Source organism: Mercenaria mercenaria, chromosome 1, assembly GCF_021730395.1.
Source record: "Mercenaria mercenaria strain notata chromosome 1, MADL_Memer_1, whole genome shotgun sequence".
Taxonomy (NCBI): Eukaryota; Metazoa; Mollusca; class Bivalvia; order Venerida; family Veneridae; genus Mercenaria; species Mercenaria mercenaria.
Window position 1 is genome coordinate 30,179,974 of NC_069361.1, and position 134,768 is coordinate 30,314,741.

At 35.8% G+C, this 134,768-nt stretch overlaps 4 protein-coding genes and 3 long non-coding RNA genes across 9 annotated transcripts; 3 read left to right on the forward strand and 4 right to left on the reverse strand.

Annotated features, from left to right (window-relative positions):
- Positions 1 to 3,474: 3,474 nt before the first annotated feature.
- On the reverse strand, positions 3,475 to 4,452 carry LOC123523835 (tyramine receptor 1-like). Its single transcript, XM_045301547.2, has one exon. The coding sequence runs from the start codon at positions 4,450 to 4,452 to the stop codon at positions 3,475 to 3,477; it is 978 nt and encodes a 325-aa protein (XP_045157482.2).
- Positions 4,453 to 9,895: 5,443 nt separating this feature from the next.
- LOC123523825 (leucine-rich repeat-containing protein 74A-like) lies at positions 9,896 to 33,716 on the reverse strand. The gene is made up of 12 exons (XM_053543194.1): positions 33,366 to 33,716; positions 30,271 to 30,482; positions 29,248 to 29,355; positions 28,691 to 28,784; positions 27,991 to 28,122; positions 27,349 to 27,434; positions 16,660 to 16,854; positions 16,116 to 16,208; positions 14,173 to 14,290; positions 13,529 to 13,665; positions 11,675 to 11,760; positions 9,896 to 10,577 (listed from the first exon to the last, which is right to left on the reverse strand). Exons 1-12 carry the CDS (start codon positions 33,496 to 33,498, stop codon positions 10,061 to 10,063), a joined length of 1,911 nt encoding a protein of 636 aa, XP_053399169.1. The 5' UTR covers positions 33,499 to 33,716; the 3' UTR covers positions 9,896 to 10,060.
- Positions 33,717 to 36,579: 2,863 nt separating this feature from the next.
- LOC123542549 (probable ribonuclease ZC3H12C) lies at positions 36,580 to 74,827 on the reverse strand. Its single transcript, XM_045328454.2, has 8 exons — positions 74,733 to 74,827; positions 72,693 to 72,776; positions 67,575 to 67,751; positions 41,654 to 42,999; positions 39,934 to 40,170; positions 38,989 to 39,096; positions 38,372 to 38,527; positions 36,580 to 37,030 (listed from the first exon to the last, which is right to left on the reverse strand). The coding sequence occupies exons 2-8, from the start codon at positions 72,705 to 72,707 to the stop codon at positions 36,949 to 36,951; spliced, it is 2,121 nt and encodes a 706-aa protein (XP_045184389.2). The 5' UTR covers positions 72,708 to 72,776; positions 74,733 to 74,827; the 3' UTR covers positions 36,580 to 36,948.
- LOC123542557 (uncharacterized) lies at positions 65,093 to 67,093 on the forward strand. Its single transcript, XR_006684774.2, has 3 exons — positions 65,093 to 65,239; positions 66,554 to 66,759; positions 66,980 to 67,093. It is a non-coding gene; the product is annotated as an uncharacterized LOC123542557 (long non-coding RNA).
- A 6,546-nt stretch (positions 74,828 to 81,373) lies between the features above and the next one.
- Positions 81,374 to 83,422, forward strand: LOC123542543 (uncharacterized). The gene is made up of 3 exons (XR_006684768.2): positions 81,374 to 81,446; positions 82,901 to 83,106; positions 83,319 to 83,422. It is a non-coding gene; the product is annotated as an uncharacterized LOC123542543 (long non-coding RNA).
- A 9,187-nt stretch (positions 83,423 to 92,609) lies between these two features.
- On the forward strand, positions 92,610 to 95,400 carry LOC123542537 (uncharacterized). The gene is made up of 3 exons (XR_006684767.2): positions 92,610 to 92,747; positions 94,780 to 94,985; positions 95,212 to 95,400. It is a non-coding gene; the product is annotated as an uncharacterized LOC123542537 (long non-coding RNA).
- Positions 95,401 to 99,881: 4,481 nt separating this feature from the next.
- LOC123542516 (ornithine decarboxylase-like) lies at positions 99,882 to 128,853 on the reverse strand. Of its 3 annotated transcripts, none has more exons than XM_045328418.2 (11): positions 128,758 to 128,853; positions 127,161 to 127,289; positions 111,899 to 111,995; positions 111,124 to 111,200; positions 108,596 to 108,768; positions 105,822 to 105,959; positions 105,370 to 105,535; positions 104,744 to 104,909; positions 104,098 to 104,243; positions 102,920 to 103,131; positions 99,882 to 101,578 (listed from the first exon to the last, which is right to left on the reverse strand). In XM_045328418.2, the coding sequence occupies exons 2-11, from the start codon at positions 127,260 to 127,262 to the stop codon at positions 101,524 to 101,526; spliced, it is 1,332 nt and encodes a 443-aa protein (XP_045184353.2). In that variant the 5' UTR covers positions 127,263 to 127,289; positions 128,758 to 128,853; the 3' UTR covers positions 99,882 to 101,523. The 3 variants fall into 3 exon arrangements, with proteins under 3 accessions (XP_045184353.2, XP_045184367.2, XP_053399198.1); XM_045328432.2 differs by lacking the exon at positions 128,758 to 128,853 and adding an exon at positions 128,350 to 128,591; XM_053543223.1 differs by lacking the exons at positions 105,822 to 105,959; positions 128,758 to 128,853 and adding an exon at positions 128,350 to 128,595.
- Between the last annotated feature and the right edge of the window lie 5,915 nt (positions 128,854 to 134,768).

Here is a 134,768-nt window from a genome sequence, read left to right on the forward strand (position 1 = left end):
TCCCTAGATGCTCAACAGCAATCCTATATTATAGGATTGCTGTAAAAATTTGCTTAAAGGGCCTAAAAGTTTGTGTGGCACGTATCTCAACAAGAGCTGTCGGATGACAGCGCGCTCGACTATTCGAAGAATTGATTGAAGAATGGGGTCAAAATATTTCCATAGATTTTCAGACAAAAGAAAGAAATGGATTAAACAAAAAATGTTCCTGTATTTGTGGATTTCGAATAGTCTTGCACTAAATGGCAATGTGTGACCATGATGGCAAATATATTAGGCCAAATATGGATTTGTATGAAAAATTTAACTAATTTCCAAGTCCAAAAAGGGTCATAATTCAGTCAAAATAGCTGACAGAGTTATGTACACTTGCCTACAGATGGAAATCATGTTGATATACTAGTGTTAAAATTTTCAAAGCCACATTTCAAATAATTTTGACAAAAATTTCAAAGTCCAAAAAGGGCCATAATTCAGCCAAAATAGTTGTCAGAGTTATGTACTCTTGCCTACAGATGGAAATCATAATGATAAACAAGTGTTTAAAGTTTAAAAGCCATATGCCAAATAGTCTTGACAAAACATGGACATATACGGAAACAGAACCAATTTCCAAGTTCAAAAAGGGCCATAATTCAGCCAAAAAAGATGACAGAGTTATGTACTCTTGCCTATTGATAGAGACTATAATACTGAACAAGATATAAAAGTTTCAAAGCCACACTTTACACAAAATATAAACTGGTACGAAAAACTTAACCAAGATTTCTAAGTCAGAAGGGGCCATAATTCAGCCAAAATGCTTGATGGAGTTATGTACTCTTGCCTACAATTGGACATGGTCATTGTTAACAAGTGTTGAAAGTTTCAAAGCTTTATCTCAAAAGCCTTTGTCAAAATATAGACTGGTACGAAAAACTTAACAAAGATTTCTAAGTCAAAAAGGGGCAATAATTCAACCAAAATGCTTGATAGAGTTATGTACTCTTGCCTACAACTGGACATGGTGATGGTTAATAAGTGTTGAAAGTTTCAAAGCTTTATCTCGAAAGACTTTGTCAAAATATGAACTGGCACGAAAAACTTAACCAAGATTTCTAAGTCAAAAGGGGCCATAATTCAGCAAAAATGCTTGACAGAGTTATGTACTCTTGCCTACAACTGGACATGGTGATGGTAAACAAGTGTTGAAAGTTTCAAAGCTTTATCTCAAAAGACTTTGTCAAAATGTGGACTGGTACGAAAAACTTAACCAGGGTGTGACGCCGACGCCGACGCCGACGCCGTGGTGAGTAGGATAGCTCTACTTATTCTTCGAATAGTCGAGCTAAAAACTTTAGACCTATGGTCATGAATCAGTATAGGAATGTCTTATCTTACTAGTGCTTACAGTGGCCTATATTCATTGTTTTCATCCGGGAAAACCGATGAAAATACTATATTTTCATGTTCACGTTTTAAAAACAGGTTCCGGTACTCCGGAAAAAATCAGTGATATGTAAATTAAATATTTCAGCCGCTATTCGCGTAGTCTGAAATTGTGAATAAAATGTAAAGATGCTTGCTTATCCATGGAAGGTAACTTCAATTACATATACTCAGTTCCAAAAGAAAGTGTGCACTTTTTTAAGTTTAAATATTTCGAAAAATTCCCCGACGTTTTTGTTTCATTTTTTTCATACACTAACTCTCAGGTATAACTCAAAATCTAAAATGCACACCAATTTGTTTACGAACTGTTTTAAATTTTGGTACCAAACATTATAAGTTTTCATGAAAATAACCGAGAAAAATAACAGAAAACTAAGTGCACTTTCTTTTGGAACTGAGTGTATATCGGATGCATAACACTATGAACCAAACGACTTCATGTAGCTGTTGGCCGAAGGGAGATAACAATAACTTACAAACCTGATTTTCTCATGATTGTGCGTGTCAATGCTTATAGTTCTTAATTTCATGTAATCCCTTTAGCAAGGTAAGTTTATCAAATTTATATGTATGCTTAATGCTGTTGTATTTGTCTACAGTAGTTTGTGAAACCAGAATAGAGTAATCAAATGACTTCGCGACCAGCATGGATCCACACCAGTCTGCGCATCCGCATCCGCGCAGTCTGGTCAGGATCCATGTTGTTCGCTAAAACGCACTATGTTGGTTTTCTCATGGCGCGTCTCAAATAAAAAAAAGTCTAGCTGTAATGAAAATCTATAAGATATTAAGCGCCAAGTGTAAGCAATCAGATGATTAAGTTTCGAATAAATTCATTACCTGATTAAAATCTAATTAACTAAATTAACTACCATAAAAGCATACTGCTCAGCTGTGATGTAAAGTAAGTGATGTTTAAAGCAGCATGCCTCCAGATTTGGCTAAAAAATAATCTTTCTTTCAAATTGAAGTTTTGGTCATATTATGAACATTAGAATATGAATTTTTGTTTATAAAATATTGTAAAAATTCCAAATAAAATAAAAAAAAGGATGACCGCGTCGGGAATCGAATCCCGGACCGCCGCGGCAATAAAGACACTTTCCCGTCGTCGTAACCAATAGCGCTATAGTGAATAATGACTTCAAAATATAGATATTTATAATCCAGACAGTTTACCTGTAAAAGCGTGACACATGCTTTCTATTTTCATCGTAAAAAGTAGTAAAAACAGCAAATTCTCGTGTTTCCGTTACATAAAGTTGTCAGTAATTAAGTTTTAAAGTCTTCTTCAGAAGTATAGCATTTATTTCAAGATATTCAAAAAAAAAATATTATTTTTTTTTTTTTTTTTTTTTTTTTTTTTTTTTTTTTTTTTTTAGCTGACGAACGATCCGGAGGCATGCCGCTTTAAATAACTGAAAATATTAGCTCTCTAGCTTTACAAAATATGTAATTTGTAAAAAAAGACTTTATTTTCGTATAAACAATATTGATGCAATAATATCAAAAGCAGTCATTTCCACAACACTGAACATGTCGCTGTTCACAAAAAAAGAAAAAGATAAAAATCACAAAATAACCCCGTAAAAAACTCTAAAGATAGGCAATAAAAAAATCAAAAAGATTATTCATAGATAGTATATAAGATTTAGTAATTTAAGACAAGGGACCTCATAATTTTGTAGTAAACTCTTTTTACACCTAGATATAAGACGGCGCGATTCATGAATTTCACAGACTTCCAACTGAAGTTTATACCTTTTAAACATGCAAGAAATGCTATTCAGTCATTTAGTTGTTTTTTAGAGTTTCGATATTCATATATAGAAGTTGCTGTTTAAGATGTCCTGAATTTTTTATATATATGGTGAGATATGATAATTTCAAACCAACTAGCATCAAAATCATGGCACAAAAAAACACAACAAAAAGCAACAACAACAAAAAAAAAAAAAAACAACAACTTGTGAAATGTCATTTGGTATGTCTTTTAAAGAAAACACGTGTTGTACAAATCCATGATTTGAAAAGCCATTTATTTTATGCAATAGTTTCTATTGAATCCACTTCATTCCTGCTAACTTTCAATCCAAGGAGCTTTTGGAAAGCTCTTCTGTACTGCTTATTTTTCCAAGCGTATACAATCGGATTCACAATTGAGTTCATTACGCCGAGAAACACAAGAAAGTTGGCCACCAGCACCTTTGTCTGGGTCACATGTTCGATTTCAAACATTGTGAGTTCAATGATAAAAAATGGCAGCCATGATATGTGGAAAAACAAAACAACAATGGCAACAACGGTGTTCATCTGTTTTGTTCCTCGAATGTTTTGATCACCAGTGTGAAACACAGCCTCGTTTCGAATCTGCCGCAAATGTTTCTTTACAATGAAGTATATACGTATATAAATTAAAAACATCAGCAACGCGAACATAAGTCCACCAAAATGGTTCCAAAATCTAAAATACTTATTCAAAACTAACTCATACAGACAAAACGGGGATGTGTCCCAGTTGTTTTCGGTAAAGGGTATGACGGCACAGCAAATGTCAAGAACCCAAATTCCTAAAACTAATCCAAAGGCAACTTTCGTAGTCATAATACTGGGATATCTAAGCGGATATGCTATCGCCACATACCTGTCCACTACCGTGCACACCAAGGAATAAATTGATGCATTGCAAGCAAACAGGATAATTTGAAATCTAAGAAGGCACGCGATTTTGTTCTTTTCCAGTTCCGGAAAGAAGAAGAATGCCACCTGGAAGGGTTGCGTAAGCCCAATGATAAGATCAGCCAGTGCTAGGTTCGCTACAAATATTCCAGTTATATCCTGTAATGTCCGAAACCTTACAATTGCCACCAAAACTAAGGTGTTTCCACTTACAATAGCTACCATTGTTGTTAACTGTAGTAAGATGGTAACAACTGCAAACGTCGATAGCTTCTGACCAGAGTCCGCAGCCGAATCACTGACATTCGAAATAGGAGCAAAATTTGTTACAATACCAGACATCTTGAATTTAAAGGAAATCTTCACAATATGTGCTTAATGCCCACTGACGAATCACTCACATTAGAAAGTCTCATGCAAATTAGAATTTACATTTGCAAAGAAATTTACATTGAACAGTATATTTGAAATACTAATAGCCAATGTTGTTTTTCTTCACTTTTGGCCAATCGGTAATATTCAGATTAATTCCATATTGAAATCAGTAATAAAATACTCAGTATTTTACTAAAACATATTAAAACACCGTGAATGGTTTGTAATCATTCGTCTGTAGATTCTGTTACAAGCAGTTGTTTCAGCAGCTGAGGTTATTTTACGGAAAATTGTCATTTATCTGGGTTTTATATTCAACTTCACTGTAGTGAATATGCGCTGAGACTTTTGGAGAGAATAGCGTCTATATAAACGACAATGCATACTTGCAGCAGTGTTTTTTTCTTTTTGTTTTTGTTGGGTTTAATGTCGTATCGACGCAGTCATAGGTCATATGGCGACTTTCCAACCTGAGCGCAATGTCCATCTGCTGCCTAGGCTATCGGGACGGTGAAATGGAAAAGCAATATCTATTTCATAAATTCATGTATATTAATTACAACAAAAATCTACGTTTATTTTAACTACACCGCACTTACAATCATATCAAAAACCTTTTATCAAAAACATTGTCTTTTTTTTTCATTTTAATAATAATAAATTCATAATACTTACATTACATTTATACATGTAGATACGTATGTAATAAAAATGTTATTATCTTTGCATCGGGAAATGTGCAGTCATTCTTAAGCGGACGATTAATGCGCTCCTTAATGTGCGCAAAGAACTCGTGCATATTTCCCGATACAAAGCTATAACCTACAATTATTGGACGGCACTATTCTTCACGTTGCATTTTTCTGTAGCAGTTCACAGACTAACAGTGCTTATATCCAGGTGTGGACTGATTGAGTGTCAGTTTAGGTGTATCCGCAGTGCTAATTTCCTACAATAATGAACGATTATTTCAATTACCTGATTGCCCACAATTTTAGTTAAATAAATTGTCAGTGGCGGCTTTCTATGTTAGTTTGTATACAGCGTTATTGTCATTCAGCTGATACACGCAACAGTTTCAACTATATGATACAGTTCAAGAAGTCATTAAACCTTTAGCATCAAACTGGAGACAGGTAAATGTTATTATAAAGAATACTGAATATACAAACACTCTCAGTTTCGAAAAAGAAACTCTAGAAAAAAAATCCGAACCGGAATTGTTGCTGGACTAACTTGTTCTATGCCAATTCAAAATTAACAGGCTCTCATGTAGACGAATATATCAAAAACTTTAGAATCCGTAACGGTGATGTGCCCGAGTATTTGAATAATATCTTTTCAACCCTTGTCAACAATGCTACACATTACAAATTAAGAAACGCTGAAAATCATACAATGCTCAGTCAAAGAACACATTTTCTTCTTCATTTGTGCCTTCTACTATGATGTATGAAACAATTTGAGTCCTGAAATAAGAGCTGCAAGGACACTGTCAAGTTTTACAAGATTGTTGAAAACAGCGGGTTTTCCAACTCTAGAAACCCCAAAATGGTATCTTGTAGGAGAGAGAAAAAATTCTAAAATTCATGCAAACCTTAGAAACTCGTGCAGTAATGTGGCTTTTCATTTATTTTGGAACCATCTGTCTCAGGACGCAATCTGTCCATGTAGAGGAGATATTGAAGACGTCAAACATTTTCTGTTTTTAGTACGAAATACATACATTAAAGGATTAAAGACCTGCTCCAGTCCTACCTTTTAACCTTAAATTGTCACTGAAAAAAGCATGATAATCCTGACTATGAACTATGAAATAAAGTGTGGCGTCTGGCCGTTAACTGTTACCTATTGTAACCATGGGTAGCATACACGCAATAGAATTTGAATAGCCATGGAGCAGGGCTTTAAACTCTTCCACGATTTAATAGGAAATTTCATTCTTTAAATTTCCAGCTTCTTTTAGTCAGTTATTCCGAATATTGTCATATGAAGACAATTGCAAAATATTCTGTTCAGTCCAGCATTGCATAAAATCAACCAAACGCCTTTGAGCTGCCCGTAACAAACTAACTACGTCAACTACATGTACTTTATACCGTTTATATTTATTTTACCGTTGTTTATTGTAGCTGAAATATTGTAAACTGATTATTTACCACATTAGTTCTCACTGTTGTAAATTAAATACGTAAATAATTGCATTAGTAATTGCATTAGGGAAGACCCGTCATTTAAGTTGTGAGAACTTGTGGGTCAACCCTTTGCCTAATATTCAAAGCTTCCGGTTGGACATGCGCACATTCAAAGGTTATGGTATACTTACTTAAGAACTGTTACAGTATTAAATTTTTCATTGATTTGTTTACAGCATATTTATATTGATGAAATTTTGAAGAGGTGTTTCAGGTATCTACAGGTTGCGTATTGTTGCTATGTTGCATTACCATATGTTTACAAATATAACAAAGTCAATAGAAAAATAGGCTGTTTGAACTCTAAAATGAGTACGGGTCCAGTATTCTGTGAAAATGATAAACGTATCTATTTATTACATGTTTTTCAGTGAGTTATTGAAATCCTCTGGTATTTTCACAATGAGGAATAATGAATATATCGTTCACTATTAAGAAACTGTAAAATGGGTAAAATTCAGTTAAACATGATATAAAAAGATTTCTTTTCTAAAATAGTATATATTTTGAAGGAATATACCGACCAAACTATAGCAAACCTTTTTTTTTCTCTTACCAAGTAATTATATACACTTTAATAGGTCATTTAGATGAAGTATATGATATTATATATTTAAATGCATGCCTTTTACATATATGACATGGATACAGGAAGATATAACTTTTAACATGTGTCCATGAATGAGGTACATCATTATTACATCAGACGCTACGTGCCATTTTCACTCCATAGCTTTTTTTTTTATATCATTAAAGAAGTCATCTCGCCTTATCTTTGTTTATAACGTACGAAGTGGCATAAAACAAGGTATTGAACACAGGTATTGTATCTCTTTAGCTTTATTTCTTAATATACTGTATTTGTAGTTCTTTTAAAGTAAAAGCAATCTTTTTTAATATTCATTTTAAAGGTAATACAATTTTATTCTCACAAATTACACATATTATTTATTTTGTTTGTATTTTATTCATTATTTTTAGAAATTCGACCCCGATTAGAGTACGACAAAATGTCCCTTGTAACTTGAATATTATGCAATTAATACGTTATTATACTTAATTAAGGACGTTCTGCACATTCGGACATCTTTCTGCAAATGAATTTGATTAAACTGATTTTTGAGAGCATACATAGAGAATTCGGCAAATAAAACAGGTATGATCTTGTCCTTGATGTTTTACTAAACTGATCTGAAAAATGTTTGACCTCACCCAAATTTTCATTATGGGTATCTATGGGAAAATCAAAATTTTGGTAACATTACCGCGAATAGCAAATTTTCTGCAAAGCTTATTTTAAAGACACTTCTAGCTGTTGTAAAAAAATATGGTCTAGACAAAGACCCATGATTTTCACTTACATTGTGTCTGGATTATGGCCATTTTTATTCCCTAAAAATTGGAATTACTACTTTTTTGTTTGGATCAAACTGTTCCAGTGTACACCAAGAGATACATCTTTGAAACCCTGGAAACATGTTTATTATAATAACGATCAATTATTGATCCATAACCATGACTGTCATTAATTTTGTATTTTGTCAGGTTAATGAGAAAATTTGGAACTTTTCCGAGTTTTGTTTAAGTCCGCTTTTCCTGAAAACTTAACATTTTTAGCTATAACTTTTGAATTTGGTATCCTTATTTATCAGCAAAAGATAAGTAAATAGGCCAAGAAACATAACACAAAGTTGCCTAATGTCAAGCACTTATTCATCTGAAATTAAATTTCTCATTATGGAAAAAACAACGTATTTATTTTCAGACTTTAAACTATATATCAAACACTTCTACCTTAAAACTATAATTAATGGCAAAGTACACAGAGTGGATACAATAAAACATCGCTAAAAGGATCATTAAAGAGGATTTATACCCAGGTTCTTATTTCAAAACGCTGTTTGTAATTATAAAACATGAAACAGCCTCTAATGAAATTGTGAAACCTCCAATTATATGTTTTGTTTCAAACTGAATACAAAAGAGTTGAACATGTTACAAAACAAATATAAAGCGTCTATGGTGGTATGGTTATGAAAACCATTTGTAAAGAAAAAATAAAAAACAATTGCTGAAAAGTACGTTTACAAGGACATTATTGCAAATGCTACGTAACAGTTATTTGAAAATGGCAAGTTTTTAAAGACGTTGTACTCTCAAGCATATGCTATTTATTGACTGTGACTAACATATCTGGTGCGCCTGTGATATATTACGGACTCCGGTATATACCGGATTCAAGCGATTTGAATGACTAGTATCTTTAATGTATATATTTTGTTACCATGGTGATACCAATCCTAACCTTTAGTCAATATATTATACATATTATACACTGAATGCGTGCGGACATGCAGAAATTTGCCGTATTTTTGTCGTGCACTCCGATAATCACTTCCGGGCATGCGCAGAATGACTGAAACAAACATGCTGCTACATAAAAGCAATTTTAGCAATATTTTAATTTCTAAGCATTTTATATGTCATTTAGTTTCTGGAATGATTCCTACAAATCAATATTAGAAACAGATCCTGTTATAATGTGACCTCAAAATGTGGTATTGGCCTTTGAGATAACGCGGCGTATCAACCTGATGTGTTCAACATTTGTATCAAGTATTTTGAAAATCAGTCCTTGCTTTAGTAAGCGACAGAATGATTGATTAATTGCAGACGTACGCAATATAGATTCCGAATGGACAAATTAAGTTTCCTGTATTCTCAACCCAGTCTCACGTTTATTTACATATTGATTAACGAATTCGTATGTATTCTCACTGAATTCACAAAAAACAACATAACATAAGTATGGAGGCATATTTCTGCCACGAGATAGCTAGGTAGCTATCGCGATACTTCAAAAAACTTTCTTGATAAGGCGAAGTTTTCTGAAAAGAATATCTCAATAGTGGAAGGTTTCCTGGATATATTATTGCGATAATCAACATTATTTTCTCGATACCTTTAATGTAAGTACCCACAACTGCCATTTATTAGCTGGATAAGCTTTCTCGCTACTTTCAGAAATTATCTTGATATTTTAGACTTTTCTGAAAAGTTTATCGCAATAGCCTAAAGTTTCCTGAAAATAAAAACGTATCGAGAAAAAAATGATTTATTGCGATAATGTTTTCAGAAAAATGCACAACTTTACTGGGAAGTTGAAATATTATCGTGATTTTGCGATAAAAAAAATATCAGGAAATAAATAGAAATGTCTTGAAAATATTATTTATTTCTGAAATGTTTTCAGAAAAAGTGCACACATTTCCTGGAAAGTTTGCAAGTTATCGTGATAGCTACCTAGCTATCTCGTGGCAGAAATATGCCATCATACATAAGTGTTACTTATGTGTTCACAATTTAACAGAATTAATTTGCTAAACGTTTACATTTGAAGCTATGGACGTGTCAATATTTGCTTGAGTCTTTTTTCGTTCAAGATATGAATGAATATAGCGTAAAAAGTCATTTGATTTTATGTTCGCAGGCAAGGAGTTTCTTTTAGACCTCAAAGACCGCGGTGCTACAATATTGCTTTCTGATTCCGTAGGCTGATTGCTGTCAGCGTATGACGTCTGTGGTGAGTCGTTAAAACCATTGTTTGATACATGCGAAGAACTTCCAGACTCTATGGCAGGTAGACTGACGACTTGCCCACCGTTCAGGCTATGCATACTGTTTGTAGAGCTTCGGAGTGTTGACCCTAGATTTGCCGAAGATTGCGAAGCATAGAACATAAATAAATCATCTTCATAAGTTCTTTTGTAAATTTCCGGAAGTTCCGTTTGAAGTATGCGCCTGCGCTCTTCTAATCTGTTCCGTTTTTTGACCTCCTGTCGTTTGTCTTCCTTACGTTCTTCACGTATATGATTCCTGACTCCATTTGACAGAAGACTGAAAACAAGAAACATATAAAATTGATAAAAATTAAAAATCTTTTGATTAATATGTTAAAACAGACAAAGAAGCTGTCAAAATAGAGATCATGCATACAGAAATGCATTATGGTTAAAAAAGCACTACTTTCAATAGTGCATAGTTTTATCATTTATTATAGTCTTATCAAGAGGTTAAAAAGTCATGGAACGAAAATAAAGTATTACCTTACGGCCTTTGATCTCACAGTATGACCATCGTGTTAAACCAATATGGCTTAAAGTTGAATTCTACACATTGCCTTATTATAAGATTTATTTGTGCCGAATACAAACTATGTTTAAAAGGAAGAATGTAATAGGGTTATTACAGCCTGGGTTCCAGTCTGTCGATTTTTCATGTGTATTTGTTCTGCAAATTGACATAGTTATAGTTGATACTATCAGAAACTAAACGAACCAGTAACAGCAACTTGCTCATGTATATGAAATAGTGCGTATGTTATGACAAAGCAGAAAATATCAACGCCTGAATCCCAGGCTAGGGTTATTATAACAGAAGCTTGATCTGGGATACTGTTTTTAGCTTGTGTGAATTTTTTTTTCCAGATCAAATCACACGAGGCGCGCAACCGCCGAGTTTAATCCAACCTGGCAAAAATACAGCATCCCGGATCTAGCTACTGTTATAATGATCCTTCTTTATACACCTCCATCTTTTTGTTTGTTGTTTTGTTATCGAACGAAATCTTCAATGTTCATTATTGATTTTAAGTAGTTTTTGTGTCCGCTATTCATAGCACGGGGTCATGTCATGTACATATTAAATGAAAGCAGTTCGGCAACATACAATACAAAAGGTACAATACGGATTTTTTTCTGCTTGCTCGTATTTACTTGTTAAGTACAAGCCGTATTGTTGACAGAATTTAAATGGGTATATAATATATTCAGAGACATGACGCACTGCATGTATGACCTTTTATATGGCCCCGCTCATGAAAGTTGCGATCGCACGTCAGTTCGCGGGCATGATACATAGTTCTCTCCAGAATTTGGTATATATATGTTAGGGGTGGGGACGGTAGGAGAGTGGATTGGAGACCCAACACTTACCCATAACTAATATAGCCTTTCTTGCTTTTATCAAGCCTTGTTGCCACGTTTACAAGATCGCGGTCCGGCAGAGGCACCCCAACTCTCTGTAAATGTTAAAAGGACATGTTCATAAAGAAAACCATATCGGAATAAAAGGTACCTTACAGCATTTGCCAAGATTCATCAGAATATTTCCTCAACAGAAATCTCATTCAGATTATGTTTAATCTCATCTTTCACAAAATAAATGCTAAGGATGATGTTAAAAAAATATTATTGAAACAAGAGGGCCAAGATGGCCCTAGGTCGCTCACCTGAGAAACACACCATAACACACCATAACAGTATTGTAAACATGTTTGACCTAGTGATTTCATGGAAATAAATATTCTGACCAATTATCATTAAAATTGGAGCAAAAATCTTGAGTATAAATAAGTATTTTCTTTGATTCGACCTGTGACCTAATTTTTGACCCCAGAGCACGAGACCCATGTTCGAACTTGACCTAGATTTCATCAAGACTATCATTCTGACAATATTTCATGAAGATCAATTGAAAAATACAGCCTCTATCGCATACACAAGGTTTTTCTTTGATTTGACCTAGTGACCTACTTTTTGACCCAGGATGATCCATTTTCAAACTCGGCCTAGATTTCATTAAGGTTATCATTTTGGACTTAATTTCAGGAAGATCAATTGAAAAATACAGCTTCTATCGCATATACAAGCTTTTCCTTTGATTTGACCTAGTGACCTACTTTTTGACCCCAGAGAACCCATATTCGAACTTGACCTAGATTTCATCAAGGCAATCATTCTGACCAAAATTCATCAAGATTAATTGAATAATACAGCCTCTATCGCATACTTATTTGACCTAGTGACCTAGTTTTTGACCCCAGATGACCCGTTTTCATATTCGGCCTAGATGTCATCAAGGTTATCATTCTGACCAAAATTCATGAAGATTAATGGAAAAATACAGCCTCTATCGCATACACAAGGTTTTTATTTGATTTGACCTAGTGTCCTAGTTTTTGACCCCAGATGACCCATTTTTGAACTTGACCTAGATTTCATCAAGGTAATCATTCTAACTAAAATGCATGAAGATTAATTGAAAAATACAGCCTCTATCGCATACACAAGGTTTTTCTTTGATTTGACCTAGTGACCTAGTTTTTGACCCCAGATAACCCACTTTCAAACATAGACCTAGATTTCATCAAGGTAATCATTCTGACCAATTTTCATGAAGATCAGTTGAAAAATACAGCCTCTATCGCATACACAAGCTAAATGTTGACAGACAGAGGACAGACGACAGACAGACGACAGACGACGGACGCCGAACATTGAGCGATCAGAAAAACTCACCTGAGCATGCTCAGGTGAGCTAATGAAACATCACAATAAGATGAATCTGTTAAATGCACCTTTTATTTAACAAAAACAAGAAACAGATGTAAAGGGAAGCATCTATGGTATGACTTGGAATGTTTTTTTTAAATTGAAATAAAATGTCTTTATCTATGGGCCCTATCAACAAGTTCCGGCGCTCAGGATATTAACAATGTCATAACGAGTTCATTCTACTCCAAAGAGAGCCGCCTGTCTGCAATACAATTCGAAAAATAGAAGAGAAGAGTAAAACTGGACAGTCTAATTATCTTATTTATATAATTTTAGGCTTTCTAAATTAATAGGCATTAATTTTCCCAAGGAAAAACATTTCATTTGAAAGATAACTACACTCCATAAAAATACTTGCCCATTAATTCAATTATTCAACCATTGGACAGAAATGGAATAAAATGTTTATGGACTACATAATTCTATAATTAAAGAGTAACTGGAAACAATTACCTTCAGTCCGCGGATGAATTCTCTCTTTGAAACCTGTCCGTCGTTATCAGAGTCAAACATCCGGAATAAATCGATAATACGGATACCAACTGATGCTAGGTAACGCACAACAAGCGTTATAGGGTCTTCTGGTTTCTCTGAAATACATTGGTAATAACCGATATTTATATTAACCTGCTGAATTTCTAAAATGTACTGGTCCATCATTCAATTTGGGAAGTACCACGTATCATTCAAAGGAGTGTTCACTGAAAATGTACTGACTGAATAGCGAACTGTGCAGACGACCATGATCTTGACCTGCATTGATCGCAAATGCAAACTCACTTGCCGCCAGCAGGCTAAAGGTTAAGATATACTAGTAACCAAATACATTTTGGATTTTTAACCTAATTGGTTGACGCTGGCAAGTAGCTTCCAAATTTGTATCCTATCATATTCCTTGAGTTGCTCCCTTGGCGTATTCAGACACCGGGTAGATATCTTAATGTCGGATTTAGAGGCTGACCTAGCTTCCGTTATTTTAATTGCTATATTGAAAAGATCCCTTAAGTGAGATATGACATAAAACTTCAGACCTTTGTGCGGTCAGAATAACAATACTAAAACTATCTATATGGTAAGCTTTTAACATAAACATATACCTTTCCTTATACCAACAACGTCCCTTGTATCGAGCACTCCCCCGTGTGTGATAGTGAATTGTCGCATCTTCATTATCTCATTTGCTACTGTAAGTACAGCACCATTCACTGGAACGTTCTAGAAAACAAACATCAATATGAGTACAGCATCATTCACTGGAATGTTTTAGAAAACAAACATTAAAATGAGTACAGCTTCATTCACTGGAATGTTCTAGAAAACAGACATCAATATGAATACAGCATCATTCACTGGAATGTTCTAGAAAACAAACTTCAAAATTAGTACAGCACCATTCACTTGAATGTCCTAGAATACAAACATCAACATGAGTACAGGATCATTCTTTGGAATGTTCTAGAAAACAAACATCAAAATGAATACAGCATCATTCATTTAAATGTTCTAGAAAACAAACATCAACATGAGTACAGCATCATTCACTGGAATGTCCTAAAAACAAACACCAACTTGTGTACAGCATCATTCACTTGAATGTTCTAGCAAACAAACATCAATATGAGTACAGTGTCATTCACTAATGTTCTAGAAAACAAACATCAACATGATTACAGCATCATTCACTGGAATGTTCTAGAAAACAAACATCAATATGAGTACAGCATCATTCACTTGAATGTCCTAGAAAACAAACATCAACATGAGTACAGCATCATTCACTGGAATGTTCTAGCAAACAAACATCAATATGAGTACAGTGTCATTCACTAATGTTCTAGAAAACAAACATCAACATGATTACAGCATCATTCACTGGAATGTTCTAGAAAACAAACATCAATATGAGTACAGCATCATTCACTAATGTTCTAGAAAACAAACATCAACATGAGTACAGCATCATTCACTGGAATGTTCTAGAAACCAAACATCAACATGAGTACAGCATTATTCACTTAAATGTTCTAGAAAACAAAATTCAATATGAATACAGCATCATTCACTTGAATGTTCTAGAAAACAAACATCAACTTGAGTACAGCATCATTCACTGGAATGTTCTAGAAGAAAAACATCAATATGAATGTTCTAGGAAACAAACATCAACATTAGGACACCATCATCCACTGGAATGTTCTAGAAAACAAACATCAACATCAGTACAGCATCATTCACTGGAATGTTTTAGAAGAAAAACATCAATATGAATGTTCTAGAAAACAAACATCAAGATGAGTACACCATCATCCACTGGAATGTTCTAGAAAACAAACATCAACATCAGTACAGCATCATTCGGTGGAATGTTCTAGAAAACAAACATCAATATGGTTACGGCATCAACATTTGAATGTTCTAGAAAAAAAACATCAACTTGAGTTCAGCTTCATTCACTTGAATGTTCTAGAAAATAAACATCAATACGAGTACAGCATCATTCACTTGAATGCTCTAGAAAACAAACATCAACTTGAGTACAGCATCATTCAGTTGAATGTTCTAGAAAACAAACATCCATATTCAACTTTACAGTCAGGTCTTTGGGCTAATTATAACGAGATTTTGTTATAGGATTATAACTTGTGAAGCAACCTCCGAATTTAATCAGTAATAGCTTTTGAGAGAGGTGACCTACAGAAAAGTCACGATATCCAAAAAAGTCAAAATAATATTAAAATGGAGTATTAATAAGTTCATGAAGTATTTGTAGCATAAATCAAAATAAAGCTGATTTAGAGGGAATCTGATAATAGTACAGCTAAATCTCTCCGGCTTTTTTTTTTTTTTTTTGAGAGCGTTTCGACATATTTATTAGTTACCATGCAGTGTGCCTTTTTAATAAATACTACACACATCAGTTTTTTTTTAATTTCATTCTTTTACATTTACAGTGACTAACAAATGACAAATGACTTTCTAAACAGATTTGGACGTTTGTCCATTCAAGTCCTCGAGGAAATCTCTATATTACTTCACTCACATCAAGCGCTATATGCATGACTTTGCTCCTTCTATGTGCAGCCGCTTTTAACAGTTCATAACATCCTTCCATGTTAATAGGATTACTTCCAATCTGAAATATGTTTAAGATATAAATTCTTAACTGTTACAGTGATATGTCGTTGAATAAAATTCTGATTTGGAGTTCCGAAACGAAGGAATTAATCCATAAGGGTGCATCCTTGACAGAATTCCACCAAATATTTGCCTGTTTTGGTTGAGTTTTTGCATAAAAACACACAATTTTCAGTCCTCTTTGTTTCATAGGAAAACAAATAGAGTCGAGTTAGAACACACATTATCTTAATCCAATGTTACTGCGTTAAAAGGAATGATTAAGCACTTTTGGCTGACAAGTATCACCACCGTTCAAACGTCGTGTTTTAAACGTACTTACGTCTAAATCATCCACTAATAAATAATAAACTTGCTTTTTAATATCGTAACATGAGGAATTGAAAAAAATAGTGAAAAAGAAATTCATTTGTACTGAATATCATTAATTTGAATATACTAGCAATCACCTTGAGCATCTGGAGTGTTCCATTCTTTCTTAGTCCCTTTGCTACGTATGATACCCCCTCCCAGTTAATTCTATTGTTGCTGACATCAAAAAACTTCAGGCACCTGTTTTCTCGCAAAGTCTCCTCCAGTGCGAGACTTCCTTCAAATCCAAGTCCATTCATACTAAGATCCAAGTTGATTAAAGAACTATTTTTCTGCAAAAGAGTAACATTTAATAAATATTTAAGCGATATGATTATATGTTATTCATTTTGATGAAGAAATTGAACTGCATTGTAGTGTATAACGGGCGACAAGATACTGGTAAGCGGTAAACGGGCGACACGATACTGTGTTAGTGGTGAACGAGCAATTGGATACTGTCAGTGGTAAACAGGCGACACGATACTGTGACAGTAGTTAACGGGCGACGAGAAACTGTGTCATTGGTTAATGGCGACACGATATTTTGTCAGTGGTAAACGGGCGACACGATACCGTGACAGAAGTTAACGGGCGACACGATACTGTGACAGTAGTTAACGGGCGACACGATACTCACTGTATGCTGTCACGTGACATGGCGTACGGCAAGAAAAAGTAAAGATGGAGGATGAGAATGTTGATGAAAGGTAGGCTCCTTATTTGTTCACTGATTTCTCTGTGAATATATCCTTTATGGGAATACTTATTGTCGTATAACACGGCATTGACATTTGTCTCTCATCGGCTGTATACCATAACCTCAGACGACGGCTTTATTTTCTAGACTTTGCCCTTGAATGCAACAAAAACAACGGAAAATAATTTTAAGCGAGGAGAGACTCAGTTTTTAAATTTTTTCATTCCTTCTTTGTGCGATTTGTGTCAGTTTATGAAGTACAGATAAACTTTGTACATAGATAAAATGTGTGTATCAGCCAGTTCCTGAAAACCGCATATTTCTTCAAAAAATACTTGTTTAAAAATTTGCCCAGTATACGTTCAGAAGACCGGCGGTTTGCTGTTGGTGTACGATAAGACGTCGGTCAAAAGGTGTACGGTGAGAAGTTAGAAATTCTAAGATTTTCTTCCGAAAAAGTGTACGGAAAGAAGACAAAATCGTTGCATATTCGACAATTGCCTCAGAACTTAAAATCACTTATCTGGTCTATATTTCGACATTAGTTCTGCCATTTTCACGAAAAGTGATGCCTTGTAAATGTTTTGCTGTTGTCGAACTTGTCTTTCTGCTTTAACACCTTTAAAGATGTGTAGAAAATAAGGACGCTATAACTGAGACACCTGTAATGCAGATATATTATTTATCAAAATATTAGTAGTTTTTTTTTCACAGAGCATAAGCGGTTATATTTGTTCGTCCGTATATCTGGACAATACTTTGAATCAGAAACCCAAACAATCCGATTTATTTGATTAAAGTTTACTGTGTTAAAGAGCTGTGTCGAATTCTGTTAGGATAACACTTACCAACTCTACACATTTCACAGAAAAAAATTGTTCTTTTTACTAAAGACCGCTACAGAATTTGTTTGTTGTTTGTAAAAGTTAATGCCATTTTGATTTATCCTTTGACCCTCTTTAAAAATTGTGAAATTTATAACCGTTTGTTGAAAAACATGGCCACCAGGGGCGGGTCTTTTTTCCCTTATTTGTCTATAAGGACAATTTGAACATAGCTTGGCACAAATTTGCCTCTGGTGAGCCTGTATATGAATTTTGAGATAAATGGCCTTACATGAAAAAAAGAAAAACATGGTTATATGGCATTAGGCTCATTTTCATTATTTATCTGTAAAAATACTTAAAAATCTCCTGAAACTGCATGCAGACCAATGTAAATATACCTTGGCACAAAATATGCCTTGGATGAAATCGTGATCGCTATGTTTTGGTAACGTTTGATATTGTATATTTCCAGAAATACCTACAGATGTTACTACTGTCAGTGTGAAGGGGATGAATGTGACACATTTTGGCACACATTAGACCTTCATCCGGATCAAGTTCTTAAGTTGAGAAAACTCGAATTAAACAGTGTTAGTGGGAAAATGGGGTACAGAACGTTGAACTTTGCTGTAATCCCCGAGATTTTGACAAAAACGAGTAAAATCCTTATACCAGACTTTGGCAACGGTGAGATGACTGTTAAAATTGAAGATGCTACTGAAAACAGTGATTTCGGGCTGGCTAATCTTTCTCTGGATACATCAGCTAATAGTCCATGTTCTAAAGGTAGGAGAACTTCAACACCACATAAATTTGCGGCAGATCCGTTTTCACCGACGCAAATTCTTGAGGATATGGTTATAAATGACAGCGACATTGAAATAGACTACTAATCTGAAATTCAAGAATGTCTGCCTGAAGTGATAAAGGTCCTGTATGAATGTGGACAACTAGAGAACTGGGTAGAATTTCATCACTTGATTAAAAATAAGAAGTTTCCATTAAACAATATCGCTTTCCATCTTTTTATGGACGTGTGTAGGTTCTACAGCTTAAAGTCTGTTTCAGCTATGCGATATAGTCCAGTTGTAAAACGGTTTTGGAGAATAGGTTATTGCCTTTTTCATGGAAAATTTTTGAATTTCATGAGTGGCCCAAAGAATGCTGGAGATACAATTTTGAACACACACGAACCAATGAATCCTGAAAATGCCAGAATTAACTTTGCAGTTCCTTTCCTATCGATTAGAAAAGCAGCTAATAATGAGTGTAAACCCGAAATTTTATCTCCAGCATTCTTTGGGCCTCTCATGAAATTCAAAAATTTTCCATGAAAAAGGCAATAACCTATTCTCCAAAACCGTTTTACAACTGGACTATATCGCATAGCTGAAACAGACTTTAAGCTGTAGAACCTACACACGTCCATAAAAAGATGGAAAGCGATATTGTTTAATGGAAACTTCTTGTTTTTAATCAAGTGATGAAATTCTACCCAGTTCTCTAGTTGTCCACATTCATACAGGACCTTTATCACTTCAGGCAGACATTCTTGAATTTTAGATTAGTAGTCTATTTCAATGTCGCTGTCATTTATAACCATATCCTCAAGAATTTGCGTCGGTGAAAACGGATCTGCCGCAAATTTATGTGGTGTTGAAGTTCTCCTACTCTTAGAACATGGACTATTAGCTGATGTATCCAGAGAAAGATTAGCCAGCCCGAAATCACTGTTTTCAGTAGCATCTTCAATTTTAACAGTCATCTCACCGTTGCCAAAGTCCGGTATAAGGATTTTACTCGTTTTTTTTCAAAATCTCGGGGATTACAGCAAAGTTCAACGTTCTGTACCCCATTTTCCCGCTAACACTGTTTTAATTCGAGTTTTCTCAAATTAAGAACTTGATCCGGATGAAGGTCTAATGTGTGCCAAAATGTGTCACATTCATCCCCTTCATACTGACAGTAGTAACATCTGTAGGTATTTCTGGAAATATACAATATCAAACGTTACCAAAACATAGCGATCACGATTTCATCCAAGGCATATTTTGTGCCAAGGTAATATTACATTGGTCTGCATGCAGTTTCAGGAGATTTTTAAGTATTTTTACAGATAAATAATGAAAATGAGCCTAATGCCATATAACCATGTTTTTCTTTTTTTTCATGTAAGGCCATTTATCTCAAAATTCATATACAGGCTCACCAGAGGCAAATTTGTGCCAAGCTATGTTCAAATTGTCCTTATAGACAAATAAGGGAAAAAAGACCCGCCCCTGGTGGCCATGTTTTTCAACAAACGGTTATAAATTTCACAATTTTTAAAGAGGGTCAAAGGATAAATCAAAATGGCATTAACTTTTACAAACAACAAACAAATTCTGTAGCGGTCTTTAGTAAAAAGAACAATTTTTTTCTGTGAAATGTGTAGAGTTGGTAAGTGTTATCCTAACAGAATTCGACACAGCTCTTTAACACAGTAAACTTAAATCAAATAAATCGGATTGTTTGGGTTTCTGATTTAAAGTATTGTCCAGATATACGGACGAACAAATATAACCGCTTATGCTCTGTGAAAAAAAAACTACTAATATTTTGATAAATAATATATCTGCATTACAGGTGTCTCAGTTATAGCATCCTTATTTTCTACACATCTTTAAAAGTGTTAAAGCAGAAAGACAAGTTCGACAACAGCAAGACATTTACAAGGCATCACTTTTCGTGAAAATGGCAGAACTAATGTCGAAATATAGACCAGATAAGTGATTTTAAGTTCTGAGGCAATTGTCGAATATGCAACGATTTTGTCTTCTTTCCGTACACTTTTTCGGAAGAAAATCTTAGAATTTCTAACTTCTCACCGTACACCTTTTGACCGACGTCTTATCGTACACCAACAGCAAACCGCCGGTCTTCTGAACGTATACTGGGCAAATTTTTAAACGAGTATTTTTTGAAGAAATATGCGGTTTTCAGGGAACTGGCTGATACACACATTTTATCTATGTACAAAGTTTATCTGTACTTCATAAACTGACACAAATCGCACAAAGAAGGAATGAAAAAATTGAAAAACTGAGTCTCTCCTCGCTTAAAATTGTTTTCCGTTGTTTTTGTTGCATTCAAGGGCAAAGTCTAGAAAATAAAGCCGTCGTCTGAGGTTATGGTATACAGCCGATGAGAGACAAATGTCAATGCCGTGTTATACGACAATAAGTATTCCCATAAAGGATATATTCACAGAGAAATCAGTGAACAAATAAGGAGCCTACCTTTCATCAACATCCTCATCCTCCATCTTTACTTTTTCTTGCCGTACGCCATGTCACGTGACAGCATACAGTGTATTTCTTTGGTCCTCATTGCTTCTGAGGGATCTATTTTTCAGATTTTGTTAGGGCCTAATATATTATGTTGTTATTAAGTGATTAAGTATATATCAATATCTATTTCAAGAAAAACAAAACAAAATAAAAACAAAAAAAAAAACATTAGATAATTTTAGGATTTTATTTAAGAAATAATAAGTTCTCAAACGTGGTTTATCGTAGAATAACCCGAGTTTTGAGTTTTTATGCGTAAGAATATATCACGAAGGCCGTAGGCCTGAGTGATATATTGTTTCTCATCTATATTAAGAACGAAACCCTCGGATTATTCTACGATAAATCACACTTGGGAACTTATTATTTCGATTCTAACACGACATACTAGTATCAAAAATGTTAGAAAAAAGTGGTAACTACTTTTTACGACCGCACTACGCACCTGGATCCGATGACGTCATTGCACGCGAGTGGTATATTGCAGAATAACCCGAGATGGATTTTGCTCTACATGTACATGTACATAGGTTATTCGCTGGTCGTGTTAGAATTAATGATAACATCCTTACATCATTTAAAGATGTTTCAGCAAATAACCTTTTTATTTACACTACAGTATGTTCTTTGATTTTAATGCCGACCGTAACTTTGTAAATTATTGTCCGGGCTGTAATTCTGTCATCCATGAAGGAATTTTGAAATAGTTTGGCATAAATATATTAACCTTAATCACTGTATGCTGTCACGTGACATGGCGTACGGCAAGAAAAAGTAAAGATGGAGGATGAAGATGTTGATGAAAGGTAGGCTCCTTATTTGTTCACTGATTTCTCTGTGAATATATCCTTTATGGGAATACTTATTGTCGTATAACACGGCATTGACATTTGTCTCTCATCGGCTGTATACCATAACCTCAGACGACGGCTTTATTTTCTAGACTTTGCCCTTGAATGCAACAAAAACAACGGAAAATAATTTTAAGCGAGGAGAGACTCAGTTTTTAAATTTTTTCATTCCTTCTTTGTGCGATTTGTGTCAGTTTATGAAGTACAGATAAACTTTGTACATAGATAAAATGTGCGTATCAGCCAGTTCCCTGAAAACCGCATATTTCTTCAAAAAATACTCGTTAAAAAATTTGCCCAGTATACGTTCAGAAGACCGGCGGTTTGCTGTTGGTGTACGATAAGACGTCGGTCAAAAAGTGTACGGTTAGAAATTCTAAGATTTTCTTCCGAAAAAGTGTACGGAAAGAAGACAAAATCGTTGCATATTCGACAATTGCCTCAGAACTTAAAATCACTTATCTGGTCTATATTTCGACATTAGTTCTGCCATTTTCACGAAAAGTGATGCCTTGTAAATGTCTTGCTGTTGTCGAACTTGTCTTTCTGCTTTAACACTTTTAAAGATGTGTAGAAAATAAGGATGCTATAACTGAGACACCTGTAATGCAGATATATTATTTATCAAAATATTAGTAGTTTTTTTTTCACAGAGCATAAGCGGTTATATTTGTTCGTCCGTATATCTGGACAATACTTTGAATCAGAAACCCAAACAATCCGATTTATTTGATTTAAGTTTACTGTGTTAAAGAGCTGTGTCGAATTCTGTTAGGATAACACTTACCAACTCTACACATTTCACAGAAAAAAATTGTTCTTTTTACTAAAGACCGCTACAGAATTTGTTTGTTGTTTGTAAAAGTTAATGCCATTTTGATTTATCCTTTGACCCTCTTTAAAAATTGTGAAATTTATAACCGTTTGTTGAAAAACATGGCCACCAGGGGCGGGTCTTTTTTCCCTCATTTGTCTATAAGGACAATTTGAACATAGCTTGGCACAAATTTGCCTCTGGTGAGCCTGTATATGAATTTTGAGATAAATGGCCTTACATGAAAAAAAGAAAAACATGGTTATATGGCATTAGGCTCATTTTCATTATTTATCTGTAAAAATACTTAAAAATCTCCTGAAACTGCATGCAGACCAATGTAAATATACCTTGGCACAAAATATGCCTTGGATGAAATCGTGATCGCTATGTTTTGGTAACGTTTGATATTGTATATTTCCAGAAATACCTACAGATGTTACTACTGTCAGTATGAAGGGGATGAATGTGACACATTTTGGCACACATTAGACCTTCATCCGGATCAAGTTCTAAGTTGAGAAAACTCGAATTAAACAGTGTTAGTGGGAAAATGGGGTACAGAACGTTGAACTTTGCTGTAATCCCCGAGATTTTGACAAAAACGAGTAAAATCCTTATACCGGACTTTGGCAACGGTGAGATGACTGTTAAAATTGAAGATGCTACTGAAAACAGTGATTTCGGGCTGGCTAATCTTTCTCTGGATACATCAGCTAATAGTCCATGTTCTAAGAGTAGGAGAACTTCAACACCACATAAATTTGCGGCAGATCCGTTTTCACCGACGCAAATTCTTGAGGATATGGTTATAAATGACAGCGACATTGAAATAGACTACTAATCTGAAATTCAAGAATGTTTGCCTGAAGTGATAAAGGTCCTGTATGAATGTGGACAACTAGAGAACTGGGTAGAATTTCATCACTTGATTAAAAACAAGAAGTTTCCATTAAACAATATCGCTTTCCATCTTTTTATGGACGTGTGTAGGTTCTACAGCTTAAAGTCTGTTTCAGCTATGCGATATAGTCCAGTTGTAAAACGGTTTTGGAGAATAGGTTATTGCCTTTTTCATGGAAAATTTTTGAATTTCATGAGAGGCCCAAAGAATGCTGGAGATAAAATTCCGGGTTTACACTCATTATTAGCTGCTTTTCTAATCGATAGGAAAGGAACTGCAAAGTTAATTCTGGCATTTTCAGGATTCATTGGTTCGTGTGTGTTCAAAATTGTATCTCCAGCATTCTTTGGGCCACTCATGAAATTCAAAAATTTTCCATGAAAAAGGCAATAACCTATTCTCCAAAACCGTTTTACAACTGGACTATATCGCATAGCTGAAACAGACTTTAAGCTGTAGAACCTACACACGTCCATAAAAAGATGGAAAGCGATATTGTTTAATGGAAACTTCTTATTTTTAATCAAGTGATGAAATTCTACCCAGTTCTCTAGTTGTCCACATTCATACAGGACCTTTATCACTTCAGGCAGACATTCTTGAATTTCAGATTCGTAGTCTATTTCAATGTCTCTGTCATTTATAACCATATCCTCAAGAATTTGCGTCGGTGAAAACGGATCTGCCGCAAATTTATGTGGTGTTGAAGTTCTCCTACTCTTAGAACATGGACTATTAGCTGATGTATCCAGAGAAAGATTAGCCAGCCCGAAAGCACTGTTTTCAGTAGCATCTTCAATTTTAACAGTCATCTCACCGTTGCCAAAGTCCGGTATAAGGATTTTACTCGTTTTTGTCAAAATCTCGGGGATTACAGCAAAGTTCAACGTTCTGTACCCCATTTTCCCACTAACACTGTTTAATTCGAGTTTTCTCAACTTAAGAACTTGATCCGGATGAAGGTCTAATGTGTGCCAAAATGTGTCACATTCATCCCCTTCACACTGACAGTAGTAACATCTGTAGGTATTTCTGGAAATATACAATATCAAACGTTACCAAAACATAGCGATCACGATTTCATCCAAGGCATATTTTGTGCCAAGGTATATTTACATTGGTCTGCATGCAGTTTCAGGAGATTTTTAAGTATTTTTACAGATAAATAATGAAAATGAGCCTAATGCCATATAACCATGTTTTTCTTTTTTTCATGTAAGGCCATTTATCTCAAAATTCATATACAGGCTCACCAGAGGCAAATTTGTGCCAAGCTATGTTCAAATTGTCCTTATAGACAAATGAGGGAAAAAAGACCCGCACCTGGTGGCCATGTTTTTCAACAAACGGTTATAAATTTCACAATTTTTAAAGAGGGTCAAAGGATAAATCAAAATGGCATTAACTTTTACAAACAACAAACAAATTCTGTAGCGGTCTTTAGTAAAAAGAACAATTTTTTTCTGTGAAATGTGTAGAGTTGGTAAGTGTTATCCTAACAGAATTCGACACAGCTCTTTAACACAGTAAACTTAAATCAAATAAATCGGATTGTTTGGGTTTCTGATTCAAAGTATTGTCCAGATATACGGACGAACAAATATAACCGCTTATGCTCTGTGAAAAAAAAACTACTAATATTTTGATAAATAATATATCTGCATTACAGGTGTCTCAGTTATAGCATCCTTATTTTCTACACATCTTTAAAGGTGTTAAAGCAGAAAGACAAGTTCGACAACAGCAAAACATTTACAAGGCATCACTTTCCGTGAAAATGGCAGAACTAATGTCGAAATATAGACCAGATAAGTGATTTTAAGTTCTGAGGCAATTGTCGAATATGCAACGATTTTGTCTTCTTTCCGTACACTTTTTCGGAAGAAAATCTTAGAATTTCTAACTTCTCACCGTACACTTTTTGACCGACGTCTTATCGTACACCAACAGCAAACCGCCGGTCTTCTGAACGTATACTGGGCAAATTTTTAAACAAGTATTTTTTGAAGAAATATGCGGTTTTCAGGGAACTGGCTGATACACACATTTTATCTATGTACAAAGTTTATCTGTACTTCATAAACTGACACAAATCGCACAAAGAAGGAATGAAAAAATTTAAAAACTGAGTCTCTCCTCGCTTAAAATTATTTTCCGTTGTTTTTGTTGCATTCAAGGGCAAAGTCTAGAAAATAAAGCCGTCGTCTGAGGTTATGGTATACAGCCGATGAGAGACAAATGTCAATGCCGTGTTATACGACAATAAGTATTCCCATAAAGGATATATTCACAGAGAAATCAGTGAACAAATAAGGAGCCTACCTTTCATCAACATTCTCATCCTCCATCTTTACTTTTTCTTGCCGTACGCCATGTCACGTGACAGCATACAGTGATACTGTGTCAGCGGTAAACGGACGGCACGATACTGTGTCAATGGTAAACGGACGGCACGAAACTATGAAGTAGATAACGGGCGACACGATACTGTGTCAGTGATAAACAGGCGACACGATACTGTGTCAGTGGTAAACGGGCGGCACGATAATGTGTCAGTGGTAATCGGGCGACACGACCGTGTGATACAATACTGTGTCACTGGTAAACAGGCGTCACAGTAAAGTGTATTTACAAAGAAGATGGGATCACCGAATTCTCATCTAAGGTATATTCAAGGAAAGTCTTATTTTAGTTTCATAAACATCTCAAGATATTCTTTCGAGCCAGTACCCTCCGTCTAAAGTCCTGTGCGCTAACAGAGAGGGGTCCGTTTTCTCATTTTCCACAGATAGGGATCCGATATGCATATTCACCGACATTCAACTGATGGCATGATACCATATTAGAGATTAAAAGGTGACATACTATCGTGTTATTAATAATGAGACAGGATAGCATGCCAGTGACTTACATGTAACTATACACCTGTATGGTGGTAAATGGACTGCATGATTCTAAGTTGTACTGTCTGTTAGCAGAAACATATAGTAGTTTAGAAAACGACGCGCATCAACAAGCATGTTACTTTTAACTTATATGGACTAACCTACACATTTAAGGTGAAAATAATTTCTCTCGAAAATATATTAAAAGTTAGTAGCTTAAGTGACTAGTGGTACAAACTTATAGACATAAGATTTTTGCAAGATATTCTTATAAACAACCAAAAACATTGTACAGAAAGTCGTAAAGTATTGCAACGCTTTTGAATAAGTTACATTCTCCTTGCATTTTTACTAATATCTAACTTTTATTTTCTCCCACTTTATCATTTTTCAGTGTCATAGATGCGTTTCATGCAAAACAAGGTGAAAATGAACATGCTTCAAACTATTTCACCCAAATTCCGAGAGAGTATGTACCTGCAGTCCCTTTAATATACCAACGGCACCTTCCATTCTTATATGGTTCCAGCTAAGATTCAAAGACTGTAAGGATTCTGTGTCACCTATATGCACCGGAATGAAAATATACATAATATAATATCATACAGAAAATGTTTCACTCTTTTGTCAATTATCATGTCAAATAAAGATGTAATACTAAATATAATAAATGTTAACAATGTTGAAAACTGAAAACAAAGTACCGTATGTTAGTAATTCATCGAAATATCTAATTAATCCAATGACTTTGTAGAAATTCAAGAAGAACCTGTACCACCCCGATAGTCATCATATCAATAATCAATTATATAAAAAGATCAAGAGTAGAGAACGCATCCAACCAGAATATAAGCAGTCTCAATTTCACTGATTCTGTTAATGAAATGTAAATCGTTCCTCAGTTCATTCACTTCGGTAAGCCTGCACCGGCTGAAGCAGAAATCTGTTCATATTGAAAGATTTCTATGCGCCCCATGCCCTCACTCCCCCACCCCGCCGCTTAAAGAAGAAAGAAAGAAAAAAATAATTGGCAGAGATAACACACTTCTAGAGCTACTCTGAAGATAATTCGTATGAAATCACGTCGACATCAAAAGAACCGCAAAAAAATGTACATACCGATTGCTCTTCCTAATTTCTTACTACCGTTTGTACCTATGTTGTTATGACTAAGATCTAACCATCTAATGCTGTTGTTATTCTGTAACCCGGCTGCTATGAATTCTGTCTCCTTATTCCCTAACTTTGTACCTATGATTTACAAGTATAAAGCAACAGTTGCAGGATAACATTGCTTTTAGTACAATACTTCCAGTGATTGTAAATGTTCCATAAAATTATGACATAAAATATGAACGAACTAAGAATAAACTTTTCTATGAATAGTTGCCATGTAAATGGTGTCTTTTGAATTATGTGGGGGAAAAATGTAAGTTACGTAATGCTAGAAAACCAAACAAAAACAACAGTAGAGGGAGACAATACTTGATATTTCGCTTCGAAAATTAAAGTTCAACATCGAGATCTTGCTGGCGGAAACGCGGCTGGCGCTTCAAATGATGTACCTTTAATACAAAATTGTGTACAGCTGACTAGGTCTGTGTTAGAGATGTGAGGCCTTTTTGCAGTTTGATAAGTCACGATTTACGATTTCATTGGTTTTATATCACTCTTTATATAAAACATATTGCAAAATATAAACTGTGTTGGCCAATATAAAGTCAGTGTCTAATTAATGTACAAACACTGTACATGCAATGTAGATGTATATTTTGCAGTCATTGTTCAAGATTTGTATATAAAATAAATTTAAGTTTACCAGAGAGATTAAGATGCGTAAGCCACGTGGTTTCTCGTAGAACCTCGTCAAGAGCCATTGCACCGACCACTTGTACTTCATTTTCTGATAAACTCTGAAAAGGCAATGCTTATATTTGTTTCAGAATGTCAGCAAATTTCTAGCAATCTACACTGATGATAGTATATGGAATTCTAGTGACAGAGGAAACTCCATGTTAGAGTCAATAATGCCTCATAACGGTGAGTTTGAGCCCCGACTGAGATCAAATTATTTTGTATAGGAGCCATGCGGCCGCTTGTGAAAGGTTGACACTTTCATCGGGACGCTTACTTGACAAAACATCTGGATGCAGATCTTGGGTGTTTAAGTTATGCTTTGAATTCTGTGGACAAAATGACTTAAAACCCAACTGACTGACAGATCCATTGATAAAACATTTTGCCTTTGAAAGGTTCTGAATCATCCCACAGACTTACTTCGAGAGAAATGTATATGCACAGCTCGAAGCAGAGAAACATATGTCGCTCCATTAAACATTTAATAATACTGGCAAAGAAAATTCCAGATATACCAACCAGACTGGAGATATGTATGTTGCTCCTTAACCCGTTTATGATTGGTACCAAGTCTTCGCCAGTCAGACCATTGTCCTCTAAATCTAAACTCTCCAAACATGTATTGTGCTGTAAATGACAAAGTAATTATCAAGTACATAGCTGTGCCTTTCATATATGAAATGAAGGGCAATCAAAACATCTTGACATATGCGTAAGCGTCGGGATACGGTATGTAAGCACATTCTTGCTTGACGTAAAAAAGCAGTTTGTTTCTTACCAACCGAGTAAGTGTATATAGGTAGAAAATTGTTAACTGGCATTTTTTGTTTGTTTTGGTCGTAATAAATGGGAAGATTATTTTAAAAAATGTATAGATTTCTAATAAAAATCAAAGGAAAATTTTACATTTTCATATTAAGAAACAAGCGCTACCTATATTACGCGACGCTAAAAGAAAAATTATTCTACCGAAAATTAATAAGTTGCGTCATGAAATGGGTGTCTGGGTCCCTGTTGCAAAAAAAAAAAAAAAAAAAGAACTACATAAATACCAAAATGGTGTCTGTGCCGCTTAAATTTGTATTTTCACCATCGAACCGGAAGTGACTTACTGCGTTAGAATTTGTGGAATATCTTAACAAACCGTGATTGGTAGCAGGAAACCGAAATTTCTGTTTATGACTTCAGAACGACATAAAACTGGTATTTGACATATATACATCTAACTGTTATCCCGGGCAAATATTACACTACATTCGCAAACTGACATCAGACCGACCAAGAAAACTTTTTTGGTCCGATATTGGCCTGATATACCGTGCTTGTTGGGATCAGTGCTCAAGATCGTACAATGTCTTTGATTAACACATAACACATTACCAGTAGGCGAAGTAAATCGTTCCGACACGGCCATGGCGAAAAGTTATGTTTCTTTTTTTTTCTTTTCTTTTTCTTTTTTTTTAATGCATAGCCAGGCAACTAATTTCTAAGAACTTCATAATTGTACGATTCAAGCATTTCCATGTACACAAAATTACTAACCCAAAATGCACAGGCCAGAGCTTTGCATTGTCCACTATTCATCCCAACGTGCTGCAGACGCATACCGTTAAGCGGAAGTTGTTCCGAGATCCTTCGAATTGGAACTATATTTAGACTCTTGCATGCTTCCTCATATGACACGTGACCAATCCCAAAATTTTCTTCATATTGGTTTTTCTGTTTCTGTACATCTCTTTGTGAAAGAATTTCCTCTGTAAGCAAAGTAAAAATGTTCGAAACCATTCATTCGATTATTCTAGTATGACGAATAATTACAGCACTGGTCTGGAAGTCTCTTCGCTATCTTGAAGACTTTAATCGATCGGCTAATCTCATATATTCATACAATATGCAGACTGTATTCAGCTCTTTCTGTAAACTGATATATGTTGGTATTTGAACATGTTTTTATTACAATGTAACTTCCGATAATCGCACACCCTCGGAACCAGAAATACGGTTTTAGGAAGTTTCCGGGGAGTACAAAGTGTTTTGGACATACACAACTGCATACTATAAGTCGTTCTCTGTTATTTAGAGCAAGTTTATAGATTCTCAGGTAATTTTAATTTTGTCTTATAGGGAGATTTCAATTTTACGATGTTTCTATGTTGTCTTAGTCATTTTATTTTTAGAAATGATGAAGATCTCGTAAATGCCTTGATTTCAAAAATGTTTATATGTATTCGTTTCTTTACATACCCACCAACACTCGCTGGACATTTTGAGAAACCGTGAAACGAAACCATTGCCGAAGTTAAATATTCACGCTGGCTGATTAATGTGTTAAATAAAGGCTCGCTTTTAGTAAACCCGATGTTTCATATAAACATCGAATTTTAAACCGCTTATCATTTTTTCAATGAAAGATCAATATCAAGACCTTTGGCGGTGTTTGATCCTTTATTTGATTCAGATTGTGTTTCTAATGCGTGTCAATTTGTGAACAATGGAACCACAGGAGGCACGGATTTGAAATCGAACAAATATGTACTTGTTTGTGTCGTGCGGTTTTCTGAAGTAAAAATTGTATTATTGAAATAAGTCAACTGTTTTCGAAAGTATCGTCCAGTGTTCAGAATTTCGATATTTAGAAGTACTGTCTTTACAGAAAAAAAGAAGGGAAAAATTAAGAACCGAGAAAGTCGTCCTGGTCTGATTTTCAGAAATTTCCGGGTTTTTAGAAGGTCCGGTATTTAGAAGTTCAACTGTATATTTATTAAACTTGCTAATCTTTTCTTTATCAATATTCTTGCTAAATATACTGAGCGAAACGTAGCTTTAACACTGTAAACATCGTCATTAAGGATTAACGCTTTGTTTAGCATTTCACTTAGCAGTGTGGGAAAAAAATATGCACCCACTTCCAACCAGGCAGAGTGCTGCACAAATCTTTCATTTTGATAAATTATTTTTAATGCGTTATCAAGTAGTCTGATTTGTGGCATGGGCTGGTCCAGGTCACGAACTCGTTCTTGGTACGGCACTCGCCGAAAAAAGGAAGAAAAATATCTTACGACTACTTATTCACTATGACATTTCATGACATGCCGGAAACGCAAGAGCTGTTAATGTAAAGTTGGCTTTAAGATTCTTTTACTGGCTGTAGGTGCAGATGGGAATTTCCGGCCTCTAGGGTAAATGTTTAGGCGGTAACGAGGCTCGCCGAGTTAACGCGTTAACAGTTACCCGAGAGCCGGATATTCCCATCTGCACCTAATACCAGTGAGAGAATCTTTTCTTGAATAACACATTCAAAAAAAAAAAAAAAGATATATGCGATTGAGCTCCGGTTTTACTTTGTCGCCATATTATTAGTGCTTTTGACTATTATGTCCGAAACATGGCCCCTGACGTCACTTTTTGTGCAACGCCCAGTTCAGGGTGTTTTCGGCATTTTTCCTCTCCTGCGCTCTGAATGTCATATGAATGAAAAATACAAAATGATTATCACTTTGCATTCAGATTCAGAAAATGCTACTCAATGGTACAAAATTCAGCGAAATAAGATTAAAGCTTAGGACGTCAGAGACGATATTGTGACGTCAGAACGGAAAAACTCACATCAAATTTTACTATAAATTTTGCTTTAAAATCCAGTTTATAAAAATCTGCTTGATAAAAAACGTACAATTTTGGTATGTCTTTTCGCACTGTGTGTACGTCTAGTAGACACATAAATACTTAGGGGTTACCGACTTATTCTTATTCCTACAGCTAGACGAAAGATTCAAAACATGTAACCTGACTTTTATTGACACTTTTTTACAATCTTTTAAGTAAATATAAATATTTCATGGAACTTATCTGACTGAAATATTAGAGTATCATTGTATAGACTTAATCAATTTTTCCAGATAATTAAAAGTAACAGAAAATTTATTTTGAATCAATCAGAAAGCTTGTAAAAGCTTTGATACGATTTAGGTGTAATAGATACATTATGGTAAAAGTTTAGGCAGAGCAGAAAGTAAAAAAAACTATTTTATCATAATACCAGTTCACTTCTGATAAACTTTTATGGATTAATAGGAAGCATAACTTCAAGATACAGTCAAACCTGTCTATAAAGACCACTCTCGGAAGAGCCAAAATGTGGTATTTATTGGGAGGTGGTCATTATTCACAGGTTAAAATACACTGTAAATGTTAAAATGGGAAACAAATCATGCGGTCTTTAGAGCCAGACGGTCTTCGTTCAGAGGTGGTCTTTAACACAGGTTTGATTGTAATACACTTATGATACAAAATCTTTCCAGTTTTTTTCCACATTTTCAAGCAAACATTTACATTGTAATAAGACTTTGGTATAATTTTGTCGACTTCGTATCTTTTACCAGACTATGAACTGACAGGAAAATATTAATATTAGAACTACAGTACATTAAGATGGACAGTACCATGTTTTTACTTTCAAGAGAGAAACAGATTTTTCTTTTCAAATTAAGGAAATATCTTACTTCTAACAAACGCTTACTAAAGAAAAAAAACCTAGATTATTTTAGACGAAGATCCTACTCGGGTGTGCCAATAGGTACCTTCACTGTCTCTGTGCGTGTAACAAAAAGCAAATTATGTTTGGAGCTTTTACTTACCATTTTCTTCAAGCTCTGTATCATACTCCAAACTGCTGTCACTGTCAACGTTAATTTGTTCAACTTTGTCCTCAGTTGAACTTTTATCAACTGTCCCTGCCTCCGTTTTCTTCAGTCTTTTCACTTTTTTCATGTTACCGTAAATTGTCTTTGTTCAAATTATTTAAGATACATCTACTGTAAGCACTTTTTTCTGTTGTTTAGATAATTTTCACATATTTCTTTTTTTTTTTTTTCAGTTGTAAGAAATCCTAATTTCGTCGTCAAGATGGTAAAACTATTCCTTTTCTTTTATTTTGGACTTATGTACATGACTTGCCTGCAGGCATGTTACATAAATCGTGTTTTATTTTTCTTACATTATATTCCCTTGTTATTGCTTTAGTTACTTATCGCCTTTTTGAAACAGGTGCGTACCCGCTCGTAATATAAAATACATTTGCGACAATAAAATCTGATTCGCGTATTATTTAAATGTTAAACAGTTTAGTAAGGTGACCATATGTTTATCTACAGATATACAATTCATGTGGACATTATAGTCTCTCAAATTATTTGTCATTTTTTATTATCAATGCCGGTAGATGTAATTTTGTCTGGTGTTTTGTTTTCTACACGCCAGCACTGCTATTGGAAACGTCCTTTGGGAATTTTCGTGCTTCATGAATGTTTCATAATTATCGGGATAGATGAATTACCTGGCAAAGATTTACGCCGTTTCTTTATTAATTATTTACGAAGGTACTGACTTACATATTAATTAAGGAATGCCATGCGGAAATCCCATTGTCCAATAGCATGTCAAACTGTAGGATGAAATCATTAATCAAGCAATATGTGTACATGCAAAAGATTGTAAAGAAAGTCAACAAAGCCCACACATATCGATAAAATGTTGGCCCGGTCAATTTTCCAAATATATTAATTGGGATATTATTAGTCTGGCTACCTAGATAATATTTTTTTTTTTTAAATAATTCTGTTATATATTCTGACTTCTTTCATCAGTCTTGGCTCTGATTACCCGGTGTTTTGAGAAGAAAAGGGACATAATTATACAAAATTTGAATAGTCTCAGGAGTTATCTCCTGTGACCAAAACACAGGTAGGATATTATGTACTGGTGAAAACGGGACGGCCACTCATCAACTTAATTTTGTCATGAGAAATTTCTCTCACTACCATTGTTTTTGTCTAGCCTCGTGCTATTGAAATGTACCTTGTTTCAAAGTCAATCATTTGCAATTAATTCGGAGCACATTTCAGTGCAAAGGCATCTTTATCCGCTAAAAATAATTTTACTCCAATTAACAGACAGGAAATAAAATGCGACGAATTTCACTATAAATACATAAGAAAATCGTTATACTCTTTCATAAATATTTATGACTTTCTTGTCATGTTTTGCGATATTTTCAGTTTTGGATTTCCTATCTCAATAAAAATGTTCCAGGATTATACATGTGGAAATTTCTCATGCTTTACATATATCAACCAATTGAAAGCTTTTCTTTCAGTCACGTGACAATAAATAGATGCCAATATATAGTGTACTTTTGAAGTAAATAAAACAATGTCCGATATCAATTTTCAAATTGGAATAGAGTCCAAAATTATAGCAATATTTTTTTTCGTATTGGACGGGATAACTTTTCCGATTCTTGTTCGCAATTACTTCCCTTGTATAATGTATTCCGTCTGTAAACAACAGCGGGTACAATTCAAATAAAACTGCGCTTGGAGTAAAAGCTTGAAAACGCATACATCTCAAGACATTAATAGAAGACTATCATTTTCTAATTTTTGCTGTAAAGTATTTGGAAATTTTGTCAATCGTCATTAAAAAAATGTGTGAATATTTGTTTCTCGGTCTTATTTTTAGCTCACCTGTCAAGGTGAGCTTTCGTGATCGCCCTTCCGAACGGTCCGTCCATAATTTCTTGTGAACAGGACAGAGACCACAAGTTCAAATCAAAGGAAAAACTTGTTTATATCATATAGGCCACGCTTATGACCCTATCTTCATGACATGAAACTTGGTCAGAATGTTTGTCTAACAGGTGAGCGATACAGGGTCACCGTGACCCTCTTGTTTAATGATGGTATGAACTGAATTCATTTAGACTCGTACACAGCAGTGTACATATCGGATTATCTGTACTAAACGCGACTGCTGATAAGCCTTATTTGAAAATTCCGTTCAGTAATAACAAAGGTAAAGTGAAAATTAATCAAACTTTTAAGCTGAAATTTACTCAAAAAGGTGTATAACTCATACAGCATTTCTGCCGGAGTAACATACCTTGAGTCACTTGATGTTGGTAAAAAATTCTGATGAACCTTTTTAAGTTGGTATCAATTTCATTTAGTTATAACAGCGTTGGAGAGAAAGTGCATCAAAACTTTAACCTTTAATTGAAGCAAAAGGGGACATAATTCATGAAATATTATGTTAGAGTTATGGACCACGCGTTATATAATGTGGCTGAAAATGATGGAGACCGTTGAATCAAATTAAATAACAATAGAGATTGAAACTGCATTAAATTTTAACCTGAAATTCTTAGTAAAAGGGAGGAATAATTCTTGAAATATTGGTGCTAGAGTCGCGCTTCTTGTGTCATATGATGTGGGTAATGACGATGAACAACCAGTTTAAGGTTGAAGTAAATCTATCAAGTAATAACAGAGATGAAATGTAAATACATCGCCATGGACTCAAACGCCGACGCAAAAGCCGTGTTGAGTAGGGATATTCTCCACATACTTTGTATAAACGATTTAAAACGAGTATTCGATGTATGTCAAACAATCAGCTAGCTTGATAAAATGAGCCGCGCCATGAGAAAACCAACATAATGCGTTTGCGACCAGCATGGATCAAGACCAGCCTGCGCATCCGCGCAGTCTGGTCAGGATCCATGCTGTTCGCTTTCAAAGCCTATATCATGTATATCGCAATTAGAGAAACCGTTAGCGAAAAGCATGGATCCTGACCAGACTGCGCGGATGCGCAGGCTGGTCTGGATCCATGCTGGTCGCAAAGCCAACGTGTTGGTTTCTCATGGCGCGGCTCATATATCTGCTTGTTAAGGTATTACTTAATAAAATAAAGTTTTAGATTCTATCATTAAATGTGTTTACATTGATCTGGTTATACAGCTGGCAGGTTATCCTGCATGATTTGTGTGCTATTCATAACAAGGGAAAGACAAACAATTTGCATCATTTTATTTTTGATGTATATAAACGTATAATAAAATGGAATGAAATACATTTAAATACTAAATATCTTAAGTAACAAATAGTTCTATACTGTCAGTCAATTTCAGATTAATAATATACAGGCAGGCAGATGATATACAAAGTCATATAATAAATTGATTATTACTCTCTGCACAATGTATGATAATAGATCGGTCATATTTTCTTAGCGAATAAATTATTAGTGTTCAACCACTATCTCACTATACTCGAGTAAAACACTTTGACAACGTCTAGCAGCCATTTTGCTCAACAATGAAAAGCAGTTTGTGCAAATAAAGTGTATATATCAACACTATTTAATCAAATAGGGTATATTTTAATATCTAGCAGTCCTGTTACTGTAGAAATCTTGTTCCGCCTCTCTCTTGTCTGATCTAGGATTGCCTGCCTCCAAGCACCTGTTCACATGAAAGAAGAAAAATTAATTTAAATAAAAATATACATTATAGTTCAATGTATATGCGTCACACAATTTTCACTTCAATACTGCCAGCACACAAGTTATTGAAATTCAAATATAATCTCTAAGGAGATTGTAAATTATGTTTAAAAATACATAATGAAATCCAATCTAATTTAGATTACAAAGGCAATAGGATAAAATCTAATGAGCTGGAAAAAGCCACCGAAACCTTGCGGCGACAAGTGGACATACTTTAGTCGTAAGAACAAATCTATTCACTTGGGTCCACCACACATTTGATTGATAATAGCTTTCAAGAGACCATTTAAACAAATAAAAATATTCAAAACAATACATTTTCAGAATAATACCATAAGTTATTATCTCGTTGGCACACTTAGAAAACGAGGCCCGCAAAGCGGCGGAATATACTATTTATTTATTTGGGTTTTACGGCGCACCAACACAGTATAGGTTATATGGCGCCAAACGCCCGAAATTTTAAGTCAGAGGAGGAAAAAGCAATTGGAGGGCTGCAATGTGTCGGTTGGATGGAGATGTGTTGTGCAGCGACGGTGACGGAATACTAAGGTCAAAGAAAGTGATTATTTTAGGGGAGGGGGTTTATAGTGTGTGTATGGGAAGTTAGGTGGACTGCTCTGCTATACTGCTCAAATCGCCTTATCACCACGCACCTATAATCCAAGATTGAACAGTTTTAAAGTAATACGGACACAACATAAAAAGGACAGAGTCTTTTGTGTGTATGTGTGTATGTGTGTGTGTATCGGAGGGAGCTGGAGTGTAATGTGGCGGTGGATGGGGGAGGGGTAGGGGTGTCTTGTGCGGTGGCGGTGCTGAATACTTGATTACTAAGGCACAAGAAACCAAGTGATTTTTTTTGAAGTGGGAGTGGGGGTGGGGGATAAGGGGTTAATGTGTGTGTGGGGGGGGGGGGGGGGGGGGGGGGGGGAGCGTAATGTCAACAACTTGAATACTTTTGAAGTTGTGCTCTGGACACAGAATACAAAGGACAGATTTGACTTTTGAAATCCATTTGTGACCTTGACCCTAGCTCAACCAACCAAGTTCATGCGCTCTGCACTTTCAACTACACCTATCTATATGCAAAGTTTTAAGTCAATACCTTGAATGATTATTAAGCTATGCCCTGGATAGATGGTCTGACGGACGGACAGACAGACAGATAGACGAACACGTTCATTTTTCTATAACGCGAGTATAAAGAGTTTCACATGTCTTCTTCGGACTTTCGCATGTATCGTGTATAATCTGCCAGCAAGTCTTCATACTAGGTGGATGAGTAAATACTTACTTGAGTCTGGTGTACATATCTTGCCCCAATGAAACAGTCGACACTGCAGGTCTGGCTCTAGGGTGTCTCAGTAGTTCAGATAGGGAGGGGCCATTTCTACCATAGGGGTCTTCTGGTGGCATAAAATGATCGCGTACAAATGTATACATTAGCAATCTAGAAAAAACAAAAATATACTATTAACGTATTATACCAGACGAGAAAGGCACCAAGCCATTTCTATGTGACCAATTTTGGCTATGGTTATGACGCAATATCCCCACATCAGATATAATAGAATAATGAGTTACAGAAGATATTTAGTCCAAAGCTTTCTAGAGAACAATAAAACTTTTTGATACAAGAAAATAATTCAAACCATATTATTAAAAAAAATAACGTTTACAATAATCTTCACTACTAGTATATTAAATCGTGTTCTTCAAAACTTTAAGTTGAAAAAGGGACAACTGTTGCCACTGACTTAACAGGAGTAATGTTTGACAAATCGCGAAGTGACTAGAACATTCACTACACACACGTGCCATTCGGGTTCGATTCTTGGACATACCTGGACCAGGGTTTACTGAGTACCATAATTTCTTTATTAAATAGTTCCATTAGAAACAGTAACATACCTTGTTTCAATAACTCGCCTCCAGCTATATTTCTCGTGCAGTAGGTCCCTATACTGGTCATTGGACACAACGACACCGTCCTCCCTCTCTGCTAGCTCTATAACATACCTGTAAAAATAAGTCACGAATACCTTAGCTAAGTTGTTACAGCCAGATTCGCAAAATGGCACAGTCGTTTATCATTAAACTTCAAAGCTTAGCTCGCAATAAATGCACTTCCTAATGCGATTGGGGTGGGGGATTGATGTTATATCGTAATTTTTTCCAGCTATTGATGGTGGAGCAAGACCCCAGGTGTCCCTCCCCGGGCATTGTTGAGGTATGTACGGGCACCTGGGTAGAAACACCGACCTTCCATAAGCCAGCCAGTTGAACGGCTTTTCCACCTGAACAATTCTACACCATAATTTGGGCTTCGAACCCACACTGGTGATGGCATCTAACCTTTATACGTCAAAAATAAAGTAATCGATGAACAGGTGGGTCACTTGCCTAAGACATTAATTTCAAATGAAGGGTTAGCGTACAAATCATATCCCTTTGGATACTGACAAGACCAACATAATTATATAGAAACTGGCAATATCAATTGGTTATTAGAGAAGTTTGCAAGTCAATTACAAAGAACAGATAATGTGACAGTGGAATTTCCGACTATAGATGCGGACAATACCATAAACTTTCTCAGCCGATACTTTAACGATATAAATTGTACATGTACGAATATAAGAAAGCGTACATATATTTTGGTTATAACCGAATTATCTAAAGACGCAAGTTTATTTGCACAAAAAAACATAATTAGATGATGCTGCGTTGACATAATGATATGACTGCCCGCACAGACAGATTTAGTAAACTCGTCCAGTTTACGGGATATATAAACAACTTTAGATTTATGTCAGTTTTGCTGAAAATCAAAAATATTTTCATAAACGCACTAACCGATCGTCGTAGGAAGCGACAAGTTTGTTACCAATCCGTCTTGAAGGTGTGTATACAAGATAACCTTCTTTCTCAAGGTCATCAAGGACATATCTATAGGTAACAGAAGACGGGTTGCTAGGACGGCACTTCCGCCAGTGAGGTAGGAATATCGTAATCATTTGGTGACCCCTGCTCCGGAAGTAGTCCACGCATATCCTGAGTCCCTTGCATGAGAATACACCATCTTGACCGTGTCTGCAAATTCAATAAATAGATCATAGAATTACTGCTGTGATAAATAAACTGGCTTGCAAAACAGCAAACGAACGAACTGATAAGATCAGGGAAACCCCTCCTTTAACTTGTATGATTTTATCTCGTTTAGTAAACGTCTTCAAGAGCGGAGTTTAAATCTGAAAGGATTTTTGGCATTATATATCCCGGACGTTGCTACAGATTTTCCATGACAATTTACCACGGACATAAACGATCAAAATCACTTTTGACATAAGATTCTCTTTCGAATTAGAAGTTGTCAGTACCTAGCGGGGAAAAAGTCATATTTGTAAGAAAGCAAAATTGGTTGCCAAGTTAGTAGATTGTAGCGTTTATAACTTAGGTCTCTAAAAAGAGCTGTCCGTTAGACAGTCAATGCTCCACTACTCGATTGTTGCCCCAGAAGCAGGAATATTATCCTATATTAAAATATCTATAGAATTTCAACCCAATATCTGCATAAGATTTGGAAACAATAAGTTGCATGTAAAACTTTAACAGGATTGACTAAGTAAAATACAGGTCATAGTTTTGCCAAAATGCATGTCAGAGTTATGGGACTTTTTAACCCCGAAGACACATGTAAAGTTTCAATTCAATATCTACATTAGTTTTGGAGACAATAATTTGCAGGCAAAACTTTAACCAGGACTTTCTAAGTGTCCTAAAGTGGGAAAAAATTGCCAAAAATACTAGTCAGAGTTACTGGACTTGACCTAGTGAAGTTGGTAATTGACCTGGAAAAAAGTAAGTGCGGGCGGGGAGGGGGGGGGGGGACGCCGAGTTCTAAAAGGGGAGTAAACAAGGGAAGAAACGAGTATGAACAATGTTAGGGGCAGCGCATTTGACGTTAGTTACTGATACAGTAAAACATTCTATGGTTTAAATTGCATTTTTCATGCTTCAAGAAGAGGTTTTTATGAAAGAAACAAGACGCAGATACCAGATGTCAATCTGTGCAGAATTACATATACGGCCCTGGGAAAGCATTTCAAAAATAAAAATCGGGTATTAACAGCACGTGAATTGCCTTGTTTGCACACGATTTTTCTCCCGTTAATACATGGGCGGATCCAGTGAAAAAAGTAGTTTTTATGCAAGAATACTAAAACGTGCATGGAATGTTCTGTTTAACAGGTTTATATAACTGATTATTTAATGAAATCATTGTCTTAAGTGTCACAACATTGACCTAATGTACTTTGTTAGACTTGTTTTAGATAAGAGTTTGTCATACTTGTGAATGAACTGGCCGCTTCTAAAAACTAATATAGACTAACTGAACTTGTATAATTTATGTACGACAGGCATTTTTAGTTCGACTATTCAAAGCATAGTCCAGCTATTCTACTCGCCCTGAAGTCGGCGTCGGCGTCGGCGTCACGCCATAGTTTGCGTTTTGTGTGCACGTACATTTGACTACCATTTAGATTTTTAACATAATAATGTTAAAAAAACTTACGCCATTGCGACATTGCTACCATCAATGATAATATATCTTAGATGATCGCTGGACCTGGAAGTTTGTGAGCGTGCCACAGCCGTATTCTCTTCTAGCTCCCTGTCCCCACCATAAACCGAGACTTTCTTTTTAAATGAAAATTTATTCATGTCATTATCTAAAATTTTCTTTTCTGACGAAACTTTAGCTTTTACAGTATCTTTAGTTATTTCTTTTAAGTAGTTCTCAACTGTATCACTGTAAATGTCTTGGCGTTTTAGAGAACCGCCTTCCTTTTCTCCTTTCTTAGACTGATTATGTGTTTGAACAGTGTCGGTACCGTTTTTAGTTTGTTTTTCAGATATCTTATTTGGTTGTGTTATTGCACTTTTCAATTTACGTCTTTTTGAATCATTTTCATTGTCTTTATTGTCTTCTATGAACATTTGCCCCTTTCTAAGAAGCGCGGGAGGGTCATCGTGGATGATGATAACCTCAGTATTGATGTCATCGATTAGTTTAGACGCTGTTCGTTTCTTCTTTCTCTTCGTTTTCTTTTTGCCAAGGGTTTCTGTCGTAACAACATTTTCTATTTGGCTGGCACTTTCCTCTGTTTGAAACATTGGCTCATTAGAAGCAATGGTAGTTTTATCCTTATTCACTTTGTTAAAGTTCAGTGGTTTGACTACAGCTTTAGTTACATTCTTTTGAACTTTAGGTTTGCTGCTAGATTTTGAGGGTGTTTTCATGTCACTAAATGCTTTGGTCAATTGTTCAACGGCCTGACTGTTTTTCGAATTTCTATCTTCAGCAATGAATAAATTACCGTTTTCTTCCGTAGAGGCATTAGTCTTCCTTGGAGTTTCTATAATCATCACATCATCATCACTGCTATCATCTTCAATCAGAATGGGCTCAACAGTATCATCATGATCATCTTCAATAAGAATAACATCATCGTCAGTTGTTTCATCATCTTCGGTCTTCTCCATAAGAAAACTAGCAATAGCACGTTTGACTGCATCCGGGGCATTTGCGTAGTTTCCTCTAAGGTTTGTCTTATTCAGTGTTTCTTGTAGTGCGCACGAAAGTCTTCTTGAAGCGTGATTAGGTCTAGCGGGCGTTGAGTGAATAATGTCTGGTTCTAAAGCTTTATCAACGATTTCTTCAAGTTCTGTCATTGCGGCATTTACACTTAAAGTGCTTCCACGGACATGAAAGATATCATCTTTAAATGGAATAATGGCTGCAGTTATACGGCGTTCAACTGTCTCTATGACGTCATCACTTACTTCCGGTGGCAAGTAAATCGTCTTCTCAATTGTATAAATCGAATCTGGAGCTTTGACCAGAGACAGAATGTAGGACTGAAAACAAACAAGTGAATGAAGTATTTCCATGCAATACAAAGTCCCCAACTGAAGGCATCTAACTTTTTCTACTTCTGTATAACATAATGAACTGATATCTGTCAATGATGTATAACGATATTGTACTATATTATACAATATGTTATAACAAAGCTTGGATTAAAATTTGCATATTTAACAAGAGTAGCAGACTGTCAGAAAAAACACCCGTCACCGAACTTAGTCTAGTTCAAGGGCCATAATTCAGAGTGCCCGGTGTGAGTTAGCTGGTTATCGATCTTGGCCGAAATATTATGCCCACAAACATTGTCACCAAGTTTGGTGAAGATCGGATGAAAACTGTTCGACTTAGAGAGCGGACAAGGCTAAATTCGCTTATTTGGAGTAATTCAGGAGCCATAATCAAAGCGTGCCGGGTTCGTTTTGGCTGGTTATCGAACTTGGCCGAAATATTATTCCCACAAACATTGTCACCAAGTTTGGTGAAGATCGGATAAAAAACTGTTCGACTTAGAGAGCGGACAAGGCTAAATTCGCATATTTAGAGTAATTCAAGAGCCATAATCCAAGCGTGCCCGGGGCGTTTTGGCTGGTAATCGAACTTGGCTGAGATATTATGCCAACAATCATTATCTGCAAGTTTATGAAAGATCATTTGAAAACTGTTTTTTTTTTTTTTTATAATTCAAGGGTCAAAATCCAAGCGTGTCTGGGCGATTTTGCTGGTTATCGAACTTTGCCGAGATATTATGTCCACAAACATTGTCACAACGTTAAGTGAAGACTGGATGAAAACTGTTTGACTTAAGAGGGTGGACAAGGCTAAATATGCAGATTTCGAGTAAATCAAGGGCCATAACTCAAAGGTACCGGGTGCGAAGTTTGGTGAAGATCGGATAAAAAACTGTTCGACTTAGAGAGCGGACAAGGCTAAATTCGCATATTTAGAGTAATTCAAGAGCCATAATCCAAGCGTGCCCGGGGCGTTTTGGCTGGTTATCGAACTTGGCTGAGATATTATGCCAAATGTAATTATTCGCGTTTCGATATTAACCAGTTTTGCAAGTTTTGGTCAAGTTAGCGGTACATTTTGGCGGGTATTCACCAGTGTTTTCCATGCGTTATAGCTTTATCGGGATATAAAAGCAGTGTTTGCGCGGTTTATCGCCACTCGAGGCTAAGTTTTTGGCAGCAAAACTATACAATTGGATATGTCGGATACTGAGCTCGATACAAGGGAACGTGGGCGAATTTCACAAAATATAGCTTCGGAAGCACCTCCTGGGTTTAGGAAGGAAATCGTGGAAGAACTCAAAGGATATTTTAACTCCAAGTTCACAGAATTGAAGCGAGACTTCAAAGAAGATTCCGAATGGGCAGCAGAAAACGTACGAAAAAAGGTACGAACTGATAATTCATTATCTTTCAAAAACGTTTCAAATAGAAAGCAGTATCTTTTTAATGCTGATATAGCAGATTTATTAGACTCGGCTCAGAAAGCTATTAATCTTAGAAACGCCAGTAAGGCCACTGATTTCTTGGAGGAAGCCAAAAGTAAGATAAAGCATAGGAATAAACTTATCCGTATAGCAGATTCTTCATCGGCAGGCTGGTTAACTATACAGGAATATGAGCAGAACGAAGTCGCTAGCGACTCTGATGACGATAAAAAGATTCGTAGAGCCGAGGAGAGGGCCAAGGCAAAGTTGGAAAAGTCTAAAAAGTTTGAGTCTGATAATAGCTCAGCTGGTAATAGTAACCAGTCTTTTCGTAGTTATCGGAGAGAACTACAAAGAAATACAGTGGCGGGACAACAGAAAACCGTTGGCAGTCGAGACATCGTTTGTTACGCATGCGGAGGAGTGGGTCACTTCGCAACCGGCTGCGCCGCCCATCTCAGGATGTCCAGTGTCGAGCGACCTTTGGAGTCTGGAACCTCAAGAAGGTCGGCAGTCCCCATCCTGGACAATACCAGTGCCAAGCCAGAGACAAAAGAAAAATGAAGTTTCAGATTGTCAATGTAAGGACGATAAGTATTGGCTTTTTGATGAATCGTCAGAATTTCTTCCTGATTTAGATTTCACTGAAATATTTTGTGAGACAATTGAAAGCTCATTTTCTGTTTCGGATCGTTCTGTTAAAAAGAGACTTCAAGCTGCACTTCCGTTTTGGAAAGATACTATTCAAGCAAACACTGACATCTTATCTGTTATTGAGCATGGTTATACAATACCTTTCATTGTTAAGCCACCTACTTTTGTTTTGAAGAACAATCGCTCTGCTTTAGAAAATTATGATTTGTGAAGTCTGAAATTTTAAAACTGTTAGATAAAAACTGCGTCTATCAGGTGCCCTTTTTACCTCATAATGTTAACCCTTTATCAGTTGCTATTAATAGCGTCGGCAAAAAACGTTTGATTTTAGATTTGAGCGTTTTGAACACATATGTCAAAAAACAGAAAGTGAAATTCGAAGATTTCAAAGTAGCCAAGGAATTTCTGGTTCCTAATGGTTTCATGTTCAAATTCGACCTCAGTTCAGGTTACCATCATTTTTCCATAAAACCAATACATCATACATATCTTGGTTTTTCATGGCAAATGGAAGGCAAAATTAAGTATTTTCTTTTCTCTGTGCTACCATTCGGATTATCATCTGCCCCTTTCATTTTCACAAAAGGGTTACGTCCCCTTGTACTGGCGTTCACTCGGTATTAGGATAGTCTTGTTTCTGGACGATGGTTGGGGTATAAATGCCACCTACGAACTGGCTAAGTCAGATGCCGACTTTGTTTTCGACACTCTCAAAAAGGCGGGTTTTTTGGTAAATTTAGAAAAGTCTATTTTTCTGCCAGTACAGTGTTTAGAATGGTTAGGCTATGTTTGGGATCTTAAGAATGGATGTCTGCGTATCCCTATTAGGAGAATAGTAAGCACAAGAGAATGCCTACAGAAAGTATTAGATTACTTCCCCTTTTCGTCTGCCAGGAAACTTGCTCAGCTATCTGGTAAAATCATACCCATGACACCCGTCCTAGGTAATGTTTGTTTGTTGCAAACAAAACCGTTTTATGGTTTCATAGAGACAAGAGTTAGTTGGGACAAAAATATAGATATTACACGTCTGTGGAATTGCTTAAAATTTTGGAAAACTGTATTCGATTCCTCTTTTCACAAAGTGCTTTTTCAGGATTATCTTCCTGCAGAGATAGTTTACTCAGATGCTTCGGCAGTGGCAGGTGCTGGGTATATCGAGTGTTGTGGTGATATTGCACACAAGGTTTGGTCAGATTTCGAGAAAAATCAAAGTTCTACTTTCAGAGAACTTTTAGCAATAAAGTTTTCGCTATGTTCATTTAAAAATCAGTTACGAGGAAAAAGAGTCGTTTGGAACACTGATAACAAAAATTGTGTTCATATTATTAATAAAGGTAGCATGAATGTCAATCTGCAGAATATGGCTTTAGAAGTTTTTAACGTATGTGCCAGCAATGGTATTTCATTGGAACCAACCTGGATTAGTAGAGATAAGAATATTACAGCTGATTAGCTCAGCAGATTATTAGATTACGATGATTACGGTGTAACACCAGATTTTTTCCATTTCATAGACAATATGTTCGGGCCGCATGAAGTTGATCGCTTTGCCAATGAATACAATACTAAGTTGCCTCGTTATAATTCATTATTCTGGACCCCTGATTCCGAGGCTGTAGATGCTTTCTCGGTCAGCTGGTCCAAGGTTAACAAATGGTTAGTACCGCCGGTGTATCTAATGCCCAAAGCGCTCAATTTTTTGTTATTTTGTAAAGCGAAAGGTACTCTAGTAGCACCTTATTGGCCATCTAGTCCCTTTTTTCCTTTGATAGTTAGTGAGCATTCGGTCTTTAAGCCATATATTTCCGACATGCTATTGTTTAATGACCCAAGTAATATTTATATGCAAGGTCGTAACAAAGACACTATTTTCGGTTCAGAAAAATTCACCAGCAAAGTTTTGGTAGTGAGGCTAGACTGCTCTGATGTATCATAAAATCTTAGTTTCGTTACATAATATAATACATGTATATTATATTTTTTCTCATGGTTTTACAGATTTGTTTGAAACAAACAGATGGAACGATGTCAAAATTCAAGCCAGTCATTTCAATACAGATCTGTTCTCAGCAGTGCAACAAGTGTGCATGAGGGGAAAAGAACCATCTACCACACGTAGCTATTTTCAAGCTTTCAAGAAGTTTAGAGAATGGTGTACCATTGTCCAGTTAACCGCTCTACCCGCTACGCCAGTTACGGTAGCACTTTATTTAGTTTCCGTTTTACAGGACGATAACTGTCATTCGTGTAGCAAGTCTAAATTAAATATGATTTTTTATGCCATTAACTGGGCACACAATGTTTCTTTTTCACCAAATCCGTGTTCAGATGAATGGTTAAAATTATGTCTCAATGGTTGTATTAGAATGATAGCTAAACCCGTTAACAAGAAGGAACCGGTTACTTCAGATATACTTATAAAATTAGTGCAACACTATGCTGCTGAGGACAGTTCTTTGGGAAATTTAAGACTTATTTGTTTATTTGTTTTATCATTTGCTGGTTTCTTTCGTATAAATGAATCGTTACACATAAAAAGATCAGACATAAAAATTTTCAATACTCATTGTGAAATACATGTTGAACATTCAAAGACTGATGTGTTAAGAGAAGGAAACACTGTCATTATTTCTAGGACTGGAAACTTCTCTTGCCCTGTCGCTCTTCTCGAGAGGTATTTGTTACAAGCTGGCATTAATCCAACTTCTGATGAATTTATATTTAGACCGTTACAGTTTTCTAAGGTTAAAAACACTTACGTTCTAAGACCAAATTGCGACAAACCTTTATCCTATTCCAGTGTTCGTGATAGTTTCAAAAATATGATGAGTTCGTTGGGTTTAGATGCTTCTCGTTACAGCCTTCATAGTTTCCGTTCTGGAGGTGCCAGTACTTCAGCTAATAACAATACCTCTGAGCGGTTATGGCAGAGACATGGCAGGTGGAAATCTTCCGCGGCAAGGGATGGGTATGTAAAGGACAGTTTAAAAGACCGTTTGTCAGTGTCTTTAAATCTCGGTATTTGATTGAATATATATAGACTAATACAAACATTATAAGATTTATGTAAATGAACGTGTGAATAGTAATACATGTAATACATTATTGTTTCATGTTTGTTTCACATAGGTGTTCGTATAGAGACATTATGAAAATAAATCACAGTTGAGCATTACAATTCGTGTATTATGCATCAAATTTGAAGTTGAAACGAAATATCTATTTGTGTAATTTTAGTAGGTTAATTGTTAGGTGTTGACGGAATGTCAGTGCATGAATTCTGCTTGAGGTGACGGAATGTCACTGTGAGTAATCTCCGTAAAGTGACAGAATGTCACTGTGAGTAATCCGCAAGAAGTGGTCAGTAATCTGCAAGAAGTGATGGAATGTCACTTTGAGTAATCTGCAAGAAGTGACGGAATGTCACTGAGTAATCTGCATAAGTGACGGAATGTCACTGTGAGTAATCTGCATAAAGTGACGGAATGTCACTATGAGTAATCTGCATGAAGTGATTGAATGTCACTGTGAGTAATCTGCAAGAAGTGACGGAATGTCACTGTGTGTAGTCTGCAAGAAACGACGTAATGTCAATGTGAGGAGGCCAAATGTCAGAGTACACGAGTGGGACGGAAAGTCAGTATATGTGATTCCTATGAGCTATATGACAACCGGCAGCAGGGGCCGACCACTAGTGAATGTTGTGGATGTTTTAAGCATAGGATCGTTTTATTTATAAGTATATTTATATTTTGATTTTCTTATTAGTCTGCCATTTTGTTAGTGATTTGAATTTTATTTTGTATAAAATTGTCGATAGTAAAAGATACTAGCTAAAAGTTCATACATTCAGATTCTTCCTGCCGTTGAGCACTTAGAGTCCATGACTTTTAATTGCTTTAACGTCTTACGTATCGAGGATAACGGGTTCGAACCAGATCATGCCAATTTACAAATTAATTACGGACGATACGGTCCTAATTTTAGTTGTACGTTAGATAAGCTATCTGCCTGATATGTTATTTGTCAAAACAGGCTCGATACAAACAATCTTTACATTTGACAGTTAAAATCGTTGGTTTTTCTTAGAATATAGCTATTCAGACTCTTTTTGTTTTACCTTTTTAAGAAAAATTAAAGTATATATGCATTTAACTGAATTTTAGTTTGCGACCATACTAGTAGTGGAATTGTCACATCAAGACACAATGGTTTGGTATGGGCGATGAAGACGACGGTCACTTCATAAAATCTGTAGATGATTATACCAACATTATGAGTATCATTTTCAATATTTTTTCTGTTATTAAAGGTTTTCATTCCGTTACGTTTAAATGAATGGATTCTTTTATGATAGAACAAATTTCTTCAGGAGTATCTATATTCGAACTTTCTTATTTAACTCTCTTTGTTAGCTCGATATTTGCTGCCAAATACAAGCCTTATTCCTAAATTCTGTCTTTGTATTCTGTAGTACTAGTAGTTGATTCAGTTTTATTGGTTCAGTTCAGTGTTAATAGAGATTAAAGAATAATTAATTTACTCACAGCTTCTGCGTGAGTAAATGTAATTATTCGCGTTTCGATATTAACCAGTTTTGCAAGTTTTGGTCAAGTTAGCGGTACATTTTCGCGGGTATTCACCAGTGTTTTTCATGCGTTATAGCTTTATCGGGATATAAAAGCAGTGTTTGCGCGGTTTATCGCCACTCGAGGCTAAGTTTTTGGCAGCAAAACTATACACCCTCCCCACCCGCCCAGCGGTGGCATAATGGCTAACTTAATAACTTATTTTCAGGTTTACTTGACATGAGTAGCAGTTCAGAGAAGTCAATAATTTATTTTTCTTCCTGCACAGGTTATCAAGATGGCAAGAAAATCGAAATTTCTAGTGAACTGTAAACGCGATTTATACTTTGTCTCAATTCTTTTTAGTTTCGTTTCAGTTTTCCGAAGACGCACAAGTGAGGTCGTTATCCCAAACCACTTCTGAAGGACTACAAAATATGAAATGCTGTATTTACTCCGCGAAAAATTATAAATATTTGCTGCCAAATACAAGCCTTATTCCTAAATTCTGTCTTTGTATTCTGTAGTACTAGTAGTTGATTCAGTTTTATTGGTTCAGTTCAGTGTTAATAGAGATTAGAGAATAATTAATTTACTCACAGCTTCAGCGTGAGTAACAATCATTATCTGCAAGTTTATGAAAGATCATTTGAAAACTGTTTTTTTTTTTTTTTTATATAATTCAAGGGTCAAAATCCAAGCGTGCCTGGGCGATTTTGCTGGTTATCGGACTTTGCCGAGATAATATGTCCACAAACATTGTCACAACGTTAAGTGAAGACTGGATGAAAACTGTTTGACTTAAGAGGGTGGACAAGGCTAAATATGCAGATTTCGAGTAAATCAAGGGCCATAACTCAAAGGTACCGGGTTCGATTTTGCTGATTTTCGAACTTGGCCGAGATATTACGCTCACAAATATTGTCACAACGTTTGGTGAAAACTGTTTGATTTAGAGGGTGGACAAGGCTAAATTTGCTGATTTCGCGTAATTCAAGAGCCATTACTCAGGAGTGCTTTGTGCAATTTTGCTGGTTATCAAACTTAGCCGAGATATTATGCCCGCAAATATTGTCAGCAAGTTTGGTGAAGATCAGAGGAAAACTTTTTGACTTAGAGAACGGACAAGTCTAAATTCGCATATTTGGAGTAATTCAAGAGCCATAATCCAAGCGTTCCGGGGGCGTTTTGTCTGGTTATCGAACTTGGCCGAGATATTATGCCCATAGACATTGCCACCAAGTTTGGTGAAGATCGGATGATAACTGTTCGACTTAGAGAGCGGACAAGGCTAAATTCGCATATTTGGAGTAATTCAAGAGCCATAATTCAAGCGTGCCCGGGACGTTTTGGCTGGTTATCGAATTTGGCCGAAATATTATGCCCTCAAACATTGTTACCAAGTTTGGTGAAGATCGGATGAAAACTGTTCGACTTAGAGAGCGGACAAGGCTAAATTCGCATATTTGGAGTAATTCAAGAGCCATAATCCAAGCATGCCCGGGGCGTTTTGGCTGGCTATCGAACTTGGCTGAAATATTATGCCTACAAACATTATCTGCAAGTTTATGAAGATTGGATAAAAACTGTTTGACTTAAGAGTGTGGACAATGCTAAATATGCAGTTTTCGAGTAATTCAAGGGCCATAACTCAAGCGTACCTGGTGCGATTTTGCTGGTTTTTGAACTTGGCCGAGATATTATGCCCACAAATATTGTCACAACGTTTGGTGAAGATCGGATGAAAAATGTATGACTTAGAGGGTGGACAAAGCTAAATTTGCAGATTTCTCGTAATTCAAGGGCCATAACTCAGGAGTGCTTTGTGCAATTTTGCTGGTTATCAAACTTGGCCGAGATATTATGCCCACAAACATTGTCAGCACTTTGGTGAAGATCGAAGGAAAACTATTTCACTTAGAGAGTGGGCATGCTTTTTGACGCCGACCGCCCGCCGCCCGTGAAAGGGATGTCACATAATACGTTCCGCTTTTTCAGAGAACCTACAGTTGTTTTCATACTTTTTTTTGGCCAAATATAAAAAGGTTATAATATAATTTATTTTTAGTAAGAACAAAGGGAAATTAATCCTAGAAAAATCTTTTATGAGTCGACACAAAACACTTTACATGGTAGAAATAGGTCAAAATTCACTTAATACACCGATGTAACATGCATGTTGTGCCAAGTTACCTCAAAATCCCTCTATGCACGAAAAAGAAATGCTCCGGACAAAGTCATTTTTGTATCTGACATTTGGCCTCTACGTGTGACATAGACCTTAGACCTAGGAACCGGCTTTTGCGCATGACATGTCTCATCCAGGGGAATATTTGTGCCAACTGATATTCAAATCCTGTCTTGCATGACAAAGTTGTAGACCGGACTGGAAAAAAAACATATCGACATTTGATCTCAAAGTGTGACCTTGACCTTTCAGCTAAGGTTCTGGGTTGTGCACATGACATGTCGTCTCATCATTGGGAACATTTATGCCAAGTAATATTCAATCCCTTGATGGATGACCGATTTCTAGACCGGACAGGAAAACAAGAGCACCGCCTTGCGGGTGCTGACGCTCATCTGATTTTTTTTTGTACTAGAAATATTGTCCTACCCATGATTTTCTAAGTCTAAAAAGGGCCATCATTCTTGCAAAAAGCAGGATAGAGTTATGTTTCTTGATGTACAGTGTTCACTTATGATGGTGAAAAACTGTTGCAAGTTTTAAAGCAATAGCTTTGATAGTTTATGAGAAAAGTTGACTTAAACATAATACTCAACCAAGAAAATGATTTTCTAAGTCCAAAAGGGGCAATAATTATTGCAAAAAGCAGGATGGAGTTATGTTGCTTGCTGTACAGGGTCAGCTTATGATGGTGAACAAGTGTTGCAAGTTTCAAAGCAATAGCTTTGATAGTTTAAGAGAAAAAGTTGACCTAAACATAAAACTTAACCAAGAAGTCTGATATTTTCTAAGTCCAAAAGGGGCCATAAATCTTGCAAAAAGCAGGACGGAGTTATGTTTCCTTCTGTACAGGGTCAACTTATGATGGTGAACAAGTGTTGCAACTTTTAAAGCAATAGCTTTGATAGTTTAGGATAAAAGCTGACCTAAACATAAAACTTAACCAAGAAATCTGATTTTCTAAGTCCAAAAGGGGCAATAAATCTTGCAAAAAGCAAGATGGAGTTATGTTTCTTGATGTACAGGGTCTGCTTATGATGGTGAACAAGTATTCCAAGTTTCAAAGCAATAGCTTTGATAGTTTAGGAGAAAAGTTGACCTAAACATAAAACTTAACCAAGAAATCTGATATTTTCTAAGTACAAAAGGGGCCAAAAATCTTGCAAAAAGCAAGATGGAGTTATGTTTCTTGCTATACAGGGTCAGCTTATGATGGTGAACAAGTATTCCAAGTTTCAAAGCAATAGCTTTGATAGTTTAGGAGAAAAGCTGACCTAAACATAAAACTTAACCAGGCAACGCCGACGCAGACGCCGACGCCGACGCCGACACCGACACCGACGCCGACGCCGACGCCGACAACCGCTCAAGTGATGACAATAACTCATCATTTTTTTTCAAAAAATCAGATGAGCTAAAAAATGAACCTGTTAACATTTCACCTCCAATTGTAACCTTGACCTTGGAGCTAGCGTACCGGGTTTTGCGCGTGAAACGTCGCCTCATCATATTAAAATCCCTCAATGACATGACTCAGACCCTGTTCATGCTAAGTTAACATTTGACTGCTAAGTTTGACCTTGACATTTGAGCTAGGGGTCCGAAAGTTATGCATGACACATCATCTTATTATGAGGTACATTTGTGCCAAGTAATCCCTTCATAGATAGGAGAATTATTGACCGGACAGGAAAAAAATGCCCTGTTGACCTTTGACCTAAAACTGTGACCTTAACCTTTAAGCTAGGGATCCAGGTTTTGCGCATGACACGTCGTCTCAGCATGGTGAACATTTGTGCAAAATAATATTAAAACCCCTTCATTGATGACAGAGTTATGGACCGGACATGAAATTTCAAACGGAAGGAAGGACGGACGGAATGACGGAAAAGCGCATTCGTATAGGTTAAAGGTCAGTAAATGAAATCCTTCTTTGTTTCATATAAAAAACGACAACTTCAGGTCGTCTTTATGTATCTTTAGAGAACATCACTTTTCCCTACACCTATTTTTCATGAAAGTTCTATCAAATATAAACGAAAAATGAAAAGAAAATCGGAGGTTGAATAGTTCCTAGTGAAATGCCAGTCAGCTGTGGTCTGCTACCCTAAAAATGGCGCATATTTGCTCTCGTCCGCGCAATAAACACCTACTTCCGGTTTCGATCTGCAAAACTTGCCATGTGGGGTGTATGAACATGAAAACCGTCTCATTTCATGCAGAATGTATTCTAGCAGTGAAAAAGTGTGATTAAAGCACTCGTTCTATACGAATTTGAAAATGGGAAAATTAGGATCTATTTGTTATGGACTTCTTTCGACTACATCACGGAAGCACATTTTCGACCGAATTACTGACCTTATTCCTATAGTCCCCAAAACAGGTTTTCAACCAGTAGGTGACTAATAATGTAAGTTCATATAAAACATATATAAATTCGATGCATATGATGCTGATAAGTTAAAAGACATCTTTATTTCAAACAATTTGTGAGCACCGCCCGCTTCGGAAAGAATGGTTACTAGTACACTGTGGGGATCCGACGTGACCAGAAGGTAAGGTGTGGAGCCCGATTTGTAAACAAATCGGCTTGCTTCAGGTATTATTTTTGGTCATAACTTTGTTACTACTCAATGGAATTTCATGAAATAAAGACGAACACCTTCCTCTTTAAAAGACAAACTCACAACGCTGGTAAGAAGCCAGATTAATTTGACATATATTTTTGTGCAAAAAGTGCAACGGCGTATTTCGCTGGTGGCAAAATGTTGTGCTATGGCACGGAGCATTTCACTTAAAATTTTAAAAATGGTGTAAATGATTTGAAAATCATCTTCAGGCTACAATACATTAGTTTCTAAGTAGTGTTCCGAATTATAAGCTGACAACAGACATTTTTCAAGATTATATCGGTGACTCTCGCCCTGACTTGCTAAAAACAAAAACGCTACGGTCAGTCCGGAGCACTTCTTGAAGATACTCTGGTGCGGAGCAGTACGTATTTCAACACTTCACCTTTTATGAAGATGTTCTGCTTTCCTGGAAATCTAAACACACTATGTGATTTAGCACAACATTTTTAACCAAGCAAATACGCCGTTGCACTTTTTGCAAAAAGTGCCAAATTAATCTAGCTTCTTACTAGCAAGAAATAAGCCAGGAGTTTGAGCCTTTTTCAACCTACAAAGAGAAAAATTTACACGTTGGCAAGTTTATATTTTGTTTAAAGTTATATATATACCTGTATTAAAAAGAATCTATATAGATATCTCAGAAATGGTAAAGATACTCTAAATCTAGCAGGAAATATAACTTTCCAGTACATCTAATGTGTAAAATGTCTTAGTACACCAAAGGACATAATTTCATCAACATTATAGCAAGAGTTATTAAACCTAAGTCATTCAATTAGTAATAATACGGGAAAGGCGTGTGTGAAGTTTCATTTACTTGTGACGACTTCTAACTGGGATGAAAGCTAGCTGAGACCCACTTGCCTTGTTTAAACACGACGCCGACGCCAATGCCGACGTCGGAGGTACAACAATAGCTCTTGTTGTGTTCATGGATTCTTATCAATAACTTAAGATCATTTCTATGGACGGCTGCTTCCTTAAGTTACTGATATTGGAATTCATAAGTCAGAGGTCAAAGTTACACTCACTTTACGTTACATATATCTTCATATCAGTTTCCGGAGACCCGGATAAACGTTTAACAAGAGCTGTCCGTAAAACAGCCAGTGCTCGACTATTCGAATTGTTGCTCTAGAAACAGTTATATTGCCCTAAATGTTGAAATATCTATAGAGATTAAATCCAGTACCTGCATTAGTTTTGGAGATTGCATGCAAAACTTTAACCAGAAGTTTTCCAGTCTAAAAGGGGGCATAATTTGATGAAAATGCATGTTAGGATTATGGATCTGGGTGCTATTACTTACTTTTATAATCCCGGTTACACATGTGAAGTTTCAAATCAATATCTGCATTAGTTGTTGAGATAGTTACTTGCATGTAAAACTTTAACCAGGATTTTTCTCAGTTTTATAACCACTAAGACACAAGTGAAGTATTATTTTTTTGGTTCGGTTTAACGTCGCACCGACACAATTATAGGGCATATGGCAACTTTTCAGCTTTGTTGAAGAAGGAAGACCCCAGGTGCCCCTCCGTGTATTATTTCATTAGACCGGACACTCGAGTAGATCCACCGACCTTCCGCAAGCCAGCTGGGTGGCTTCCTCACATGAAGAATTCAACGCCTCGATTGAGGCTCAAACCCAAATCGTTCAGGGACCAGTGATTAGAAGTCAGCGGCCGTAACTACTCGGCAACGGAGGCCCCACAATTTTTAGTTCAATATCTACATTAGTTTTGGAGATAGTTACTTGCATGCAAAACTTTAACCAGGATTTTCTGAGTCCAAAATGGGCAAAATTTAGACAAAATACATGTCAGAGTTATAGGACTTGACCCAGTGAGGTTGGTAATTGACCTAGACAAAGAAAAAGAAATACGTTTCAAAGCGATATGCCTTTAAATGATAGTTATACGTACTTGCATGCAAAAAATTTAACCAAGGTGTGACGCCGACGCCGACGCCATGGTGAGTTCTTAGCTAAAAATGAAACCGGACAGAGTGATTGCCTGTTTCATGTACATACAGCTTACTGATATTATCATACAGGCAAAAACCAATGACACACTGATTCTTTGCAAAAAAGCCCTAGGAGGCTTAAACAGAAATACAAATTTATAAAATATTTGAGCCGCGCCATGGGAAAACCAACATAGTGGCTTTGCGACCAGCATGGATCCAGACCAGCCTGCGCATCCGCGCAGTCTGGTCAGGATCCATGCTGTTCGCTAACGGTTTCTCTAATTGTAGTAGGCTTTAAAAGCGAACAGCATGGATCCTGACCAGACTGCGCGGATGCGCAGGCTGGTCTGGATCCATGCTGGTCGCAAAGCCACTATGTTGGTTTTCTCATGGCGCGGCTCATTTGTTTGATGTGATTACATGGATATTGTTGTGTTGTAGACGAAGACGTCTGTCAATGACCAAACGGGAAGTTGTATTGCCATACATGTCTCAGAAAAGTTTTCATTTGAAAAAGAAAAGAAAAAAAAGTCATTTTTATTGAACTGTGATTATCATGGATTCTAATTTTCATTGAAGGTGCTAAGGATGGCGGTATTTATTGTAATACGTTTTGTGGAAACTTGGTGATGCCGACAGGAAAGCACATGGGCTGCATGCCAGTGTGAAATGTGAATATTGAAACTCACATACAGTCTCAAAATTGATATTTAACCACATAAATAACTTTACATGATTAAATTCAGGACTACAAATTTGACCTACTTCTATTGAAAAACAAACCTTGAGCTGATATCTGACCAAAATTATACGGGAAAATGTCATATGTTTCACTAATATCGTGATTCAAAAACTGAACCTTATCACGATCATGCCCCATGACGTCACTTAACGGACATGTTGATCCACTTTACTGTTACAGGTATAAATATAACTCGAGAATTTCATAATGATCATAATTCCTTTTGAAAAGCATTGTTGCAACGCAATTTGCAAATATGAAACTCGGGCCGATCTTAATTTTGCTGGTCGTGTGCGTCGGTAAGTTTCGTTTTACAAGTTTCGGTTTCGGGTGTTTTCTCTTGTTAAAAGTTTCATGAAATACTTACTCATACATCGGGCAGGCGTATATATGCGACGGCCAAAGAGAATAAAACAGGCATACAAGTAGGGAAATGTTATCACTGTTTTTTTTTTGTACGCCGACCTTTGTTATAGGAAAATTTTACCCATATTTCGTACTTGTAATGAAGAATAATTACTATAAACGCTTGCGTATAGTAACATAAAATATTCTACGAATAGTGGAGCTAAAAATCCCTTCATGGATTGTTGAGTTATACACCCAACATGGCAAAAGGAGAAGCCCTGTTGACATCTGACCTCAAACTGTGACTTTTATCTTTGTGCTAGGGGTCTTTATTTTGCGCATGACACGTCTAATCATAGAAAACATTTGTGCCGAGTAATATTAAAATCCCTTGACGAATAACAGAGTTATAGACTTTGCACAAAATCGTGGACGGAAAGACGGAAAAAAGTGCAATCGTATGATTCCCAAAACTGGTTTTCAACCAGTAGGTGACTTAAAAAGGCACACAATAAGTGTTTAACTAGCCAGTAATCGTGTGCTACTATTACAAACCAGCAGTCCTTTTTACGAAATTACTGTTTCTACATGACATCTAATTGTGAATGCAGTTCTACATATACTTAGTTGCACAGAGTACACTTGTGGAGGATCAATTATGCTTAAAGTTGTAATCTATTGATGAAATATTGTAGTTAAAGATGACCTAAGTATGTTCATTTTTTTAATTCTACACAAATAGCAACAGCATATTGCTGTACCACTGACACAGATTGCATAGGTACCTTGAACTGTGGCGACGGTCAAGAAGAATATTGTCATGGCAACCACTGTCACTGCCATCACGTGCACGAGTGCACCACAGACAGCGACTGTCATGGTCATTGTAACGCCGGTGGAACACCATCATGCGATGAACACGGTCATTGCCATTGTTACTAACGAAGGTATTTTATTAACTACCACTTGCTTTCGAGTTATATTTAATTTCGCTTAAATCATATCAACAATAAGGCTAAATTTTAGAGAATTAAATCTGATATTGCGCAATTTCTGTAGTAGATGCTGAAATTTCGAAAAAAAAAAAATAAAAAAATAGAAGAATAAACAAAAGAAAACACAACAATAAACGACAGGTTTAATAGTCTTTCTATTTTACCAAACAGCTGGAAAATACGCAGCAAGTTAATTCTTTCTTTAACACTGATACTTCCTTTTCATTTATTTACAGGTTTTGGACAAAGAAACGTAAACAACACACTGAAGACATACTAGTCGTATAAAATAATGACGTTTTATAAAAGAAAAAAAAATGTCGAAAACTCTTAACTATTAAACTATTTTTATCTGATCCTAATTTATTCAAAAATGTACAAACATTAAAAAATAAAACCTACTACAAAAAGCTAAGTTTACTTTCTTTGTGGTTAAATTCGCACTAGTTAAACGTTAGATCATTAGATAAGCCAAAATAGAAAGAAATGTTGCCTCATCTGCCATATCTCTTCTTTCTCAAAACCAAGGAATATCAGTACTCGTAGGACCCCACCAAATAAAACTAGAGCTATCACTGAAGGTGATAAATGTACACACCCCCTCCCCTCTACATTAGTTTTGGAGATAGTTACTTGCATGCAAAACTTTAACCAGAATTTTCTGAGTCCAAAATGGGCAAAATTTAGACAAATACATGTCAGAGTTATAGGACTTGACCCAGTGAGGTTGGTAATTGACCTAGACAAAGAAAAAGAAATACGTTTCAAAGCGATATGCCTTTAAATGATAGTTATACGTACATGCATGCAAAAATTTAACCAAGGTGTGACGCCGACGCCGACGCCAGGGTGAGTTCTTAGCTAAAAATGAAACCGGACAGAGTGATTGCCTGTTTCATGTACATACAGCTTACTGATATTATCATACTGACAAAAACCAAAGACACACTGATTCTTTGCAAAAAAAGCCCTAGGAGGCTTAAACAGAAATACAAATTTATAAAATATTTGTTTGATGTGATTACATGGATATTGTTGTGTTGTAGACGAAGACGTCTGTCAATGACCAAACGGGAAGTTGTATTGCCATACATGTCTCAGAAAAGTTTTTATTTGAAAAAGAAAAGAAAAAAAAAGTCATTTTTATTGAACTGTGATTATCATGGATTCTAATTTTCATTGAAGGTGCTAAGGATGGCGGTATTTATTGTAATACGTTTTGTGGAAACTTGGTGATGCCGACAGGGAAGCACATGGGCTGCATGCCAGTGTGAAATGTGAATATTGAAACTCACATACAGTCTCAAAATTGATATTTAACCACATGACTTCAACTTTACATGATTAAATTCAGGACTACAAATTTGACCTACTTCTATTGAAAAACAAACCTTGAGCTGATATCTGACCAAAATTATACGGGAAATTGTCATATGTTTCACTAATATCGTGATTCAAAAACTGAACCTTATCACGATCATGCCCCATGACGTCACTTAACGGACATGTTGATCCACTTTACTGTTACAGGTATAAATATAACTCGAGAATTTCATAATGATCATAATTCCTTTTGAAAAGCATTGTTGCAACGCAATTTGCAAATATGAAACTCGGGCCGATCTTAATTTTGCTGGTCGTGTGCGTCGGTAAGTTTCGTTTTACAAGTTTCGATTTCGGGTGTTTTCTCTTGTTAAAAGTTTCATGAAATACTTACTCATACATCGGGCAGGCGTATATATGCGACGGCCACAGAGAATAAAACAGGCATACAAGTAGGGAGATGTTATCACTGTGTTTGCGTACGCCGACCTTTGTTATAGGAAAAATTTACCCATATTTCGTACATTGTACTTGTAAAGAAGAATAATTACTATAAACGCTTGCGTATAGTAACATAAAATATTCTACGAATAGTGGAGCTAAAAATCCCTTCATGGATTGTCGAGTTATACACCCAACATGGCAAAAGGAGAAGCCCTGTTGACATCTGACCTCAAACTGTGACTTTTATCTTTGTGCTAGGGGTCTTTATTTTGCGCATGACACGTCTAATCATAGAAAACATTTGTGCCGAGTAATACTAAAATCCCTTGACGAATAACAGAGTTATGGACTTTGCACAAAATCGTGGACGGAAAGACGGAAAAAAGCGCAATCGTATGATTCCCAAAACTGGTTTTCAACCAGTAGGTGACTTAAAAAGGCACACAATAAGTGTTTAACTAGCCAGTAATCGTGTGCTACTATTACAAACCAGCAGTCCTTTTTACGAAATTACTGTTTCTACATGACATCTAATTGTGAATGCAGTTCTACATATACTTAGTTGCACAGAGTACACTTGTGGAGGATCAATTATGCTTAAAGTTGTAATCTATTGATGAAATATTGTAGTTAAAGATGACCTAAGTATGTTCATTTTTTTAATTCTACACAAATAGCAACAGCATATTGCTGTACCACTGACACAGATTGCATAGGTACCTTGAACTGTGGCGACGGTCAAGAAGAATATTGTCATGGCAACCACTGTCACTGCCATCACGTGCACGAGTGCACCACAGACAGCGACTGTCATGGTCATTGTAACGCCGGTGGAACACCATCATGCGATGAACACGGTCATTGCCATTGTTACTAACGAAGGTATTTTATTAACTACCACTTGCTTTCGAGTTATATTTAATTTCGCTTAAATCATATCAACAATAAGGCTAAATTTTAGAGAATTAAATCTGATATTGCGCAATTTCTGTAGTAGATGCTGAAATTTCGAAAAAAATAAATAAAAAAATAGAAGAATAAACAAAAGAAAACACAACAATAAACGACAGGTTTAACAGTCTTTCTATTTTACCAAACAGCTGGAAAATACGCAGCAAGTTAATTCTTTCTTTAACACTAATACTTCCTTTTCATTTATTTACAGGTTTTGGACAAAGAAACGTAAACAACACACTGAAGACATACTAGTCGTATAAAATAATGACGTTTTATAAAAGAAAAAAAAAATGTCGAAAACTCTTAACTATTAAACTATTTTTATCTGATCCTAATTTATTCAAAAATGTACAAACATTAAAAAATAAAACCTACTACAAAAAGCTAAGTTTACTTTCTTTGTGGTTAAATTCGCACTAGTTAAACGTTAGATCATTAGATAAGCCAAAATAGAAAGAAATGTTGCCTCATCTGCCATATCTCTTCTTTCTCAAAACCAAGGAATATCAGTACTCGTAGGACCCCCCCCCCCACCACCGCACGCACTGATACAGTACATTGCGATTTGACGCACACAAGATTGCATAATCATGTGGACTGTATGTATAAAGATTCTATGTATATAGTATAGTAACAAAACCAAAGTCTTATATAACTCTGCAGAATATTTATCTAAAAGAACGTAACATGCACCATGCACAAGTAGGGTTGGTACTGATCACTTGTGTGAAGTTTGATTAAATTGTGTGCAAGGGTTTGGGAGATTAGGCGCGCACAAGTGATATACAGGTTCCTCGTACCCAGAAAGCTGATAATCAGAACGACCATGATGACCCTACATCGCTCATCTGTTAAACTTGGCCTTATAATCATCAAGATAAACATTCTGACCAAATTCCATGAAGATATCGTCACAAGTGTGGCCTCTACAGTGTTGTAAAACAAGCTTTTCCTTCGAAATGAGTTGTGATCCAGGTTTTGACCCCCTATGACCCAATTTCGAACTTGGCCTTGGAATCATCAAGATAAACATTCTTACCAAGTTTTATCAAGATAGGGTAATTAATTTGCCTCATTTGTGTAGAAAAGCTTTTCTTTTGAGTTGACCTGGTGACCTAATTTTTGACCCAACATGACCGATTTCTTTAATTTTGCTTAGAAATTATCAAGATAAACATTCTACGCAAGTTTGTATCAAATCAAGCATAACTATATCAAGGGCCAAAACAGAGTGTTGCCATTTCCAGGAGCAGTAACTCTAGAATCCATGTGTAAGTGTTGTTAAAATCAAACGAGCCGTGCCATGAGAAAATCAACATAATGGGTTTACGACCAGCATGGATCCAGACCAGTCTGCGCATCTGCGCAGTCTGGTCAGGATCCATGCTGTTCGCTAACGGTTTCTCTTAATGTCCGGATCCATGCTGGTCGCAAACACACTATGTTGGTTTTCTCATGACACGGTTTAAATGTTAAATGTGACTTCTATCGTGTTCACAAGGTAAAGATTAACAAATTTTGGCTCTTTCGGGGGGTCATTTAGGGGCCGTTACTCCGCGACCTATGATTTGATCTGACGGATTCATGATGGAATCAAAGATCTATTGCTGTAAAGGAAATATTGTTGCAAGTTTGTTGCAAAAGAAAAAAACCCCAAACATACAAGAAGCCTTAATATGGCTGCAAAAGCCAGCATACAAAGTTTTGGCCCTTTAAGGCGTCATAATTCTGGAACCAATGGTCGGATCTGGCCAGTTTTTGGGAGAAAGCGAGATATTATGCCAATACAAGTTGAGTACAAGTTTGATAAAATAAATTGCAAAATATGGTTTCTATCGTGTTCGCAAGAAATTGAATGTGGACGGACGACGACGGACGAAGGGCGATCAAAAAGATCACCTTGTCACTACGTGACAGGTGAGCTAACAAGCGGGTCATGATCACCCTATATCGCTCACAAGTTAAACTTGGCCTTGAAATCATTAAAATAAACATTCAAACCAAGTTTCATGAAGACAGGGACATAGCTGTGTCATTTACTGTGTTAACGAGCTGTTCCTTTGATTACAGTGTTGGCCTAGTTTTTGACCCCACCTGACCCAGTTTCGTACTTGGCTCAAGAGTGCTAATTACCCTTTCCTTTCATATGGCTTGGTGACCTAGATTTTGATCCCATATAACCCAGTTTTAAACTTGGCATAGGAATTATCAACATAAACACTCTGACCAAGTTCCTTGAAAATAGGGTCATAAATATGGCATATAGAGTGTTAACAAAGCACTTCCTTTGATTTGGAAGGGTGATCTAGTTTTTGACCCCACATGTCCCAGTTTCAGACTTGCTATAGCAATCATCAAGATAAACATTCTGAACATGTTTCATGAAGATAAGGTTATAAATGTGGTCTCTGGGGTGTTAACAAGCTTTTACTTTGATTTGACCTGTGTCAGAATAATTCTTTGTTGCTTGTTGCAAAACGGCGTTAAACCTTAAGCTGTAAATTTATACTGTATGCTTGCTTAAACGGCAGCAGAAAAAAAGGTTTATCGACGTTCGCTTTATTGTATAGCAAATCCTGACAACCTGGTGACCTTGTTTTTGACCCTACTAATCCCAGTTTCGAAGCTGGCCTAGCGATTATCAAGATAAACATTCTCAATCTTGTCAAAGCATAAATGAAACCTCCTAAAGACTGAAAGTTTCAAAATAGAAAATTTTGCCTCTTTCAGGGTCAGTTACTCTAGAACCCATGAAGGAATTTAGCAGGTTTTCGAAAGGATCCGACAGAAATTGTGACTTTATTTTTTGTGTAAGCGTGGTTAAATTCAAATGTAAGGTGTCACTTCTATCGTGTTCATAAGGTAAAACACATTTTGAATCTTTTTTGGGCCAATCAGGGGCTATAACCAAGTAACCTATGATTGGATCTGTCGGATTCATCATGGAACCCAAGACCAATTGTTGTTAAAGATACTTTGCAAATTTGTATCAAATCAAACATAAACGAGGTCTCTATACAGCTGCAAAAGCCAATTAGAAAACTTTGGCCCTTTAAGGGGTGATTACTCTGGAACCCATGATGGGATCTGGCCAGTTTTCGACAGGGGATATTATGCCAATTAAAGTTATGTGTAAGTATTATTAAAATCAAATGAAAAATATGGTCTCTATTGTGTTTAAACTTCAAAACTAGCAAGTTTTGGCCTTTTAATGGGCCATAATCCTGGAATCAATGATGGAATCTGGTCAGCTTTCGAAAAGAACCAGAATATTATGCCAATACAAGTTATGGGCAAGTTTGATTAAAATCGATTGCAAAATGTTGTCTCTATCATGTTCAAAAGAAATTGTGGACGGACAACTGACGACGGTCAAAGGGCGAACACACAAGAGCTCACCCTGTCACTACGTAACAGGTGAGCTGAGAGTAATGTTTACATGAACCAAATAAGAAATGTTTTGTCCTTTTAACCTCACGTGATTTTGCCTATTTAAGTATCTCAATGATACTTTTCTCAAGGTAGTTCTGCACGTTTGATAAACCGGAAGTGATGGCGTAACGTCATTTATCAGGGAAACGTAGAATAAATATTGATATTTTGATATTTTAATGTTGGTTTCAATTAAATGTTGTTTTTCTTAGACCTTTTTGGTAGGTTCCAACTCTACTTAACTCTCACATAAAATTAAAATTACACACTTAAATTCAGGACTACAATTTTGAAAGCTATCTATCGTAAAACAAACTCTGAGCTGAAATTATGCGAGAAATTGTCATATGTTTCACCAATGTCGTGATTTAAAAACTGAACCATATCACGATCATGCTCCATGCCGTGACTGAACATGCTGATCCAGTTTACTTTACAGGTATAAATATAACTCAACTTTTCATAATGATCATTATTTCACTGGAATAGAATTAACAGATATGAAAGTCGGGACGGTCTTACTTTTGCTGGCTGTGTGCGTCGGTAAGTTTCGTTTTATAAATTTCGGTTTTTCTTTTCGTTTTCTTGAAGCAAATGTATGGATATCTTGTGGAAAATAGGTCTACGACGGAGTGAAAATCTAGAAACTGTAATAAAATTGTTCTGAAGTAGCTGAATTTTATATGAAAAAAAGAACAATTTCTTTTATTGGTATATAGCCTACAAGGTCATTTTAGTGCCATTAGCAAAATGGCGGTTGATCCATTGCTGGAAGGTTTTAATTTAGTTATTATAAATACATAGTAGACGGCGCACTTATCGAGTAGTTTGTAGATCACAATATTATATTCGTATTCAATGAAAATATAATATGCAGGGTTAACTCGTAATCATCTAACAGTACATTTTTTAAAAAAGGAATTAGATCTACATGCATAAATAAAACAAGACAAAGTAATTTTTAGTGCACCCTGGTTTATTTTTAGACCAGTAGCGGTAATTGATTGAGAGTGATAGGTGCAGAAAGGTCAAACTTGAACTATGAATGTACAGCTTGCATTAAATTGAAGCTAAAAACACAATTCGATATTACATATTTGGTTCGTTTATGACATAGACACATTATTTCTTGCAGACCCTGTTTTGGTGATTGCTCCGCCTCCTTGAATGTGGGAAATCTATAGTAGGCGGAACAATGAATACTCATTAATTTTGAACTACTTCATAATTTAGTGGATCAAATTCTTCAGTTATGAGCTAATATGAAATCAAGCTTTACTTTTTTTGAAAATGCCTCGCTTGTCATTGGATAAAAACAATGTTTGAACTATAACTTTATGAAAAGTTTGATAAACGTTATATTTTGTCCTAGATTCCGACCTAGATAATGACACCAAGATATAACTGACGAGACAATATTCATTTGAGTCGTTAATCATGACGTAGTAAATGCAGTAGCTATTTCCCGTACGCAGAATTTACTTCCGGTTTATGCAAATCGCAAAATTTAATTCCTGCTTTTCTCAAAGGTAGCAGAAATAAAAAAAAAACGCAAACATAAACTAGGCCCATTTTAGGACAAAACCGCAGCATTTTAAATGTGCACTATTACTACAAACCGCAGAAATTAACACGTGCACTGCCACTACAAACTTGCAGTCTTGGTTTAGAAAAAAATGACTGTAATTACATGATTCTAATTGCAATTGCTATTTTTCATAGACAATCAGCCGAAGTTAAATGCTTGTTAGGATGATTTACTATGTTTAAAGTTACTATCTACGGTTGAATTTATTTTTGTTGGAAGATGACCAAAGTATATCATGTTTCGTTTCATTTTTGTTCTCACATAAACAGCAACAGTGTATTGCTGTACCACCGACGCAGATTGTGTAGGTACCGTAAACTGTGGCGAGGGTCAAGAGGAATTTTGTCATGGCAACCACTGTCACTGCGGTCACTTCCAGGTTTGCGCAGACGACAGCGACTGTCATGGTCATTGTAACGCCGGTGGAACACCAACGTGCGACGCAAACAACCATTGTCATTGTAACTAACGAACGGTAAGTTGCTTTCAGGTTGTATCTTACTCCAGAAATAGTATATCATTAACGAATAGCTACAATTTATAAATTGAAACTGAAAATAAAGTCTATTATTATTATCTGTTGTAAAAGTCGAAATTTCAAAAAAAACAAAACAAAAAAAAAAAAACTTTTTAACCAGTTGTAAAATACGTAATTCTTCTACAAACACTGACACTATTGCTTTATTAATTCACAGGTTTTGGACACTGAAAGATGAAAGAGACATTGTGGATATATATGTGCAAAGAAAAAATATTGTTTTGTGTTGTTTTTTTTTCTGAAAATGAATGCCGAAAACTTTTAACTTCAATTTCTTTTTATTGTGTGTTTGGTCCTTACTTAGTTTCAAAAGACACAGAAAATAAACAGTAAAAGAAGTAAACCGAAGATAAAATATGAATTTGTGTTTTTTTTTCTTAGTTGTTTTGTGATTAGATTTTCTTTTGTTACTCGTGAGGCCAAAGGAAGCAAAACTCAATTTTGACATCGCCTGATTCTATATTAATATAAAGTAACAAGTCCACTTTTGCTGTTCAAATAAGTTTACCTGCGCGATCACTGCATGAGCGTGACTACAAAACGAACTCCCCCCCCCCCCCCCCCCACCCCTAAAAAAGTAGGTAAGCATATTTTGTTATTGCTGGATATTTTACGGACGGGCGTCGGGCATAAGGAAGGGTACCAGCCTATGGCTTTACCGGTTTTAAACCAGTTGACTTCTATGTAACAACATACTATTCTTCAGCAGAAAGATGTGAACAATTTGATAAGTATTTTTTTATACACGTTACCCTTGCATTATGCCGGTCCCTTGGATCCCCTCTCACACCAACCCAGTTATATCTATTTGTTGGTGCCGGTATGTCTAAGAGAAGTGTAACGCTGAACATCCGCTCTATTTTCTCTCTGTTCTCAAACACCTTGTTGCAGTCCGTATTCACAAGGAAATGTATGGCACTTCCAGCGTCCTGTGGAAATAATATGAAAAGTTTTCTTGATCTTATCAAATAAAACTTTATGCATAGTAACGAAATACAATAATTTATTAACAATCAACGATAGGTATGTTTATCTATTATGCCTATAATCTTTCGACAATGATTTCAAAAAGTCAAAATTATATAACCATGACAATTTTGTTGAAAAAATATTAGCAAATTCGAGAAAACTGCATTTTAATGTATATGTGGAAATATGTAAAGGTTTTGTATAATACCAATTCATAGGCAAGAACCGCACATCAGCTCATTATAAATATAGTTTTTGCTACACGAAGACACAAGGAAAACAAAAGACGAAAAACTGCTAATTAATCATGCCTGTGTGTCTTAACCCCGGAGACACGAATTTGTGCGTCTTCATGTCCTCGCGTACCCGCAGCTGGGCAAGACAAGAGTTTGAAGTGGACACGAAATTTTGAAGGCGGGATATTTAAACTTTATGGGTAAAGACATGAAATATCATAATGGTAAAATGTCTTGCCGGCGGGTGTAGATGACAAATCAACAGATTATCGCCCTTTCGTGTCCTCATGTCTTCGCTATGAACACGCGACATCATGAAATCTCAATAGTGTCGTCCTTTCGTGTCTTCGCCCCGAACACATGACGACACCGTAAGTCGGCAGTCCTTTCGTGACCTCGCGCCTTCTCTCCGAGTACATAAAGACACGACAAATAAGCAGTGTTTCGTCCGCAAAAATACGAAATATTAGCCACCATATCTGCCTGCACAACAGAATAATATCCCTTTAATATTCACCCCTGCTTTAAAAGGGAGATAATATTGGAAAATGCGCACAAATCAGACATCAGTACCACTTGCTGGTATTTACCTGGTTCTGTTTTAAAAATGAAGCGATTTTTAGCGCTATATGTATAGATAAAAGGTCAAAGTTTACGTTATAGAGCGGTTTTTTTCTCTAAAAAATTGTGCAAATAGGTTAAAATACTTTTGAAAAAGTTCACCTTTTTGGCCATAGACAATAGCTTTATATGTTGAAGAAAATACATTGTTATATCAGATTTATGACACTTATTAAGCATTTATTAATTTTGGTGTACGAGTCCTAACAAGTGAGGTAGCGTCTTTTCACGCATACGGAGTTGTAGCGTCCCAATGACTTCGTAGAAAACATCGACTTTCCTACAAATCCAAAGGATAACTTGACCACCATTTATCACTTTGTTTCTGAATCCTATTATAAATGTAATGCAATCGAAACATGCTGCATGTACCAGACAATGATGAGAAGACTGAATCCCCATAAATTCAAGACCATGTCTGTTATATCTATGAAAACAAGAAAAAACAACAACAACAACAACAACAACAAAAATGAATCATGACTCGCTTTAATGATAATCTTTGTTGAAAGAACATCACATTGCCATTGAAGATTACAGCCACTGTTCAAATATTTTCAATTTATTTAAGCTACTTTATGTCTGTGTCAAAAAAAGTAATAAGAGATAAAGATAAAGTGTATCAAAACACTAAATAAATTCTAAGTAAAACTTGGGCATGATTCATAAAATATTGGTGCAAGGGTTATGCATCTTGTGTTATATGATGTGGGTTATAATGTGGAATAACTACTTCAAGATTGAATCAAATCCATTTAGTAATAACTGAGATATATTGAAAATGCATTAAAATTAACCTTAAATTCTAAGTAAAAGGGAACATAATTCATGACAAATTAGTGCCAGAGTTATGCACCTTGTGTGCCATGATATTTTAAGTTTGAAGCAAATCCATTTAGTAATATCTGAGATAGAGCAAAAGTGCATCAAAACTTTAACCTGAAACTGTAAGTAAAAAGGGGGAATAATTCATAAAAAATTGGCGCAAGAGTTATGGCCCTTGTCCATATGATGTGAGTGATGATGTCGAACAATATTTTTTAAGTTTGAATCAAATAATAATAACAGAGATAGAGTGAAAGTGCACCAAAGCTTTAACCTGAAATTTCAAGTAGATAAGGGGCATTATTCATGAAAATTTGTGCCAAAGTTATGGACCTTGTGCCATATGATGTGGGTGATGATGTGGAACAACTATTATGAATTTGAATCAGAGTCATATAGTAATAACTGAGATAGAGTAAAAGTGCATAAAAACTTTAACCTGAAATTGTAAGTAAAAAGGGGGAATAATTCATAAAAAATTGGCGCAAGAGTTATGGCCCTTGTCCATATGATGCGAGTGATGATGTCGAGCAATATTTTTAAGTTTAAATCAAATAGTAATAACAGAGATTGAGTGAAAGTGCACCAAAACTTTAACCTGAAACTGTAAGTAAAAAGGGGGAATAATTCATAAAAATTGGCGCAAGAGTTATGGCCCTTGTCCATATGATGCGAGTGATGATGTCGAGCAATATTTTTAAGTTTGAATCAAATAGTAATAAGAGAGATTGAGTGAAAGTGCACCAAAACTTTAACCTGAAATTCTAAGTAAAAAGGGGAATACTTCTTGAAATATTGGTGTGAAAGTTATGGCCCGAATGCCAGATAATGTGGATGATAATGAGGAACAACTATTTTCAGTTTAAAGCAATCCCATCAAGTAATTACAGATATAAGGAGAAAAAAGATTAGTGTAAAATAACTTTAACCAAGGTGGGGACGCGGAAAGATGCCAACGCCGACGCCAGGGTGAGTTGGATAGTACTTCGTAAAGCCGAGCTAAAAACGGCTGAAACTCTAAAAATGTTCACATGATACTCTGTTTTCAAACGTTTGAGACCAGTTCTGCAGGACCACAGACATCTTTGGCCACTTCAACACAGTCACATAAAACATCTTTGAAAACTAAAAGGTACTTGTGTATCTGAAATTTATGTATACATAATTGACCAGGGTACAGAACACATTTGTGCTTGCTGTGCCTTTATTTGCTTATAATACACACGGGTCAGAATTTACACTAAAGAAAAACACGGCATTTTTAAGACAGAGACTGTTAGGTAATTTTTTTATAGGCAAACTGCGTATTTTCAGTTTCTTATCTGGCATAAGGAGAACTTGTTTTGCATAAATTTGCCTGTTTATAAAAACTGTTGCTACTTCGTGATATGTCGATCAGAGTTCAATTTATAAACTCGTCTGTCGATTAGGGAAAACAGCATAATTTACTTTGCCTTACTTAAATAAGTACTAGTATCGTACTGAATAATACTATCTAAAAAACGGATCGTTCAAGTACAAAAACACTGCTGACGTCAAAACCGAACTATAATGTTATCTATTATATTTATGTAAACCGACTTTAATGATCATGTAAACACCTTTGAGACCACCCCTCAGGTAAATTTTCATTTTGGAAATCATATCTGACAGACCCGTAATATTCATAACATGTATATACAGAATTGTTTAGAAGGGGTAGAAAATACTCTCTGTAAAGGTCACCTTGTTTGGTAACATGTATTTTGACTTACAACACATGTACTTCGGTTGTCCATATTCTATTTTGTAGAAAATATCAAACTTCTTTTTCAAACATATTTTTCCTCTAAATTTGTTTCTGTTGTGTGTCCAACATTTTTACCTAGGTACTCCGGGAAATGAAAACTGATTAACCGATATTGTTTGTAACACTTTCAACTCCCGGAGTACCCGGAGAAATATATTAGACACACAGTATTCATTAAGCAATGACAAAGTACATGTGATATAGGACAAAATGTGCTGTTTAATAAGATATAACCTGTCATGAAAGTTTCTTCTACTTATTATAAATAGTTTGATATATTGTATATGATAAACCAAGGTATATGTGGCATAGAAAAACTAAAACAAAAATTCACCCGAGGGGTGGTTTCGAGACTTGACAAGAACCTTAAATAAAATTTGTATGTTCAGGGATATAAACTACCTATTTTTATTTAGGGACCCAGGATGTCAAAAATAAATGTTTTATATTAGGTATATGAACATTTTTTCCAACATTTTGGGGGCCCAGCCCAAAATCTAGGGGCCATGGGCTGCTGGGCCCCTGCTAATTTGTATAGCAGTGGCTAGGTAGCCGGTTCCGGCTACCTAGACTTTTAGTCTACGTAGCCGATTCCAGCTACCTAGCTAAAGGTCTAGGTAGCCGGCTCTATATATACATATCGTATATGAACATTTAAGTCAAGGTAGCTGGCTTTAATAAACTGAATTATAAAGGATCATTATATTATTTCACCAAATTTCATTTCTTGTGATTTATTATTGATTATTTGTGTTTAAGCTGTTTATTTCGCCGTATAGCAAAATATCGGCCGATATGATAAGAGTGCGTAAATACAGCGAAATAAACAGGCAAATCACAAATAGTAAATAATAAATCACAAGAAATGTAATTTATTTAAGTTATATAATGATCCTTTATATTACAGTAAATCAAAGCTCGCTACCATGACTTACATATTCATATACGATATGTATATATAGACAGCCGGCTACCTACAGCTAACCTAGACCTAGCCACTGCCTTTGTATCCCTGATGTTGTATCCTTATGCACGAAAATAGGGACATCAGAGTTTATACCAATATAACGCCACTGACGAGATATGAAAACGCAACATACATATACCTGAATATATTTTTACTACAAAATGTTCAACACATATACATCTGATACTCTGTACCCATTGTTTTAAAATTTAATCAGCACAACAGATCGTTAAATTAACACAGTGGGCATAGAGTATCGAGATGTGTATGTGTTGAACATTTCAAGGTGATGCTTTTTGTAGTACAAAATATATTCAGGTATATGTTTGTTGCATTTTCATATCTCGTTAGCGTATTGTCAGATAAGTGTTTGTGTAAAGAAAAGAAAACAAACTCAAATACACAAGAACGTACATATAAATAAATAACAAAGATACCAGAATCATGGACAGTTAAGACATACCCTAGTGATGCTCATCTCTGAAATGTTGAATGATTTCTCTCATAAATAGATCCAAAACTTCTGTACCAACCACGTAACATCCATCTGGAGAACACGACACAACAAATGTAATTGATCTATTGAAAAGTTGTCACTCGCACGAATTTTCATTGCCTATTAAACACAGAATGGCCTATATTTGAGTAATTATTTTACTGGTTTGCAACATAGCGCAAGAAAGGCTAGGTGAAAAAGGATTAACTAAAGACGCGCCACAAATAACTGTATTCTTTTGTATTTTCATGATGGTAATGATACATGATTTGCACTAAAAATGAGAAGAATCAAGTTGACAGTGCCATATATAAGGCCAAGACAATCACAGTGTGTTTAATATCTAAATATGCTATTGAATTAAATTGGGAGTATGCACAACACTTCTAAATATTGAGGTGAGTTTAGGCAACACTGTGTTTCTACAGTGTAAGATAAGATAGTTATAAAAAAGCTATTTTTAAAACTACACTGAAAAGCCATAACCAAATAAGTTTGCCGATGACACATTAGTTCTGGGAGGGCCTGTCATCATGCAGAATAGCTGTATTTTACCAAATTGAATGAATATTATCAAAGTGATTTGCACGAAGTTCACGTGGGCGGGAAAAGTAGGACACTAGGCTGCGGTTGGTCTTTAAATATTTGACTACTAACCAAATTATAAACCTAATGACGGAAAATATTCACGCGTGATTATATCCGCCATTACACTTTCATTCTAATGTTAAATACGACAATATAGATCTATGTGCAGTTTATAAAACAAAACCTTATTAACAAAAGGAACAGAAATATAAAGTGTAAATATGACAAATGCAAAGGACTTTTCCCGGAATACATTTGAATTGAACGTCCGAATATGATGAAAAGGTTAAACAAGAAATACGCTAGGGATTTGCCAATCGCATTGTTTCGTTCATTTTGCATGAACCAAGAATTTCCGAATTTCTTAAAAAAAATTCAGTTTTAAAGTGAATAGAATCTACAAGATGTCATATTTTCACTCGAGAAAAAAGTGATAGGTGTTATTCACTAGTGAACAATCTTACATGTAAAATTAACAGATTTTTATTTCATGCTTATGGTTAAACTGAACGTTACAGCCTATAATTCACGTCTTTACAGCTACCAGATATCATATTACCCAATACCAATACAATGTATTTCAAAAATTAACTGAAAAAATAATTGAGCCGTACCATGAGAAAACCAACATAGTGTGTTTGCGACCAGCATGGATCCAGACCAGCCTGCGAATCCGCACAGTCTGGTCAGGATCCATGCTGTTCGCTAACGGTTTCTCTAATTGAAATAGGCTTTGAAAGCGAACAGCATGGATCTTGACCAGACTGCGCGGATGCTGGTCGCAAAAGCACTATGTTGGTTTTCTCACGGTGCGGCTCAAATTAACTAGATAAATTTAATTCGGACCAGTCTGGTTTGGTTCCATGCTGGTCGCAAACGCACTACGTTCGTTTTCACATGGCGCGGCTCATATAATGAATAATTATTTTAATGTAGATCTATCTTTCGGATAAAAACCAAAGGACAAGCAATCTGGTGTCACATTTTCTCGAATAATCCTAATGATAAAAGAAGATCTAAATACAGCTTTTGTTTTGTAATGAATATTGCCAAAATCAAGTTTAAACAAAAATATTGAGAGTAGTGCTGGCGTGCTCATCACGTGACATGCTAAGATGTGCTAGAAGCTATACAGTTGTCATTTTAACAAAATATGGCACAGACTTTGCCATCAAACTTAGTTCACAAATCACAATGTTCCCGTTGTTTACCAGTAAATAAAATACAAGCAGGGATTTGGGTGCGTACTGCGACTGCATGTATTTTTTCTCCAATAAAAGGGGAACATATTAGATCTACTCTGCTATTTGCATTTATTTTGTACTTCTTTGTGAATAGTCTACAGCAGAGTGGACAGAACAACGTTCGGCATAAAAACTAAATATTCAAAATTTAAAAAACGATGTAACATTAACTTACCGTTTTTCTTTATTCTTAGTTTGTAGAACAATCTTCGAGGGTGTCGATGTTTACACAAGAACGGAAAGAGCGCATATAGGTGTTGATGTTTTGATGTCATATTTATTATGACGTCATTGGTATTGGTGTAGACAGGGGGTGTTATTCTTTGTTCTGCATATTTTCTTCTTAAGCTTATAATAATAGGTTATTTAACATTGTTCTGTACAATACGGAGTTGGACGAGTACCCAGCGGAGAAAACCATATTGGACGAGCAGCTAGGCGAGTCTAATATGTTTTTCCCAGCTGGGTACGAGTCCAAATATATCTCGTATAGTACAGTTCAATGTTGAAGTACCTTTTTATTCTGCAGGTATCTATTTTATTTTAGCTTAGATTAAAAATGATTCTTTGAATATTTATTTCTGCCTTCCTGAATTCTAGACGAATAATCAAACTCTGTAAATAGAGCGCCTACTTCACCCGATTAACATTCGGAACATTTTCACGCGTTTCGGGCTTTATCGTATGTTTGACTTTTCCAAATACGGAAAATTACCGGTCTTTTTGTACGCGAGTGCGTCCAATAAATTACCGCATAGTGCGGCAATTTTCCTTTGATCTTTGCAGCATGTTATACATAGTAACACACATTATTACTACAAAACTGTGCTGATATCTTACAAAACTGTTGCGATATATATCAACACGGAAATCTCTATGAAGTTTCATAAGAAAAAAAGTGTTCCGATATATATCAGCACAGTAAAACTGTTCCGATATATATCGGAACACTTTTTCTCTATTGAGGTCCTATCAAGGGAGTATAATTTTTTCCTTTCAAAGAAAAGATGATTTTAGCTCCAATTTACAGTTCACAGAGAAAGAATTGTCACAAACACCTACATTTATAAAGTAAAAGAATAAATAAACTAGAATATTTCAAAAACTTGATAGTATTGCCAAATTCAGAAATACATGAAATATATGAAATTCTGAGATTTCTCAATGTTTCTTTTTCTTTGATTTTTTTTTACAAACAAAACAACAAGTTTTTCATATGTCTGGCCAATGAAATGCAAGAGATTTAAAACCAATGCAGAATTTGTTGGGTACTTTTATCTGGGAACAATTTTCTAAAACAGAAGTTTTAGTGTTTCAGTCCAGCGAGGCGCAGAAAGGGAATCAAAATAGTAAAATAATAATAAACAAATTTAAATGAAAAATAACATATAAATTTTAATGATAAACTATGCGATAAAACAGTATATAGTAGTGCTCGTGTGTTACCAGGATATATCAGAGCTAGGGGTACATCTCGTTATTTTTCTCTCACATATCTGTCTCGGGCTACCGGCCTCGACGATATGTGCAGAGAAAAATACCCTCGATGTACCCCTAGCTCTGATATATCCTGGTAACACACTCTCACACATACTATAACTATTACATATTGTACGGTCACGTGTTGCAAATGGACGTTCACGATTGGATAGATAAAATAGATATAGAATAAAGGAGAATATTTGACGATATCAGTTTCCCCTGTTGGTGTCCGTATATATCCCAATCGTGCAACATCGGGCATTTCCGTATTCTCCGGTAAATACGCGTATCATAAAGGCCGAGGTAATCAGATTGGTATATATCCGTTTGTCCATATTTTCCCGGATATGTATTCCCTATCGTTTATATTATAAATTTCTAGTCACAGGGTGACGTAATAGGCCGGAGCTAAACCTCGGCGTACGGCATATTAACCTGGAGGTTGAAATTTTAAACTGTTTAGTATAAGACATATCTAACACAAGAGAGAAGTTAAGATTGATTAACTAAATTTATGAAGTACATAAACCCTATTTTTTTACTCTGCATCCATATATTGAATAGATCTACACACATTTTTTGCAATATTTATCTTAAGGAATTCATTTGAAGATAATTTTGACACAGTTATGTGGGTCTAATGGCATGAAATCAATAACTGATGATAGCTGGTAATATTTCCATTATTTTTGGAAATCTATTCAAAAGTGCCATTTGTCCACATAGTTATAGTATAACAGTTACTTGTACAACATAAGCTACAGAAAAGTGAAGTACTGTGGGTCCATATAAAATGCCATGATAAGGGTTCATAGTTTTTGTCGGTTTAAAGTAATAAAATAATTAAAAAGAAAAATGGCTTTTTTCCCCACAAGCTATTTCTTGAATGCCTTTTTTACCAGAAAAATCTGTTTTTATTTGGAGTAGAACATAAAACTGAACGGGTTTTAGCCTCTACAGTGATCACGTGACCATACCGAAAATGATCAAGGTGACACTGACCTCATCAATTTCGAACCCTATTCGGCACAGTAGGCACTGCCAACACGTACACATGTTCTTCCTCTAATCGGTTTAGCAGACACTGTAACCATTTACAGTTATACTTCCCCTAGTCTGCACAGTATACACTGCCACCACGTACAGTTGTACTTCCCCTTATCGGTACTTTGGACACTGTCACCACGTACAATTAAACTTTCCCTAATCGGTTCAGTAGACAGTACCACGGCCACGTACAGTTGTACTTCCCCAGGCGGGTACAGTAGACAACATGCACACTTGTACTTCCCTTAGTGGGTACAACAGACATTGTCAACACGTACAGTTGTACTTCCCCTAATTGGTACAAAAGACACTGCCAACATGCACAACTGTACTTCCCCTGGTCGGTACAGTAGACACTGCCAACATGCACAGTTGTACTTCCCTGGTCGGTACATTAGACACTGTCAACATGCACACTTGTACTCCCCCTGGTCGGTACAGTAGACAATGTCAACATGTACACTTTTACTTTCCATAATCGGTACAGAAGACACTGTCAACGTACAGTTGAACTATCATTACTCGGTACAGTAGACACTGCCAACACACACAGTTGTACTTCCTCTAGTGGCTACAGTTGACACTACCACCACGTACAGTTGTACTTCTCCTTATCGGTACTGTGGACACTGCCACCACGTACAGTTAAACTTTCCCTAATCGGTTCAGAAAACAGTACCACCACGTACAGTTGTACTTTCCCTAATCGGTTCAGTAGACACTGCCAACATGTACAGTTGTACTTCCCCAGGTGGGTACAGTAGACACTGTCAACATGCACACTTGTACTTCCCCAAGTGGGTACAATAGAAAATGTCAACACGTAAAGTTGTACTTCCTCTCATCAGTGCTGTAGACAGTGTCAACATGCACAGTTGTACTTCCTCTAATGGGTACAGTAAACATTGCCAACATGCACTGTTGTACTATCATTACTCGGTACAGTAGACACTTCCCCTAGTGGGTAGAGAAGACATTGCCACCACGTACAGTCGTCTTTCCCCTAATCGGTTCAATAGACACTGCCATCACGTACAGACACTTCCCCTAGTGGGTACAGTAGACACTGCACCACGTACAGTTGTACATTTGTACTTCACCTAGTCGCTACAGTAGACATTGTCACCACGTACAGTTGTACTTCCCAAAGTCGGTACAGTAGACACTGCCAACACGTACAATTGTACTTCCCCAGTCTGTACAGTAGACACTCTAAACACGTACAGTTGTACTTCCCCTAGTCGGTACAGTACACACTGCCACCACTTACTTCTGTTCTTCAGCTTGTCGGTACAGTAGACACTACCAACACGTATAGTTGTACTTTCCCTAGTCAGTACATCAGACACTGCCACCGCGTACAGTTGTACTTTCTCCCGTCGGTACAGTAGACACTACCAACACGTATAGTTGAACTTCCCCTAGTCGGTACATCAGACACTGCCACCGCGTACAGTTGTACTTTCTCCCGTCGGTACAGTAGACACTACCAACACGTATAGTTGTACTTCCCCTAGTCGGTACATCAGACACTGCCACCGCGTACAGTTGTACTTCCCTCAAGTCGGTAAAGTAAGCACCGCACCTTTTATATCATTCATTTTAGATTTTTTTTTTAAATTTTTTTTTTGATTTAACGTCGCAACGACACATGATAGGTCATATGGCGACTTTCCAGCAAGGTCACTGACTTCAAATCACTTGCCCCTCATCGATGTGGGTTCGAGCCTCACTCGGGGCGTTGAATTCTTCATGTGAGGAAGCCATCCAGCTGGCTTACGGAAGGTCGGTGGTTCTACCCAGGTGCCCACTCGTGATGAAATAATGCACGGAGGGGCACCTGGGGTCTTCTTCCACCATTTTAGAATGAATAATATTACATTTAAATTTTTTAAAAAAGCAACAGTATCCATACGTGTCAGTTATAATAAAGTGCGGTTCCGGGGATAACAAGTTTCAGCCATTTGTGCAAAAAAGAGAGAAAGCTTAAGAATAACCACATTAAAAATGGCATTCAGATAGTGTGAGGTATCATTAAATGCCTCGATAAAATGTTTCTGCGTATCTGGTGGATTCGGAAAGCTGACACAAGGCATTAAAGCATTCATATCTAAACATTTTCAGATTTTGCGTTTTCGATATGTCAATAAATCCATCTTAAACTAAAGATCAGAAAAATGCTTGAAATCCTGTCACTATTTCTTTAATGATGTATACTCTTTTATGACGCATACTGAGATTTTTTGTGGTGGTAGAAGTTATCTTTGCGATGTACAAGTCTAGAGATAAAGTGTATAACCCCTAACAATGAAACGATTTCAAACGTAGTAAATAGTTGGATGCGATCAAAAAAATTGAACAAGCTAAAACTTAGCTTTTACTATTTACTTCAATAAGGAACTACTTTAAGTTTAGATTTAACAAGAACATACCTTTCTACTATGTTTTGACTTTTGACAGGAACATATAATTCCACTAAATATTTTCTTACCTCTTACTCAGGAACCTTGTAAATAAGGTTCATCCAAATTAACATCCTACATGCATCTTTTCTTAATACAGAACTTCTTTTCTCCGGCTTTGTAAATCATTTTTTGCATACCGTGAATTCAGTTGATTACGCTCAAAAACATAACAGATGTATGTCAGTTTCACATAATTAAAATGATCAAATATTAAATGTAAATTCAAATTTCTAGAGCATTATCGAAAACTCTTGTACGGCTAGCTTGTCCAATATAACATTTTCTCGCCGAACATGGCGCACACGGACAGACGTCGCTGTTTCTTCGTCAAGTAAACATGTACCACCCTTGGGAGAGCCAGAATGTGGTCTATATTGGAAGGTGGTCGGTATTCACTTAAATTTTAAAATGGGAAACAAAACATGTGGTCTTTAGAGCTAGGTGGTCTCTGTTCAGAGTGTTCTTTAACACATGTTTGACTGTGCATTTAGTATGTTAATGTGATAGACATTGGCATTATCATGGTGACGGCATGTGTGACTGTCAACTTCCCCAAATGAATCAGAGGTGGGGGATGAATGATTTCAGACACAATGTCTTTCATCAAATCGTCATGGAGAACATACGCCCCGCGCGAGAATCGAACTCACGACTCCGCGATCCGTAGACCAACGCTCTCCCTATGGAGCCAAGCGGGCGTGGAAAGGAATGTTTGAAGTCTCATACAGTTATGATGTACAGTTACCTAGACACTAATTTGCTGGAAATCGATACACATTATTTTGTTGACAAAAATGGAAAAATACAAGGACGTAAATTGGACGTAACTTCATGAACATGTTAGTGATTAAACTTAAGTCATCCAATAAGGAATAATATGGGAAGGGCGTGTGTGAAGTTTCATTCACTTGTTACGAGTTACAATTGGGATGAAAGCTAGCAGAAACATCAGCTTGCCTAAACATGAAGCCGACGCCGGAGGTACAAGAGCTCTTGTAACATTCGTGGTTTCTTATCGATTATTTGAGAACAATATTATTGGAGGACTGCTTCCTTAAGTTATTGACATTGTAGCCAGTTAATAAGAGGTCGAAGTTATACTCACCTTTACGTTACATAAAACTTCGTATCAGTTACCGGAGAACCGGAAATAGCCTTATATATGAAACCGGGTAGAACGATTGCCTGTTTCATGTACAAACAGCTGATTGATATTTATATTACACGGACAAAAACCAATGGCAAACTAGTTCTTAGGAAGAAAACAATACCCTTTGAATGACGTAGGAGACTTACACAGAAATACAATTTCATAGAATATCTGTTTGATGTGGCTGTGTTGTGAACGGAGAGGTCTGTAAAAGAGCAAACGGGAAGTATAGTGTCGCCACAAATGTCTTCGTAAAGACAGTGGCAAAGGTTTATTTTTGAAACAAAAGTTATTATATTGAACTGTGATTATCATGGATTCGTTTTGTGGAAACTTGCCGATGCCGATGCCGAAAGGGAAACACCGTCTGGCTGCATGTCCATGTTTACGGTGAATATTGGAAATCACATACAATCTTAAAATTCGTACTTAATCATATAAATAAATTAACATAATTAAACTCAGGACAATAATTTTGATCTAGTTCGGTTTGAAAACAAACCTTGAGCAGAAATCTGATCAAAGTCGGACGGGAAAGTGTCATATGTTTCACCAGTATCGTGATTCAAAATCTGAACCTAATCATGATCATGTCCCAGACGTTACTTTCGGAACACGTGGTCCAACTTTATTGTTACAGGTATAAATATAACTCAGATATTTCATAATGATCATAATTTGGTTGCAACATAATCAGCAGATATGAAACTCGGGACGGTCTTAATTCTATTGGCTGTGTGCGTCGGTGAGTTGCGTTTTTTAAATTTTAGTTTCGAAAGGAACATTTTGGTTAGCATGTTGTGTCTTTTACTTTCTCTGACTGCCATCTTATCAATTAATTAAGTTTTATGAAATTTTCTTACATCTGCCAGTTAGTCACAGAGAAACAGACATAATATTTTAGGTAGTATTTTTATCAATAGTATAAACATAAAAATAAACAGCATAGTAACAAAAACAGTTAGGATTAGGTAAAAAAGTTAACTTAAAAGGTAACTTATCTGAATCTTTTTCCTAAGCCCTTTGTGTACATACAATTAGATTTTGTTATGACAATTGTTTAAAATTTTGTTATAATTGCAACAAGATATGTACTGTTGAATGATTAAACAATATAGAAAAGTAAACTTAGAAGAAATAAAATATACGAAATAATGTAAAAATAATATTATAGATATGTATTATTTTTATCAATTCATATAATCAAAGTTAACTGGTTCAAGAATAAAGAAATAATTTATATGTTTGGTATATTTATTTTTGTTGGTAAATACGGATCTTAATGCTATATTATTATATGACTTTATTTCGCGTTACTAGCGTGTAGTATTTTAGTAATTGTTTTTTTTTCTTTGCATATAAACTGTATTGCCTGTTAGGTTGAAGTAGTTCAGCATCGGATAGAAAAAATAAACGAATGCAGAAATTGATTAAAGTCTGAATTTCCATAGCTTCATACCATACGTAAGATTCGAAAAAATGAAAATATAGGGGCCTTTTTTGCTAGACTGAATTTGAAATATGTTTACGATATGAAGATTTTAATGAAACATGATTATCATAATAGTAAATAAACAAACACCTTATCATATACTATTTGTTTATTTACTAGTATGATAATTTTCATATATATGTAGAGGTCCATCTGCATGTTTTTGCAAGTTTTTGAGATATTTGTGACCGAAGATATTTTCATGGTGATAAATAAACATATAAACTGTGATTGTGACTGGGGAAATTCACAAAATTCAAGACATTAATTAGATTAATTAAACGTATAATACTATATTTTGTCTTAAGAGAGATGGTAATGTTGCCGTTTTAATGACTTTACTCAAGGGTTGCCTCTTATTCATAACAAGATTTTTTCCGTATACCGCGTCCAGGCTTTATTCTGGCTCGTCAGGACAAATTACTTCCAGTTTAGCAAACGTGCAGAACTACATTTAAAAGGTACGAACGTTATAAATCTAATATGCACTTCCACTACAAATTGGCAGCCTTGTTTTAGAAAAAAAAAACTGTTACTACAGTACATAATATTAATTTTCATTGATAGTCTTCATATGCAATCAGCCGAAGTTAATACTTGTCAGGACTGTTAACTACGTTTAAAGTTACTATCTACGGTTGAATTTGTTTTTAGTGGAAGTTGAACAAGGTATATTATGTTTCATTGTTTTGTTTCTATACTAATAGCAACAGTGTATTGCTGTTCCACCGACGCAGATTGCGCAGGTACCTTGACCTGTAGCACCGGTGAAGAAGAATATTGTCATGGCAACCACTGTCACTGCGCTGAGTTCAAGACTTGTGCAGACGACAGCGACTGTCACGGTCATTGTAACGCCGGCGGATCACCAACGTGCGACGCAAACAACCATTGTCATTGTAACTAACGAACGGTAAGTTGCTTTCAGATTGTATTTTATTACAGAAAAAGTTTATCATTACTGAATAGCTAAAAGCTATAAATTAAAACATCTATATAGTAAAATTCGCAAAGATCTTTTAACAAAAAAATATAGAACTTGTGTTTTTTTAACTTGAGCTATCAGACGTAAAATACATTTGTTGATTCTTCATAAACATTGATTCTATCTTTTTTTATTTACAGGTTTTTGACACTGTAATGTAAAGGAAACACTGTGGATATAGTCAGAGAATTAAATATTATTTGTTTTGTGTTTTTTTCTGAAAATGAATGCCGAAAACTTTTAACTTAATTTCTTTTTATGTCTGATCCTTTCTTATTTTCAAAATACAAAGAAAATGAACAGTGAAAGAAATAAACCGAGGATAAGAATAAGAAATAAGAATATGAAATTTTTGTGTTTCTTTTCTTTGCTATTGTTTCTTATGTTGCACGTGAGGCCAAAAGATGCAAAACTCAATTTGACATCGCCTGATTCTAAATGTTCATGAAGTAACAAGCCCACTTTTGCTTTCAAATAAGTTAACGCGCGCGATCACTGTATGAGCGCGATTACAAAACAAACAAAAAAAGTTGGTAAACTAAGACATACAAGTCTAAAAGCTTATTAGCGGTCCATTCAGTACGTAAAGTTCAATATTTATCCTACCATTATGCATATCAGGCCGATATCTGCCTTACGTGCAAATTTGAGGTTTATTCAGTCAAAAGAGGTTTATATACCGTCAATACAACTGATGGGCTACTTTTTCAAGTATGTGCAATGTAAACAGGCAGTGTATGAGGTCACCCACGGTAAATAAAATAAAGAATTAGTCGACTCTATCCTAGTATACCTCAATGCGAAATGGTACGGTGGCGTTTTTTAGCTCACCAGAGCACATAGTGCTCAAGGTGAGCTTTTGTGACCGGTCATTGTCCGGCGTCCGCCGTGCGTCCTCCGTCGTCCGTTGTCCGTCCGTCGTGCGTCAACATTTTGCATTGTGAACACTCTAGAGGCCACATTTGTAAAGCAATCTTTATGAAACTTGGTCAGAATATTTGTCTTGATGATCTCTAGGTCAAGTTTGAAACTGGGTCATGTGGAGTCAAAAACTAGGTCAGTAGGTCAGATCAAAGGAAAAGCTTGTGAACACTCTAGAGGCCACAGTAATGATCTAATATTTATGAAACTTGATCAGAATGATCATCTTGATTATTTCTAGGTCAGTTTCAAATATGGGTCATGTGGGGTCAAAAACTAGGTCACCCGGTCAAATCAAAGGAAAAGCTTGTGAACACTTATAGGTCACAATTTTGACTCAATCTTTATGAAGCTTGGTCAGAATGTTTGTCTTAATGATCTCTAGGTCAAGTATGAAACTGGGTTATGTGGGATCAAAACCTAGATCAGTAGGCCAGATCAAAGGAAAAGCTTGTGAACACCATAGAGGCCACAGTTGTGACCCAATATTTATGAAACGATTATTTTGATGATCTCTAGGTCAAGTTTGAAACTGGATTATGTGGGATCAAAAACTAGGTCACCCGGTCAAATCAAAGGATAAGCTTGTGAACACTTTAGAGGTCACAATTTTAATTCAATCCTTATGAAACTTGGGTAGAATGTTTGCCTTGACGATTTCTAGGTCAAGTTTGAAACTGAGTCACGTGGCGTCCAAAACTAGGTCACTAGGCCAGATCAAAGGAAAAGCTTGTGAACACTGTAGAGGCCACAGTTGCAAACCAATATTTATGAAACTTGGTCAGAATATTTGTCTTGATGATCTCTATGTCAAGTTTGAAACTGGATTATGTGGAGTCAAGTACTAGATCAGTAGGCCAGATCAAAGGAAAAGCTTATGAACACTCTAGAGGCCACAATTTTGACTCAATCTTTATGAAACTTGATCAGAATGATTATGTTGATGATTTCTAGGTCAAGTTCAAATCTGGGTCATATGGAGTGAAAAACTAGGTCACCCGGTCAAATCAAAGGAAAAGCTTGTGAACACTTAAAGGTCACAATTTTGACTCAATCTTTATAAAACTTGGTCAGAATGTTTGTCTTAATGATCTCTAGGTCAAGTTTGAAACTGGATTATGTGAGATTAAAAACTAGCTCAGTAGCCCAGATCAAAGGAAAAGCTTGTGAACACCAAAGAGTCCACAGTTGTGACCCATCATTTATGAAACTTGGTCAGAATAATTTTTTGATGATCTCTAGGTCAAGTTTGAATCTAGGTCTTGTGGGGTCAAAAACTAGGTCACCCGGTCAGAACAAAGGATAAGCTTGTGAACACCTTAGAGGTCACATTTTTAATTCAATCCTTATGAAACTTGGGTAGAATGTTTGCCTTGATGATTTCTAGGCCAAGTTTGCAACTCAGTCATGTGGGGTCCAAAACTAGGTCACTAGGCCAGATCAAAGGAAAATCTTGCCAACAATCTAGATACCACAATTTAAGTTTGAAACTCATGAGAATTAATTAGAATGGTTGACTTGATAATCTAAGTTCATGTTTGAATCTGGGTCATGTGGGTTCAAAATCTGTCTGTATGTCAGATCAAAGGATAAGCTTGTGAACACTCTAGAGACCACAGTTGTGACTCCACTTTATGGACTTTGTCAGAACGATTGTCTTATGATCTGTAGGTCAAGTTCGATTCTGGGTCATGTGGGGTCAAAATAGTAGGTCAGTAGACCAGATCAAAGGAAAAGTTTGTGAACACTGTAGAGGCCACAGTTGCGACCCAATATTTATGAAACTTGGTCAGAATGTTTGTCTTGATGATCTCTATTTCAAGTTTGAAACTGGATTATGTGGGTTAAGAACTAGGTCAGTAGGCCAGATCAAAGGAAAAGCTTGTGAACACCTTAGAGGTCACATTTTTAATTCAATCCTTATGAAACTTGGGTAGAATGTTTGCCTTGATGATTTCTAAGCCAAGTTTGCAACTCAGTCATGTGGGGTCCAAAACTAGGTCACTAGGCCAGATCAAAGGAAAATCTTGCCAACAATCTAGATACCACAATTTAAGTTTGAAACTCATGAGAATTAATTAGAATGGTTGACTTGATAATCTAAGTTCATGTTTGAATCTGGGTCATGTGGGTTCAAAATCTGTCTGTATGTCAGATCAAAGGATAAGCTTGTGAACACTCTAGAGACCACAGTTGTGACTCCAGCTTTATGGACTTTTGTCAGAACGATTGTCTTGATGATCTGTAGGTCAAGTTCGATTCTGGGTCATGTGGGGTCAAATAGTAGGTCAGTAGACCAGATCAAAGGAAAAGTTTGTGAACACTGTAGAGGCCACAGTTGCGACCCAATATTTATGAAACTTGGTCAGAATGTTTGTCTTGATGATCTCTATTTCAAGTTTGAAACTGGATTATGTGGGTTAAGAACTAGGTCAGTAGGCCAGATCAAAGGAAAAGCTTGTGAACACCTTAGAGGTCACATTTTTAATTCAATCCTTATGAAACTTGGGTAGAATGTTTGCCTTGATGATTTCTAGGCCAAGTTTGCAACTCAGTCATGTGGGGTCCAAAACTAGGTCACTAGGCCAGATCAAAGGAAAATCTTGCCAACAATCTAGATACCACAATTTAAGTTTGAAACTCATGAGAATTAATTAGAATGGTTGACTTGATAATCTAAGTTCATGTTTGAATCTGGGTCATGTGGGTTCAAAATCTGTCTGTATGTCAGATCAAAGGATAAGCTTGTGAACACTCTAGAGACCACAGTTGTGACTCAAGCTTTATGGACTTTTGTCAGAACGATTGTCTTGATGATCTGTAGGTCAAGTTCGATTCTGGGTCATGTGGGGTCAAATAGTAGGTCAGTAGACCAGATCAAAGGAAAAGTTTGTGAACACTGTAGAGGCCACAGTTGCGACCCAATATTTATGAAACTTGGTCAGAATGTTTGTCTTGATGATCTCTATTTCAAGTTTGAAACTGGATTATGTGGGTTAAGAACTAGGTCAGTAGGCCAGATCAAAGGAAAAGCTTATGAACACTCTAGAGGCCATAATTTTGACTCAATCTTTATGAAACTTGATCAGAATGATTATCTTGATAATTTCTAGGTTCAGTTTTAATCCGGGTCATTTGGGTCTAAAACTAGGTCATATGGTCAAATCAAAGGAAAAGCTTGTGAACACACCCAAGGCAACTGTTGTGACTCAATCTATATAAAACTTGGTCAGAATGTTTGTCTTGATGATCTTTAGGTTAAATTTGAAACTGTGTCATTTGGGGTCAAAAACTAGGTCATTAGAACAGATCAACTCTGGTGAGCGATATAGGCCATCATGGCCCTTTTGTTTAAAGTGTGGGTGAATCGTGTATTGTGGGGTTTACTCAATTCTAGTTAGAAATTAACAGAAATAACCAGATTTAAGCAATCGTTTGGTGTAATTTTTGGATCTAAATCATTCATGATGGAAGGAATTTCATTTACCTCACAGTGTCTTGCATTCAAATGGAGAAAATTTAAGGTAAAGGCTGCAGGAATTTAAATTCATATCAAGCGTGGATTTCGGCTGTATTTTATCCGAGTCAAAATCACTCTGCTTGTTTTGCAATATTTTATTGTACAGAGTAGTGTTTAACTGAATCATGCACGTGCATAGGAATTTACAACGAAGTAAAAATCTGTGTAGATTATTTTGTATCAAAAGAAATTTTAAAGCAAATATATGTTAGACACAGTATTTATTGTTTGCAGAATAAAAAGAATATAAGGTTACTGTTTTTCTTAAGTTTATCCCCTAGGCAAGACTAGGGATTGATAAACCTATTAATAAACTGAAGATAAAAAAGACAGTAGTTTAATATTCTATAACCAAGATGGAAAGATCTACGACTGTGACCGTATTTGACTAGTGAAATGACGTATGAAGTTTCATTAAGTACTTCGCATGTTTTGATATAATTGCTGAATATTTTATGGACGAACGTCGGGCATAAAAGGGGCCGCCTATGGCTATATCGGTTTGAACCAGGTGACTTCTATATAACGACATACAATTCCTCAACAGGAAGATGTTAACAATTTGATATATTTTTATTACATGTTACCTTTGCCGGTCCCTTTGATTTCCTCTCACACTTTCAAAATATGCGTTATATGAGCTAAGGAAGTGTCTACGCCTTTAAAATCTTGAACAATGAAATGGGCCCAATCGTTAAGGTGACTATGTCTTAGACTAGCTGACAAACGTTGTAGAATGTCCGTTGTTTAAATGTGTAGCTGGTGAGACCAAATATCTCGTATATATAAAATTTTCCTCTGACTACCTTGCCTAAATGATTCGTGTGCCAATGATTCGTAAATTGTTTCAATTATGAGCTAGATAATTTCAGGGATCAGGCAAATATCACTCCATATTTCAAACTAACACTCTTCAATAAATAGTAATAGGCTCAATCTCCTATAGGCTGGAGACTCTATACTTGACTGGGCTTTTATACAGTGACATGTACTCAATGGCGTTGTATTCTTAACTTAACGAGTCTTGAAAAAATAAATGATGAAATGTAAAATCTCACAAAAATTGAATAACATCTGCATTTAAAATTATCATAAAGTTTAAAACAATGCCATAAAATCTCTAAAATACAGGGTCTTATTTGTTTGATGCTACAATGGAAAATGAATGTGCGAAGTCTTATACAATTATGGTGTACAGTTACTGAGACACAGATTCACTCAGTCTGAAAATTGATTACATTATTTTGTGACAAAAATGGAAAAGTACAACAAAGTACGTAATTTCACGAACATGTTAGCAAGAGTTCAATAATACGGGAAGGGCGTGTGTGAAGTTTTATTCACTTGTGATGAGTTAAAATTTGGATGAAAGTTAATTGAGACCCGTAAGCCTTGTCTAAACACCAAGCCTTCGCCGGAGATACAACAATAGCACTTGTGACGTTCGTGGTTTCTTATTGATTACTTGCGAACAATATTAAGGTACTTCCGCCATCTTGAATTTAGAGTGACCTTCATTTGAAGTGTGAAAATATAGTGAACAAAAGCTTTCAAATGCAGCTGTTCCAGAATACAAAAACAGCTCAGTTTGCAAGACCTGAACTAAAAGTAGGTGTATAAAAAGTAAAACTAAAATTTGGAAATAAACAAAGAAGATATTTTACCTGTATTTTTCCAAATTTTTGGTTAGATTTATAAATCCTTTCAAAACACTTTAATAAAATTTCATGAATGGCAAAAGTTAGTTCAAAGTTTCAATTAGTGCATAGGAGATTTGTCTTACTGAATAGAACTAAACTTATTACAAAATCTGTTTCCAAACCTGACCACCTCATGTATTAAAACGAAAATAAATCTGTACATATTGCTATTTTCAGCATACATAAAAGTAGTGCAATGTGCGGACAATGATTTTTGTACGTATGGTGTACCAAACTGCCTAAAATTGTAAGACAAGTCTCAGACTTAATGTGAACAAGATTTGGCAACGATCCGAAATTCTTTTCAAGGACTGTGCAAGTATAAGAAAGGTTTAATTTATTATAGTGGAATTTATGTACTTACGCGCTGCTTATCTCACGGAAAATTTGGTGGAAATGGAATTTTCGGCACTTCCTGCGATAACTACCGAAATTTCTTAACGTAACTTTCTAACTCATACGTGATTGTATATTTATAAATTATAAAAACAATCGAAATATTTGCTTTATCACGATACATGCAAATATTTTTAGACAATCTTGAAACATTAGGCCACAGTATTTCCGCATACTGATCCGGGACAAGTTCGATGTGTATAGTGATTCCTTATTAGATGTTACATGCGTCGTAAACTAACCAATTTTGATCTATCGACTTTTTAAACCATATGAGAATAATGCAGCATGTTTTTGAAAACACAGTGAGAATAAATCGCAGAAAAAATGTACAGCCAAATATGTTAGGAGGTAATACAATTTGTATACAGTTGTAGATAACTACGAAACATTTTACAAAATGCAATCAGTTGAACTTCTCACGCGAAAACCTGATGATTAAAATCAGCAATATCTCAAAAGTAACTTTTCTGCATCTTGGTTCTACAGTTAAACAATGATATTTTTTTCACATTTTCATAGATTTGAACTGATAATAAATGTGCATTGAAATTCCAGCATAGGAATTGACATTGACTTTACATTACTGCGGTGTTGACAGCAGAAACAGCGGTCCCGTAATAAGACTGTCTACGAAACCAAGGATAACGAGTTCTTTATCTGAAAATTACGAACATTGGGATCAGTGTTTAGTATACACCTGAAAATGATAGACTTGCTATTTGCCGACTGCACACTTGTTTTCTATCGTCGTTAATATAAAGTAGACTAGTAAATATTCGTTCACATGCATAATGTCATAAACACTTCTTTAATGTATGTTCTCTGAAATGAACAAATAACTGGCTCAACTGAGACACCATACTTTAAAGTAACTTCAGTTTATTCACCACGAGGTTCAAAATGCACGGGAGTCTCGTGATAATACATGCCTTTAATTTCACATGGTTGAAGTGTAAACAAATAGTTAAATTTGCTTCGTTTTTTTCTCACGGAAAAGATCGGACGTTTTTTATATTGGAATAATTATAGAACATCTACGCATGTAAAGTTGAAAGTTGATTGTTTTCTACAGGACGTAAAACTGAAACAAGTAAGCACTTTTACTTTTTCAGCAATGCTCCTCAGGTGAACTTTGACATTGTTTACGAGAGAAATCAGTTTTGTGTCATCTTGAAATGCGTTGTTCGGCTGAAACGTACAGTTCCCGGAAAAGATCTGAAATGGTTTATTTTGGGATTTTTGTTTTATTTATAATTCAACACAATGTGTAATCTTTCCAGTTCTTAAAAATTATTGAAATTCAACTTTATTTTAGAAAAAGTTTCGATCTTTCAGTAATATTTTGTCAGCGGATGCTTACAATTTTTAAGTGAAACGGCTTTCTTGTCCAAAGGAGGTGTGTAAAGCGAAAAACTATCATTACACATTGCGTTTATTCTTAAAATGTGAAGGATCGGTAATAGATTAAGGAGATCGGACCATGAAAAACTATACTAAATGGATATCTCTAACCATGAATAAGGAGACATACATATTTCAGTAAGGAAATCTCAGGTAAAAGAACAATCATATATTTCATTCCTTGAACTAAACATGGCGGCGAAATATTTTAGAAAAACTGTGCACGTGTTTTGCGCATTAGAATGTTTAACGACATTTTCTTGAAAAAGTAACGCTCGTGTGCACTATTTTGGCATTTCTTTGATTTGAAAACAAATGTTTTATAGCAATTTAGGTTGCATACGATACCGAAATTTTGCACCAAAAATGTTCACTCATTTTCTTCCAAAGCACTGTGGAGATAGGGTTCAGCGTAGCTTTCATGCTCGCAAGTTTACCTACAGATATATCTTTTCAATTTTTATCATATATTTTTTGTGTCCTTGCATTTCGAAAGCTGTTTCGAGGGTTCTGATTTTTCACATGGATTTCTAATTTCAATTTGCGGAAATACCTTAATGAGGACTGCTTTCATAAGGTAATGACATGGTAGTTACATTAAACTATATCAGTTACCGGAGAACCGGAAATATGAAACCGAGTAGAGTGATTGCCTGTTTCATGCACAAACAGCTGATTGATGTTTGTGGGGGGGGGGGGGGGGGGGGGGGGGGGTGAGTGCTGCCTCACTGGAATATCACGCCGTAGACACGTGGCATGATACCCCACCCAGTCACATTATACTGACATCGGGTTGACCAGTCCTAGCACTATCCTCTTAATGCTGAGCTCCAAGCGAGGAAGCTACTAGTACCATTTTTTATGTGTTTGGTATGACGCGGCCGGGGATCAAACCCACGACCTCCGCACTCGTATACGATGGACAAAAGCCAATGACACACTGATTCTTAGGAAGAAAACGATTCTTAATTAATGACCTTGGATGCAATTTCATAGAATATCTGTTTGATATGAATACATGAATACTGTTGTGGACGAAGAGGTCTGTAAATGAGCAAACGGGAAGTAGTGTCGCCACGAATGTCTTTGTTAAGACTGTGGCAAAGGTTTATTTTTGAAACAAAAAATATCATACTGAACTGTGATTAACATGGATTCTAATTTACATTGAAATTGCTGAGGGTGTTGTTAGAATACGTTTTGTGAAAACTCTGACCGATACCAAAAGGAAAACGCTCGGGCTGTATTACAGTAATTAGAGTAAATATTGGAATTAACATACAGTCTCAAAAATCGTACTTAATTACATAAATCAATTTACATGCTTAACCTCAGTAACTTTGACCTAGTTTTGTTGAAAACATACCTTGAGCTGAAAGCTGACCAAAATCAGACGGGAAACTGTCATATGTTTAACAAATGTCGTGATTCAAAAACTGAACCTTATCACGATCATGTCCAATTACGTGACTAACTTAACATGTTGATCCGCTACACTGTTTGGTACAGGTATAAATATAGCTCGAAGATTTAAAAATGATCATAACTCCTTTTGAATAGCATTATTGCAACACAATTTGCAGATATGAAATTCGGGACGGTCTTAATTTTACTTGTCGTGTGCGTCGGTGAGTTCCATTTTTAAAGTTTTAGTTTCATGATCTTTATAGTACCAATTCGAAAGGAACACTTTGATATGGTTAACATTATGTTGTGCCTTTTACTTTCTCTCACAAATTAAATTTTACGACATTTACTTATATTTGCCAGGCAAAACTGTTACTTATAGACAGAGAAGCAGACATATAACTGTTATCGATTCATATAATCAAAGTTAATCTTAATATAGAAATAAATAATATGTTTGGTAAATTTACTTTTCGTAGGACTATCCGGATCTTAATGCTATATGCCCAATTTTTTTATTTTGAAAAATGAACAGTTACTATTAATAATACTACACGCTATTTCACAGTAACACGAAACTTTATTTCGTGTTACTGTGTCCTAGCGTGAAGTATTTTAGTATCTGTTTATTATTCTCATATTTTGTGTATAAGCAGTTTTGCATGTTAGGTTAATGTAGTTCTGCATCATTCTGATAGAAAAAATCTACAATACCGGAATTGATTCAACACTGAATTTCCAAAACTTCATAACATACTTAAGATTTGAAAAATAAAAATATATGACGTGTCTTGAACTTTTGCTAATTTAAACTGAATTTGAAATATGTATCGGATGAAGATTTTAATGAAAATTATCATAATAGTAGATAAAGAAATAGTCTATGAAAAGGTCAAATATTAGGTATAGGTCCTTCGGCATGTTTCTGCATGTTTTTAGATATATGTGATCGAAGATATTCTCATAGTAGTAAATATAGAGGAAATTTGTGTGATTTGAATGAATATGGAATATATTTCGCTGAGAAGTGAGAAAATTTGAAATATTTCCATGAGCGCGTAGCGCGAGTTAAAATGTGAAAATTTTCTCACTTTGAAGTGAGACATTCTATATTCACGAAAAACAAGCAATTTAAAATTTCTTTTTATTCTATGCTTAATTAAGTTGAGATATGTATTGTGCAACAATTTTTTAATTTCAGCGCGGGAAACAGACGCGCGTAGACAAACATTACGTCAGACGTGTTGTGACGTTAGAAAGATGCATACGACATAAAGTTCAATTTATTTTATTTCTTGCTGCATAAGGTTATAAAATTCTCATTAAGTAGAATAATTTGAATCGAGAAAATTACTATAAAGGACAAAGAGCGACTACAATTTTCATCCTGTTTTATACCCCAGTCACACATACGGCGCGGCTAGCTACGTCTAGCCACGGATAGAAACGTAGTAATCCGTATCGATCCGTACCTGAGCCGTACCTTAAAGTAGTAACCCGTATCAGTCCGTACCAATCCGTACGGCTCAGGTATGGATCAGTATGAATTACTAAGTTTCTATCCGTAGCTAAACGTAGCTATCCGCGCCGTATGTGTGACTGTGGTATTAAGCGAATGATGTTAAGTTTACACGCAATGTACAAGTAGATCTAGATCGGCAAGGCTATATCATTTACAGTGAGTGTTATGCAGTGAGTGATATGGATTATATCTCACTAATAAAACACAGTATTTCATCAGTTAGCATAAAATAATAAAAAAACACCATATAATCTGTAGATTGTGATTGAGAAGATGAGCAAAATTTAAGATATTATCTAGATCTAGAATAATTTAATTTAACGTGTCAAACTTCTTAATACCATATTTTGTCTCAAGAAAGATGGTAACGCTGCCGTTTCAATGAATTTACTCAAGGGTTACCACTTATTCATAACAAGATTGTTTTCCGTATACCTAGTCCAGGCTTTATTCTGTGTCATCCCAGTTTAGCAAAAGCGCAGAACAACCTTTAAAAACATAACACATGTAATGTGCACAGCCACCACAAACTTGCAGCCTTGTTTTAGAAAAATGACTGTACCTACATAATATTTAATTGGAACTGCTATTCTTCATACACAATCAGTCGAAGTTAAACCCGTGCCAAGACTATTAACTACGTTTAAAGTTACTATCTACGGTTGAATTTATTTTTAGTGGAAGTTGAACAAGGTATATCATGTTTCATTGTTTTGTTTCTACACAAACAGCAACAACATATTGCTGTACCACCGACGCAGATTGTGCAGGTACCTTAAACTGTGGCGCCGGTCAAGAGGAATTTTGTCATGGCAACCACTGTCACTGCAGTCACTTCCAGGTGTGCGCAGACGACAGTGACTGTCACGGTCATTGTAACACCGGCGGAACACCAACGTGCGATGCAAACAACCATTGTCATTGTAACCAATAAACGGTAAGTTGCTTTCAGGTTGTATTTTATTACAGAAATAGTATATCATCACCAAATAGCTAAAAGCTATAAATTAAAACAGAAAAATGTCTTGCCATCTGTAGTAAAAGTCGCGAAAAACTTTCAACAAAAACGTGTAGGTATTTTTTTTTAACTTGAGCAGTCAGATGTAAAATATGTTTGTTAATTCTTCTATAAACATTGATACTATCTTTTTATTTATTTACAGGTTTTGGACACTGAAATGTTAAAGAGACACTGTGGATATATTCGAAGTATCAAATAATGTTGTTTCTTTTTCTTAAAAAGAATGTCGAAAACCTTTAACTATTTCTTTTTTTTCGTCTGATCATCCCTTATTTCGAAAAGTCAAAGATTATAAACAGTAAAAGAAATAAACCGATTAGTGTTTTCTTTATGGTCGGCTTCTATTTTGTTGCACCTCGCCAGGCCAAATTAAGGAAGCAAATCTCAATTTTGACATCACCTCATTCTTTTTTATATGAAGTAACAAGCCGTATTTTGCTGTTCAAATAAGTTAACCTGCGCTATCACTGTATTAACACAATAACAAAACGGACCAACACACTTGTTGGTTAATAAATGCATACATTTTTTACCAAAAGCTAGTTAGTTGTCCGTTTGATATGTAAAGTTACTGACGGGGACTTTTCTAGAGCGGAATAAAAGGGTGCAGCGACCTGCCCTTTCTTTAATTAATGTTAAATCATAAATTATAGCACCTATACAATTGAACAACATAGCTAGAAAACATATTCATTTAGAAAGTGTCTATCTGTAAGCAACAGTTGTTTATTGCACAGAAAGCAAGGTAAAACTCCAAGGTACTCGAAAGCTTCGTTTTCGTTGTTAGCAAACAAAATTCCCCTGTCGAGACTGGCCAGAATAACTTTTAAAATGAAGATGTACTTTAACCTTTAACCTGCTGCCGGCAAGTACTTCTGCCTTTGCGACCAATGCAGACCAAGATCAGCCGGCTGATCATGGTCTGCACTATTCGCTATTCACTTCATAAATTTTCAGTGAACACCCCCTTTGAATAACAAGTGGCACTTCCCAAATTGAATGATGGACCAGTCCATTTAAGAAATTTAGCAGGCTAAGGATTAAGCCATATACAAAAAAAGAGCTATCAAAAGAAACAAACGATTGTATCACAGCAACAGCTTTCTTTACAATACTTAGCATATTTTTTATCATCGCTGGATATTTTGCGACGGCTGTCGGACACACAGAAGACGGAGGGGACAAGCCTATGGCTCTCCCGGTTTTGAACTAGTTGAGTTCTACATAATGACATACTATTCTTCAACAGAAAGATGTAATTAAAAGTAATTTGATAGGTAAAGATTTTTAATGCACGTTACGTTTGCATTTTGACGGTCCTTCGGATCCTTTCTCACGCCAGTCCAGTTATATCTATTTATTGGTGCCGGTTTGTCTGTGAGAAATGTAACGCTAAACATCCATTTGAAGTCACTTCCTCCTCACCGATGTGGGTTCGTGCCTCACTCGGGGCGTTGAATTCTTCATGTGAGGAAGCCGTCTAGCTGGCACACAGAAGGCCGGTGGTTCTATTTAGGTTCTCGCTCGTTCTGAAATAATGCACGGAGGGGCACCTGGGGTCTTCTTCCACCATCAAAGCCGGAAAGTCGCTCGCCATATGGCCTATAACTGTGTCGGTGCGACGTTATTTAAACTCAACAAAACAAAACAAATTAGGTACGTTTACCTGTCATGCCTATAATCTATTCGACAATGATTACAAAAAGTAAAAATTAGATACTCCTAACAGTATTGTCAAAGCACTAGTAAATTCAAGATAACTGCATTTTAATGTATATGTGGAATTGTGTAAATTTTTAAGGTTTGGCATAATGTCTATTTAAAGGCTAGGACTGTACATCAGCTCATTGTAAATATGGTTGTAGCTACACGAAAACACAAGGAAAACAAAGGACGAAAAAATGCTAATTAATCATGCCTGTGTGTCCTAACCCCGAAGACACGAATTTGTGACGGAAGGACAAAACTACTGATTTGTTGCGTCTTCATGGGCGAAGACAAGAGACTGAATAGGACATGAAACACTGAAGGCGAGATATCTAAACTTTATGTGTGAAGACATGAAATATCATAATGGTAACATGTCTTTCCGGCAGGTATAGACGTCGTGTCGACGCCCTATATTTGTCGTATCTTTACCCCGAGCACAGGACGATACGATATATCAACAGATTTTCGCCCATTTATGTAGACACTTAACTTAAACCCTCTTTACACAAGGGAAACAATCTATTTCTAGAGTGAAATTTTTGAGTGAACATCGTATAAAACGTGTAAGTATGTGAATAGTCGGCCACTGTCGGTTAAGTACAGTACTTCCCTAGTCTGTACATTAGACACTGCCACCACGTAAGTACTTCCCAAGTCTGTACAGGAGCAACTGCCACCAGGTAAGTTCTTCCCGCTGTCGTAATAACAGACACTACCACCAAGTAAGTACAATTGTACTTCCCCTAGTTGGTACAGTAAACACTGTCGCGGCGTACTGTTGTACTTCCCGAAGTCGGTAAAGTAGACGCTGTCACCAGGTTGTCGGTACAGTAGACACTGCCACCAAGTACTTACATTTGCACTTCCCCTAGTCGGTGCAATAGATACTCTCACCACGTACAGTTGTACTTCGTCTAGTCGGTACAGTAGACACTGCCGCTACGTATAGTTGTACTTTCCCTAAGCGGTACAGTAGACACTGCCAATATGTATATTTGAACTTGCCCTAATCGGTACAGTAGGTACTGCCACCACGTACAGTTGTAAATCCTGCTGTCGGTAAAGAAGAACTGCCACTACGTACTGTTGTACTTCTCGTAGTCGGTACTGCAGACATTGCCATCATGTATGGGTATTCTTTTCGTAGTCGGTACAGTAGACACTTCCATTACGTACAGTTGTTCTTCGACTTGTCGGTACATTAGACACTTCCACCACGTACAGTTTTACTTCCCCTATTCGGTACAGTAGATAATGCCACCATGTATAGCTGTATTTCCCCTAATCGGTGCAGTAGACACTGCCACCACGTACAATTGTACTTTACGCTGTCGGTAAAGTAGAAGGGCCACCACGTACTGTTGTACTTCTCGCAGTATGTACTGTAGACACTGACATCTCGAACAGTTGTAATTCTCTCAGTCGGTACAGTAGAAACTGCCGCTGTGCACAGTTGTACTTCCCGCTGTCGGTAAAGTAGAATTGCCACCACGCACTCTTGTAATTTTCGTAGTTGGTACAGTACATACTGCCTGTACGTACAGTTGTAATTCCCTCAGTCGGTACAGAAGAAACTGCCACCACGTACAGTTGTACTTCCCGCTGTCGGTAAAGTAGAACTGCCACCGTGTACTGTTGTACTTCTCGTAGTCAGTACAGTAGACACTGCCTGCACATACAGTTGCACTTCCCTCACTCGGTATAGTAGAAACTGCCTCTACGCACAGTTGAACTTGCCTCTAAGCACAGTTGTACTTCTCGTAATCGGTACAGTAGATAATGCCACAACGTACAGTTGTACTTCCCTAACTCGGTACAGCAGAAACTGCCACCACGTACAGTTGTACTTCCAGCTGTTAGTAAAGTAGAAATGCCACCATGTTCTGTTTTACTTCTCGTAGTCGGTACAATACACACTGCCACCACGTACATTTATACTTCCCTCACTGGGTACAGTAGAAACTGCCTCCACGCACAGTTGTACTTCCCGTAATCGGTACAGTAGATAATGCCACCCCGTACAGTTGTACTTCCCTAAGTCGTTAGAGTAGATAATGCCACCACGTACATTTGTACTTCCCGTAGTCGGTACAATAGACACTGCCAACACGTACAGTTATACTTTCTCTAATTGGTATAGCAGACACTGCCGCTACCTACAGCTGTTTTTCAACTAGTCGGTACAGCAGGCACTGCCATCACGTACAGTCGTTCTTCCCGAAGTCGGTACAGTAGACATTGCCATCAGGCACAACGTACATCATAAATTTTCGTTTGTATGATATTATAAGATATAAATCACAAAAAAAAAGAAGCAACAGTACTGTATCTATACATATTTGTTGTATTTGCGGCTCCCGGGGATAACCCGTTTCAACCAGTTGAGCAAATAAAATTCGTATTAAGAATATTATTCTGATAGTGTGACGTATCATTAAACGCCTCGATAAACTGGTGAAATACTAAAGCTGCCATAATATATAACGCATTAAGACTTTTTCTTTTATAAAGATTTTCATACTTCACGAGTCTGATATGTCAATAAATCCATCCAAAACTGAAGATAAGAAACATGCTTAGAAACATCTTGTCACTACATGTATTTCCTTCGTGATATTTTATGGTTGTAGAAGATGCGGTGTACTTGTCTAGAGATAGAATGTATGACCCCTAACATGGAAACGATTTCAAACGTAGTAAGTCATACTTCAATAAGGAATTTTATATTACGAATGTATTCCTGGCTTTTCATTGTGAATTATAAAGTTGATGAAATTACAAGGTGGGTGTATAATTATGCAGACATTGATTTTAATGCAAAAACATCTAAAAATACCAGTCGTCAAATTTGAACAAAGTATCATTTTATTGAACCAATACCTTCATGCGATCGATTCACTGAAAAAAAAAAGATAAGGGTAGATTTTCCGGAAGAACAACATTTTAAAACGCTGAATTTTCAATGACGGCAGGCAGGTTCAAGGTTATATTTCGGACATCTATAGAATGCTTGTAAAATACAACCTAATAGATGTATTATATGCATACATAGCAAGTGGAATCAACATGGAAGAGGATGGATAAAACTTAATAACAGAGAAATTCTTTTCCGTATATATATTTGTTTTCTGTCAATGGGTGTAAAATATGGTTATTACATTTGTGTCTAAATTAAAACATTGTTGAAATGCAATTAAATTGCTTGGAAAATGCTTTTTCTTATAAAAGAGCTGAAATGCTTATATATGACAGATGATATATCCACTCATATTCTACATTTTTGCCATAGAAATGTAAATTCACAGAATGTTTGGTGGAGCTTTGTCATAGATACATTTAGTGCACACACGTATATTTAACTTATTAATAAGAGAAACCACACAAGTCAGTTGATTCACTTACTATTATTAGCGATGGCTTAATACAAGATTGACACTGATAACAGTGTGATATGTTGAATTGTTGACATAATATTATTGTAAACAAGAAATATCTTTAAAAATGATGGTCGGCGAATTGTTATAAGGAAAGAAGTTTATGAATTTTTCATCTAACATTCATCTTTCATCTAACATTTTTCAAATTGCAAAACTAAACACCGCACTTTAACAATTTAAATGGTTCTCTTTTAATTTTTCGCAAAGGTTTCGTAGGGTTGCAATTTTGTTTCGTTTATCCTTAGACGAATAATTACAGCAGTGGTTTGATGAAGATTCATGAAGCGGTTCATGAGAAGAGGTCATTAAACGTGTTTATATTTTTAGCTAAATTGGTCCCTATCCCCATTTGTAACAAAATAGCAGGAGACCTTACGATATTGTTACACATCGAGTTTGATAAAAATCCATTACATTTTAGTGGTTAATGCGAAGAAAGGCATATCTACTTTTAGCTATAGTGGTCCCTAATAGGGCCGAAGTTCCTATAAAATAAATGTTTGTATTTGAACAGGTTTTTATCATATTTATTAAACTTGCTTATCATTTTGAGATATATCAATATTCTTGCTAAATATACTGAGCCAAAGTTAGCTTTAAAACTTTGAACAGCGTCGTTTAGGACATTAGTATGTCTAATTTTCTTATTGACACTTTTGTAATATTATTCTTGTATAATTTATGCCTTTTCATTATCTATGCATGTACATTTAATTATGTGTATATTTATGCTCTTCATTCTTGGGGTAAAATGAAAGTATAAGTATGTTGATGTTTCCAATGGGAAAATTATGCATAAGGCTATTTTCTAAAACAACAAATATTACACTAGAGGCATCTGTCGTTCGGCAATTAATCCGTGTATTTTAAAGGTTGTGTTAGGTACACTGTGGAAACATTTAATTTTGCCATTTTACCATTTTATCAGATATATTCGTACATCTAAAGCGGTTTGTAAACAAGAAACAGTTGTGATTAAAATGGTGGAAAAAGTTAGATACACAAGATAAAGCGTTGTTTCAATGATATTTAAATTTGTAACAGTATCATATTTGCATCTCTAACTTCCCTGTCGAATTTGATTGTATTTTGGAAATGTACATTCGTATATCCGACAGTTTGTGTATTCATCATCCCCGCCTCACTGCCTCATATCCGTCATTGTTTCTATCAATAATTGCAAAGTATCAATTTATTTCCTCATTCAAATGTGCATGTTTATCTGCTTATAAATAGCAACAACAATAGCAATAAAATATCAATTCTGGTAATACAATAACAATATGGCACAAACGTTATTAAAGACATTATTGCCTAGTCTGATCCCTCGAAATGGTTATTGTCTTCGGATATACTTGTAACCTGAAACGTGAGACGATCTTCAGTAAATTACTGGAATGACTAAGTTAAACATGATATTATTCAGCGTGGATTTTAAACAAATGTTTTTACACTTTATGTTAGATATGTCAATGATTCCCGATAAGAATTTGGTTTAGTGCGGTAACACAGCGATTAGAATAATGTATGGTAATATATCACTTTGCTAGAACCATAACAATCGCATGTGGACGCTAAAGTCAAGCGATAGAGAATGGTTCAGGTGCGGACTGGTGGAGAGATAATTATGACAATAAAATCAGAAGATATCTTTATCATGCAAAATAATAAAAATATATGGAATGAATATTACAGTCACGTTTTATTTCTGTTCGGTCAAAAGCGGGCATACTGATCCCCTTAAATGACCTTATATAAGAGGATCATTCAAACAATAATTCTTTTGTATATTGATCAAATCTTACGCTAAAGTGAAGGATGTTTTCAAAGTAACGCATTTCATGAAATATTTCACCAGCACATTTTTGTGTACCATATAATGGAACCCGGGTATACTACCTACATATAAAACCTTTGTGGTATTTTTGTTTTCTTTTCTGTTGCAAAGCATATCCCAATTTTAGAAACATCAAAATTCTTTCCGTCAACGTGAATTTTATTTCCCAAATGACATGGATACAAACATTCGTAGCAATTCTGAATCCTTATTATTATTAGGAAACTTCAGATTCACTTGTCACAACGTTTGTATCAGTTGTCGAGAAATGTTAGAATTTTCCAGGGTGGCTGTGTGGCCAGACAGGATGCACGACATTTCTTTCATTGCTCGGCAAATGAAAATCGTTGACGAAATTTAAACAGTGCCTATGCAACTGAAACAAACTGCATTTTATGAAAGATTTATCAAAGATTAAGAAATTAAAGCTATTTAATATATTGAATGACCCTCGTAAGAACCTCATTACAATTTTCTTTAATTATATTGTTTACTTTTCATTAACATAATGTAAACAAGCACATTCTTTACTACCGACTCATTAAAGGTAATAGGAAGCGTCGAACTTGACCATTGTGATTACTCATTTCATTACAAATTTAACAATGTGTTCGGTTTTAACATAAACTCGTGAAAATAAAAAATAATGTCATTTGTCTGGAAATGATTAACCCAGAATTAGTATGCATATGGCATTTGTTGTAGGTGCCAAAGCTTACTGCCGCTAGACATAACAGAACAAGAAATGCATTGCATTCTGTCTACGCACGTTGTAAGTTATTGCATTGTTTATGAAAGTTATTTCAAAGCTTTTGTTTTCATGAAAGCCAAACTCTTAAATAATTCTATGAAGATTAATTTCGTACCATAAATCTTCTGAACAGTAGTACTTTATCTCAGGAGTTTCAAGTCCATTGAAATTTGAAGCCATACTAAGAGTGTAGGCGCCCATGTCTTCGAAGTAAAGCCACTCACCAACGTCAAGTTCCGGCAATCTGATGGAAGGATTAACGCAATCGTTTCCCGCACAGGTAAATCCCCAAAGAATGCTTCCATAGGAAACAGTATCATTTGTAGTCTGAGATATAGGGAATATGAAATTAAAAATCTTAAGCATTAATGCAGATACGCTTCTATTTATATAAATATTTAACTGAATAAATAGTGTACCACTTAATAAATACAAGACTGGAACAGCGTTTTGTTACATATAATTTGTCAGTGATAATAAGAGGTTAAAGTTCATCATTGATATACCTCCTATTTTTTTTGTAATACCTCAATGCAAAATGCCAAGAAATACCATTACATACAAACGACGTCTTACTACTGTTCTGATAATCAAACAATTGATCAAGATGACCGAAAATAGAAATTAAAATAATATCACTGGCACTAGAACCGCAGATTTAGCTTTGAGTGGTCTATTTTCATAAATATATGCCTTATTTTTCAGTTTATAAAGAAATATCAAAGAAATGGTGCCTTCTTGTTTATTACGTCCCATCCTCTGTTCTCATATTAAAACATGGTAATGAACGGAATCCGATATCGCCCCGTTTCGCCGGTCAAGACTTTCCATAGAAATAAGCTATCGCTGATACTCATGAACTGATCGGAAGGTCTTACATTAATTCAACAATGACAACAAAAAATCCCCACCAAAGAACGCTATTTTTGCAGAAAATAGGCGAATTTGATCGCTTTCGGAATTATTTACACCTCGATAACCCATCAACTTCCGCTTTTACCCAGTGCGAGCGATCTCATTGCACGGAACAAAAAGCGTCAAAATGGCGCGATATTTGAACCAGAACAGAATATTTATCTGTATAACTCCTCCTGGAAAAAGTCATGAATGAAAAAATATCCAAAACGAAAATTAAGTCATTCTCCTTTAAGTACTACTGATACCAATAAAAGACTAATTCTGATAGCAGCAACATTTATTTAAGAAATAATATATCAAAAACAGTAATTTGCCCATTAAATGATCTTCGAAGCTCGAGTTATATAATATAATACTTATCGCATCTGACGATACCTTTATCCGCTTTGGAATGTATGTTGTACACCCAGTGTACAACGTTCCATCTAAGAAGTTTCCAAACACACTGTCATTCAAGTAATACATATAGGTATTCCTGTCCTCTTCGCAGGAGTTCCATGAGTTCTTTTCTGGTTTATTATCTAGAAAGCATGAACATTTCATTTGTTTATATTTCTAAGCAGATATTCAGATTATAGTGTACCCAATCAGACTTAAAACCTTGGATCCCCTCTCTAAAAATTTCTTTGTTACGTTCTGTTTAAAATGTTCTCGTTTAGGGCTAGTAGATTCTTTAAACTGCGGATCATACGCCGCTTTTCGTGGAATTGCACTCCGGAATATCATCGAAGGTTCCACGCACATCGCCGAACGAACTCATTTTTGTGTGTCTCTAAATTGTATTTAAGTGCTTGTAACTTGTTCCAAGGTTGAGTTATACTCAGCCCGGGACTAGAGGGCGTTGGCGGTAGCAGGCATTTTCTCTAACGTCAAGGAACATACTCAGTAAAAATAAAAAATTTTGATTTTTTTTTTTGGCGACCTGTGGAATTTCCATTTTTAAATTTAAGATTAAGGAAAAACTCAACATGTTTGAATAACTGCGTATCAATATGAGTTACGGCATATATAATATACGTACAACGTTCTGTTAGTAAGGGCTTCTTTGAACACCAGCGTTTTCCAATGATGTTAACCAAACTTGAATAAGCGGAAGTAGCAACATAGGCACCAGGTTCTCCTATGATATCTACGCCTTCGTCAGCAGGAAATAAATCATTTAGTGTTTCATTCACAACGCTGGCAATCTAACAGCAGAAAAAAAAACCTTTCAAGAATCGTTATCATTTTAAATGTCCAAAACGTTGATATTTTCAAAATTATTTTTAATGTAGGAACTGTATCCTTTAATCATCTTAGTTTTAGACGTATTTTGACAGTTTATAATATTGATGAACGCAATATTTACAGTAGTCAAAATTAAAGAAAATGGGACATATAAGCTAATTGAAAAGCTAAAAATAGCAGGCTGTTCGAAGAACACTCGTGTGTAAAATTTAAATTACTATTACCCGGTAAAGGTCGTATAGTCGACTTGCAGACGAGATAACATTGGACAATTCTAAGATTATGCTAGTATGCAGAATAATGATACTATTTGAGATGTGGTGTAAATGAATACGATTTAATCTTATGTTATGAGAACTTAGGCAGAGTGTAGGAATTCAAAATAATGCTTGTGATATTTCGTGTATAAAAAAAGTTTACCTCATGAAAGAAATCAGAAGTATCTTGTGCTCCGGGGAAACCCCCACCAATATCAAGTACGTTCATGATAAAGCCAACTTCTTGAGCTATTTGAAACGTTTTCCTGCTTTGTTGTATCGCAGCTATATATGCTCTAGCGTCTTTTATTCCAGACCCAACATGAAAACTGAAACATTGTAAAATGTTAGAAACTAAAAGAAATGGTTAAACAACACTCTCACAAAGAGAGAAATGTTATATTTAGTCATCCTTTTACATCAAATTGCCATATATAATGTAATTATATTCCATAATTAACAAAGCTTGCTAATCAGATCGTTTCTCCTTGATTGAACTACATGAAACACGTTCTTCGTTAAATGTTATCTATAGAGGTAAAAGAAACTATTCGCGAATAACAGAATTGATCATCAAAGAGATAGATTATTCATTAAATGCTATTCATTATTTACCTTACACCGACCACAACTAGTTCTAGTTCTTTTGCAAGCTGTAGAAGATCCCTTGTCTGGTCAGAAGGGCATCCAAACTTACTTCCAAATTTTTCATCTGCTTCAAATTGCTCAAACAATAGAATACGCAATACCAATCTGTTATAAAAGCCAATGTTAGTCGAATTAAAGCTCCATCGATTCAACGGTTCCAGTCAGATTGAAACTGTGTTAGGCATTTAATGAATCGGTTTAGTTTTGATTTTTATGTTGCTGTTGGTTTTTATTATACCGAATTTTAACGTTTAAGAGATGGCAAAAGACAGAAGATGCCCAACTGCACATAATTTCCACTAGAAAAGATTTGGACGTATTCGAGCATTAATTATTTACTTTACTTTCAAAGCACCAAACTATCTGAGTCATAAAAGAAAGTTTAAAAAATAGTTAAACGTTATTCTCACAATTCGTATAGTTCCACTTCAGTTCGTTCGAAAATACATACAAAATAAGTGTGAAATAATTATTCAAATAAAGTGCTTTTTTCAAAGTTGTTTTTACAAGAATTTACAAGATAGCGACAAGTTTATATGTACTTTTCAATATGGCATGTAGTACAGAATATATAAAACAACGTGATGAAAATATATCTAAACTTTACAGTAATGCACTAGCGGCATTATTAAAATACAGCAAAAAGAAAAATACTTTGTAGAATAGTTAACGAGCAAAATTTTGGAATAAAAAGCTTATCAAAATAAATTCAATATCACAAAAAGTTACTAAAAAATGTCATAATGTGGAAGTCGGAAAGTGTAAAATCTGTTTACATTTTAATAGGTTTCATTACCTGTCCGTTTACTGCACGGTGCGTCCTCGAAGAATATTTTGTAATTGGAATGGACTGTTTTTCAATCAGTTAGTACATACATGGGCATTAGCTACTTACAATATAGAACCCATACTTTTATTACTACACTGACGAGATAAAGAAACGCCTCATTCAAACTCGGTATACAATTTTTCGTTAACCGTGATTCAAAATTAGAAAAAGAACAATTCCATTCGCAAATTAGATGCTTTACAAGAATTTATGGTCAATAAGAAATCATTTCATTGTCGCATTAAGCTTAAATCTTGAATTTTAATAGCCCGGTCGGAGAAATTGCATTAGAAAAATCAGTAGCGCGTGTGGCCACCTCTGCTAGCAACCACAGCAGCAAGGCGACGCCTCATAGAGCCGCACCAGTTGCGTAACAGATACCGTGGGATTCTGGCCCACTCCTGGTGCAGCGCTGCTACCAGTTCCCGGACGTTTGCTGGCTGGGGTTGACGTTGGCGTAACCGCCGTCCGAGATAATCCCACGCGTGTTCAATCGGATTGCAGTCCGGTGAACACGCCGGCCAAGGTAAAACATTAACGTTTCTAGCCTGTAGAAAGTCCCTGGTGACGCGTGCAACGTGAGGTCGCGCGTTGTCGTGCTGACAGACTAATCCTTGACGTTGACGGAATAAAGGGACAACTACATGACGTAATATCTGGTCGATGTAACGCCTGGCTGTGAGATTACCTTGGCAAACGACGAGTTGGGACTTAAACCTATGGTTGATTGCTGCCCACACCATTACTCCACCTCCACCGTAACGATTGTGCTCCAAAACGCAATTGTTTGCGTAGCGTTCATGGCGTCATCTATAGACACGGATACGTCCGTCGGCGTTCCACAAGTTGAAACGCGACTCGTCACTGAACACTACGTTCTGCCAACGCTGGCCGCGATGGTTGCGGGCCCAAATAAGACGTTGGTGACGGTGGCGTAACGTTAGAATTAGACCGCGGTAGGGCCTACGACAGGTAATTCCGCGTTCTCTGAGTCGATTTCTCACTGTATGTCGACTAATTGGACGTCCACGGTTACCTACAACTATACGTGACGTAGATTGCGCCGTCACAAATCTGTCACGTAAATGACGTTGACGTATATAATTATCCTGTCGTATTGACGTTACACGCGGTCTACCTGAACGTGGTCTATCTATAGACGTTCCCGTGTCTCTAACACGTCGAATAAGACGCACAATTGTCGAACGAGAGACGTTAAAACGTCTAGCAACTTGTTCCTGCGTTCGCCCACATTCAAGCATAGCCAAAGCCTGAGCCCTCTCTTCAGAATTCAGCCTCGGCATTACGAAAACTAATGTTTTTTTCAGAGAATAGCTGAAAATATGGTTGTGTGTCGTATTACACATGTACATGTGCAAAAATCGTTCAATCAAACCACATGGTTTACATGCACGGACTGCACGAAGAAATCATGACCAGGTACATGAAGTGAACAATTGGCTGAATGAAATCGCGCGAGTTTTTGTTCACTGTGTTTGTCGGTCAGAGTACATGTAGATTTACTACATTTCACAACAATTAAAAGCGTTAGGAAAAAAATAACGCCAAATTTCAATGAGGCGTTTCTTTATCTCGTCAGTATATCTTTGTTTTGCTGCATCCTCAAAGATATATTCGTAATTGTAAGGTAACAGTTGGAATGGACAGTTTTACAATCAGTTACATAAATGGGCCTTATCTAATTACAATATAGAAGTCTGGTTAGTTTTCATACTTTTAATACTATCTTTTTTTTTTTTGCTGCACGGTGCATCCTCAAAGAATAATTCGTAATTGTAAGGTAACAGTTGGAATGGACAGTTTTTCAATCAGTTACATACATGGGCATTATCTACTTGCACTATAGATCTCTGGGTAGTTTTTATACTTTTATTACTATCTAAAACCAAACCTGGCTGTGGGATGAAGAGATTTAATTTTGTGCAGCTCGATTTCACTGTCAAAGGTCATCAAAGACACACTGTGGCGTTCCGCGTAAATGAGACTGGTATTCAATTTGTGTGGATGAGTGTATATAACTCGATCAGGGCTAACTCCAAGGCCAAGGACTTTCTCAATCTCCATCTAGAAACAAAACATTATTTGTCTTTTTCTGAAGAAACTGTACTGAAGCTGCACTATAAATGAGAAAATACGTGTTCCAAGTCAAACGCAAGGCTTATACAACATATCTAATTACATGTATATAATTATATACAAGTGTGACATGTGTACTTTCTTTAACAAATTACTTTCACTTGTCATCTCAATGGTTCAGTTTGATATTATTCATAAAATGGTCAAAACGGGAACAATTTCTTACAAGTCTATTAAGTAATCAGTTGATTATAGAATGTATGATACAAAGTAAAATTAAACTTCCTCGACTTTTAGGGCAGTGTTCTCTTCATATGTTGCAAACAATCAAATACAGTCGAATCTCGATGTCTCAAACTCGCTTACCTCGAAATTCCGCTTAAGGTATTAGGCCCATAATAGAGTACCTCCTTTTTGAAGAGTATTCAATTCCTACCATAAACCTACTTTGACAGCAATTTTTTATGGGGGCGTAGGTTCAAGCCCTACTGGGACCAAATTTTTTTTCCCTTGTTTTTCTTTTTTTCTAGTAAGTTTTTACTTCTTTCAAGACTTGTTATTGATTTATTGTACAAAAATGGGAAAAAATTATTTGGTATGCGATTTCTTGCTGTTAAAAGTGAATTTACCTCTAAAACAGAAGGGGTCGAGTTAGACATCTTTAAAAATACTGAGTTACATGCGGTAAAAGTTCTCTATTTTGCCTTCATTCTTCAGATTACATATTGTGGAAGAAATGTAGGTAGGTTTTACTTCTGCCCCAAGGTTAGTTTTGAATGAAGTGAGCAAAATTCAAAACAGACCAGCAGGATTCCACCAAAATTTTTCAATATTGGAGTTGGAATTCTGTCTGATTAAATTCGTTTACTCGAGGCACCCTAGAAAAAATGATATTGACAGTTTTTATTTTAAGTTTTATGATTGTTTACCAATAGTTTAATGTTTCTTTCATAAAAAATAATGGAATAATAAATTCTCTGAAAACGTTTTGGATAAAGGCCACCACTTTGAAATTTGTCTCTACTTGAGCTTTAGGAAATACCATAAATTACACAAAATTTATAAAAAACGGCACGGTAAATGTTTTGAAAAATTTGCATATAAGTGCAAATTACGGCCAAGTGTAAGAATATACCAAGCAAATGCCATTTTTTAAACATTACTATTAGGGGCCTAATACCTTAAGTCGAAGAAATGTTCAAGTCCCGTCAAATTTCCTTCTTTATATATGTAATTCAACTTTGGTTATGTCAAAATTTGGCTTACCGAGACTCCGGCTGTGACGAAAGGGATTTTCAGTCCAGTCAATAAAATTGAAGTGCATTGTAAGCTCGGTAAGTCAAAGTGAGAAATATGCGCTAAAATTTCACACATGTCATTGTGAATGTGGTTGGTTTTTAACACATGTCCATGTTTATTGCCTAACTAGTAAGCTGTGATGCCGACATATTAAAGGTGCGGCGATTATCAAAGTGAGATGATGTCATGCTTGTTCGCACGTACCAAAATGATACTTGTTTGATGTAAACATTAAGATTTCTTTAATCACCAGTCATTTTTTTTAGACGTTATGAAAATTGCTTTTAATTAAAACTAATGAATTAATTAGTTTGAACAGTTGGGATCTTTAATAAGGATTAATTAGAGGTAATCGCGATGAGACTGTATAAACATAAACTTCTTGGAGAAAAGCATCATTCGTTCAAAATGTCCAATCGAAATGCTGTCAATTCTTCGGGAGAGAAACGTAGTACAAAAAGAAAACTTGACTCAAACACTCTTGAGGTTAGTATCACATTTATTCTTCGAAAAACTGAAAACTTTTATAAATACAAACTGTACGGAATCGTGTACGCGCAAAGTGCCGACAACGTATCTATTTTTTATTAATTTCTTTCGTAATGTGTACTCATTTCATCCATATACGTCCCTCCTCATAACTCGAATTTCGGTTATCTCGAAATAAAAGTCACGGTCCCTTGAAATTAGATACTGAGTTTCGACTGTACGAGTATACTTCTTTCTCAATGTATTAACATTGCTTTACCATGAGATTAGCTTTACTTCAAATGTTCATCCCATTGCAATGGATTTATCATTCATGTAATTAACCGATTGATGATATTGCAATATTTATATAAAATTCCGTAAAAAATATTTTTCCGTGTAAATAAAGGGTGTATAATTGATCTTCTTTTCAATGATCAAGGACAAAAATGCCGACAGAGCAGATTTATTCGAGTAAACTACTAAATTGCATAAAAGATATATTAGGGAATAAATATTCTCATATAAAATACTGTATGTTCTTATTTTGCTAAATTAATTGCAAATAATGCCTACCTTGCTAGCACAGTCGAACGATGCACCGAGGTCCGATAGAATTTGCAACAAAACTCTGTCTGTATTGCATTTAACGGCTAAAATGGAATGTACTAAACACTGCTTAGAATGAAAAACATGTCATCTAATGTTCGTTTTAGTCTGTAGACACTCATAGTTATTAACATTTCAAATACAAGTGTTTGAAGTACACTTGACAGTGTAAATATATACTATAATATGCTTTTATGAAATAACATCCTATGCTTAACGTTTTAGCAAGTTACGTCATGTTAAAACGTTATTTTGCAAATTATACATAGCTGGATATATCTTTAACCACTGAATGCTTTAATAATAAACTTTCAAAATTTATGACTGAGCTTGAAGTTGTAAGTTTTTTTTTTTACTTTATTGTACAGATAATAATTATATAGTTCCTTAACTATTCCTTCAGCTGGTCATTCTTATCAACGCATCGCCACGCCTATCATAAGATATAAGTTTTTTATGTAGATACACTTGTAACTCATGTTGGTTACAGGTAAAATACAATGGTTTTAAGTGCGTTTTCACTTTCAAAGATATTACGTTCACGGTGAAGCTGTAATCATACATGATAACCTATTCTACGTAAGTGGTTTCTCCGGCTTTTATCGACAGCCAAGTTCTCGATGAGCCATATTTCATCCGAAGAATGCCGAAATAGCAAATAAGAATACCTTATTGCATAGAAGTTGGCTATTGTTACAATTACGGGTTCGCTCATATATATCTATACATGTATTTTACTTACCGTAAAAGAGTTTAACTCTTGGCAACAACTGCGACCATTGTTGATACTTCTTTATGATATCGCCAATATCACAAACTAAAAAGTGTTCATCTTTTCCCTTAAAAACAAAAAAGAACTTTTTATCTGTTATTTAAAGACATTGTGTTTATGAACATGACAAGAAAGCTCGTTTAGAATGTTATTTTCATAGGTAATACATCGAAGTGTCTCACTGAACTGCATATTGAATAGCTCTTCAGTTCGGTTATTTGCATTTGTACCATATTACGTATTTCCGTATTAGATACATTATATTCCGTATTGGACGATGCCACAACTTGGATTTTGATCTCCATGTTAATGATAAAAGCCGTCGACTTATAAAAGTATCTGAATGAATATTAACATCGATAAAAGCTGGAGTCGCGTTATTTCTGTATACGTTTAAAAGATGAGATTTGTGTTCAGTTTTGTATTGAGCAAAATAAGCGAAAAACCAAAGTGATTACTTAAGGTATTAGGCCCATAACAGAGTACCTCCTTTTTGAAGAGTATTCAATTCCTACCATAAACCTACTTTGACAGCAATTTTCAGGGGGGCGTAGGTTCAAGCCCTACTGGGACAAATTTTTTTTCCTTGTTTTTTTTTTTTTCTAGTAAGTTTTTACTTCTTTCAAGATTTGTTATTGTTTTATTGTACAAAAATGGGAAAAAATTATTTGGTATGCGATTTCTTACTGTTAAAGTGAATTTACCTCAAAAAACAGAAGGGGTCGAGTTGACATTTTTAAAAAAATTAACTGAGTTACATGCGGTTAAAAGTTTCTAATTTTGCCTTCATTCTTCAGTTACATATTGTGGAAGAAATGTAGGTAGGTTTTACTTTGCCCCAAGGTTAGTTTTGAATGAAGTGAGCAAATTCAAAACAGACCAGCAGGATTCCACAAAATTTTTCAATATTGGAGTTGGAATTCTGTCTGTTTAAAAATTCGTTTACTCGAGGACCCTAGAAAAAATGGTATTTACGTTTTTATTTTAAGTTTTATGATTGTTTACCAATAGTTTAATGTTGTTCATAAAAAATAATGGAATGATAATTCCATGAAAACGTTTTGGATAAAAGGGCCCCCACTTTGAAAATTTTTCTCTACTTTGGGTTTAGGAAATACCATAAATTACACAAAATTTATAAAAAAACGGGGACGGTAAAAGTTTTTAAAAATTTGCAAAAAAGTGCAAATTACGGCCAAGTGTAAGAATATACCAAGCAAATGCCATTTTTTAAACATTACTATTAGGGGCCTAATACCTTAACTTTGTCTTTAGTGTAGGCTATAAGCCAGATGATTGTGCACTTTTTAGAAGAGTTTCAGATTTGTATGATTCTCGCGTATTGTATCATAATATTACAATTTTGATGTAGAACCAATCGCTGCATGAAGTATTTTACAAAATATAGGCCGATTTTTAGGAAAATTTACCAGTGGAGATTTTCATTGTACTTTTCATAACTTTTTTTATTTTTTGTCAATTCTAAAAAATTCTGGTATAAGTATTTGTCTTTAAATGCTGATGCGAAAACATATATTTGTTTGTGTTTGTTCAAATTTTGGACCGTGTCGAAATTTATTGATTTAAGCATCTGCATGTAAAAAAGGGGTATATATTTATTTTTTTTGTAAAAAAAAGCATGTAAAGATTAAGGTTGGAGCCGTGCCAACTAGAATTAACATAAAAGTGGATAAAAAGTCAATGTACGCAAATAGATTGATCTTTAAACTTTTTAGTTAACAATTTCATTGCCCTGTTTTCATACAATGTTCAGAAGCTTTGACAAAAACAACTGGAACGTGGACAAATAGTATTTATTGCAAGTATGCACGTATTCATTTGTAATATTGACAAATACTTAAAAATCATGCAGATGATAGCCCGTAAGACGTTATATGAAATAAGGCAAAGTATCAAAATGACCTTTACGACTTTGTTACTACTCGAAATGCGCGATTCTTGAGAAAGTGCTCAAATAAGGAACGAGGTAGTATTCGTCGTTCTGCCCCTGTGGTCACACTGAAGCTGAAAGTAGTCTATGTCAGTTTATAGTGTTTTTTTTCCCCTCTAGAAAATGTATTTAAATGCCAAATATAAAATGTACTTAACTTGAATGTCTGTGGTGATTAGAGCTACGTAACGTTATATTGTTCTATGTTTGTGTAGAAAAACTGCAGGGTGAATGTAAGTGAATGTACGTACCCGCTGAAGTCTTCCAGCGCAATATTATCGTTTTATCAAGTATCTCAGTCACGTGAACATGACTTCACTGCATTATGGAAACCCAATATTTTTTTTATTACTGATTGAAAAAATTAAACAAATTTCCATTTCTTACAGTACGAAGATGTTATTGCTAGATATGTCTTTGAAGGCCGTGGCATGTTTTTCCAATTTTATTTTTAGAATATTTCTGCAAAATTGTTTTCATTCTTCCATCTAGCTGGAAAAATTTGATAAATAATTGATATGTAAGTTTGAGCAACCGGATGACGTTTCATCATTATCATTATTATTTTACCACATTTATAGCGCCTTTCCATGATAAATATGCAAGGACGCTTTACATAGCACAAACGAAGCCTAGCAGGGCACGAAATTAATCGTCTTTAATAGATCAGTTAGTTAATGATTTTTTACGATATTGTATTTTGTTTCATGATTAGATCTGCTTACATCAAATTTAAAATGCTAGGTATTTACTATCGTAATGTAATTTTAAACTGTTTTATAATAGTTCAATTACCATTTGTATTGAACATTATTATAGTGTTGTTTATGTTAAAGCACTTGAGCGTATTTTTATATGAAAGAGTGCTTATAAATATGGGATATAATGATGATGATAATAATAATAATAATAATAATAATAATAATTTAAAAAAGGGAGAGAGAGAAATCCCTTTGGATACTGCTTGTCGGTTAACTTGCTTAGTTCTTTGTGAATAGACAATCTGGTTCTTTAAACGTGTCCAGTGTATAGCTACGAACACACAAAGCCGTCTTTCCTTGGAGTAACCAGTACAGTCCTCTTACCGACGTTTTCTTTATGCACAAAAAAAGAAACAATTTCTCCCGACAGTTTAGAATCCCTCGATGTTATAAAACGAGCTCTCGAAGTTAAATGTATCTTTATGGGCGAGTTCTGTGTATCTTTATCGTTTGTTTTGTAAAGTTGTGCGCATACCAAAAAAACCCCACACACTTGTAAAATTTTGTTATGATGTTTGAGGTGTGTTGCCAGGACGACACAAAGAAACGTGTTGCCTAAACCATGCGAAGGCCAATGCAACATCACGAAACACTAAAAGCCACATAGTAAAACAATGGGCATCATTTACATCTGATACATACTGAAGTTATCACGTATATCGCAGAATAATTGAAGACGAGTTTCAGATGTTATCACCGACGAAATGAAATTGTTTAACGGGCTGAATAGAAAACGACAAGTTTTATATAAAAAAGTATACATATCTTTCTTTTTTATATTTGATATATCTATAAAAGTTCTGTTTTCGCTCTAAACAAAACAGATACATTTGATAAAAATATCTTTCCTGATTTGTCTATGTCTATATACTCAGGCATTTTTGTTAATGGTTTATTCAAATCCCCTTCGTAGATGTAAATATTTCTTTGTCCATTTTAGGATTTCTGTGTACTGAAAACTCATTTTGATGTGTCCAATCAAGAAATGGCCGAGTCATATATACACTGACGAGATAAAGAAACGCCTCATTCAAACTCGGTATACAATTTTTCGTTAACCGTGATTCAAAATTAGAAAAGAACAATTCCATTCGCAAATTAGATGCTTTACAAGAATTTATGGTCAATAAGAAATCATTTCATTGTCGCATTATGCTTAAATCTTGAATTTTAATAGCCCGGTCGGAGAAATGCATTAGAAAAATCAGTAGCGCGTGTGGCCACCTCTGCTAGCAACCACAGCAGCAAGGCGACGCCTCATAGAGCCGCACCAGTTGCGTAACAGATACCGTGGGATTCTGGCCCACTCCTGGTGCAGCGATGCTACCAGTTCCCGGACGTTTGCTGGCTGGGGTTGACGTTGGCGTAACCGCCGTCCGAGATAATCCCACGCGTGTTCAATCGGATTGCAGTCCGGTGAACACGCCGGCCAAGGTAAAACATTAATGTTTCTAGCTTGTAGAAAGTCCCTGGTGACGCGTGCAACGTGAGGTCGCGCGTTGTCGTGCTGATAGACTAATCCTTGACGTTGACGGAATAAAGGGACAACTACATGACGTAATATCTGGTTGATGTAACACCTGGCTGTGAGATTACCTTGGCAAACGACGAGTTGGGACTTAAACCTATGGTTGATTGCTGCCCACACCATTACTCCACCTCCACCGTAACGATTGTGCTCCAAAACGCAACTGTTTGTGTAGCGTTCATGGCGTCGTCTATAGACACGGATACGTCCGTCGGCGTTCCACAAGTTGAAACGCGACTCGTCACTGAATACTACGTTCTGCCAACGCTGGCCGCGATGGTTGCGGGCCCAAATAAGACGTTGGTGACGGTGGCGTAACGTTAGAATTAGACCGCGGTAGGGCCTACGACAGGTAATTCCGCGTTCTCTGAGTCGATTTCTCACTGTATGTCGACTAATTGTACGTCCACGGTTACCTACAACTATACGTGACGTAGATTGCGCCGTCACAAATCTGTCACGTAAATGACGTTGACGTATATAATTATCCTGTCGTATTGACGTTACACGCGGTCTACCTGAACGTAGTCTATCGATAGACGTTCCCGTGTCTCTAACACGTCGAATAAGACGCACAATTGTCGAACGAGAGACGTTAAAACGTCTAGCAACTTGTTCCTGCGTTCGCCCACATTCAAGCATAGCCAAAACCTGAGCCCTCTCTTCAGAATTCAGCCTCGGCATTACGAAAACTAATGTTTTTTTCAGAGAATAGCTGAAAATATGGTTGTGTGTCGTATTACACATGTACATGTGCAAAAATCCTTCAATCATACCACATGGTTTACATGCACGGACTGCACGAGGAAATCATGACCAGGTACATGAAGTGAACAAATGGCTGAATGAAATCGCGCGAGTTTTTGTTCACTGTGTTTGTCGGTCAGAGTACATGTAGATTTACTACATTTCACAACAATTAAAAGCGTTAGGAAAAAAAACCCCAAATTTCAATGAGGCGTTTCTTTATCTCGTCAGTATACATATTGATGGAAATGATATCTTGACTTGATTTATTGTACACTGGCTTACGAAAGAGACACTGAGTTTTGGTTCTTGTGCGATTGTAGAGTCAACGGTAACTCCTAAACATAGTCACACATTTCCCTCTAATCATTTCTCATAATATTATAAGCATTTAATTTTGTACATTTGCTAGTCAATCACACAAAGTTTTAATAACAATTTCATGATCTGGCTTTAAAAACGAACCATTTTCTTGTGGAACTTAAGAATTTCTGAGCCCACTACCTGTTTTCTTCATTGAATTTTCCACATTTCTCTAAGAGGGGCCCGAACTCCACTTCTAATTTTACTAAAATTACACAGACGAGTAGTCGTATGCGTACACTTTAACCTGATTTGCTAAGGTTTTTTTGTCGGAGATGGTGTAAATGTCCCATTTATCTTCTATCAATTTAAAATTACGCAGGGAGGACCCTGGACTCCATCTCTGTTTCTACTCTAGTTATGCAGCCGGGAAATGTGTACATTTCAAACTGATTCTCTCAAATTTTTTATCACAGATGTCTTAAAATGCACCATTTTGTCTTTTATAATATCAAAGTACTCTTAGGGAAGACCCATGAAATCCCATCTTTACTTGTATACCAATTATGCAGGCGACTAATGCAAACATTTTAACCTTATTTTCTCATATTTTCTTTCTAAGGTTGTTTAAAATGCACAGCTTTGACCCCGAACACAACCCTCTACGTGTACTCCAATTATGTAAGCAAGTAGTGTGACATTTCGCTCAGATTTTGTCTGAAATCGCTTGAAACTAACACAGTTGTATTGTATAGTTTCAAAACTTTACAAGACCTCAATTTGGCTTCAATATTGCAGACGAGTTGTGAGTACATTTCTGAAATGTTTTGTCGAGACTGTTTTATCTGAAATAACTAAAATACACCATTTTGTCTTGCAGAATTTCACAGAAAATCTCAGGATGGGCCCCTGTAGCACTGCATTAACATATGCTACAACTCCACGTGCTTTCTATGGTTGAAGAAAAAAAAATGTTCAAATTAACTGACGAATTGTAAAATCGCAGTTTGTACCTACCCATGAAACACTATAGCGTAGTCACACCCTTAATTGTATAGCTGCTAACAACAAGTTCAGTTACAAGGTTTACTACAACTTATATTCTTACTTCATGTTTACTCATATAAAATCAGAACAGAAACATGATAACGAATCTTAGAACACAAATTTTTATAGCACATAGACTATATCTTGGGGTCTCACAATTAGATTTCGTCCAAAGGACTTACAGTAAAACATCTCTGATTGGCATTTAAGTTATAATTTTTATCTACTTTGGAGGAAAGGCAGACATTACACATCACGTACTAGCTAGAATATTGATTAGATAGACATCATATATACTACGTCTGAATTAACATATTACTAAAGTTTAAACGCACGTGATAAAGCTTGAAAAATACAAGGATACTGTTAATAAGGAACGTGATGTAGCATACATATAACACCTGTTGTTACAACATTGCAAACAGAATTCGTGACCCGGCAAATTGGTTACATGTTTAACTTTAAGATAAAATTGAAATGCAATATATATATGTAATAGATGTACATTGAATGGACATTAAAAGTAAATAAAATCAATTACAAAACAATAATTCATACACACATTATAATACAAATATATGAATTCTGCCTCCGTGTTTTTTTCAGGGCTTGTTACGGCACTGATGTTTCTGCGCATTTCTAATGTCTATTTTATAAAAGACAAGGGTAAAGGTCTTGCTTATTATCGTGTCACCCCTTTTAAAAGGGCTAGCCAATTCGGTTTATGAGACACATTTAGTGTGCGTACCACCTGCCTCCCAACTCCTAGCACTTTGCGAAGGGCCGGGCGGATAGAAGTCGGTAACCGTTCATCTAACTTGCTCGTGGCTCACGAACCGGACTTTTCGGAACGAGTCCCATGACAAACATCCCCCTTCGACCTCCTGATCCCGAGTAGGACGCCTTAACCACTGTGCCACGGTCACCGGTAAGTGTCGATACATAGAACATGAAAATGTGAATAATTACAAGGGCCAATTCCCCTCCACCCCCTCACCCCTCTTATCACCTGGCGACTCATTTTGTAGATTCAGAGTGACAATCGTTTTCATATTAAGCTCAAGGCCATACCAAATTGATTTGTCGTTCGTCGGAACTACCGCATCAATGATTTCATTCCCGAGAAAAAGAAAAAAAAATCACTCGCCCGCACGTACATAAAAATCGCCGAAAAAAAAAATGTTTTTCTATTACGCGGTCCGAAATGAAAACAGTAAACAGGTTTTATCGCTGTTTTAATGCGTCAAAGTGATATTGATCGGAATCCATGCTTTCGTAATACTTGTAGCTGATGACACAAACTAAAAAAGTCAGGAATTATGGTGTTGTTCATCATTTGTTTTAAATCTGGAGAGTCTGTGCTAGTGCCACATATGGCATTTCGATGTGCCGGTAGGTGATGAAGTAGGCGCGTTCTACGATTGTTCAAATTATACAGTGAAAAGAACAAAGCCCGACTTGTAAGACGTGCACGGCCACGGGGATTCAAATTGAAAATATTTGGATTAAACGTAGAAATATTGTTCAGATAAAGTTTTCAAACCATTTGTTATCAGTGTGTTTAGTTAAATATTTTAGATCTAGAGCCAAAGCCAGTGCTTTCTTGAAAAAAAGTTTGTTCACAGATCCTGACTGATCCATCTCATTAATTGTCTCGGGGCCCAAATCGTTTTGAAGTAACTTCTTTAGTACGACAGTCAGATATTCTATCAAAATGCATATATTCATTTTTAAAAAATGTTTAGCTTTTCAAATAAGTTGTGTAGATATAAAAAATAATTTCTGTCGTATTGTAACCCCAATTTTCCCTGTTTGTATATTAATTGGCTGTGAATTGATTGAAAGAAAAAATCTGAAAAAACAGACCTTCCCAACTCAAAATTTCTTGGTCAGTCAAAGCACAACAAATAACACTTTTAAAGAGTGGCCATATTGGGATCATTTTTTGTCCGTCTGTTATCATTTTTGACTGAAATGAACCTCTACCACAAAAACTTAAGCTAAGCTTATCTGTTAAGAAATTTTACTTTCCCCTCACCTCTACCGTTTGGAGTTTCTCTAGGGGCACAAAGTTGCTCATGTGTCGAAGCCATCTAACTGGGTTTCAGAAGATATGTTATTCCACTTGGGTGCCTGTTTTGACTTAAATATTCCTCATCCTCTTCCGTTAAATGGGCACGCCTTCAGATTAATGTAGAACAATCAAAATTAAAAATAAGACACTCATCCCTCAGTAATTATAAATACAAAATAAAAACAAAGTGATTCAGTGAGTTTTGGCAAGAAGTTATTTGCAAAACCATTCATGTAGTCTTTAAAACATACAGAAAAGCTATCTACTGTCTTAGTCACACTGTAAATGTTTAAGTTCTGTGTTATTCTTAAAGAAATGTTAACTTCATGTATAATCATAACTGCAAAAAAAAAAAAAAAAAAAAAAATACCGGCTCGCTCCATGTAAAAGCTACCCGCCTCTGAAAAAATCAAAATTGAGAGAAAAAAAAGAAAATTTCGCTCGCTCGCATCCATTTTTTTTTGAAAATTTTCCGAAGAACTATTAATCAATTTGGTATGGTCCAATATACATGTATGCATGTATGAAGACAAGGCTTTGACATGTTCATTTATAACCAAACATTTTATACTTTGCGTTGCGGATACTAAAAGATTATTTTTGTTTATGACTCCTGATTAACTTGAATTTCAAATGTCACTAGATAGATATTGTTTTATTAAACGGCTAAGTCTTTTTGCAATTATGTCCTGCAATGCTTACATTAAGGGAACATCTTAAATATTTGTAATGGTGACAAACTTATGGCCAATAATTGTGTTTATGTTTTTAATATTCCTTTACTTGCATCTGACCTTGATCTGAAGGTTTAAAATTGTTCTTGACCTTGCGAACAAATTGTCGGATATTTCTTAAGTACAAAAACCTGAAATAACGGTGCTGAAAGCAAAAATCTGATATGTGTCGGACACTGACAGCCAAAGATACACGGACAGACGGACAGACAGACAGATTTAAAATACTGAAAAAAAGCTCGTACATCACGAAATCCCCCCCCCCCCCCCCCTCAAACCCTTGATGCATTCAGTAACTGCACAAAAAAATGAACCTATTCGGTCATTGTGCACTGAACATTTGACGTACTGACATCAAATCAAAATAAAAGTCATATGCAAGTCATAAATGACTTCTAGATCAAATCTGACTTTAGACCAAAGCATTTTCTTGTTATTTGACAAAATATTTTAACTGTTCTGGGTCAATGTTTTACCTGTGATCTACTGATCTCATAATCAACAGGGGTCATCTGCTGGTCATGATCAACCACCCTATCAAGTTTCGTTCATTTCGTGATTCTAATCCTAAGCGTACTCAAGTTATCATTCGGAAACGGTTCAACTGTTCCGGATCGCTGTGAATTTGACCTTTGACCTACTGGTCTCAAAATGAATAGGAGTCATCTTTTGGTCATGATCAACCACCCGATAAAGTTTCGCGATTCTAGGCCTAAGGGTTCTCAAGTCATCGTCCAGAAATTGTTTGACTGTTCTGGATCCCTGTGATCTTGACCTACTGATCTCAACATCGACAGAGATCATCTGTTTGTCGTTTCAAATCTCCTTATCAACTTTCAAAAGCCTATGCCAAAACATCCTTGAGATATCATCTGGAAACGGTATACCTGTTCTTCATCAATTTGACCTTGACCTTTGACCTACTGACCTCAATATCAGTAGTGGTCATCTGCTGGTCATGATCAACCTTTCTATTAAATGTCGTGATTCTAGGTCCAAGCGTTTCCAAGTTATTGTCCAGAAACTGTTTAAATGTTCCGGGTCACTGTGACTTTAACCATTGACAAAGTGACCTAAAAATCGATAGAGATCATTTGCTGGTCATGACCAACCTCCTTATCGACTTTCTTGACAAGCATTTTTGAGTTATCATCTGAAAACTGTAGACCTGTTCTTCGTCAAAGTGATCTTGCCCTTTGACCTACTGACCTCAAGATCAATAAAAATCATCTGCTAATCATGATCGACCTTTCTTTTAAGTTTCGTGATTCTAGGACCAAGCGTTGACAAATTAGCGTCAAGAAACTGTTTAATTATTCCAGGTCACTGTGACCTTGACCTTTGACCTATCGACCTCAAAATCAATACAAATAAATTTGCTGAAACTGACCAACTTCTCTATCAAATTTCATGATCCTAGGTTTAAGCCTTCTTGGGTTATCATCCGGAAACCAATTGTTCAACATATTAAAAGATCGACAGACAGACCGACCGACTTCTAAAAAACAATATACTCTTCCTTCTTAGAATGGGGGCATAAAAATAGGGCTTCACAACTAATCAACATGTCATTTACTACTTACAACATCGTTTTCGGAAAGATAGCGAAACAAAACTTTTCAAAAATCAAACATTAAATGTACCATTATAAGTGTTGTCCAATTTTTCTATAATTTTACAAATTCAAGGGCCGTAACTCTCATACATGCATATCTGTTTCAATTTTTAGCCCCCAGACTGATTAATAATTTCCTCCGACATACATTTCGCATAAAATGTTGGGAATTTGTATTTCATAAAGAAGTATATGGTGGGTGTTGTATACTAATACTTTTTATAAACGATTTCAAGGGGCATAACTCTGACCCTTATTATTTACCATAAAAGGCTTGGTAGAGGTGGGTTCTACATCTAAACTGTTCCGTGATAGTAGTATTGTATTAGATAAAGATCAAAGCTCTTCTAAAAAGTGCACAATTCGGCCAAATTTTCAGCCTTATAGCCTACACTACTTGTACAATGCGGCACACGCCTACTGGCTTTATTTTATACTAGTTAGATACTGTATGTTTTCTGTCAGATACCACTAAACCAGTCAATCATTGCATGCCGTAATTTGTTTACAAAATTTACATGCATCATAAACTGCGGGCTTAATATTTATCTAAATTTGATATTTCAGTTATGAACTGATGTAAGAGATATTTATAAGTTAAATTTACAAACATTTACTGAATGTGCAAAAGTGTAAACTTCAAAATTTTATTGCGGTTGAACACCCGATCAGCGACTGATGATAAAATTATGACAGTTTACTACATATTTTGTACTTTTCAAAATGAATGCCTGAAATATGTTTGACACTGTTTGTCTGAAATGATTGAGTGCATTCATTCTACCTTTGAAAGCACAGAATGCAAAATAGTAGCAGAATGATGCGGTTGGAGTGAGTCTGTTTTGAGAGATGATGGAAAGTACACCCTCGCGCCCCACTAGCCGGTGCTTAGGGGCGTTAGGGGTTTTGCACATTTCATTACCTCTCATGAACAGACTCGATCAAACCGAACCTGCTAGTATGTTGCTTGGTTGCGTTCTGTCATACCGAAGGATATTTTCACAGAATTTATTTACCATAGAAATGCAGAATTCAACTGCTTGATACTAAATTATTATTATTATTATTATTATTATTATTCTAATTATATACCACATTTATGTAGCACTCTTTTCATATAAAAATACGTTCAAAAGTGGTTTTACATAAAAACATTTATATAATGTTCAACAAAAATGTTAATTGAACTATTATAGAGAGAATTTAGAATTACTTTACGGTAATAAAATACCTAGCATTTTAAATTAAAGGTAAGCAGATCAAAACATGAAACCAAATACAATATCGTAAAACATTAACTGACCTATCAACGACACAGGTTAAGGGAACAGAATATATCTTACATTTTTAACAGACAGAATTAACCAACATGATGCCTGTGAAATGTATCACAGCATGCAAACCGTCTCGGATCATTGGATCAATCCCCATCTAAACGGTCTTGAGAACATCCATGATACATCCCACAGAAAAAAACACTGTATATATTATTCTGTCACACTAGAGTTTTTGATTAGAGTAACTGATTGGCCGGCAGAGTACCTACAATATTCTACCAGGTAATTTAAAGAATTGTATGAAATAATGCGTCTTTAGCGCTTTTTTGAAACTTTGCAAGGTCTTACACTCTCTTATGCCAGATAGAAGGGCATTCCATAACCTCAACCTCGCAGCTGCTGTCTGAAAGCTCCTGACACCAAATCGCACTGGCCGACATTTGGGCACCACTAGTTTTAATGCATTATTCCGCGATCTCATATTTCTGGATGGCGTATATATTTTTAATATGTTCGCATAAGCTGGTGATTGATCTTCTTGTGCCTTATATGTATGTGTTAGAATTTTGTATTCTACCCTACACTGCACAGGAAGCCAATGTAGTTCACGCAGCAAAGGTGTTATATGGTCGTATCTGGATGTTCTGGTTACGATTCTAGCTGCCGTATTTTGGACATATTGCAGTTTGTTCATTGACTGTTTTGGATTCCCATACAGAAGAGAGTTGCAATAATCCAAACGTGATGTAAAATAGAGTTGATTACAGAATTGGTTGCCTTTGTGGTTATATATTGTCTGATGTGACTAATTTGTCGAAATTGTGCATAGCAATTCCTACACACACTATTCACCTGTTGCTCCATCCTCATGTTCGAGTCCAGTAAAGGTTCCTGACACTGCCTGATTGTTTGATTTCAGAGCCGTCCACTTTCACAGATATATTTGAAACATATTGTGTTTTGTGTTCAGGTGAAAATATGATTAATTCTGTTTTTTTTCAGCATTGAGTTTCAACATGTTGGTATTCATCCAACTTACTACATCCTTTAAACAATTTACAACGCGACGACTGGTCTCTTCAACAGACATTCTGTTTATCGATTTGAAGGATTGATATAACTGCGAATCGTCCGCATAGAAATTATTGTTCAACCCGTGCTTTCTGCAGATAGCTCCGACTGGTTTTGCGTACATTGTGTAGTTCTTTGGCCCCTTGTGGTTCACTGTACGTCATGAGCACTGGTTGTGATAGCTCACCATCTATGCATACGGTCTGGTAGCGGTCACTAAGGTATGAAATCATCCATGCAAGTGGCTTGCCTGTAATACTTATGTGAGGTCCAAAGCGATGAATCAACGCCCCGTGGTCGATAGTGTCAAATGCTGCAGAGAGATCGAGCATCACAAGAATAGTCACATTGTTCTTATCCAACGATTGAAGAATGCCATTTTGGACTTTCATAGGGCGGTTTCGGTCGAGTGGAATTTCTTACAAGCAGACTGACTGACTTCATGGAGTTCATTGTTCCTCAGATGATTTTCATTTCGAAAATCTACCACATTTTTTTAAGATTTTAGACAGAAACGGCAGGTTTGACACAGGGGTATAGCTTTTTAGGACATTAGAATCTAGGCTTGGCTTTTAAGAAGAGGTCTTCTAAATAACTCTCATTTCTATGTAAACTTTCAAAGAGCTGCCATGTGTACTATGATTACAGATTTATTAACAGAAATTTTTAACTGAAGAACAAGTACAGTCTTGATATTAACCAAACGTCAACTTCCGGAAAAGTACAAATCATGTTCGATAATAGGAAAATGCTTTCTGTCATATATACAAACAAAGAAGCCTTCATTGTTGAGTGGTTAACTTCCACTGGCTCCTAACTATCGTGGGTTCAAACGATTCTAGACTTGAATTTAGAAATATTTTATTTGAGGAAGCCATCCATTTCGCACACGGGAAGCAGATGGTTCTATAAGGGGCCTGTCCACACTCATGCCTTGAATGATGTCCACTGAATGACGTAGGGTCAGTTACCGTCAAAAACTAGACAGTTACCTGAAATACTATCTATGTGTCCTAACCTCGACCACGCACGCACGCACGCGCCAAGAAATAGATAAATAAAAATGAAGCAATTTTGTAGTTGAAGAGTATGAGAATAAACTTATATAAAATAATTTAAAAGCAAAGCAAAAAAAATTATATATATATATATCATGACAAGGTATGATAGCAAACCTAATTCGATTGAATTGAATCTAGCTGTCAGATAGCATTCACAATCCCCCGGCACCCGTTTAAGTGGAACTCTGTTCAATTAAATTTAAAACCATTTATATCGGACAGAGTCATTGACGCTATAATATTAAAGTACTAGAAATTCGTGAAATCGTGTCTTAGCACTTGGTTTTGCTGCAACTCTGTGAATCCAGCAGGTATGCAAACTTTGATTCCATACCTCATGTTTTTATTTAGATCTAAATGAGATGTGAAACTAAAATTTGTAGTCCTGTTTGGCGCCATATAACCTATACTGCGTTGGTGCACCGTAAAACCCAAATATATAAAATATAAATATAACATGATCACCAGCAATATTAGTGGAATTTGTAAACCACTTGTTCAATTGAGGTCTGCTACCAAACATAATAAATTCAGTTTTGGAAGTGTACATTTTCAGTTTGTTTCTATCCATCCAGTCATTGATTATAACTGCACCTTTCGAGGTCTCCGATCGCTTGTGATTCTATAGAAACCGATGTAGGACGAAAGCCTTTATTTGCTATATGATCATCAGCATTATCGTAGACTGATATAGATTTGGGATATGACCTATTCGTATTGGTTTCAAGATACAGTAAAACACGATTTTACTATTTATTATTTAATAGATAAACAAAATTGCAGCATGTTTAATATCCTCACTCTCCGAAGAAAAATATTTCCTTATATTGACAAGTAATCATTTGGAAATGATATCTCTTTTTGGTTAAGATTCAATAAGCGTTGATGTCACCTTAAGCTGAAGCCAGCAGACATAAATACTGATGCATAATCTACCCCCTCCCTCTAAGAAAAGTACTGAGTCAATGAAACCGAATTTAGAAACAGTTGCTATGTTGCATATTATATTACATTCCTTTACAACGAATGAATCTGCTGCAACTATTCCTTTTGTTATACTCACTTCACGTTCCATGTCTGCCACAAACTTCTGAATAACGTCAAGCTTAGTTCTTCTTTCGGGGTGAAGGTTGACAGGAATGTTCTGCTGTATATATGCCTCCATTTTGGAAATTCACCTATAACTATTAATCTGAAAAAGCATCATTCGTCGTGTTTAACAGCACGTCAAAGTTAACTTGTCCATCATACAGGATTATTAAAGTTCTAACATGTCATAGGTCATTCTTTGCGGAATATGAATTAACAGTTTACTTTAAAAAGGACTGACCTCAGGATCATACGACATAAAAGTAAAAAAGAAATATGTTAAGACATTTGAAAATTATTTCTATTAATTCAAAAGAAAACTTTGAAACGTAGTAACTGGCAGATTATATGTTATTGAAACACATAAGAACTAACTGACTGTAGTAACTTCCATTCAAAGTCACGGGGTACTGACGGAAATCTGCCTTAATTGGAAAACATTATATAAATTAAAGGTCGTTATTTCCACCGTTGTATATTGGCCAAGATGGTGGGAAAGTTTTCATAGCCGAGACAACCCAGGTTCGATTCCCGACTCAGACATGTTGTTTTCTCTCTTGATTTAGCATTTTAAGACAGTTTAGAAACAAAACTCCATGTTCCAAGGTTCATGCATGGCTAGTCTGAATAATGGACGTTTAGTGGCAGCATTTCAGGATGGTAACTATAAAAATATCAGATTATAAAATGAGCCGTGCCATGGGAAAATCAACATAGTGGGTGTGCGACCAGCATGGATCCAGACCAGTCTGCGCATCCGCGCAGTCTGGTCAGGATCCATGCTGTTCGCTAACAGTTTCTCCAATTCCAATAGGCTTTAAAAGCGAACAGCATGGAGCCTGACCAGACTGCGCGGATGCGCAGGCTGGTCTGGATCGATGCTGGTCGCATACCCACTATGTTGGTTTTCCCATGGCATGGCTCAAATAATCCATTACGAATAGCAGAAGGAATAAGGCATAATGATCAAACTTTAATTGCAAAGAAAGATTATTTTATCCAAAATCTGGAGTCTAGTCCCTTTGATCTTCATTTAAATCGCAAATTACTTCATTTAAACCCGCAATTAACACAAGCTTGATGAATATATTAGTTTAAGAGAAGAGAAGAAAACGGAAGAAGTATATCAAAAAATTACAAATAATTTATAAAACAACACTTGCCTGAAAAGCTAACAGTGTGAACTAAATATTCCAGTACATATGAATGACTGTGCAGTACTGTGTATAATTTTGTTAAAGAGACATAAAGTACATCGGGCTCTCAAGCAGAACATATGAAGATAGTATAGCTTTCGAAATTTAAGTAAATTGAACAGCTACGTTTCATTAGATAATATCCCGGTGATTATATCTAAATTTGATATGCACATACTAATTTAAACCTTTTTTTGGTATAAAGAGAATTTTATGCTGACAAAGACTTAATCTTAAAGGCTCAAATGACTTTTTTAAACAGGGTTAATTTATGTTAAACTGTCATATCCGAAATGTGACTCGACTAAATAGTAGTATCTTTTACGAATATAAATATACATTATCAGTGTACTGTTACAGAAAGTTAATGTATACCTTTGTGTTGTAGTGTTGTAATATTGTTTCATAAATAATACGAATATAAATGTTTCGTTGCACAGTTACCGCTCGTATTAGATCGTAACAGACGTGATGTGAATATAACATGGTATACCGTTTATGACACACATCTGTGTAACATTTAGATAACGAACTCACATAAGCTAAATATATTGAATTATGTGATAAATCGTGAACATCAAATGGTTTGTTTCCTGTCCGGTGTTTTCCTTTTAAATGATTCGATTCTTATTTTTACATGACGGCCTAAAGACATGAGAAAGTTTACCTGTAGCGTGAAAATGTCTAAGGTCTGTACTTTATGCAATGAACACGTGATTATTTCGAAAATTGAAGACGAAATTAAATACGAAAAACATATTTTCAGCTCTACAGACAAAAAGTAAATTTCTTTAATATGAGATCCACTGTTTAAGTTTTGGAATATGAATTAGTTAAATTATCAAATTTATCAAACAAGTTTGTATTGTGTCAACAGTATTTCAGTTAGGTTATTGCGGGCAGTTAACCGGAGCAATGTTCATGGAGTCTTGATCAGAACTAGCCCGTTCATCGCAAGTAACTGCCAGCTTCTCTGTAGGAATCGGGGGAGGAGGACAAATGAATTTAGACACAATGTATATTACCAAATCATCACGGAGAACATACATATCGCCCGGGAATCGAACTCATAGACCCATTACCCATAGATCTAATTGCCTTATCAGACATAGTCTGTTTTTAATATGTAGGGAATTTCCGCAACGTTGTGATTTTAAGTAAGTAATTGTACGTAATTAAAGGAGAAATTACACAGACTAGATGGGTGCCCCCCACTCCTGTCACTGTATATGGTTTTATGACTCAAGTTTAATATTTTAAACTTATGAACTTTAAGTGTATTTTTAAGTGCAGGGCCAACACTCTGGCCTAGCTGGGTAAAATCCCAAAGAGAACACTTGGTGCAAAACTTCAAAGGCTATAAAACAATCCTATAATGTTTTATGACTCTAGGTCAAATATATTTTGACATACAATTCAAGAGCCATAACTTTGGTCAAGCAAAGTGAAAAAAACCTAAATTCCATGTGCACAACAATTCCAATGATGTTTCATGGCCCTATGTAATATACTTTTTAGACATATGCCTTTTTATGCATATTCTTTTTACTAAGTCAAGGGCCATAACTCTAGTCTGATTGTGTGAGATCCAAATTAAAACCCCTAGTGCACTGCTTCCCGTGCTGAATAACAATCCTGTGAGGTTTGATGATTCTGGGTCAAATACTTTTTGAGACATGAATGATAAAATTTTGGACAGGCGGACGAATGGACGGACGTCCGTTCCTACATATGGGTATTTATGTGGCTACTCTTTTATTCTCTCAATTGTTCTTTTAGCCACGTAAAAGAAAACATAGCCACATAAAAGCCTTACGGAATGAATGACGTCAAAGAAAAAGTACAGTTACCTATTGTTCCTATAGCCACTTAAGTATACAAATGCGGGCTCGTTCCGACGGACGGACGGACTGACGGATGGACAAGGGCAACCCCCGCCAAAAAAAAAAATAGGGAGTGGACACAAAATTTATTTCCTGAATAACCGCACGTTACTCCTGTTTTCATAGACTAAACGTTGGTTATAGTGATTGTTAGAATATATTGTATCGAAGCATCGTAGTAGTAAATAGGGGAGACCGGGGATAGTTGTTACATTTTTCATATTTTATATTGTATCGGATGAATTATTTAACCGATTTTGTCCACAGGTGGCAGTAACGTACCTAGGATACAGTATGGGTCCATGGGCCATATGCACTTAAATTTATTACAATTATAATGTTTTCTTAGGAAAAAAATGACAAAAAGCCATTTTGAAAAAAATTTTGCTCCTGTGACAGTGAGCCATCTACAAGGTAGATATGAACAGTTTCACACGTGCATTGCTACCAGGTCCGTATTTTTTTTTTCAAAACAATATTTCCTTATCAATGATTGGCCGCCTTTTCGGCAAGAGATTAATCTTTCAGAAAAACCTTACTTCAAAACCCAATTCCAAACCGTTTACGCATCACGAGCGAGCAACGGCGTACAAAACGATAGTGATTTCTCCACCCGAAAAAATCCCACACATTTTTCACACCGAAGTCTCCCCCCTAAAACAAATCAAGTACACCTTGTCAGTTAAAAGTTGCGCTACAAGCAGTCAGAATATGCTAAATGTAAACTAACAAGACTAAAAATAAGGTTCAATTCTACTTTATTACTTACCAGTTGTTATTTATTGGAATTTGGTAAATAATCTTCGTGAGCCATCGCTGCTTGTTTATATTCGGGTACTCTTTGGATTTTATCGCTACGTTTGAAATACGTAAACTGTCTCCGCCAATGAAAACGTTCTTTACAACCACCGTTTTGTCAACGGTAATCATGGCAGGCGAAGGTAATTTTCGAAAGCGAAAAAGTTAAATTGCAAATTTTAAGTAATTATGAAGAGTTAAACCTGATGTTCGGTCTCGTTAGTTTGCATTTGGCCAATTCTGTCCGGTTGTAACGTTATTTTAACTGGGACGGAGTACTTGATGTGTTTTAGTGGGGAACTTCGGTGCGAAAAATGTGTGGGATTTTTTCGGGTGGAGAAATCACTATCGTTTTGTACGCCGTTGCTCGCTCGTGATGCGTAAACGGTTTGGAACTGGGTTTTGAAGTAAGGTTTTTCTGCAAGATTAATCTCTTGCCGAAAAGGCGACCAATCATTGATAAGGAAATATTGTTTTGAAAAAAAAAATACGGACCTGGTAGCAATGCACGTGTGAAACTGTTCATATCTACCTTGTAGATGGCTCATTGTCACAGGAGCAAAATTTTTTTCAAAATGGCTTTTTTGTCATTTTTTTCCTAAGAAAACATTATAATTGTAATAAATGTAAGTGCATATGGCCCATGGACCCATACTGTATCCTAGGTACGTTACTGCCACCTGTGATTTTGTCCAGCTTATTATCTTTGTAAAGCTCATTCATTGCAATTTTCAAATTTTTACTATTAATTATAAAACGAAGAATATTTCTATCCGATAAAGATAGTTGTACCATGTTGGTGAAATGTAACAACATACCCCACCGTTGGGGTAAATTGTTACAGCGTCTGGGGCAAATTGTTACAATAAGCAATTTTACAATTTTACAAAGAATTTACATTTTTACAACCCAACAGTAAACATACAATGCTTCCAATCTGTTTATAACATGTATAACACAGCTTTTTCATTTCACAAATGAATCATTTCACCTAGTTGTTAGTAGAGCCTTGTAAGTTAAACAAAACCTTGCGAATTTCAAACCATACAGGTCCATACTCTATTTTTTTAGCATTAATGCAAGCCTGACTAATGCTATAGGCTCCAACTATTTACTGAGAGTGCTTCTTGTATGTTCTGTATCTATTTGCATGTATATAGGCAATACAATATGGTAAAATAAAAACATGTCTTCCATTTCTCCATCATATCCACAATGATGACAAATAGGACGATGTTTACATCTGTTTACATTTTTCTTTTGTTTTGTTGCTTTCTGTTCTTTAGTTTTGAGCACTTGTTTTGCTCATTTTTAAGAAATTTTCCACAGTTTCATGGTGAATTCTTATTTTACTATGTTAACACTCTTTTCGGGCGTATCTGTCAGAAGAGCCCTTTTACATTCTTTCGTCATCCAGCAGTCATTCTAAATTGGCATTTCTTATCTGCAGAAAACGCAGGCCTGTTGTAGTTGTTCGCTGCTCTTAGATTTTATTGACGCCACTGTAATGTTCATTTCTATTCACACCAATCAGGACAAGATATATATATCTCCACTGAATACGACATCTTCATAGACAGATTGCAATAATGTTTGTCTCGCCAGAGGAGCTCTGATGGTTTAAGATGGCAGAGGTGCCAAGGCAGCTACCCAAAGTCGACAATATATGAGGTAGCGCTTAACATCGTCGGTTTCATTTTGGCCATTTGAAAAATCTGTATAGTAACTGGCATGGTCATTCACTTCATTTTCAGTAGTATGCGCATGGGGTAGTTGTCATCTCTGCTATTCAATATAACTACAGCATAGAGCCAACAATGTCCACCCCCATATGCAGTTTCCTGGTTCAATCGGGCATTTACTATAACAAAAGTAGTGTTCTCGTTTCCCTTGTCTCAGACAGGAAGGTCTAATACGGTTGTTCCAGTCTCAAATAAAGATTCTCTTGTGAATCTTCTCTTTGGGGTCAACTGGTAGTACGTACCAACGTGCCCCGCACTAATTGTAACAACATGCCCCGACCCCACAACACGTGACAATATCTAAGGTAGACAACTCAGAGAAAGCATGTAACCTCTTGAGATTTTACGATTTTTAGCACAATTCCTTGTTTAGTCCAACAACATTTTTAAAGTTTTATATATATTTCAAGTGTGCACATAAACCAAAAATGTATGAAAAACTCGAAAATTTACTTACGTGGCCCGAAATCTAGCTTTTTGTTCTATTTTTCAAATAACTGTCACCAAGTTAAACATCGCATCCGTAAAAGATGGCGACTTTTAAAACTAACAAACACGCATAATCTGTGACTTTATATGATGCGTCATCACTTCAATATTGGCAATGTAACAACCTACCCTATGTAACAACTATCCCCGGTCTCCCCTAGAGGATATTTGTTTGTTTTGAGTGAATATGGAATATATCCCACTGAGGAGTGAGAAAATTTCAAATATTTTCACGAGCGTGAACATTTTCTCATTTCGAGGTGAGATATATTCATTATTCACGAAAAACAAACAAATTTTCTTTTTATTTTATGCTCAATTACGTTGAGATGTGCATTTTGCAACACTTTTTAATCTCAGCGCGGGAAACAGACGCGCGTAAACAGATATGACGTTAGACGTGCTGTGACGTTAGAAAGACGCATACAACATAAAGTTCCATTTTATTTTATTTTTTGCTGCATAACGTTATGAAATTCCCATTATTATATATAATAAGTAAAATAATTTGAATCGAGAAATATACTATAAAGAATAAAGTGCGACTACAATTTCCATCCTGTTTTAAGCAAATAATTTAAAATTAATACACAATGTATGAGGGGGCGGAGCTATCCCTCACAGTGTGAAAATATAGACTTCATATTTTCACAGTGTGAGTGATGAGATATAAAAATATTTAACTGATAGAATACAGTATTTCATTAGTCAGCATAAAGTTTTTATTTAAGTATATATACTTCTTTTGTTTCAGTTTGAGAAAGCTGTGTTGGATATGTGTTCTTTAGGAATAATTATCGCATAGTGCGGCAATTTTCCTTTGATCTTTGCAGCATGTTATACATAGTAACACACATTATTACTACAAAACTGTGCTGATATCTTACAAAACTGTTGCGACATATATCAACACGGAAATCTCTATGGAGTTTCATAAGAAAAAAAGTGTTCCGATATATATCAGCACAGTAAAACTGTTCCGATATATATCGGAACACTTTTTCTCTATTGAGGTCCTATCAAGGGAGTATATTTTTTTCCTTTCAAAGAAAAGATGATTTTAGCTCCAATTTACAGTTCACAGAGAAAGAATTGTCACAAACACCTACATTTATAAAGTAAAAGAATAAATAAACTAGAATATTTCAAAAACTTGATAGTTATTGCCAAATTCAGAAATACATGAAATATATGAAATTCTGAGATTTCTCAAATGTTTCTTTTTCTTTGATTTTTTTTACAAACAAAACAACAAGTTTTACAATATGTCTGGCCAATGAAATGCAATGCAGAAATTTGTTGGGTACTTTTATCTTGGGAACATATTTTCTAAAACAGAAGTTTTAGTGTTTCAGTCAGCGAGGCGCAGAAAGGGAATCAAAATAGTAAAAATAATAATAAACAAATTTAAATGAAAATAATATATAAATTTTAATGATAAACTATGCGATAAAACAGTTATAATATGTAGTGC

What these genes read in the sequence shown, in the direction of transcription:
- LOC123523835 (XM_045301547.2), bottom strand. Translation starts at nt 4,452, where the DNA reads ATGTCTGGTATTGTAACAAATTTTGCTCCTATTTCGAATGTCAGTGAT.
- LOC123523825 (XM_053543194.1), bottom strand. Translation starts at nt 33,498, where the DNA reads ATGAAAAAAGTGAAAAGACTGAAGAAAACGGAGGCAGGGACAGTTGAT. An exon ending in TACGCATCTTAATCTCTCTG is followed by an intron (nt 28,123 to 28,690) that starts GTAAACTTAAAT and finishes TGTAAATCATAG; the next exon opens with GTACAAAGTTAGGGAATAAG. An exon ending in GTATATTAAAGGGACTGCAG is followed by an intron (nt 16,855 to 27,348) that starts GTACATACTCTC and finishes ACTCTTTTGCAG; the next exon opens with AAAAATAGTTCTTTAATCAA.
- LOC123542549 (XM_045328454.2), bottom strand. An exon ending in AGGCGAGTTATTGAAACAAG is followed by an intron (nt 38,528 to 38,988) that starts GTATGTTACTGT and finishes TGTTTTTTCTAG; the next exon opens with ATTGCTAATGTATACATTTG. An exon ending in GATATGTACACCAGACTCAA is followed by an intron (nt 37,031 to 38,371) that starts GTAAGTATTTAC and finishes TCATGTGAACAG; the next exon opens with GTGCTTGGAGGCAGGCAATC.
- LOC123542516 (XM_045328418.2), bottom strand. Translation starts at nt 127,262, where the DNA reads ATGGAGGCATATATACAGCAGAACATTCCTGTCAACCTTCACCCCGAA. An exon ending in TCTCTTCATCCCACAGCCAG is followed by an intron (nt 105,960 to 108,595) that starts GTTTGGTTTTAG and finishes CTTTTATAACAG; the next exon opens with ATTGGTATTGCGTATTCTAT. An exon ending in ACATTCCAAAGCGGATAAAG is followed by an intron (nt 103,132 to 104,097) that starts GTATCGTCAGAT and finishes CCTATATCTCAG; the next exon opens with ACTACAAATGATACTGTTTC.